The sequence below is a fragment of the Hyperolius riggenbachi genome, chromosome 10 (genome assembly GCF_040937935.1).
Source record: "Hyperolius riggenbachi isolate aHypRig1 chromosome 10, aHypRig1.pri, whole genome shotgun sequence".
Taxonomy (NCBI): Eukaryota; Metazoa; Chordata; class Amphibia; order Anura; family Hyperoliidae; genus Hyperolius; species Hyperolius riggenbachi.
Genome location: NC_090655.1, coordinates 248,501,382 through 248,641,991, shown reverse-complemented (window position 1 = coordinate 248,641,991; position 140,610 = coordinate 248,501,382). Strand labels below are relative to the sequence as shown.

The following is a 140,610-nucleotide window of genomic DNA, read 5'->3' as shown; positions in this document are numbered from 1 at the left end:
CGAAGGAGGATGTTTTGAGAGGATGGAGAGGGACGAGGAGCACTGCGGTCAAAGCCGGCAACTAAGTTGAGTTTGCCATTGCCCAAATCCACCAACACTGTTTAAATTTCACTTTAGACTAAACTGAATTTAACGTTCGTCTGTTCATCCTTACTTATAATAAATAAAATGTCTGCCTTTCATTCGCATTCCTTTTCCTGGATATCCGCCACGGTTTGTAGGATAATTATTTTTCCATAAATTAGATACACATCGTCCTCTATTTCATTTCCCCTTCAGAATAGGCATAAACATAAATGACTGTCTCTGGCCAGCGTTTGTGTTCATGAATAAGAATTAGCACTGCCTCTTGCTGATTTGCACCATGCTGCTCTCCATATTCTCCACACTTCTGTCTTCACAGCAGAAGTTCACGTTCAGAAGGTGGAAGTGTGGGGAAGATGGAGAGCAGCATGCAGCACATGCGAGAGAGGTAGCAGCTTAGGTTAGTTAACCCTCTGCATGAACCCCCCCAATGCTCTGTGACAATTTAGTTTTCTCTTAATTGATCTCGCTCATCTCTATTCATGGAGGGGTTTGTTGTCAGTATGCAACAAGGGTGTCTGGCCAGTCATTCATCATTCTGATATCTACAGCTGCCAGTTCAGCATGTGGCCTTATTCTTGTTATTAAACAGCAGTTTCAAAGGTTTTGCTATTTCTCTTTATTACTGTCACTATTGTTTTATTTTCTTCTGTTTTTTATTTTATTTTTGTTCTTCTGTTTTACGATAGAGATGTAATAATAATAAAATATCATATCTGTGATCTCCTTGAGTTCTTTCATTACTCCATTGGGATCTATTCACAAAACTTCTCATAAATGACTTAATTTATCACCTAATTGATAAAAATACTCTTTCAGCACATTTCCAAGCAAAATAATCACTTTGATTAACTTCATTTCAATATTATTTTTCTTGCCTGAGTTATATTACATTTTTGCTCTTTGGAAGCTTAAAATGTAATGTAGATGAGGTGAAAACAGGTGAAAGAGCTGTTGTGACTCATGCCCATTGTATCCTGTTGGAGATAATCCCACCAATCCCTTCAAGAAAGAGTCTCCTGTGGTTCTGATTGGCAGTCCCATGCTTTGCCCCCAATAACAAGCTCCGCCCTGAAAATAATCCCAGAAGACATAGACGATGCAATGGCTGGATTTTTGTTCATCCAGTATCATGCTTAGGAACTTGCAAACTTGCTGCAGGGACTATTGGGACTTGTACTCCATTTACTGTCTGTCTGGGACTTACGGTGCCCATACACGCATCAATAAAATAGCAGCAGATCCATAGATTTTTAACATTATTTCAATGTGCAATCTATTAAAAATCTTTGTCTAGTATGTGACAGTAATAGATCCTTCTGTGATCAGAATTTGATAAGATAGTGATCTATCTGTTGGTCGATCTGGTAGGCATCTGCCAGTCTATGACTGCCTTAAAGCGGATCCGAGATGAAAAACTAACTATAACAAGTAACTTGTCTATATATCTTATCTAAAGTTTAGATAGTTTACACAGCAAATCTAGCTGCAAACAGCTTCAATAGAATATAATTATTTCTTCCTGTGATGACAGCAGCCATGTTGTTTGTAAACATTACAAACAGACAAGCTTATCTGCATCTTCTGTGAAAAAAACCTAACCCCCCTCCTCCTCCCTCCTCCCCTCTGCCTCTGAAATTTACGGCTAGTAATACCTCCCCCAACTCCTGCCCAGACTGAGCTCCCATAAGCCCTTGCTACTAAGGTTCAGCGTGCCAAGGCACTCTGGAGAAGCTGTGGGCAAGGCTTGTTTAGTTTATAGGGAATTAGAGTATTAAAACAAAAACAAAAAAAAATATTTGGCTTGAGGAATGCCCTATAAACTATAGGAAAGGACCACAATTATGCAATGAGTAAAAGTTCATCTCGGATCCACTTTAAGTCTCAGTGGTGAGAGTTAGCACTCCCTGCACTTCCCCATCCCTCCCACGTAAGCAATGTTATCTCACAGGTACCTATAGGCAAAAAATGAACACTTTACAGTAAGGTAAAAAGTATGAGCTGTAGGGGAATGATTTATGTTTCATGTAGTTGCCTTTTGGCAACTACATTAATGTTTGTGTTTATGTTATGCCAATATTTTATATCTCAGGTCATAAAAGCAGCCGTTGTACTTCAAAAAAAATAAAATAAAAAAAATATTTGAAATAGAAATTATTCCAACATCAAAATGGTAGCATGGTTTGTTGTTCAGTTGCTATACAGTCATGTCCGACTCTTTGTGACCCCTTGGAGCACAGCATGCCAAGCGCCTCTATCTCCTTAAATAAACATTTCAAGAAGGAAACGTTTACTCCTGAAAGAAAAGTCTCTCAGAGAAAATACAATGACAATCGCTTACAGGACTCAACTTTTTCGTTTGAGGTAGGGAAAAAAGATGTTGCGCTCCTCTGTTGTTTTTCAAAACACAAGCTCCACTAATGCACAAGTTCCACTAATACAGTCGCAGATACCGGTTCGCAACATCAAAGTCACCTCAGATTGTACATTCATATAAAAGTCAGCTCTCTGAATGGTATTCTAGATTACTGTTCGCAAAACAAGTTCCACAGAAACACCAATATGGCTTATCCAGGTTGTTCTGCAGCCATAGGCTCTCAGATGAGGCATGTATAGGGCAAGAAAATACATATAACAGAAATATAGTGTAATATTTCTTAATTGGTGCTGCACCTCCACCTCACCCAGATAGTTTATGGCAGGGGTCTCAAACTCAATTTACCTGGGGGCCGCAGGAGGCAAAGTCAGGAAGAGGCTGGGCCGCATAAGGAATTTCACAATCGCGGTGCATCGCCGCCTCTGCCCGAACCCTCTCACTCTTCCTTCACAGAGAGGGTGGGGAGAGGCTGAGATCCGTGCGGCGATTGATGTCAGGAGGGGCAAAGCTAAAGCTGAAAGCTCTGCCCCTTCCAGGAAATGCCGGCGGATTGCCCCCCGGGCGATTTGGGGGCTCTGCAGCCCTCGTTTAGCGACGGGGATGCAGCGGATTACTTGGGAGCACTGAAGCGAACTATAACGAAGCTTTTGCCAGCGAGGGCCACAAAATATTGTATCGAGGGGCGCAAATGGCCCGCGGGCCGCAAGTTTTCAGACCCCTGGTTTATGGTGTCCCAGAACCACTAGGAGAGTATGAGGGGATACAAGCAAAAGGCTCCTTCTGCTAGCCATTCTGATTGTGTGTCTGACTTTCTGGGGCATAAACAGATGATTTGCATATTTGGGCGTGATGCATTGTGGGAAGCCACGCTGAATTATTGCAAATAGCTTCTGTTTTAAGGAAGCAAACTTATATTTAGCCTTTCTTTTGAAGAATGAGGCAAATGGAATTACAGCAAGCTGCAGTTATCATATTCACCACAAGATGGCGAAATGGTCACGAATGGATCATAGAGACTGGAAACTGGGTAGAATTGAAGTGGGAGGAAGTGGAGAGGAGCCATTGCTAGGATTGGCAGCAGAAGAGGTATGATGATACGTGTAGATATTTGTAGGAATGTCAAATTTTTTAACCCCGTGGTGAACTATTAAACATCTCTAAGGTGTCTGGATTTCACCATCTGTTTCTTCATGCAGGAGTGGCAGTATATGGAAGGACACAAGGACCTCTGCAAGGACACCATGATGGAGAATAAGCCTCTCCTCACATCATCAGGTAAGAAGAGACTTTCCTGTACGTTCCTGTAAAGAATTGGGCAGTATGGAGAATCCACATACACCCCTATTATCCTAGAAACTTATAGCATAATTCCCAACTTGTGGAGCAAGCAAAGAGGGGAACTAAGACATGCACCTGCCACACCTTCATCAATGCCCCAATTTCACATGCAGTGCATCCCCATCTCTCCCATATACAGTTCCCTGGTATCTAGTGGCCCCCTCCCCTGTACCACTGTGCAGGGGAGGGGCCACTAGATACCAGGGAACTGTATATGGGTGTGGTGGGGAAACACAATTCTCTGGTGTCTAGTTGTCCCCTCTTTCCTGTATACAGTTCCCTGGCATCTAGTGCCCCCCTCCCTCCCCTGTACAGTTTCCTGGGGAAACACAATCCTCTGGTGTCTAGTTGTCCCCTCTTTCCTGTATACAGTTCCCTGGTGTCTAGTGGTCCTTTCCCTCCCCTGTACAGTGTCCTGGGGAAACACAATTCCCTGGTGTCTATTTGTCCCCTCTTTCCTGTATACAGTTCCCTGGTGTCTAGTGCCCCCCCCCCCCCCCGTACAGTTTCCTAGTGAAACACGGTTCCCTGGTGTCTAGTTGTCCACTCTGTCCTGTATCCAGTTTCCTGGTGACTAATAACTGATTTCCCCATACAGTGAACCTTGGTAACTAGTGTGCGCCTTTCCCTCCCCCACACAGCGATCACTGGTGTCTACTGTGCCCCCGCCATACAGTGCACCTTGGTGTCTAGTGGTGCACACCCACTTTTCCCCTTACTGTGATCCCTGGTGTGCACTGATTTCCCCTCCAGTATGCGGAGATCAGCACATTGAACAAGGCTAGGTAAGTTACTCACCTCTCCTCAAAGATCCACATTGCACAGGATGTCATAATAGCAGCCTTGGTGTGTGGCTGTGTTTTAATTAAAGGACAACTGTAGTGTGAAGAGTATGGAGGCTGCCATATTTATTTCCTTTTAACCCTCCTGGCGGTATAAAAAAATCTGCCAGGAGGGAGCGCAGCAGTTTTTAAAAAAAATTTTTTCCCTATATCATGTAGCGAGCCCAGGGCTCGCTACATGATAGCCGCTGCTCAGCGGCATCCCCCCGCCCTCTTCGATCGGGATTTCCTGGAGGGCTTCCCCCGTCGCCATGGCGACGGGGCGGGATGACGTCACCGACGTCACTGACGTCGGGACGTCATTGGGAGTCCCGGGCCACCCCTCGGCGCTGCCTGGCACTGATTGGCCAAACAGCGCACGGGGTCTGGGGGGGGGGCGTGCGGCGCGACGGATAGCGGCGATCGTGCGCGGGGCGGCGGCGATCAGTGTGCTGGCGCAGCTAGCAAAGTGCTAGCTGCGTCCAGCAAAAAAAAAATTAAACAAATCGGCCCAGCAGGGCCTGAGCGGCACCCTCCGGCGGCTTACCCCGAACTACGTTCGGGGTTACCGCCAAGGAGGTTAAACAATACCAGTTGCCTGGCAGCCCTGCTGGTCTATTTAGAGAAATTCACCAAGGTGCTTGGTAAGCAGCTAATCAAGTAACAATTTACCTGAAACAATTTGCTGGTGCCTTGCCTCAGCTGGATTGCTCATACAGCTTGTATCACATTACGGAGGAAGAACCTCCTTCATCAGGTGTTTTTACACCTGATGAAGGAGGTTGTTCCTCCGTACCATGTAGTGTGACTTGTTCGTTATTACACAGCACCTTGATTGCAGCCAGTGGTGTGCCGTCTCTTCTTTCTACTTCTGCTTTTCTATTTAGCTGCAGTAGTATCTGAACAACACCAGAAACAAGCATGCAGCTAATCTTGTCAGATCTGACAATAATGTCAGAAACACAAGAGAACAAGGCTGCACTCCTATGGTGCATTAACCTTTTATTCGACAATTCCACGCTAAAAACAATTGCACTTACAATGAGTGTGCAGTTATCGCACATGTAGAGGGCCGCCAGCGAGTATCACCCACTTCCTGAGCCTGGCCAGGGCTTCAAGGATCCGTATGCGATGGAAAGCAAGTGGACTGGGGACCAACCGCCGGCTCCTACACCTCTCGGCAAGCCGTCTGATCGTCACCTACTCTGCACTCTGCCTCCCCAGCCGTCTCCCTCCACTATCACCACACACATGTGTGCACTCAGGAAGTGGGTGATACTTGCTGGCGGCCCTCTACATGTGCGATAACTGCACACTCATTGTAAGTGCAATTGTTTTTAGCATGGAATTGTCGAATAAAAGGTTAATGCACCATAGGAGCGCACCCTTGTTCTCTTGTTTTTTCATATGCTAGATCTCTGGCACCACCCAGTGGAGGGAGCAGCACCGTGGGCATAACACTCATCCAAAGGGCCATACTTAGCCACAGCTAACGCCGGTTCTACATATTTTCTCTTTCTAAATAATGTCAGAAACACCTGATCTGCTGCATGCTTGTTCAGGGTCTATGGCTAAAAGTATTAGAGACACAGGATCAGCAGGACTGCCAGGCAACAGGTATTGCTTAAAAGGAAATAAATATGTCAACCTCCATACCCCTCTCGCTTCAGTTGTCCTTTAATGGCCACTGCTCTGTATCTGCTGAGACACGAAGGGTTGCCGCAGGACAAGGGACCAAGCCTCCCCACCTAGGGCATTCCCAGCGAAATCGGGATGGTTGGGAGGCATGATGTAGAAACAATGTATTCACAGAGTATGTGTGTTTCCTACAGATGTATCCAGTAACCCACCAGAGAGATGTACAGGTCCTCTTTATTCCCGGGATTGTCCCCAGGAAGATCACACCATCCCCCTCCATTATCAGGTAGGTGGAACTGGAGGACTGGACTAAAAAGAGGTTTTACTGTTGTTTTTTGCTCTGTAAATGCTCCTTGGTAGTATCAATGTGTTAAAGTATTTGTTTTCTGTCATTTTGTTGGTTTAGGAAAGAGAACATATTGTTTCAAACATTCAAGTAAAAGAAGAAGAAAAGACGTATGTGAGGGGTGATCAGCAGACTATGGAGGAGAGTGACCTGATGAGGACAAACAAAGAGGAAGAAGAGGAGACATACGTGAGGAGTGATCAGCAGTCTATGGAGGAGGGTGACATCATGAGAGCAGTTAAAGAGGAAGAAAAGACCTATGTTGGGGGTGATCAGCAGTTTATAAAGGACGGTGTAATAATCAAGACAGTTAAAGAAGAAGATGAGATGTATGATTGGGGCGATCAGCAGTCTACAGAGGAGGGTGTAATGACGAGAATAATCAAAGAGGAAGATGAAGAGACGTATATGTGGAATTATCAGCAGTCTGCGGAGGAGGGTGACACGATGGGGACAGTTAAAGGGGAGGGATCATCTCAGAATATCAGCACAGGTAAGCAATAAACACAGAACTGTGAAATGTTTCCCATTTAAACGTTTCCTAGAAGAAGAACTGATAAGAGTGGAGGATGTGTATTAATATTAGAACTTCAAAGCAGACATTGATGGGATAACATCTGTTTCTTGTATGAAACTCTATATAGCATAATATGATTTGCATTGTATACCTCTTTTCTTTAAAGGATACCAGACCTGAACGACTTACTAAAAGTCGGGGGAGCAGGCATGTATTGGATGCAGACATCATGCCCACCGCTCCCCCCCCTCCCCCCTCATTCTCCTCAGTGCTGGTTGGGCTGTGGTGTGCCTTCAGTGTGCCGTAGTGCGCACGGCAGAGCTGCCCTGGCTGCAGGTGTGTACTCACTACTGCCCGGGCAACCAGGACTGAGCTGCAGCTCAGCTGTGATTAAGGTGAGAAAGGTGGGGGGGGGGGGGGGGGAGTGGTGGGCTCCTTCGTTTATAATTCCGGTTTGCAGTTTCAGATCTGGCATCATTTTTGAGGCTGGTTTTATACCTGGCCGTTGCATTTGTGGAGTGATGCTCCTCTCCCATTGCATATGCGTCAGAGTGCACTGACAGGGTAACATCCAGTTGCTGACCCCCCCCTTAGATAGGCAGCATGTCACTGGGATTCCCATGTTTCCCTGTCGTACTCCCGTCATTAAGCATGTGTGTGCCGCCACCAACATTTAAAATTTGTGTCACCTATTGACCTCACTACTTCCGCCGCTGCTGCGTCACCACGGAAGTCTGATGGTAACGCATTGTTGACTTTGCAGCAGATCGGCGGCCGATTGGCACTTCCAGTGCAACGTGACACGGTAAGTGCATTGCATTGTCACTGCGTTACCCTGCAGTAAAACGGCCTCACAACCTACAGTTGCAAGGCAAGTGTAAAACAAGCCTTAAAGTACACATGAAGTGAGAAACTTACTTCAGGTTACATACTCACCTATGTTAAGGGAATGCTCTGGATCATATAGAGCCTTACCGGATCTTGCTCCGTTATTCCTGCATCATCGCTGGTTGAAGTTCCTTTGTCCTCCTAGGTCTTCGGCAGCCTTCAGAAGTACTTGCGTCCCTGAGCACTTCCAAAGATGAGCCTATCCATGCTGCACACACAAGTGCGGGCTCTCGCATGGGCAGTACAGATCCGCTTGTCTTTGGAACTACTCAGAGAGGGGAGCAGTTCCAAGGCTGCCCGAGGAGTGGCGATGGCCTAAAAGACTGAAAATTTTTCAACAGTGGAAAGCGCAGGAATGATGGGAAGGCTCTATGGTATCCAGAGTCTTCCCACTAAATAGGCGAGAATCTAACCTGCAGTGAGTTTCCTCAACCCAAGTGCTCCCGAAGACATACTGTCCTAGGAAGAGTGCCCTCTCTCATGTACTCGCAGTATGGTGCCGCCTATCTTCAGGAGGACTCGCCTCCCAAAGCTTTCCAAAGTCCCCTGCGGTGGGAGATTCTAATGGGGAGCCAGCGCTTAACGGAGGTGACCGGGAGAGGAGCGGGAAGGCTCCATAGGACCCAGAGCCCTCTCTCTCCTTACGTAAATATGTTTTTTTTTTTCATATGATTCTCAATAACTTTTAAAGTTATTAGCTATGGTTATATCATACTCACAGCATAAACAGCCCAACCTCAATCCTCAGCACTAGGTCAGTATTGCACCATGTTCCCAATAAAATGAGGTGCAGTTGGTTTCTTTCCGTTCCTCACCTCACCGTGACAGTGCTCTCAGTGAACATGCATTCTGAGCCAGTTTCTCATAGCTGCTTTGGTTGTATTGGACACTTTATCTGATATTTATTCACACAGAAGTAATGTTTTATTAGCAGGGGAAACAGAGACAGCAGTGATAGAAACATTATTTTTGTACACCAGGGAAGAGGTGGAGCCTTGGTCAGATTCTTGTTGTTGCCCCTTATTTCCTGTCCTGTTGACACCCTGGATTCCTGTTAGATCCTCAAGAAAATTATCGGTGTCACAGGTACAGAAAAGATGGGAATTATTTCTAAAGAGAGACACAAGGAATAGGAAGGATCTTATGTCGGATGTGACCCTTCCTCGCCCCACTCAGGCATAAAAAGAAAAATCTTCAGCTGTATTTGCTTTTTAAAATGTGATTCCAATGTTATATAGTACAAATGATAATGAATTGTAATCAGGATGGGATAGGAAGAAATGACTCTGAATTTCATAGAATACACTGAGAAGAGTAGACAGCGCCCCTTTGTGGTAAATGAAGCTCTGCAGCGATTCTCAGGCCTATAGTGCAGCAGCTGTATTCACTGCTAATTATCTGGCTGCAGAGTTAGCTGAAATACTTATTGGGGTTCCACCCCCTGATCAGGACCGTAACAATAGCCCCTGTGACCTCCGCCATCGCAGGGGGGTCCACTCCTGTCAGCAAATACAGGGCAGCGTAGCATTGAACATTACCTGCTTCTGGTGGTGGAACAGGTCACACCTATTCTGTGTAGCCGGGTGCCTGGCAGCCAATCACCATGTAGCTCATCATGCCTGTCACATGATGGGAGCCACGCGCAGATTGGCTGCACAATGTGACGCTACAGTGAAGAGGGGAGTGAAGATACCTGCCGCTAAAGCAGGTAATGTACCAATGCTCTGCTCTACATTTGCTGACAGGAGCAGGCCCCCTTAGTCCCTGGGCCATGAGGAAAAGGGAGGTGCTGGACGATGGGGGGTTGGGGGTCTTTGCTGGGGGGCACGGTAGGTTGTAGTTACATCCCTGCCCTCGATAGGCAAGTATCTCTGTGATCAGGATTAAGAAGGTCAGGGAAGTGTAGGGATGGAAAGGGTGTTTGCATTAGGATTTAGGTAAGTTTAGGGTTGGGTTAGGCTTACAGGGAAACTGAGGTTAGCATTCGGTATTTTGGAGGGAAGGGTTAAGATGTCAGTACTCTCAAGAATATAGTAGGCAGGAAGGGGTTAAAGAACACCTGACCGGAGGCAAAGCTACCTAGGGTAAGCACAGAGGTATGTCCATGTTGGCTTCCCATACTTCTGTGCATTGTCCGTTCCTCTCCTCTTTTCCTCTGACCTCCGTAATCACTTCTTGAAATTGAGTTTTGGCTAAAGTCAAATGTTCAGACAGGAAGAGGCAGGTTTGTGGTGATGTTACCTCCTATCACCTCCCATTCCCTCCTCTTCCCCAGCTCGTTAATTCCTCTTAAGAGGAGAGACTGGGAGGTGATGGAAGGGAACATCACAGCAAGCCAGCCTCTTCTTCAGGCATGATCTAGAACTATATCGGAACCGTACAGGTCTGATCCAGTTTTATATAATACCTGATGAAGGATTTTAAAGGGACCCTAAGCAGTAGATAAAAATGAAATCTGTACTTACCTGGGGCTTCCTCAAGCCCACCGTAGGCTGCGAGGTTCCATGGCATCCTCCTGGCTCCTCTTTCGGTCCGGCTGGCGACTTCATTACCAGCGACACCCGGGCCGAGTGTCGGCCCAACACTTCCTGAACGTCATCACGCCGGCTGGCGTGACAGTCTTGCACATGCGTGGTTTTCTAACTCTAAACCGCGCATGCGCAGGACTGTCGCACCAGCCACCGTCATGACGCTTAGCAGCTGGTGTGATAACGCAGAGCATCAACGTTCAGAAAGTGTTTGGTCGACACTCTTGCCGTAAACCACTTGTACAGTTAGTACACTTGTACAGTTAGTAATTAATGTTTAAAGTCTGCATATCTGCTCCACAACTAACACCGGGCCATACTTCACTTGCTAGACTGACATACATGACTGCTGAATACAATACATGGAACATTAATGTTACTGTTACTAATAGTAATCTTTCTCTGACAGGTGGAAACCATATTGTGAAGGTTATGTCACCTCCAGATGATAATGGCTTCATACAATGTCCTCCAGGTGAAAGCCCATCCACTGCAACTAGACATCAGGGACCGTGTGACTCTAATTCTGAAGAATGTTCTGACAGATCCCATCCTGTTACCCCAAATGTCCCTCCAGGATCTCACAATGAGGGAATACAGAGTAAACCAGGGGCTGCTAAACAGGGAGGTGTTAAGTTGTTTCCATGCTCTGAATGTGATAAAGTTTTTAAGAGTAAATCGCGACTTGTGATCCACCAGAGAGAGCACACTGGGGACACGATCTTTCCATGTTCAGAGTGTGGGAAATGCTTCACTGACAAATATAATCTTTTTAGACATCAGAGAATTCACACCGGTGACCGGCCTTTTCCTTGCTCAGAGTGTGGGAAAGCCTTCATTCAGAAAAGCCACCTCCTTACACACCAGAGAAGTCACACGGGCAGCCGCCCTTTTTCCTGTTCGATGTGCGAGAAACATTACAAGGATAAAAGTCACCTCGTCGCACATGAGAGGATTCATACTGGCGAGCGGCCTTATTCCTGTTCAGAGTGTGAGAAATCTTTTATTTCTAAAGGACACCTCCTCAGACATCAGAGAATTCACACAGGGGAGCGTCCTTTTTCGTGTTCTGAGTGCGTCAAATCTTTTGTATTTAAAGGAGACCTTCTCAGACATCAGCGAATTCACACTGGCGAGCGCCCCTTTTCATGTTCAGAGTGTGAGAAATCTTTCTTCTGGAAAGGGCAACTTCTCACGCACCAGAAATGTCACACTGGTGAGTGTCCTTTTCCCTGCCCAGAGTGTGGGCGAGGCTGCAGTGAAAATGAAGATCTTTTTCCACAACAGAGCATTAGCAGTGATGATCAGCCTTTGTCTTGTTCAGAGTGTGGGAAAACCTTCATTCTGAAACGCAACCTCCTTGCCCACCAGAGAATTCACACTGGCGAGTGTCCTTTCTCTTGCTCAGAGTGCGGTGAGAGTTTTCGTGATAAATCAGTCTTCCTTAGACACCAGAGAAGTCACACTGGTGAGCAGCTTTTTTCATGCTCAGAGTGTGGGAAATCTTTTACTAGGAAAAATCACCTCATTAAACATCAGAAGAATCACACAGTTGAGCATCCTTGAAGCTTTTCAAAGTCTGAGAAGTGTTTCTTTTATAAAGGTAGCCTTCTTATACACCAGTGTGGCCACACGGGCAACCATCACTTGTTACTTTCAGAAAATTCTAAACATTTTGTCACAGAGGAATCCTTACATACAAAATTATTCACACCAGACAACTTCCATCCTCATGTTCAGGGCGTGGGAAACTAAAAGAGAAAAAATACACTTGGGGAAAATATACACTAGGACCGTTTATTCAATGAATTTATTTTTCCTGCATTTCCTTGCAGGCAATATTTTCTCCTTTTTATCAAAAATATTTCCAGCAGTGCTGGAACGAGGAGACTATGAGAGGAATGGGAAGGCTCTCTAGGACCCAGAGTCTTCCCTCTCCTTAGGTAAGTATTTATTTTTCACTCCATATTTGCTTTAAAGAGAACCCGAGGTGGGTTTGAAGAATATTATCTGCATACAGAGGCTGGATCTGCCTATACAGCCCAGCCTCTGTTGCTATCCCAAACCCCCCTAAGGTCCCCCTGCACTCTGCAATCCCTCATAAATCACAGCCATGCTGCTGACAAACCGCTTGTCAGAGCTGGCTGTGTTTATCTCTATAGTGTCAGTCTGCTGCTCTCCCCGCCTCCTGCAGAACTCCAGTCCCCGCCTGCATCCCTTCCCTTCCTGCTGATTGGAGGGAAGGGACGGGGGCAGGGACCGGAGCTATGCAGGAGGCGGGGGAGCAGCTGAGACTGACACTACAGATGTAAACACAGCCTCACAGCATGGCTGTGATTTATGAGGGAATGCAGAGTGCAGGGGGACCTTAGTGGGGTTTGGGATAGCAACAGAGGCTGGGCTGTATAGGCAGATCCAGCCTCTGTATGCAGACAACATTCTTTAAACACACCTCGGGTTCTCTTTAAGGCGAAATTGTAGGATTAAAAGTACCACTACTGCCTAATAGTGTTGGTGTTCGGCATAGCCGATTCAAAACACCCAAATACTCCCGTCTGCCACTGTTCAGCACTAAACCAGTTTGGAAGGACGAAGCATCGGAGTCACGTGAAACACAACGTGACTCTCAAGCCAGTGAACTCCTCCTGACCCCGTCAGCGGCAGACGGGAGTATTTGGGTGTTTTGAATTGGTTTTGCTGACACTACTGCCTAATGCTGGGTTTACATGCAATTTCCCATCCGATCGACAGGTAATCTGACAAGAAGTTGCAACGCGTGTACATGTCTATACTACCTCAATTGATTTACCTATGATAACCTCGGAAAATCGACCCCGTTATCGTATGGGAGCAGATCGGACATGATGGAAATAATAGTTTGATTCCTGCCGGTTGGACAGGAAACGGCATCTTTTTTATTCAGCATAACACACTGATAGATTTGCTGTAGACATGCCTCCCAAGTGAATTATGGGTTGAAAGTAGTGGTCACATGATCTATGCCCCCTGTTCATTTGCTGTAATCTTTTGCCTGTGTGGGTGGGGCCTTAGCACCCTGTGACATCATTCACAGTTCACACCTTTCTTCATGTTGTGTAGTTGAATCAGCGGAATAGGCAGGATTATTGGTGGCCCTGCTCCAAAATGCTTTATTTCAGCCTCTTACTGCAGGGTGATCATTTGTGCTGCATTTGGTCACAGTGAGTAACAACAAAGCAATAAGCCATGGCATAATGAAGAAGCTATTTGAAGAATCACTGTTGACTGTCTGATCCCTCCTCTTTGTGTGAAAAGCAACCTCATTTTGGTAAACAGAGCTGCTTCTCAGATCCGGTAAGCTCCGCCCACATGGTGCCAGCAGTAGTGTTGTCTGGATCACGAACGATTCGGATCTTTGATCCGAATCTATTTTGTGAGTCGAATCATCCGAAACATCAAAATGAGTGATTCGGATTGCAAAAGGGGCGGGGCCAGGAGCGACACGCCCCCTCTCAGCGGGCAGCGGGGTCCTGGAAGCAGAGCTGAGATGGATCGCTCTGTTGGATGGGAGCCAGCCTTGCAGGGAGACAGGTAGATGAGAGAGAGGGGACACGGGTGCCACTGCCAGATATGTGTAGAGCACACATACTGGCTGCAATGTGCTGCCCATTACAGGCTGTCTGTTCCGTAGTTGTGCACAGTGATCACATTGGAAGCTTTTGGCTCAGCACAGCTCAGTAACTTTGCAGGCACTGTGATTGAAAGGCAATATGATCCTCCTGCACTCGGCTCTATACAGCTGCACTTCACTTCTGGGAATGCTTTGGGGAAAGCTTTCCTACACTGTGCGACGTTTGCATTCAGAGTATACAGATGAACATATAGGTGAAATACATGTAAAGCATATGATTGCAGCATGTGGGTATTGTGTGCTAACATTTCTGCTCTCTGCTCTTCCCTCCTCCCATCTCTGTCCACTCCCTGCCCTCTGTCCATCTTCTCCCCTTCTCTGTGTGTCCACCCCCCTCCCCTTCTCCTGTCCACAGCAGTGAAAAACCTGTCCAGCTATTCATTTCACCCCCGAATGCTTCGGTAGTAAAATGATCCGAGATTCGGATCAAAGATCCGGATCTTTTCAATGATCCAATTCGAATCATCCGGATCATTGAAAAGATCCGAACTTCCCATCTCTAGTCAGCAGGAAGTGATTTCATTTAGTGGGAGTGTCAGTGACCATTTCTCTCTGAGCTCTCAGCAGGATGAATTGTCAGAGAGGACAACCCACTGACAAGCCATGAACACTGCTACATGGAGAAGCCAGAAGATTACCACCGTGGGACAGTTATAGTGAGGATGCTGCTACTGCTGAATATTAAATATAGCAGTATAAATATTTATCTCATTAGCTGCAGTAACTTTTTTAAGTACTAGACGCCTTTAGAAGATATTCTTCATTCAGAATAACCTTATTATGCTAAAAGATTGTTTTTTGTCTTTGTTATTCCTTCTTCTCTCATTGCTTTTTTGTCTCCTGTATTATTTTGCTTTCTGGTTCTGAAGTATGAAAAATAATAAATCCGACCCACGATCTCCTGTTGTGTCTGAATTCTGTCCTCTGGGTAATAAAGAGTCAAAAATTGGTACACCTTGGAGTTAAAGGATACCCAAAGTACTAAGTGCGAAGTGCCAAGCACTCAAATAACTATGTTGTGTTCCTTTTTTTATTTCTCTGCCTGAAAGAGTTAAATATCAGGTATGTAAGTGGCTGACTCAGGAAGTGACTACAGTGTGACCCTCGCTGATAAGAAATTCCAACTATAAAACACTTTCCTAGCGGAAAATGGCTTCTGAGAGCAGGAAAGAGATAAAAAAGGTTAATAGATTTTAGCTCTGGCATACTTCAATGAATGTGTCATTGAGCAAAAAGCAATAAAACAGTTAACTTAAAAAGTAGATTTAAACAAAATAACTGGACTATCATAAAAATTCATTTTTAGGAGAAGGAAGATAGATACGATTGTTTATTATATATATATTATATTAGTGTCCTTTTAAAGGAAAACCTGAAACAAAAATAAACTTATGAGATAGTGAATTGTATGTTTAATTCAGCTAAGAAACAGGACATTAATAGCAAATAAGAGTCTCATATTGTTTTCCAGTACAGGAAGAGTTAAAAAAAAGAAAAAAAAACTTCAGTTATCCATGCAAAAGAGCTTCTCTGAGATCTTCGAAACACTGGGTCGAATACAGTCCTGTTTTCTGAAACACTTAAACAGCGAGAGACAGCTTGAGATAAGGTTTTACTGCAGGAAAGTTCAAAGGGTCATTATTTATAGCTTGTTTTTATAGCTTAAAAGACAGAGTATGGATCTCTTCTAAATTGCAAATATGTCAGAATGATGCAATGTCATAAAAAAAGTTATATAACTGAAAATAAAAATAGGAGACTCTTTTCTTTGCTGCTAATGTTCTATTCATTATCCATGCAACACATACAATTCCTTATATCATACTTTTCTTTTTTGCTTTAAATGATGTGAAACAGCAAAAATATTGATCTGTTCCTTTAACAAAGGGCCACACTGTGGAAATAATCCTCAGTCCAGTTTGAGAGATATGTGGCGTTCACCACTTCAAAGCAAGTTAAGTTTGCGACAGAACGCGTCCGTTTCTGGTCATAGGGAACCTTTTCCAAGCAAGTCCGTTACAGATCATGACAAAGCCGTGGCTAGAAAAATGATAGACGCAAAATTATATGAAAAGTAATATAAGGTGAAAATAGTACAAGAGATGATTGAATCATCTCCTTGATGAACTGTTTGTGATCAGTAATGATGAGTAGTTGTACAGCACATACAAATAAACCCTAAAGACAACTGTAGTGAGAAGAATATGGAGGCTGCCATATTTATTTCCTTTTAAACAATGCCAGTTGCCTGACAGCCCTGCTGATCTCTCTGAATACAATAGTGTCAAAATAACACACCAGAAACAAGCATGCAGCTAATCTTGTCAGATCTGACAATAATGTCATAAACACCTGATCTGCTGCATGCTTGTTCAGGGGCTATGGCTAGAAGTATTAGAGGCCGAGGATCAGCAGGATAGCCAGGCAACTGGTATTGTTTATGCTTAAAAGGAAAGAAGTATGGCAGCCTCCATATCCCCTCTCACTTCAGCTGTCCTTTAAAGCAGAACTGAAATAAAAAAACACTTACTTGGGGTTTCTGCCAGCCCCTTGCAGCCGCCCTGTCCCGTGCTGGTCCTCCACGATCCTCCGTTCTCCCGCCGCCAGCTACTTTCGGTTCGGTCGACTTGGCAACTGCGCCTGTGCACCACGAGTATATTTCTCTGCAATAGCGTCTTGCGCTATTAGCGCAGGACACTATTGCGGGCGGGAAAGAAACATGTGGCTTGCCGTCGACTTACAAACAGTACAGTACCGAAAGTAGCTGGTAGCGGAGAATGGAGGACCGGTGCAGGACAGGAAGGCTGCAAGGGGCTGGCAGAAGCCCCAGGTTACGTTTTTTTCTTTTTTTTTCTTTCAGTTCCATTTTAAGGGAGCATTATGATGAAAATGTAAAATATACGTGTGCCACATACATAGTGACTGGATAGTGTACTGGTGAAGGGCTCTGCCGCTGACACAGGAGACCTGGATTTGAATCTTGGCTCTTCCAGTAAGCCAAGCATCTATTCAGTGAGGATACCTTGGGCAAGACTGCCTAACTCTACCACTGCCTACTGAGCGCTCTTAGTGGCTGCAGCTTTAAAGCTTTGAGTCCGCCAGGAGAAAAGCATGATATAAATGTTCTGCGTCTCATATAAAATGTACAATTATAAAATGCAGTATAAATGACTTGCTATGTTGCACTTATATTAGGCATTATTAATCTGATGGCCTTGACTTCATACTAACAGCCACTGGACTAGTCCATCTCCTTTATGAGGGATTTCCTGGGTTTTCTTTATTTGGAGAAGCACTCCTTAAAGGGAACCTAAACTGAGAAGGATATGGATTTTTCCTTTTAAAATAATACCAGTTGCCTGACTCTCCTGCTGATCCTGTGTCTCTAATACTTTCAGCCACAGCCCCTCAACAAGCATGCAGATCAGGTGCTCTGACTGAAGTCAGACTGGATTAGCTGCATGCTTGTTTCAGGTGTGTGATTCAGCCACAACTGCAGCCAAATAGATTAGCAGGGCTGCCAAGCAACTGGTATTGTTTAAAAGGAAACATCCAGATCCCTCTCAGTTTAGGTTCCCTTTAAAGGACAACTAAAGTGAGAGGGAAATGGAGGCGGCCATATTTAAATCCTTTTAAACAATACCAGTTGCCTGGCTGTCCTGCTGATCCTCTGTCTCGCTCTGTAATACTTTTATCCATAGCCCCTGAACAAGCATGCAGCAGATCAGATGTATCTGACATTATTGTCAGATCTAACAAGATTAGCTGCATGCTTTTTTTGCTGGTGTGATTCAGACACTACTGCAGCCAAATAGATCAGCAGGGCTGCTAGGCAACTGGTATTGTTTAAAAGGAAATAAATATGTCAGCCTCCATATTTTTCTCACTATAATTGTCCTTTAAACAGCAGTGGCACAATCCAGCTGTCAGAATCAGGGGTGTAACAAGAGCCCCTGCAATATCTGCCATCTCAGGGGACCAGTGGGCTAAGAGTTAAATGCAGAGCATCATAAATTACCTGCTCCAGGAGGCATGACAGGTGCTCCTCACTTTTCGGTACAGCTCACAATGCCTGACTTTTTCTTACTCCTCACATTCCGGTACAGCTCACAATGCCCGTGTTCCGACGAAATAACCTACCAGTCGAACCAGCCTACTTTCACTATCAAACGTATACCAGGAGGGTTGGGGGAGGGGAGTCGCATGACAGGAGCCGCATAGTAATTGGCTGCACAGCGCAAAGCTACATTGATGATAAGAGTGATGAAGACCATAGCCGACCTTTGACCTGAGCGACCGGAGCGATCGCTCAGGGCGCCGGCTTCCAAGGGGGCGCCTATAGCTGGTTGTCTATACTGAGGGCACCTATGCTTGGCAACCTATATTGAGGGCACCTACACATGAGATCCTATACTGAGGGCAGCTGTACCTGGCTACCTACCTATACTGAGTCTGAGGGCTTTTTTTTGGGGGGGGGGGGGAGGGGGGGGTGCACTGTGGCAGGAGTCAAATCTCAGCTGTTGTGAAACATTCCTTCTTTCACCTAAGGAATATTGCAAAAATTAAGCGCCCCATTCCTTCAGAGGATCTTCCAACCCGAGTTCACACCTTAATCACATCACAGCTGGACTATCGCAATGCCCTCTTGTCACGGACGGTTGCGGGGCCGCAGGCGCGTCCTGTAACCGCCCGTGAAGAAAAGCGATCGCACTCGATTCTCTGCATCGATTGCACTTCAAATCGATACAATCTGGGTTGAGTGTGTAGGGGCAGCTGAGTCTTTTCTCAGCAGAGAGATAGCATCAGCAGGGCATGCAGGATGGCTCTTTTGATATGCTAATGAGCCTGGGGCCTAATCTGCTGCAGAAGAGTCCCCGGCTTCAAGCTGTGCTGATGGCCCATCCATCAGGTATAGGTGACAAGCACCATGACAGAAGCAATCTAGAGTGGGAAAACTCAGACACCCCGGCTCCTTCCCCCAGCAGGGGAGCTGACATGTGGCTTGCTGTTGCCAGCTTCAAAAGAACCTCACCTAGGAATGACCTGCTATCAATCCCAAATGTAGATCATATTCCATAAACGGCTATATGTATCATAATTTCTGTGTTGCCAGGCTGGTAGACCCTCCAAACTAACAGAGCATGTAGGGCCCGGTCTGGCGTTGGTTCTGAGAACATTTCAGAACCTTCTGAGGTAAAGACTGCCCGTTAGGCAGTTCAACAGTTCCCTAATGATACCACAGGGGTCCCACCCCTCATGTTTGGTATCAGGCTGCTGGGTACATCGAGGCAGACCTGAAAATATTAGTAAATCTGCCCTGACTTACTAATTTTAAACAATACCAGTTGCCTGGCTGTCCTGCTGATCCTCTGTCTCGCTCTGTACGGTTCTGTGAGATAGAGCCCAGATATGGTTAAGGTATGATTTCTGGTTCCCAGGACAAGGGGAGGACTCATCATCTCATGTTCTAAGGGGGTGTGTGGGCCCGTCCTCACTCCCTCCTACTGAATCAGGGGCATAAGAATGGCAGAGGAGCCAAACTCAGTGTCCTCCACCCTGAAACATCTTGAACTCATCTGTGCCAGCTTGAGGATATGCTGGCATCCACCTGGTCTGAACTCTGGACTTTGATTGAAACCAAGAACTTTACATGTTTTTCCACTAAAGGACATCTTTCCAGGAACTAAGTATTTTTCTCCCGTCTTTTATTTTTTATACTGGCTATTACTGTTTTAATAATTGTTGATTTTAATAATTGTCTGTATATATTAATTATTTATATTGCTGTGAATAAAAGACTTCCTCCAAGTCATTCACTGTTCCGCTACCCTGCTTATCAGCACACACAGAACTGATCCCGGGTCTCTGAAGATACGCTACTGTTTGTTTGTTGTTGGCTAGACAGAATACTGTGTGTTTAACAGTTTTATTCGCAGGACTAGTCAGTCAGTAAATCGGGTCCACTGGCCCATACCAGTGGTGGTGGCAGATACCGTGGAATCGTGTGTACGTTATAATTACCCGTGTCTCACAGGCTCCCTTCTGGGTTGTCTGCGGCTAATTCTTAACGGTTCCTGCGCATTGACTGCGACCAGAGTTCGCACGATCTGTGCGCTGGCACCGTTTAGAAGGCTAAGTGCGGTCAGCCACTAGGGCTCCTGTGACAGTGTTAGGCAGCGGTTGGGACCTGTGTTGTGCTGAAAGTATCTAAGATAGCGCTAGCGCTATCAAGAAACAAACTAATTCGTTGGTGTAGCTGGAAGGCAATATAGTTTTTATATATACAGAGAGACTGTGTAGCCAGTAACCCTCCCCAAAAGTTTTATTTTATTTGGCGTGGAAATGTCCGGGAACTACAAGAAAATGTGCCTGGCGGACCTGCAAAATCTTTGCCAAGAGAGAGGCATTGATGTCGGCCGCAAGAAACAAGGGGACCTGGTAACGGAATTGTTTCAATGGGATACCCAGCAACTGCGGGAGCCGGGAGTGTCCGCTGAAGTGGATACCAGCCCATCTGACAATCGAGGGGAACCAGAGACTGAGACTCCTGACCGTACAGAGGTTGTGCATCCTGAGGGCCCTGCATCAACAGTTACGCCGGCGAATGTCAGTGTGGACCCCAATCCCAGAGTTTCTGACAGTACTCGCCCGGAACTGGCCAGTACTGGACTGTCCATGGGTGCTGACCCGGTAATGCAGCAGGCATTACAAAAGCTGATGGAGACTGACCTGAAAAAGTACATGCAGTACATGGAGGCGCGGGAGAGACGACAGCATGAGCTCAACATGGCAAAGGTTCAACAGGCCAGCCGGAGTTCACCGCCCAGCCTCCCTGCTGAAGGAGCTGCATCACCCGTAAGTGCAAAGTTTAAATTTGCTAATATTGAAAAGGACACAGACATTGACTTGTTTTTGCGGTCTTTTGAAAAAGCATGCCGTCAGTATCGTCTGTCCCAAGACCAGTGGGCCAGACATCTGACACCTTTGCTGCGCTACAAAGCGCTTGATGCTTTCGCAGAATTGCCTGCGGAAAAGGATAATGATTATGCTGCTATAAAAGACGCTATCATTACTAAGTACCAGCTGACGCCAGAAGCCTATCGCAAAAAGTTCAGGGCCTGGCAGAAAAAGTCTTCTGATTTGTACCGAGATGTGGTCAGCAGCTTGCTCACTACACTCCGCCAGTGGACTCTAGGCCTCACCAAAGGGTCTTATGATGTCCTGGAGGACTTAATAGTCCTGGAACAATTTCTGAACATTTGCCCTGCTGATGTACGCCAGTTTGTGCTAGAACGCAGGCCGGCCTCAGCAACTGTCGCTGCAGACCTTGCTGAGACTTTTGCAACTACCCGGGTGGCTGATACACGCAGAACTGTCCCATCCAGCTGGAGAGGAGGTCAGCCCAATACCTCGGCAGACTCCCCTGCCCCTGTGAGCCGTCAGCCACAGAGGCCACCCAGCACAGCTTCTGCACCCAGGTCTGCAGCCTCTGGAGAGGTCACCTGTCACTACTGCCGCCAGCCCGGACACATGAAATTCGACTGTCCGGATCGGAGACAGACACCACCAGCACCTGGATCATCTGCATCACCTGTACCTCACCCACAGCAGAGGCAACCCGCCAGCGAACCACAGCCTGGATCATCAGATTTTGTCCTGTTTGCCCGCGGAAAGGAAATCCGCGACCGAACCGACCAGCAGCAACTTGTTAGAGTGAACGGCAAAGTTGTCCCCGGATTCCGAGACACCGGAGCTGACATTACGTTAGTTCACTCACACCTTGTGCCAAAGGAGAGCATCAGCCCCAGCCGATCCCTTGCCCTTACTGGAGTAGAGGGCACCCTTTTTCACATAGCCCACGCGAGAGTGAAGCTGGATTGGAGAGGGGTCCACGAAAGGGTTGTTGGGGTTATGAAGGATCTCCCAGTCCCTGTGTTGCTGGGGACTGATTTGGGCAAGCTTGTGTCCTACTATGAACCTGCCACGACCGCCTTGTCGCTCACGGAAGGAGACGGACTCTCCACCCACCACCAGGTACTTTATACACTTGTGGGAGCACCAGGGGGAGGTGGGTTGAATGTGCCCAGTTCAGGGGTACCAGGTTCAATAGTGCCTGCTTCAAAGGCACCTGAGTTTAAGGTACAGACTGTCTGTTGTGATGATGCTGTAACTGTACCTGAGTTTCCTGTACAACCTGTCTGTAATGAAAAAATGTCTATACCTGTCAATGTCATTACTGCATGCAATGATGATTTGAGTAATGTCCGTCTGCCATTCTGACAGTGTACCTGTGCTAGCAGTACCGCGCAGCTGCACTGCTCAGAACCCGAGCTCAGAACATGTGGAGAGGGTTCCGGCCTCCTCCCCCTCCTCTGACCGCAGGGATGAGACCTTTCAGCCGCTGGCCTCGTGTGACATGAGCCAGTTGGCTGAAACTGACAGCGCCGTATTCTCAGCCGCACTACAAAGTGACCCAAGCCTGGAGGTGCTCAGGCAGCAAGCCGCTGAGCCCCTCGCAGACGGGGCCGCTTTCAAGGTGTACTGGGAAGGTGGGAGACTGTACAGTGAGTCTGTACAGCCCCCTACAAGTAGATCCCACCCACGCGAATACCAAATGGCTTGTGGTCCCGAGTGCGTTCAGGGGACATGTTCTGAAATCCGCACATGGTAATCCTCTGACCGGGCACTCGGGTGTCCGCAAGACACTTGCCGGTATTCGGAACCAGTTTTATTGGCCCCGGATGAACAGGGATGTAGCAAACTACTGCAGGGCATGTGCTGTCTGTCAGGAGCTGGGAAGGTCCAGGGATTCCCGCGGGGTTCCCTTAGGTCCACAGCCACTTAGCAGGGGAACCCTGCGTGGGCTGGCTGTTGACCTAACCAACCCACTGCCCGTTGTCAGCAGTCCCGGCAGACACCACGTCCGACTGCAGTGGCGCAAACGCCCTGTCCAGAACGGTCCACGTCGGGTCAACCCTGAGGGTAGCAGACCGGGACCGGTCCAGGGGAACCGAGCCACAGGCTCCAAAAGGTTTTCCCGCCGCACCGGCAACCCGAGACCCGTCAGCCAGGTTGGCCGACACGCAGCGGGCAGCCGACCCCAGAACGCCAACGGAGAACTAGATCAGATCTCGCAGGTTAGCGGCAACGACACACATCTTGCTGATGCATGTCTATCTGCCTTCTCCCCAGGGGGGGCTGTCACGGACGGTTGCGGGGCCGCAGGCGCGTCCTGTAACCGCCCGTGAAGAAAAGCGATCGCACTCGATTCTCTGCATCGATTGCGCTTCAAATCGATACAATCTGGGTTGAGTGTGTAGGGGCAGCTGAGTCTTTTCTCAGCAGAGAGATAGCATCAGCAGGGCATGCAGGATGGCTCTTTTGATATGCTAATGAGCCTGGGGCCTAATCTGCTGCAGAAGAGTCCCTGGCTTCAAGCTGTGCTGATGGCCCATCCATCAGGTATAGGTGACAAGCACCATGACAGAAGCAATCTAGAGTGGGAAAACTCAGACACCCCGGCTCCTTCCCCCAGCAGGGGAGCTGACATGTGGCTTGCTGTTGCCAGCTTCAAAAGAACCTCACCTAGGAATGACCTGCTATCAATCCCAAATGTAGATCATATTCCATAAACGGCTATATGTATCATAATTTCTGTGTTGCCAGGCTGGTAGACCCTCCAAACTAACAGAGCATGTAGGGCCCGGTCTGGCGTTGGTTCTGAGAACATTTCAGAACCTTCTGAGGTAAAGACTGCCCGTTAGGCAGTTCAACAGTGCCCTAATGATACCACAGGGGTCCCACCCCTCATGTTTGGTATCAGGCTGCTGGGTACATCGAGGCAGACCTGAAAATATTAGTAAATCTGCCCTGACCTGTACGGTTCTGTGAGATAGAGCCCAGATATGGTTAAGGTATGATTTCTGGTTCCCAGGACAAGGGGAGGACTCATCTCATGTTCTAAGGGGGTGTGTGGGCCCGCCCTCACTCCCTCCTACTGAATCAGGGGCATAAGAATGGCAGAGGAGCCAAACTCAGTGTCCTCCACCCTGAAACATCTTGAACTCATCTGTGCCAGCTTCAGGATATGCTGGCATCCACCTGGTCTGAACTCTGGACTTTGATTGAAACCAAGAACTTTACAAGTTTTCCCACTAAAGGACATCTTTCCAGGAACTAAGTATTTTTCTCCCTTCTTTTATTTTTTATACTGGCTATTACTGTTTTAATAATTGTTGATTTTAATAATTGTCTGTATATATTAATTATTTATATTGCTGTGAATAAAAGACTTCCTCCAAGTCATTCACTGTTCCGCTACCCTGCTTATCAGCACACACAGAACTGATCCCGGGTCTCTGAAGATACGCTACTGTTTGTTGTTGGCTAGACAGAATACCGTGTGTTTAACAGTTTTATTCGCAGGACTAGTCAGTCAGTAAATCGGGTCCACTGGCCCATACCAGTGGTGGTGGCAGATACCGTGGAATCGTGTGTACGTTGTAATTACCCGTGTCTCACAGGCTCCCTTCTGGGTTGTCTGCGGCTAATTCTTAACGGTTCCTGCGCATTGACTGCGACCAGAGTTCGCACGATCTGTGCGCTGGCACCGTTTAGAAGGCTAAGTGCGGTCAGCCACTAGGGCTCCTGTGACACCTCTATATACAGGCCTGCCAAATAAAGACCTACACCACCTGCAGCTAGTGCAGAATGCTGCTGCAAAAATGTTAATAAGCCAACCCCACCATTGCCACATAACACCAATCCTTTACTCACTGCGGCCTCCCATAAAATGTGCCAATGATACCTGAAGGATTTGTTGCAACTGACCGCCCCCAGAGTTTAACAAAAAGCTTTTTTAGACAGAGCTTTCTGTCATGCTGCCCCTACACTTTGGAATGCCTTGCCAAACTTAATCAAGACAGCTCCAACCCTGGACACGTTTAAAGGACCACTATCCCAAAATGTTGTGAAATTTAAACTATATATTTACAAGAAGTACATTTACCCCTGGAGTAAAATGCACCATAAATTACTTTTCACTTATGTTCCTGTTGCATACAGTAGGTAGAAAAATTCTGACAGATCTTTCAGGTTTTGGACTAGTCTATCTCCTCATGAGGGAAATTCTCAGTATTTCCTTTATTCTTCACAAAAGCTCTCACTGTAAAGGATATATACAAAGATGCTGGTCAATCTGCCTAATCACATGCACGCTATTTTAGTAGTTGGAATGAGTGACTGCCATTCAATGAGAGCTTCTGAAAATAAAGAAACCCTAAACAATTCCTCATGAGGAAATGGACTAGTCTAAAACTTTCCAGATCTGTCAAAATATTACAGCTCACTGTAAGTGATTGCAACATAGGCGAAAAGTAATTTATAGTGCATTTTAATATGGGAAAAATGTACTTCTCATACACGTGTATTTTACATTTTACAATTTTTGTTTTTTGCGATAGTGGCCCTTTAAATTAAAACTGAAAAGCCACCAGTGTAGTCTGGCATTTATTCTGATGACATAACTTTTCCCCTGTACACGTCACTACTACCTACCGATCTGTGACAAGCTTATGCACTTTGGGTGCTACGGGAGGAAACTACTTTACAAATGTAATGTTGTGTATTTTTAAACTCTAATTAACACATTTCATTCATGTTCAGAAATGTTCTCTCAGCTTAAATATACTGTTTATGTAAATATAATGTCAGAAAACAGGGCGAGACTAGTGAACTAAAACCTTATGACAGCAGACTGCATTTCCTCTATCATCCACAAGGTGGTCACTAGAGTGGAACGCATGGACAGGAAGTGTCTGAACAAAGAGAGAAAAAGGTGAAACGCATGGACACTTGGACAGGAAGAGGAGGGATGCTGGGCAGAGGTTAGGAAGTAAAGAGGATCCATTGCTGGGACTGGCAGCAGGTAATAAGATATACATAAGGTTATTTGAAGAAAAGATCTGATTTCTTGTGGTTTTGAAGCCATTTTCCTCCATAACGTGTAAGGATGTCACTATCTATTTCTCCATGCAGGAGTGTCAGTATATAGAAGGACACTGGGACCTCTATAAGGACATCATGATGGAGAATCAGCCGCCCCTCACATCACTGGGTAAGAGGAGACTTTCATTCCGTGTAAAGCAGAGAGCAGTACGAAGGGGCCAACTAGATCCCCCATCATGTGATAATCACATAGAGACAATGTAATCAGTCAGGGCCCTTTTCCACTAGCAATCGCAATCACAAATCACAAACGCCAGCGATTGCGATTTTTCATTAATTCTGTTATGCGATTGCGATTTGCGATTTTCATTTGCATTGCATTATCATTGTAAAAATCGCTCCAGCAAGCGATTGCGATTTGCGATTAGCGATTTCCAAATCGAATCACTGTAGTGGAAAATACTTCTCGTGATTTCTATGATAAAGTAACAACCCTAGCGATTTAAAAATCACTAGCGATTTGCGATTTTGCGATTCAGCAATCGCAATCGCTCTAGTGGAAAAGGGCCCTCAGTGTGTGTGTTTCCTACAGATGGATCCAGTAACAGAAACCCACCAGAGAGATGTACAGGTCCTTTTTATTCTCGGGATTGTACACTGACTTATCCCACCATCCTTCACCATTATCAGGTAGGTGCAACTGAGCGACTTCATCTCAACAGAGAATTTAAAGAGGATCTGTAACATCAAAAGATCCCCTGGGGGGTACTCACCTCGAGTGGGGGAATCCTCCGGATCCTAATGAGGCTTCCCACGCCATCCTCTGTCCCACGGGGGTCTCGCTGCAGCCCTCCGTACAAGATGACGTCATTATTTACCTTCCTGGCTCCTGCGCAGGCGCTCTGACGGCTGTCGGCTCCGAACTACACGGAAATACCCGATCGCCGTCGGGTCTGCTCTACTGCGCAGGCGCAAGTTTCCGGCGCCTGCACAGTAGAGCGGACCCGACTGAGATCGGGTATTTCCGTGTAGTTTGGAGCGGAAAGCAGCCACAGCACCCCCGCTGGAGCCAGCAAAGGTAAATATTGATTTTACAGTCGGGTCTGTCGCTGGCTGTTCGGAGGGCTGCAGCGAGACCCCCGTGGGACAGAGGACGGCGTGGGAAGCCTCATTAGGATCCTGAGGCTTCCCCCACCCGAGGTGAGTACCCCCCAGGGGATGTTTTTGAGGTTACAGAGTCTCTTTAAAGCAAAGCTAAAGTGTCCTTCACTTGGTCACTGCCATGTTGGACATATCGTTATTTCACTGGCACTAGTATGATTGAAGTGTCCCAGCGGGGCCCCCCCATGGGGAAAGTTTCTCAATCACACTACTCTCTATGGTTGAGGTGAGCAAGCGAGAAAGTCCATAGGAAAATCCCATTAACATGATCGGCTTGACGGCACCCTCTTGAACTGCCAGGTTTCAGACAGGTTGTAGTAATAGTACTATACCACACTAGTCAGCCAATTACAATGCTTCAAGTTTTAGACATTGCTGTGATTGGAGATCTGTTTTCTATAGACTTTCACGCTGGCTCACCTCACAACCGCCCTCCACAACTTGAAGCGTTCTAATTGGCCAAATAGTGTGAGCTTAGTTATTATTACAACCTGTCCAAAACTTAAAAGTTCTTGACGGTGCTGTCAACCAATCACATTACTGGAATTTGCCTATGAGGACAGGATTTGGAAGTACTCCTATCCCTGAGCACTTCTGAAGATGAGTGGATCTGGCGATCTGCACTGCGCATGCCCCAGCTCAGAGCCGCACATGTGCTGTACGGATTCACTCCTCATGCACCCGTCATGGACGCAAGTGTTTCCCAAGCGTTCCCAGGAGTCCCAAAGCCGCAATTTTAAACCGGGATCAGCAGGGGAATGAGGAGATGGAGAGAGGACTGGGCATGCTTTATGGTACCTCTTCTTCGGTGAGTATCTTACCTCTTCTATCAGATGCCGTGCGTTATCCCTCCACCCTCCTCTATAGCAACAAATGCTTTGCTGTTCTGTAGCAGAGTAAAGCTTCCATACAGCACTCTGCCTCTGAACTGTCGCCTGAGGCATTAAATCCAGATCACTTTGAGCAATAACAGGTGTGTGTGTGTAATTAGTGTGTTTCATTTTTGCCTGTAAATTTCTCTGGGAACGCCACTTACAAGTGATTTTCAAATAGATGCTAAAACTCCAGATGGCGTGAAAATGTACAGTACATTAATTAAAGGACAACTGAAGTGTGAGAAGAATATAGAGGCTGCCATATTTAGTTCCTTTTAAACAATGCACATTACCTGGCAGCCCTGCTGATATATTTGGCTGCAGTAGTGTCTGAATCACACCAGAAACAAGCATGCAGCTAATCTTGTCAGATCGGATAATAATGTCGGAAACACCTGATCTGCTGCATGCTTGTTCAGGGTCTATGGCTAAAATTATTAGAGGCAGAGGATCAGCAGGGCTGCCAGACAAGTGCTATTGCTTAAAAGGAAATAAATATGGCAGTATCCATATACCTCTCACTTCAGTTGTCCTATAAGCTAATCAAAATCATCTGAAGCAGGGCTGTGGAGTCGAAGTTGTAGTTGGAGTCGAGGAGTCGGAGTCGGGGTAATTTTGGGCACCCGGAGTTGGAGCCGGAGTCGTGGTTTCAGAAACTGAGGAGTTGGAGTCAGGAGTCTGAGTCGCATGATTTTTGTACAAAATCCACAGCCCTGTTAAGTATTAGACTAAGGAGTCGAGGAGTCGGAGTCGGAGCAATTTTGGGTACCCGGAGTCGGAGTCGTGGTTTCAGAAACTGAGGAGTCTGAGTTGGAGTCGGAAGATTTTTGTACCGACTCCACAGCCCTGATCTGAAGCGAATTTGATTGGTTCAATTCCAAGGTGAGGATATCTCAAGAATCAAACAACACAGAAACAAAGTAAAGATAGGTATATGATCCCGCATAGCAAGAGAATATAGAAACCGATTTTATTTAGCAAGTACATATCGGAGTTAAGGTTCACTTTTATGCTAAGTACACACCATACAATTTTGTGTTAGATAGATGGTTCGATAGATAATTTCCGACATGTCCGATCTTATTTTCAATTGTTTTTCTGATCGATTTCTTATAGAAGTGAATGGAAATAGATAAGAAAAGATAACATAATAAAATCAGAAATCGATCAGAAAATTGAATCGGAAATCGATCGGATGGAAAATTGACCAAAAAAATGCATTGTGTGTACCCAGCATAATGTTAGATACAGTAGAATCCTTTTATAGTAAACTCCAAGAGACCAGGCAAAGTAGTTTACTCTATCAGAAGTTTACTGTATCAGAAATGGTCATACTCAAGCACCTAAAGTATACTATAGAACTGAATCTTAATTAAGTCAATAATTGGGTGTCATTTTTACTTTTCAGTGCTTTAGCAAGCGAGCACAGTCTCAGCTAGATCACAATGCACAGTGCTCATTATGCAGAGATTTGTATTTAATAATCATGCAGCAGCTTGCACAGGAAGCATAGGTCTCACTTGTTAATGCAGGTACAGTAGTGATTGTTTGCTCCTCTGTCCACATATCTGTGCAGCCTGGATGGTGCTGTAGCATTGTAGCCATGCACAAGCAAGTCACAGATGACAGGAAATTCCCTCAGTAATCAGGTGGCAGCTTACACAGGAAGCATAGGTCTCACCAGCTGGTGATTTTGAGGTAACCCATGCCGGCCCAGAGGAGAGAGAGAGAGAGAGAGAGAGAGAGAGAGAGAGAGAGAAATATAAAAGTGTCTGTCAGCCCGTCCACGGCTCATGGATCTCCGACTGACATATGACACATGCGCCCGCCCACTTTCCACTATAGCCGGATACAGAATACCTCATGGTCCAAAAACAGGTTTACTATAAGTTCTATTATATCGGGGTTTACTATAACAAGATTATACTGTATTCTATGAGTTTGATTTACTAAGACAAACAGCATGCCTTATCAGAGTTGACATGCCTTATCAGGGTTGATGTGCCTTATCAGAGTTAACACGCCTTATCAGAGTAGCAAAGTGAGTGCTACGACTTATGCCTGCTAATTGGCAATGACAAAAGCTCCACTCGTCCTGCCCTGAGCCCCTGCAGGTCCAATCACTTTAAAGGACATTATCCAAGCAGTTTGATTGGCCCAATAGGCTGCCTTTCAAGTTTCCTGTCGAGTGCGGGGATAATGTCCTTTAACCTTCCTGGCGGTAACCCCGAACTACGTTCGGGGTAAGCCGCGCAGGAGGATTTCTCAGGCCCTGCTGGGCCGATTTACTTAATTTTTACTGATCGCCGCCGCCCCCCCCCCCCCAGACCCCATGCGCTGCCTGGCCAATCAGTGCCAGGCAGCGCTGAGGGGTGGATCGGGACTCCCTTTGACGTCACGACATCGATGACGTCATCCCACCCGTCGCCATGGCGACTGGGGAAGCCCTAATGGAAATCCCGTTCAGAACGGGATTTCCGGACTGGCTTGATCGCCGGAGGCGATCAAAGAGGGTGGGGGGATGCCGCTGCACAGCGGTTATCATGTAGCGAGCCCTAGCCTCGCTACATGATTTAAAAAAAAAATCACTTTTACAACTGCCCCCTGGCGGTTTTTAATAGATTGCCAGGAGGGTTAAAGTGATTGGACCCGCAGGGGCTCAGGGCAGGATGAGTGGAGCTCTCATCATTGCCAATTAGCAGGCATAAGTTCGTAGCGCTCACTATGCAACTCTGATAAGGCATGTTAACCCTGATGAGTTGTGTTAACTCTGATAAGGCATGCTATTTGTCTTAGTGAATCAAGTCCTATAATGTAGTCTCAGTTCATTAGTCCTAATGCGTTTATTATATGGATTTTTTTTTGTCCATCTTTTATTTTAGAGTGAAGAAACTAAAGTTAAAGAGGAAGAAGAAGAGACATATCTGATAACCGATAATCCATCCATAGAGGAGGATGTAATGACAGTGATAATTAAAGAGGAATTGGAAGAGCCATATGTGAAGGAAGATCAGCAGTGTATGGAGGAGGGGGAAGGGAAGACAAGTGAAGAGGAATCGCCTCCAGATACCGGCACAGGTGAGACATAGACACTGGAAGAGATAAATGTTACAGCAGGGAAGGTAGGATTTATTTAAAGGACAACTGTAGTGGGAAGAATATGCAGGCTGTCATATTTATTTCCTTTTAAACAATACCAGTTGCCTGGCAGCCCTGCTGATGTATTTGGCTGCAGTAGTGTCTGAATAACACCAGAAACAAGCGTACAGCTAATCATGTCATAAACACCTGATCTGCTGCATGCTTGCTCATGGTCTGTGGCTAAAATGATTAGAGGCAGAGGATCAGTTGGATAGCCAGGCAACTGGTATTGCTCAATAGGAAATAAATGTAGCAACATTCATATCACTCTTGCTTCAGTTGTCCTTTAAAGCTGGTGATTTTCTTCACTTGATGGAAGGCAGAAAGGACATGAATGACAAATGGAGATGGGGGGGGGGGGGGGGGAGTTTATAGTCTGAGGGAATGCGGCATGTATTGTCTGAGGGTGTGGGGGATGTATAGCATGCGGGGCCTAGGAGTTGGGGTGGGGGAGGGGGTGGAAGTATGGCATATAAACAGGAAGTAGGCTGCCTGCACGTTATGCATTGGCTTGGCACAGTATACTACTTTAGATAACCTTGAGCCTAAATCATGTAATGCCAGTAATATGGCTTGTAGCAGGTAGCACAATATTACCAGCACTAACAACAAGTACTGAGCATTACGCAATAAGCATGCCTCACCGTACATGAGTAACACAAGTGTTGCTATATGCACACAGCAATATTACTGGCAGTACATAAATCAGGCCCCTTGTTTATAAAGGGCACCGGGTTGCCAACAACAGCTCTTGCAGTTTTTTGTGACCATATTGCTGCACATTTAGCAGCAGCCTTTTGTGTCCATCCAGTCTGGAGCTGTACTGCATGGTAGCCACAGTGGAGGGTCAGCTAAACTAATATGATAACCATATAGCTGTAGGTGAAACAGCTGTGTGTTGTGGGGAACCAGACCCACCGAGTTTTTGAAGCACCTCCTTTTCTTATAGTGCAAGACCTGCATGCTGATTGTGACAAAGCACCATATACACTGCTGCAAGCTAGATCCCTACATTACACTGTATATATACCCGCTGAAAAGCCAAATGATGATCCTGCTTCTAGGAAATCCAAGATAGGAATATCACAGGCACTGTATCAAACCCTCTGACAAACTCAGTAAAAATGTTACCAAGTTGCCTACTAGGATAATAAAGATGGAATTAGCCCAGTCATCTGAAGAAAGATACACTCAGACTAAGCTAAGATCCATAAAGCTTGTGCAGTTTTATAATAAAATAATAGTTCTATATCGCAGTATGTTGTATTTTTAAAAAGACACAGCATTTATTCTACAATATAGAAGCTCCTTGTAAGTCCTGATACATTTTTTTAAACCTCCTTCTTAAAAAGGAATGCACACGATTTTGCGGAGATGTTGATTGGATGTATTTTTGTACCTATAATAAAATAATGATAATCGTAACATTTGTATAGCGCTTTTCTCCTGTAGGACTCAAAGCGCTCAAGAGGCCACCCTGCAGTGTTAGGAATTCTTGCCTTGAACTTCTTAATGAATAGGTACTGACCCTAGCCAGGATTCAAACCCTGGTCTCCCATATCAAAGGCTCTGCTCTTAACCAGTACACTATCCAGCCACTAAACTATATCTGAGATATTTATTATCATGGAGGAGAAATCTTAAAGTGTACCTGCGATGAAAGCCATCTCAGGTACCATACTTACCTAGGGTTTCCTTAAGCCCCCTTGTGGCCGCTCAGTTTCTCGCTGTCTCCCGGGTGGCTCCTGCCCCCCGCAGTACGCCCCAGTAGTCTGGCCAAGTCACGGTTCATTGATCCCCAGGTAAGTATGGAATTGCGTCCAATTTGTCCTCTGTGATCAATGGAATTCTCCGTCCTCCATTTTGAAAATGGCCAATACCTCATACCAGCTTTCTGGTCAGCACACTGTTAAACTCCCACTTGAGCCATAGGGAAACATGGACATTACCTTGCACATTCAGTTGTAACTGACAGCTGCTGATATATAACTGACAGCAACTGGTATATTTCAGTTCTGACAAAATATTGTCTGAACTGGAAGGGATCACTGTAAGAAGAAAATGATGAGCTTCTGAGAGGAACTGATGGTGAGGTTAGTATGTAATATTCATTTGCAGGTGCGCCATGTGTTTATTTTAAATAATTTTCCTCGCTTCAGGTTCCCTTTAAGGATTCCCAATTGATAACACTCCTGTCTAATTCTACATTGTTATCTTACTGCTAGACAAACATACATGACTGCTGACTGCAATATATGGAACATGAATGCACTGTTACTAATAATAACCTCTCCCCAACAGATGGCCAGAATATGGGGAGCCCCTCGGAAGGACGCATTAGCCCCCCTCCAGATGATGCTGCAGAAGATAATGGCGTCACACAATGTTCTCCAGGAGGAAACCCCATTACTGGAAATACACATCACAGGCTTTACCATGAGGAGAGATTACCGGATCCCTCTTATCCTGAGGAATCTTCTGACAGATCCCCTCTTGTTACCTCCAATATCCATTCACGAGGTCACAGTGAAAAAACATTTTCGTGCTCTGAATGCGATAAATATTTTGCAAGGAAATCAGATCTTATCGCCCATCAGAAGGAGCACACAGGGCAGACGTCATATTCATGTTCAGAGTGCGGGAAATGTTTTACTGATAAACAAAAGCTTATTAGACACCAGAAAAGTCACACGCATACTCGTGCATTTTTCTGTTCAGAGTGTGGAAAAGATTTCATTTTTAAAGCAGACCTTCTGAGACACCAGAGAAGCCACACTGGTGAGCGGCCGTTTTCATGTTCAGAGTGTGGGAAAGCGTTCATTCTGAAAAGTCACCTTCTTACACACCAAAGTAGTCACACAGACATTCGTCCCTATTCCTGTTCAGAGTGTGGGAAAAGTTTCACCTCTAAAGCATGCTTTCTCAAACACCATAGAATTCACACCAGTGAGCGTCCTTTTTCCTGTTCAGAGTGTGGGAAAGCATTTATTCAGAAGAGTGACCTTCTTAAGCATATGAGAATTCACACAGGTGAGCGTCCTTTTTCATGTTCAGAGTGTGGGAAGGCATTCATGTGGAAAAGTAATCTTCTTACACACCAAAAACGTCACAGAGGTGATTATCCTTTTTCCTGTGCTGAGTGTGGGAAAAGTTTTGTTTATAAATCTGCCTTTCTCAGGCACCAGAGAGTTCACACGGGTGAGCGTCCTTTTTCATGTTCTGAGTGTGGGCAAGGTTTTATTTCTAAAGCAGACTTTCTGAAACACCAGCGAATTCACACTGGTGAGCGGCCTTTCTCATGTGCAGAGTGTGGGAAAGCTTTCATTCGCAAGAGTCACTTTCTTACGCACCAAAGAAGTCATACAGGTGAACGGCCCTATTCTTGTTCAGAGTGTGGGAGGGGTTTCATATCTAAAGCAGACTTTATCAAACACCAGAGAATTCACACTGGTGAGCGGCCATTTTCATGTTCAGAGTGTGGGAAAGCTTTCATTCAGAAGAGTCAACTGCTTATACACCAAAGAAATCACACAGACGAACGCCCTTATTCCTGTTCAGAGTGTGGGAAAGGTTTCACTTCTAAAGGAGGCTTTCACAGACACCAGATAATTCATACCGGTGAACGTCCTTTTTCATGTTCAGAGTGTGGGAAAGCATTCATTCGGAAAAATCATCTTCTTAGACATCAGAGAATTCACACAGGTACATTTCCCTTTTGATATTTGCCACTGTGATTGTTATGAAAGCACAAGTGAGCTGAGATACCCTTTAAGGAGGACAAACAGACACACTTGAAATTTAGAATTCTACTTTAAACTTTCTCTTGATTTAACCCAGGCTACAAGGAGTTAGCTGATCAGTTGATTGACACCATTCATAAAAAGGTCACACAGATGCACTGTCACCGAAACAGGAGGAGGATAGAATACATGGCAGCGTTAGGCTGTGCACTTTGCATACAGAAGGGTGGATTCATACAGCATACTCCATCTTTACTTTTGCTTTACTCTTTACTTAAAGGGAACCTGAACCGAGTAAAATCATTTAAAATAAACACATAATGTAGCTGCAAATGATTATTACATACTTACCTCGCCATCAGTTCCTCTCAGAAGCTCACCATTTTCTTCTTACAGTGATCCCTTCCAGTCTGACAAGATTTTGTCAGAACTGAAATATACCAGTTGCTGTCAGTTATATATCAGCTGCTGTCAGTCACAACTGCATGTGCAAGGTAATGTCCATGTTTCTCAATGGCTCAAGTGGGCGATATAACAGTTTAACAGTGTGCTGACCAGGAAGCTGTTATGGGGTAAGGGTATTTTCAAAATGGAGGACAGAGAATTCCATTGATCACAGTGGACAAACAGCACACAGGAGAGGAGAAAGAGATTGAGGAGTAGAGTACACAGGAGGTAAGTATGACCCGTGTATGATTATTTTGACTTTTTATTTTCAGTTCAGGTTCTTTTTAAGCTAACCAGAAGGTTGCCGAGAGCAGAACAGCAACTGACTGATTCATCTTAAGAATTGTTCTGAGATCAAACAGCATCTTTCTAATTCTACCAAAACCACTTTAAACCATTCTTTTGAACCGTAAGTCTCAGAATACCCAGGCTTACTCTTGCTGGGTTGGGTATACTTTGTGTGTTGATGACCTGGAGTTTTTTGCATCACACAAGCTATTTTGCCAGCTCTCAGCATGTTACATTGTTGCATTGGGGTTACTCACAGAGATATCTTCAGGGAGCCGGAACTCCACATCAAGAAGCGAGACTTCTGCACCAAATAACCCAGATTATTATAAACTGCGCTGGCACCACAGAGGCAAAGGAACATTTCAATTATCACTATTGTGAAAAATTGTAAAAATAATTTAACAATACATACATTTAAAATGTATCCCAGACATAAATGCACTATAAATTACCCTTTCCTATGTTGCTATCACTTACAGTAAGCAGTAGAAATCGGACAGGTTTCGCACTAGTCATCTCCTCATGAGGGATTCTCAGTATTTGCTTTATACTTTACAAGTACTCACTAGAAAGGGTCTATACAGAGCTGTCAGCCAGCTTCCCTTACTTGTTTGCTCACTATTTTGGCAGTTAGGCTGAGCAACAGCGGTTCAGTAAGTGCTTTTGTAAATAGAGAAATAACTGAGATGCACTTCCTCCTATTGTTTCTTATTTTGCTGTAATTTGCCTTCAGAACGTGTACCAGTTTTAGTGAACTTTTGGAACACACATTCACTATGTACGTATTTGTGCTTGTATTGCTGGATGCTTTGACTGTACAGTGTGTTGAACTTCTCATGTCTATATGTTCCCCAATATTTGTTTTGTGTTATGTACAGCGCTATGGAACATGTTGGCACTATATAAAATAAATAAAAATATTTCCCCATGAGGAGATGGACTAGTCCTAAACCTTTCAGATCTGCAAGATTTTCACTAACCACTGTAAGTCACAGTGACGTAGGAAAAAAGTAATGTATAGTTCATTTTACTCTTGGAGACATCTACATTTTAAATGTATGTATTTTACATTTTACAAAGTTTCATTTTCTTTGTCCATTAAGTAACATTTTTAATTTGTATTACCTCTTATTTTATACTATGAGTTATTTGTTCCCTTTAAAACTCTTTTTTTCTCTATGTTTTAGTGTTTTTTGTTTATTTTGCATTTTAATCCATGATTTATTTATAATCATGAAAATAGTAAAGGAAAGTACTGAATTCTGTGGCTATGACATTTCTGTCTTATTCCTCTTCCTGTTACTGTGAGCTCTGCTCTGATGTATGAAGAAAAGATGAAATCACAATAAAAGACCTGTCAGACCTGTGCTGGGTGTGTGGCTGTATTCTGTCATTGCTCTGCTGGCTCCTCTGGGGGATGAATACAGTCAGAGTAGATAAGACCAGCACAGCTGCTGCTATCACTTCCTGTATCTAGATATTAACTATATATGTCAGTACAGAGCTTCTTTAAGACAAATTATGTGCAATTTGGGAGTCAATCAAAACCGAGAGGTGATTTACTTGTGTGTAATGCTCCAGCACTACTCTGCATTTTTGCTACATATGGCTGCCTGTCCTTCTCCTTCCCAGCTAACTATACTAAGGGGGTTACCTATACAGGGGTCCCTCTGCCTGCCTACATTAGCGCTCGCTGTCTACCTATACTAAAGGGGCTACCTATACAGGGGTGCCTAAGCATGCCTACACTGCCCCCCCAGCTACCTATACTAAAGGGGCTACCTATACAGGGGTCTCTATACCTACCCACACTGCCCCCCCCCCCCGGCTACGCTAAGGGAGCTACCTATATACAGGGATCCCTCTGCCCACCCACACTGGGGCTTCCCAGCTACCTATACAAAGAGGGCTGCCTATATAGGGGTCCCTCTGCCTACCCACACTGGGCTCTCCGGCTACCTATACTAAGGGGGCTGCCTATACTGCAGGGGTCCCTCTGCCTACCAATAATTAGTGCCCTCTGTCTTCCTGTACTAAGGGGGCTACTTCTGGCTACCTACCTATACAGAGGTCATCACTGGCTACCTATACAGAGGTCATCACTGGCTACCTATGCAGAGGGGGCAACGGGCACTACTTCTGGCTACCTATACTGGTGGGGGGCTCTCTGGCTACCTAAAACTTGTATGTGTGTGTAGGAAGGGGGCTTCATAACTTTTTGTTTTTTTCTAGGGTGGGCCCAACCAAAACTTTGCTATGGGGGTCCCATGACACGCTGCACCCCTGAATCAGGATAATCAAATCTGCTGGAAAAAAAAATCGACAAATGTGCAGCAGCCTTATTATTGACAGTCCATAACAATGCAGCTCGTACGAAAAGGAAGTACAGAATACAGTTTGAAAATGTGATTTCCTGAGTGTTGCATTGGATCGGTATTTGTGCCGTGCAATTTCATTTTTTGGGAGATGAGGCTTGAAACCGCATAATGGAAAAGCATTAAAATCTCACTTGGTGAGTGGTCTCCGTGCGCTCCCATTGAGTATACCTAAGCACAATTGCAGTGGGCAGTAAAGATCGTAACCCACACAATTGCCACAGACAGAGACATACAGTGGTGTGAAAAACTATTTGCCCCTTCCTGATTTCTTATTCTTTTGCATGTTTGTCACACTTAAATGTTTCTGCTCATCAAAAACTGTTAACTATTAGTCAAAGATAACATAATTGAACACAAAATGCAGTTTTAAATGATGGTTTTTATTATTTAGTGAGAAAAAAAACTCCAAATCTAAATGGCCCAGTGTGAAAAAGTGATTGCCCCCCTTGTTTAAAAATAACTTAACTGTGGTTTATCACACCTGAGTTCAATTTCTGTAGTCACCCCCAGGCCTGATTACTGCCACACCTGTTTCAATCAAGAAGTCACTTAAATAGGAGCTATCTGACACAGAGAAGTAGACCAAAAGCACCTCAAAAGCTAGACATCATGCCAAGATCCAAAGAAATTCAGGAACAAATGAGAACAAAAGTACTGTAATTGAGATCTATCAGTCTGGTAAAGGTTATAATGCCATTTCTAAAGCTTTGGGACTCCAGCGAACCACAGTGAGAGCCATTATCCACAAATGGCAAAAACATGGAACAGTGATGAACCTTCCCAGGAGTGGCCGGCCGACCAAAATTACACCAAGAACGCAAAGAAAACTCATCCGAGAGGCCACAAAATACCCCAGGGCAACATCTAAAGAACTGCAGGCCTCACTTGCCTCAATTAAGGTCAGTGTTCACGACTCCACCATAAGAAAGAGACTGGGCAAAAACGGCCTGCATGGCAGATATCCAAGGCGCAAACCACTTTTAAGCAAAAAGAACATTAAGGCTCGTCTCAATTTTGCTAAAAAATATCTAAATGATTGCCAAGACTTTTGGGAAAATACCTTGTGAACCGATGAGGCAAAAGTTGAACTTTTTGGAGGGTGCGTGTCCCGTTACATCTGGCGTAGAAGTAACACAGCATTTGAGCAAAAGAACATCATACCAACAGTAAAATATGGTGGTGGTAGTGTGATGGTCTGGGGTTGTTTTGCTGCTTCAGGACCTGGAAGGCTTGCTGTGATAGATGGAACCATGAATTCTACTGTCTACCAAAAAATCCTGAAGGAGAATGTCCGGCCATCTGTTTGTCAACTCAAGCTGAAGTGATGGGTGCTGCAGCAGGACAATGACCCAAAACACACCAGCAAATCCACCTCTGAATGGCTGAAGAAAGACAAAATGAAGACTTTGGAGTGGCCTAGTCAAAGTCCTGACCTGAATCCTATTGAGATGTTGTGGCATGACCTTAAAAAGGCGGTTCATGCTAGAAAACCCTCAAATAAAGCTGAATTACAACAATTCTGCAAAGATGAGTGGGCCAAAATTCCTCCAGAGCGCTGTAAAAGACTCGTTGCAAGTTATCGCAAACACTTGATTGCAGTTATTGCTGCTAAGGGTGGTTATTAGGTTCAGGGGGCAATTTCTTTTTCACACAGGGCCAAGTAGGTTTTGAGTTTTTTTTCTCACTAAATAATAAAAACCATCATTTAAAACTGCATTTTGTGTTCAATTATGTTATCTTTGACTAATAGTTAACGGTTTTTGATGAGCAGAAACCTTTAAGTGTGACAAACATGCAAAAGAATAATAAATCAGGAAGGGGGAAAATAGTTTTTCACACCACTGTAGCTCCCAACTATCCCTCATTTGGAAGGGAGAGTCCCTCTTTGGGAGCCCTGTCCCTCTGTCCTTCTTTCCTCCTCATTTGTCCCTTGTTCAGGACTTTGTCCCTCTTTCTATGTAAATATATATATTTCTCTGAAAAATGTGTTTGATTGACTCTAAACTTTATTCCCATCCTTTAAATTGATATATTTCTAATCTTCGAATGTTATTATGGAGGAAAATGAACCAGGATAGAAAGGACCAGTGTGGTTTGAGTTCTAAAACAACATATTTTTCTTATGACTAGGGGTGTGGCAGGGGCATGGCTTAAGTGTCCCTCTTTCTCATCTCTAAAAGTTGGGAAGTATGCAAAGAAGAGTACCGAATAGGGATGATCAATGAGATGCAAATTCTTCTGAGTTGACGCAAATTTTTATGCAAATATATGCACCTGGGTTTAAATTAATTGGTCCATTTTCAAACTAAAAAAAATTGCATAAAAATCTGCATAATTTCGGAAGAATTTGTATCTCATTGATCCTACCAACCGAGATTTCAGAGCTATCACAGCACCCCTGCGATTTCCTGAACCTTGGAAAAGCATATTTCCATATCACAATGTATCTAGTAGAGAAGGGCTATAATAATAATAGTAATAATAATAATAATAATAATAATAATAGATGTTTTATGTAATAAAGGTGAGAGGTAGCCTGACAGTGACAGAGCAGGTTGCAGTTCCAATAGTCTCCACAAGGTGACTTCCTATTACAAGTGGAACGCATAGACATGAAGTTATGGAACGCAGAGACAGGAAGTCTGAGGACACAGAGGAAGCTCTAGGCAGAGGTGAGATGATGTCAGGAAGTGGAGAGCAGCCATTGCTGGAACTGGCAGCCGAGGAAGTAACAAGACACCTGATGTTATTGTAGAGAATTTCAGGTTTTTTTGTCCCTCTGGTGAGGTCCTCTTAATCCTCCATAACCTGCCAGGAGGTCTCCATGTATTTCTCTATTTCTCTGTGCAATAGTGATACTATATAGAACACTTCCAGAAGGACACCATGATGGAGAATCAGCCACCCCTCACATCACCAGGTAAGTAAGAGGAGAGAGCAGTACGCAGGGTCCACCTAGATCAGGGGTCCCCAAAGTTTTGGGTCGAGGGCCGGGTCAACATACTTCAGACTGCTGGGGGGCCGGAGTATACATAAGATAGAGTGACCAGACGTCCCGGATTGCCCGGGACACGTCCCGGATTTGGGGTCCGCTGTCCCAGGCTTAATGAGGTCCCGGGAAACGTCCCGCTTTCAGCAGCGGGACGTCCCGGCCTCGGGACTCTGGCCACTCTCTCCTCAATGAACTGGCAGCGGCGTCTATAGACGCCGTGCCAGTTCATTGCCCGCAGCCCCGCTCCAGCCTCCTCTTCCGGTGTCTGTTTCCGACACCGGCAGGCGAGCAGGGCTACGGCAAGATGGCTGCCGAAGCCCTGTACTGGAGACCTATTTGTGTCACTAGTACAGGGCTTCGGGCGCCATCTTGCCGTAGCCCTGTCAGCGCGGGAGAGAAGAGCAGGAGGAGGAAGACGGTCCCGGGACGGAGCAGCGCGCCAGAGGCCGGACACTTCTGCCAGGTGAGTAAATGCTTTCTTTTCCAGGTGAAATGTTTGCCCGCATTGTTTCTTTTCCAGGTGAAATGTTTGCCCGCATTGTTTCTTTTCCAGGTGAAATGTTTGCCCGCATTGTTTCTTTTCCAGGTGAAATGTTTGCCCGCATTGTTTCTTTTCCAGGTGAAATGTTTGCCCGCATTGTTTCTTTTCCAGGTGAAATGTTTGCCCGCATTGTTTCTTTTCCAGGTGAAATGTTTGCCCGCATTGTTTCTTTTCCAGGTGAAATGTTTGCCCGCATTGTTTCTTTTCTGGTGAAATGTTTGCCCGCATTGTTTCTTTTCTGGTGAAATGTTTGCCCGCATTGTTTCTTTTCTGGCGAAATGTTTGCCTGCAGTGCGTTTCTTTTCTGGCGAAATGTTTGCCCGCAGTGCGTTTCTTTTCTGGCGAAATGTTTGCCGCATTGCGTTTCTTTTCTGGTGAAATGTTTGGCCGCAGTGCGTTTCTTTTCTGGTGAAATGTTTGCCCGCAGTGCGTTTCTTTTCTGGTGAAATGTTTGCCCGCAGTGCGTTTCTTTTCTGGCGAAATGTTTGCCCGCATTGCGTTTCTTTTCTGGCGAAATGTTTGCCCGCAGTGCGTTTCTTTTCTGGCGAAATGTTTGCCTGCATTGCGTTTCTTTTCTGGTGAAATGTTTGGCCGCAGTGCGTTTCTTTTCTGGTGAAATGTTTGCCCGCAGTGCGTTTCTTTTCTGGTGAAATGTTTGGCCGCAGTGCGTTTCTTTTCTGGTGAAATGTTTGCCCGCAGTGCGTTTATTTTGTACTGACATGTTGCCCGCATTGCGTTTATTTTGTACTGACATGTTTGCCCGCATTGCATTTATTTTATACTGACATGTTGCCTATTGCGTTTATTTTCTGGTGTCCGGGGTAACTGTTACTGCATTTATTATTTAATGGTCATAGATGGCTATGTTTGCTGCTTTGTGGTTACGGTATACTATTAGCATCACACAGTTTCTGCACACCCATGATACAAAGTCTCGTTTGTCCACATCATGGCGTAAACACTGCTTTCTTATGCCTCGCTGTTACATCATTACGTTAGCTCCGCCCATACAATGTCATGGCCACGCCCATTTTTTCGGCGCGGCCCCCTCCCCCAGTCTTCGCCGCTGCGTGCTCCTCACTCCTTCCCACTTTTCGCCGCGGCGTGACCCCTGTCATCGTGTGGGGAGGCGCAACGGGGGGTGGGGGGTGGGAATGGGGTAGGAGTCCTGTACATAATGCAGGATGGCATTGGAGCATTATACATTACCTGCTCTTGGCACATTGCAAGTGCCATGCGTGCCAGCTAGTCCCCATGCAGCTTCCGGGCTTTTCACATGACATAGGGCTGAAGCCGCGTGATTATTGGCTGGCTGCACAGGACTTGCACACTGAAAAGGAAGTGAAGAGAGACATCATGCATAAGTGCCCCGGAGCCAGTATGTATAAAGCCCTACCGCTGCTCTGCATTATGTACAGGACCAGGTCTCTCTAGCTCCTGTTCCCCCAGCACCATGATGAAAGGGAGGGGGTAGGGGGGACAGATCTCTGCTGGGGGCCTGGCCCAAAGTAGTTATGTCCCTGCATAGAGACAATGTATTCAGTCAGTGTGTGTGTGTTTCCTACAGATGGATCCAGTAACAGAAACTCACCAGAGAGATGTACAGGTCCTCTTTATTCCTGGGATTGTCCACAGGAAGATCACACCATCCCCCGCCATTATCAGGTAGGATGAAAAAGAAGGTCTAGAAGTCAGAAATTGAATAACATAGTCTCATTTTATTAGTGTTAACTAAGGATAAAACAGCGAGTACAAAATTTGCATGAGTGTTGGTGGGCGCAATCCACGGCAGAGAGTGGACCTTACTGATTCACTGCACGCTGCTTTCTGTCTTCTCCACACTTCCACTTTCACAGAGGAATTTCCAGCTGTGAGCGGAGGTGTCAGGAAGAGGGAGAGCAGCGTGCAGCGCATTGACAAGAGGCAGTGACATAGGTGAGTTAGCACTCTCTGACGCGGCTTGCACCCACCAATATTCCCGACTGCTTATACCTGGTGCTGATGTGTAAAGCATTTTATTCTAAAATTGTATTTTGCATCGAAAAATAAAGTTTTAAGAGGTACAGGTACAAACGCATAAGATCACACATCAAATATCCTTACACAGTGTGTTTTTTTTATCTGCCACAAAATACTTTGCACTTGTATGTTCAAGCATGTATATTGATAGTAATTATAAAGACAACTACTTTTACTTCACTACTCAAACACTCAACACCCAAGATTTCTAAATCTTCTCTCTACTGATCTGTACATAACAGTAGTTTAATTAAGGCTGTGGAGTCGGAGTTGGAGTCGGTGGTTTCATAAACTGAGGGGTTGGGAGTCGTATGATTTTTGTACCAAATGCACAGCTCTGGTAAGTATTAAACTAAGGAGTTGGAGCCATTTTAGGTACCTGGAGTTGACGTTGGTGGTATCATTAACTGAGGAGTTGGGTAACTTTTGTACCGACTCCACAGCCCTGAGTTTGATAGAATAAAATATAACATATGTTGGTCCGCGCTCGGCAGCTACACTGCGCCGGCTACAAAATCACCGTAATTCGGGTGCTGGCAATAGCCCCACCCCAAATGACGTGCAGAAGGGAGGAAATGATGTGATCAATAGGGAAATATATTTTGTATACTCCCTGAGATTAGCTAGCGTCTCTCGGCTTCTTCCTGTTCCCAAAATGCCTGCGGCAGGAACATGTGTACTCATATAAATGTTCATTAGGTTTAAGATCATAGGGGTTGATGCAGAAAAGGCCGGTAACATTGCATTCCACATGGCTACATTACCAGCCTGTACTGTACGCAGTTCGGCAGTAGTGTAGCACGCGTTACTACTGCTGTACTGGGTGTACACTGTTTACGCAGGTTGCTATGGTAACGCTCTCGCGCTATTGGCACAACGAGTGTTACTAGGTTCTGTACAGGCCGGTAATGTTGCTGCGTGGTGTGCAATGTTACCGGCCTTTTCTGTATCAACCCCTTAGACTCTCACATGGTCTGACTCTTCAACTCGATGAATACTGTTTTGTCCATTAGATGAGATTTTGAACTTTTATAGGTGTGAAATCAACCAAAAAGAACAATAAGTAAATAAGCAGTAAATATGACAAACCTATGTTAATCTTTGTCTCTGTAATGCTCTTCATTGGCTGCCAATTAACCAGAGGATCCATTTCAATCTCTTAACTCTAATCTACAAAGCTCTCCACAATCTCTCCCCCCTGTACATCTCTGCACTAAGTTTCCAGATACCATCCCAACTACAATCTCAAGATCTGTACACAAGCCCCTTCTCTCCTCCTCTAGAATCACCTTCTTGCATTTACATACACAAGATTTGTCATGTGCTTCACCCCTCCTCTGGAATCCTCTTTCAAAACACATGCTTAACTTTCCAACGTTTGAAATCTCAAAGCACTCCTTCATACACTGTAAATGAGGCAATATCCCTTCATTGTCTGGCCAAGTAATGCGCTTTACTAAATATAGCCTAAAAACACTTCATATCGTATACCACTCTGCCGCTTGTTTCCTCCTTATTCTTTTAGAGTGTAAGCTCACAAGGGCAGGACCTTTTTTTTGTTGGAATTTGCTGTACATTTTATTTATCATGTTACATTTGTCGCTGTAATTATGATGTCAACCATTTCTCTATTATGTACCAGTGACAGTATTTTGTGTATACCGTTATCTGTATTATTTACAGTGTGTACATGTATGTATATTTTTTTACTCTGTACAGCACCATAAAATATTTTGGTGTTTTATAAATCAATAATATTGAAAATAATGAAATCTATTATTCTGTATCAATCAATATGTTGTCATTTTGATGTTTCAGCATTTAAAAAATATATAATTTTGTGGCTGTAGGATGAAGAACAAATAGTTATGAAAAATGAAATTAAAGAGGAGGAAGAGGAAGAAGAGATGTATGTGAGGGATAACCAGCCATTGACAGAGGAGGATATAATGAAGGTGACGATTAAAGAAGAGGAAGATGAGGAGACGTATGGGTGGGATGATCAGCAGACAGAGGAGGAGGAGGAAATAAAGAGTACTGTTAAAGAAGAATATTCTCTAGCTCTAAGCACAGGTCAGGAATAAGTACTGGAAGAAAATAGATTATAAATGTTCATTGAGTAACACACTATACAGAGGACAGCCAATCCATATCACCTTGATCATAAATTGATTGGAGGTAATTTTACTGCCCAGGCAGCACCTCTCAATTCTGAGCAAAAAACGGTTGTACCTGGTTCTCACCGTGCACTTTCCTGTCAGATTGACTCCACTCCTCAGTATAACACCATAGTACTAACAAATGAGGAGGAGATGCTGTACATCATATGAAAGGCCCATTTCCATTCCCTAAGTATAACACCATAGCACCAACAAATGAGGAGGAGATACTGTACACCATATGAAAGGTCCATCTCTATTCCTCAGTATAACATCATAGTACCAACAAATGAGGAGGAGATACTGCACACCATATGAAAGGTCCATCTCCATTCCTCAGTATAACATCATAGTACCAACAAACGAGGAGGAGATACTGCACACCATATGAAAGGTCCATCTCCATTCCTCAGTATAACATCATAGTACCAACAAACGAGGAGGAGATACTGCACACCATATGAAAGGTCCATCTCCATTCCTCAGTATAACATCATAGTACCAACAAACGAGGAGGAGATACTGCACACCATATGAAAGGTCCATCTCCATTCCTCAGTATAACATCATAGCACCAACAAATGAGGAGGAGATACTGTACACCATATGAAAGGCTTGTGACGCCGGGCGACGCCCAGTCGTCCGAGGATTCGCGGCCGATTGTCCGATCGCAACCGTGATCGGAAAACTGACATTCTTTATTTTTAAAATAGAAGTTTTTCCTTCCTGCCTTCCCCCCCCCCCCCCCCCTTTTGCCATGAGGGCTGAATGGGCCTGCGTTAGCATATGGCTAAAGCAACCTGGTTTAGCAAGAAATCCTGTTAAGGCTCCCGGAAAAGCTCTGGTGACACTAATGTGCTAATTGGGCAGAGCTGAAATACCAACAGAGTCTATTCAACAGGGGAAGCTAGCACAGCATGAGGTCTATTGACACCTACATTCCTCCCAGTCTTGACGGCACCGACTAAACTGAGTATGGAATGCATGGTGTTGATAACTTTGTCACATTTTGCAAATACCATCCATGGGAGGAATATGAAAATTACATAATTTTGTTTCCCTAATTCTGTAGAATATGGTGATACTAGACATAGCCAGGTAACCCGAGCAGGGGCTGAGATATGAATAATGGGGTCCCCGTGCGCCCCAAATATTGCAAGTTTGATGTCCTATGAACGTGTATTCTCAGCCCAATCTGAATATGAAATCGGTTTGCATGTGCGACAAAACCCCGGCGGGGTATGAAATTGGACATATTTTGTGGATGGCTGGAAGTTCCTCCCCTGAGAACTCACTGCCTGACACGCCCCTGGGCTGAGCTTGAGACTCCGCCCAGAAATGTCAGTGCTCAAAACTGATTGCATGAGGACCCCCAGCCAATTCCCCCACTTTCCATCATACCGAAAAGACTGCCACTGCTTGGGGAAATAGCAGTGGCCATCTTGCAGGCGGAGCAACGGCCATGTGGTTCGGCCATATTGCGAACTAACTGCAACAAAGGAACTTTGTCTTTTCCCGAACGGACTTTCCACAGAATCATAAGTATTCGTTCTTTTTATCCCTTTTTCTTTTATGTACTGTGTTATCACTGTCTCTCATCGTTTAATTGTTCACGATTGTCTGTATATATTAATTATTTATATTGTAACAAATAAAGGCTTTTTAAAAGGTCTTTACCTCTCAGTAAAACCTTCTATTCAGTATACACAGACGAGACCTAAACTTCCAAAGGGACGCTACTGTTTTGATAGATAGATAGGAATTGCACAGTTTTAACCGGTTGTTTGTTTCACAGGTCTATAGCCAGTTAGCAGTTTTCTCTGGGCTGATAGAAAACAGAGATGGTGGCAAATCTACCCCTGGGTTGGAGTAAAAGTGTATTTTCGTAACCTCACAGGCTCCCTACTGCGTCGTGACGCTCAAACTCCGCCAATTCTACGCAGATTGCGTCCATAGCTCTCAATCTGTGTGCTAGAATCGGATCGGACGGTTTTGCGTGTTCACGGCCAGTGGGGCTCTTGTGACAGTGGTCGGCAGCGTTTGGGATCTGTGTGTGCTGATAGTATCTCAGGTAGGGCTATCGAATTAGCCCTATCGAGAAACGAACTAATTCGTTGGTAGTGACTGAGTGCAATATATTTTTCATATATACAGAGAGACTGTGTAACCAGTACCCCTCCCCTAAGTTTTCTTTTATTTGGCATGGAAATGTCCGGAAATTACAAGGTCATGGTCCTATCCGACCTGCAGAGTCTGTGCGAGGCGAGAGGCATGGACATCCGCGGCAAGAAACAGCAGGACCTGATAACGGACTTGTACCGATGGGATAGCCAGAATCTGCGGACGCTGGAGGTGTCCACTGTGGAGGACACCGGCTCATCTAACGCAAGTCGAGGGGAACCAGAGACTGAAGATCCTGTGCGTACCGAGGTTGAGCAACCCGCGGGCAATGCGGCAACAGATACGCAGGAGGCTGTCAGTGTGATCCCCGACCCCAGAACCCCTGAAAGTACTCGCCTGGAACCGGCCAGTACTGGACTGTCCAGTTATGTTGATCCAGTAATGCAGCAGGCATTGCAAAAGCTGATGGAAACTGATGTGGACAAGTACCTGCAGTACATGGCGGAGCAAAAGCGAGAGGAACGCCAATCTGCAGAGGCGCGGGAGAGACGACAGCATGAGCTGAACATGGCGAAAGTGCAGCAAGCCAGCCGGAGTTCAACGCCCAGCCTCCCTGCTGAAGGGACTGCCGCTCCAGTAAGTGCAAAATTTAAATTTGCTATTATCGAAAAAGACACTGACATTGACTTGTTTTTGAGGTCTTTTGAAAAGGCCTGCCGTCAGTATCGTCTGTCCCAAGACCAGTGGGCCAGACATCTGACACCCTTGCTGCGCTACAAAGCGCTTGATGCTTTCTCAGAGCTGCCTGTGGAAAAGGACAATGATTATACCGCTATAAAAGGAGGCTATAATCACTAAGTACCAGCTGACGCCAGAAGCCTACCGGAAAAGGTTCAGGTCCTGGCAGAAAAAATCTACTGATTCTTATCAAGATGTGGTCAGCAGTCTGCTCACCACACTCCGCCAGTGGACGCTAGGCCTCACTAAAGGGTCTTACGGTGTCCTGGAGGACTTAATCGTCCTGGAGCAGTTTCTGAACATTTGCCCGGCTGATGTACGCCAGTTTGTGCTGGAGCGCCGACCGGCGTCAGCGACGGTCGCTGCAGACCTCGCTGAGACCTTTGCAACGACCAGGGTGCCGGAGACCCGCAGGACTGCCCCATCTAGCTGGAGAGGAGGTCAGTCCCACAATTTTGCAGACTCTCCTACCTCTGTGAGCCGTGCGCCCCAGAGGCCCTCCAGCGCAGCTGCTGCGTCCAGGCCTGCAGTAACCGAGGGCATCACCTGTCACTTTTGCCGCAAGCCCGGACACATGAAGTTTAACTGCCCGGAGCGGAGGCAGACAGCGCCAGCTCCTGCACCACCTACACCTCGCCCACGGCAACTGCCGCCAGCCAGCGCACCCCAGCCGGGAGCACCCAACAACGTCATGTTCGCAGGTGGGAGAGGGATCCACTCCGCTACGAGCAACCACCAGCTGGTTACAGTGAACGACCAGCTTGTTACCGGTTTCCGCGACACTGGAGCGGATGTCACCCTGGTGCGTGCGCACCTGGTCCCGACGGAAAATATCCTCCCTGACAAATACCTTACCCTCACTGGAGTGGGGGGCACTCTTTCTCGCATTCCCCAGGCTCGGGTGTCCATCGATTGGGGGGTGGGGGTTCAAGAGAAGGTTGTTGGGGTCCTGGACCAACTGCCGGTCCCAGTTTTGTTGGGGACCGACCTGGGCAAGCTTGTGTCCTATTATGAACCTGCCCCAAGCCCCTCAGACTGCCAGGAGGGAGACGGACTCTCCGCCCACACTAAGGTACTTTGCACCAAGGGGCAAGAACAGGGGGGAGGTGGGTTGAATGTGCCCAGTCCAGGGGTACCGAGTCCAATAGTACCTGTGTCACAGGTACCTGTGTTTGATATACCGATTGTTTGTGATGAAAATGTTGTTGTACCTGTCACTGTAATTCATGCATGCAGCCAGGATGTGAGTAATGCCAGTATGTGCCAGTCTGAAGGTGTACCTGTACTGGCAGTAACACGCAGCCGCGCTGCTCAGAACCTGGGCTCAGAGCAGGTGGAAGAGGTTCCGGCCTCCTCCCCCTCCTCTGACCACAGGGATGGTAGCCTTCAGCCACTAACTGCATATGCCACGGGCCAGCTGGCTGAGAGCGAGAGTGCTGCATTTGTGCAAGCACTCCAGACTGACCCTAGCCTCGAGGCACTCAGAAGACAGGCTTCGGAGCCCCTCACGAATGAAGATACCTTCAAGGTATATTGGGAAGGTGGTAAGCTGTACAGCGAGCCTGTACAGCCCACCGAAGGTGAAACAAGTGTGGGTACCAAGTTGCTTGTGGTACCCAGTGCCTTCCGGGGGCATGTGCTGAAGTCCGCACATGACATTCCCCTGGCAGGGCACTTGGGAATCCACAAGACACTTGACCGTATCCAGGGTCATTTCTACTGGCCCAGGATGCGGATCGATGTGACCAACTATTGCCGCTCATGTACTGTTTGCCAAAAGGTAAAACGGGCTGGGAACCCCCGCAAGGCTCCCTTGTGTCCACTGCCAATCATAGGTGAGCCCTTTCACAGAGTGGCAGTCGACATAATTGGACCATTGCCCACTCCCAGCAGCAGTGGCAAAAGGTACATCCTGACGGTGGTGGATTACGCCACCCGCTATCCTGAGGCCATGGCGCTTTCCTCCCTGAGGGCGGACAAGGTAGCAGACGCGCTACTTAACATTTTCTCCCGAGTCGGGTTCCCTGCGGAGATGCTCTCCGATCAGGGATCCCAGTTTATGTCCGAACTCATGGAGGCCCTGTGCAAAAAGATACACATGACGCACATTGTCTCCAGTCCCTACCACCCGCAGACCAATGGACTGTGTGAACGGTTCAACGGGACGCTGAAGCAAATGCTGACCACGTTTGTTGAGTCGCAAGGTGGGGACTGGGAACGATACCTGCCTCATCTGTTGTTTGCGTACAGGGAGGTGCCGCAGGAGTCAACCGGGTTTTCCCCGTTTGAACTCCTGTATGGGAGGAATGTCCGAGGACCCTTACAATTGATGCGGGAGACATGGGAGGGCAAGGGCGACCCCACTGATGTCTCCGTGGTCGATTACGTCCTCAAGTTCAGGGACAAAATGGAGTCCCTGTCCGCAGTAGTGACCAACAACCTGGCCCAGGCTCAGGCCAAACAAAAAGCATGGTACGACCGCACTGCTGGAGAGCGGTCATTTGATGTGGGTGACAAGGTATATGCCCTTCTTCCCGTGAGGCAGAACAAGCTGCAAGCAGCCTGGGAGGGGCCTTTTACTGTAGTGCAGCGGTTAAACCCTCTGACGTATCTAGTGAACATGGGGGGCAGGAAGCAGAAGAGCTTTCATGTAAACATGCTGAAGGCCCACCATGACAGGACCCAGTATGCGCTGCCAGTGTGCAGCCGGTTAGAGCAGGGAGAGGCAGACCCCCTGTTAGACCTGCTGGCTGACGTACGAGATGTGGACGGCGACCTAAACGTCAATCCACAGCTCGCCTCAGCCCAGCAAGAGCAGTTACAGAAGGTGCTGGGCCAGTACCAGCACACCTTCTCCGGTATCCCGGGGCGGACCAGTATGGCGGTGCATGGGGTAGATACAGGTACCCATCCCCCCATCAGGCAATCCGCTTACCGTGTCTCTCCCGAGGTACAGGCGGACATGCAGAAGGAGGTGAGGGAGATGCTGGAGTTAGGGGTGGTTCAAAAGTCCAGTAGTGCCTGGGCAGCCCCTGTTGTCCTGGTCCCCAAGAAGGACCAGACAACTCGGTTCTGCGTAGACTACAGGAAACTGAACGCCATCACCACTACAGACGCCTACCCCATGCCTCGCATTGATGAGCTGCTAGATACACTGGCATCAGCCAGGTACCTATCAATCATGGATCTGAGCCGGGGGTATTGGCAGATACCACTTGCACCTGACGCGAGGCAAAAGTCGGCCTTCATCACCCCTTTCGGCCTCTTCGAGTTCACGATGATGCCCTTTGGGATGAAGAACGCCCCCGCCACGTTTCAGCGGGCCGTGAACGACCTGCTAGAGGGAATGCAAGGGTTCGCTGTAGCGTATCTGGATGACATTGCGGTGTTCAGCCCCACCTGGGAAGAACACCTCAAACACCTGTCCCAGGTACTAGAGAGGCTGGCCATGGCCAATCTGACGGTTAAACCGAGTAAGTGTCAGATTGGCATGACCGAGGTGCAGTACTTAGGTCACCGGGTGGGGGGTAACACCCTGAAACCTGACACGGGAAAGGTGGACGCCATCCTGGCATGGCCTCGACCTATCACGAAAAAGCAGGTCCAGGCGTTCCTGGGGACCGCCGGCTACTATAGGAAATTTGTTCCCGCCTATAGTACACTGGCGAAGCCCCTGACCGATGCCACTAGCAAGAAGCACCCCAAGGTTGTTAGCTGGACCCCCGCTTGCGAGAATGCCTTCCAGGCCTTGAAGCAGGCCCTCGCAAGCGCCCCTGTGCTTCAGGCCCCAGACTTCAGTCGTCGGTTTGTGGTGCAAACCGATGCCTCTGACTACGGTCTCGGCGCAGTCCTCAGCCAGGTGGATGGAAAGGGGGATGAACACCCTATCCTCTACCTGAGCCGGAAGCTCCTGCCCCGAGAGGTAGCCTACTCCACAACTGAAAAGGAGTGCCTGGCGATCGTGTGGGCCCTACAGAAACTGCAGTCGTATCTGTACGGCCGCTCCTTCACGATCGTCACTGATCACAATCCCCTGAGTTGGCTAAACCGTACTGCTGGAACCAACGGCAAGCTCCTACGGTGGAGCCTGTCATTGCAGCAGTACGACTTTACGATCCAACACAAAGCAGGCAGCCGACACCAAAACGCTGATGGGCTGTCGCGGTGTCAGGGGGAACCCGACCCAACAGCGCCAATAGCTGCTACGGAAGGCGTCCTGTTGACACCTCCCTGAGCAGAGCTCGGGAAGGGGGAGGTGTGACGCCGGGCGACGCCCAGTCGTCCGAGGATTCGCGGCCGATTGTCCGATCGCAACCGTGATCGGAAAACTGACATTCTTTATTTTTAAAATAGAAGTTTTTCCTTCCTGCCTTCCCCCCCCCCCCCTTTTGCCATGAGGGCTGAATGGGCCTGCGTTAGCATATGGCTAAAGCAACCTGGTTTAGCAAGAAATCCTGTTAAGGCTCCCGGAAAAGCTCTGGTGACACTAATGTGCTAATTGGGCAGAGCTGAAATACCAACAGAGTCTATTCAACAGGGGAAGCTAGCACAGCATGAGGTCTATTGACACCTACATTCCTCCCAGTCTTGACGGCACCGACTAAACTGAGTATGGAATGCATGGTGTTGATAACTTTGTCACAGTTTGCAAATACCATCCATGGGAGGAATATGAAAATTACATAATTTTGTTTCCCTAATTCTGTAGAATATGGTGATACTAGACATAGCCAGGTAACCCGAGCAGGGGCTGAGATATGAATAATGGGGTCCCCGTGCGCCCCAAATATTGCAAGTTTGATGTCCTATGAACGTGTATTCTCAGCCCAATCTGAATATGAAATCGGTTTGCATGTGCGACAAAACCCCGGCGGGGTATGAAATTGGACATATTTTGTGGATGGCTGGAAGTTCCTCCCCTGAGAACTCACTGCCTGACACGCCCCTGGGCTGAGCTTGAGACTCCGCCCAGAAATGTCAGTGCTCAAAACTGATTGCATGAGGACCCCCAGCCAATTCCCCCACTTTCCATCATACCGAAAAGACTGCCACTGCTTGGGGAAATAGCAGTGGCCATCTTGCAGGCGGAGCAACGGCCATGTGGTTCGGCCATATTGCGAACTAACTGCAACAAAGGAACTTTGTCTTTTCCCGAACGGACTTTCCACAGAATCATAAGTATTCGTTCTTTTTATCCCTTTTTCTTTTATGTACTGTGTTATCACTGTCTCTCATCGTTTAATTGTTCACGATTGTCTGTATATATTAATTATTTATATTGTAACAAATAAAGGCTTTTTAAAAGGTCTTTACCTCTCAGTAAAACCTTCTATTCAGTATACACAGACGAGACCTAAACTTCCGAAGGGACGCTACTGTTTTGATAGATAGATAGGAATTGCACAGTTTTAACCGGTTGTTTGTTTCACAGGTCTATAGCCAGTTAGCAGTTTTCTCTGGGCTGATAGAAAACAGAGATGGTGGCAAATCTACCCCTGGGTTGGAGTAAAAGTGTATTTTCGTAACCTCACAGGCTCCCTACTGCGTCGTGACGCTCAAACTCCGCCAATTCTACGCAGATTGCGTCCATAGCTCTCAATCTGTGTGCTAGAATCGGATCGGACGGTTTTGCGTGTTCACGGCCAGTGGGGCTCTTGTGACAAGGCTCATCTCCATTCCTCAGTAGAACATCATAGTACCAACAAATGAGGAGGAAATACTGTACACCATATGAAAGGCTCATCTCCATTCCTCAGTAGAACATCATAGTACCAACAAATGTGAGGCGATACTGTACACCATATGAAAGGTAGACCATCAATTATGACTGCTGACTGCAATAAATGGAACATGATTGTGTTGTTACTAATAATAATTTTACCCCAACAGATGGCCAGAATATGGGGATCCCCTCGGAAGGACATCTTACCTCCCCTCCAGATGATGCTTCAGAAGATAATGGCGTCACACAATGTTCTCCAGGAGGAAACCCCATTACTGAAAAAACACATCACAGACTTTACCATGAGGAGATATCATCGGATCCCTCTAATCCTGGGGAATCTTTTGAGAGATCCCATCCTGTGACCCCAAATACCCATCCAGGAGGTCACAGTGAGGAGAGGTCACATGACCCGTCTGATTCTGAGGAATCTTCTGGTAAATCTCGTAGTATCAGACATGGAGGGGATGAGACGTTTCAATGTTCTGAATGTGATAAATGTTTTACAAAGAAATCACATCTTGTCGCCCATCAGAGTAAGCATACAGGGGAGTTTCTCTTTTCCTGTTCAGAGTGTGGGAAAGGTTTCAATTATAAACGGAATCTTTACAAACATCAGAGAAATCACACTGACCTTCGTCGTATCTTTTGCTCAGAGTGTGGGAAAGGATTCCTTTCTAAAGGAGACCTTTACAGACACCAGAGAATTCACACGGGGGAGCGTCCCTTTTCATGCTCAGATTGTGGGAAAGCATTCATGCAGAAAAGTCACCTTCTTAACCACATGAAAATTCACACAGGTGTCCATCCTTTTTCCTGTTCAGAGTGTGGGAAAGCATTCATGGTGAAAAGTCGTCTTCTTAACCACATGAGAATTCACACAGGTGACCATCCTTATTCCTGTTCAGAGTGTGGGAAAACATTTATTTGGAAAAGCAACCTTCTCACACACAAGATAAGTCACACAGATGATTATCTAATTTCCTGTGCTGAGTGTGGGAAAAAATTAGCCTCTAAAGCAGCCTATATCAGACACCAGAGAATTCACAAAGGTGAGCGTCCTTTTTCGTGTTCAGAGTGTGGGAAAGCTTATATTCAGAAAAGCCAGCTGCTAATACACCAAAGAAATCACACAGACGAACGTCCCTATTCCTGTTCAGAGTGTGGGAAAGGGTTCACATCTAAAGGAGGCTTTCACAGACACCAGATAATTCATACCGGTGAACGTCCTTTTTCATGTTTAGAGTGCGGCAAAGCGTTCATTCATAAAAATCACCTTCTTAGACACCAGAGAACTCACATAGGTAAATTTCCTGTATGATGATCAGAGGATGGGTATCATTTAATACACACAGGACCTTTTTTTTTTCAAACACCAGAGAAGTCACATTTCATGTTCAGCTATGGAAAATATTTTCTATAGATGAGAAATGTAGACATCAGAAACCGTATTTACGCTCATGACTGGCTTGACAGTAGCGTCACATATCAGGAATGACCCTTTTATGAACCGTGAATGAATGTCGCCGTCATTACCTCTGGATTGCCACTAGATGTCATCTGTGCAGTCACTGCTCTTCCCATTACATAAGAAAATATCAGAGAGGCACTGCTCTATATAGCCACCCCCCCCCCCCCTTCCTGCTCCCATACAATAATAAAAGGCATAGATTATAAACAGCCATGCATTATTGTATATTGCCATCATTTGGACAGTCTGCTGTGCTCAAAAGCCATTTGTGAAGTACACATTTGGTTCCAGTCATTGCTAAGTTAATTGATTTTTTTGCTGTTTATCGGTCATAAGACTTGTTGGAAAACCTCTGTGGAATGGGGGTGGGACAGGAGTGGTAGGAGATCAATGGGCCATAGCTTTGCTCTGTATCCAGCAGTATAGTGGTTGCAGTTTGATTGCAGCGTGACAGATTTCTGCTGAGACCTCTGAAAATTGAGCTTGCCGTGATAGGAGTCAATCACGATCCAATCAAATTCTAATGAAATAGTAATCGATCAGCTGGGCTTATCGAGCCTTAATTGATCTTCGTATGGCTAGTAGGGATACGTGAGCAAAATCGACAAGCTGGAGGCTACCTATACTGGGGGGAATTTTTGTATACCTATAAAGGTAAGGGGAGGGGGACTACCTCGGACTACATAATACTGGAAGCACCTCTGGCTACATAATACTGGGGGCACACCTAGCAATATTCCTAATTATGGGAGTGGGGGGGGGGCTAATTATGTGTGGGGATTTTTTAATCTAATACAAATAGTGCACTTTTAATTTTCACACCACCGAATTTACCCATTCCACCCCACCTGGCTACTTTGCCACGCCCCCTGGCTGAGAACACTGCAGCCTGTGTGTTCTTTTCTTCTGTATTATTTTACTTTATTCCTGTGCTGTATGAAAAAATAATGAAATAAATTATCAATAAACTTTGAAAAAGATCAGATGTGTGTTTTCCTTTGTGCCTGAAGCTCTGTCCTGTCCTCTGGTAAATAATCCCTCCAATCCATTGAATGACGAGACCCTGGTGGTCCTAACAGGTGATCCGATGCTCCGCCCCCATGACAAGTCATTATGTCATTGCTAATACTTCCCTCAGCTATTGGCTATGTGTAATGCCAGTCATCCTATTTGTAAAGGGCTCATCAGTCTGGACGTGTGCTTATGATCACCATATAGTGTCCTCCACTTTTATAGCAGAGCTGAAGATGTTTAAAAAAAAAAAAAGTTTCACTTCCCTGGGGCTTCTGCCAGCCCCCTGCAGCCGTCCTGTCCCGCGCTGATCCTCAACGATCCTCTGTTCCCCCACCGCAGCACAGTTTTGGTTTGTAGAGTCGCCATCCACTGCACACGCGCAGCCTTCACATTTGCACTCCTGTCACCGGAAGCGTCCTACGCAGTCGCAGTAAAGATTTTCTCATACTGCACCTGCACAGGACACTTATGTACACATTATGAACAACCACCACTCAAAGAACTATATGCCAAAATACTTTATTGGTAGAAAAAAAGCGTGACAGCTGTACAACTGTCCCCCAAACCCCTAAAAACAATAGACATGGGCAATTGTTTGACAGGAGTACTCCTGGATGCATGCACACCCTCACACACTCCACATCCGCACACAATTACGGATCGGCCTATCCCTGTGTATTGCTCATGTGAAATGATGCTCAGAAGAGGCACTCAAGATGCAAGTCCTTCAAATTTCTTCTTAGGACACTTCTAATAATCTCATTGACAAGTGCAAGCCTGCCCGCAACAGATTCAAAAGTCCCTTCTATGATGACAAGCAAACCGGTGTTTCCCAACCGCCATCCGGCTATGGCAACTCCATGACAGGTCAGCTAATGCTGCAGGTCCACTACGACTGTTACAGCCTCGGCCACACAGAGCTCACATGATATGTTACCTCTCTTGCCGTCTCACACTTCGTGTCAGCTGCCATTTGAATACCGCAGCGTTCCGCGGGTCACAGGTACCTGCCCTTTGTAGGATTTGCTCAGAGTCTGCGGCTTAGAGCGTAAGTGTCGTGCATCATGCACCCGGCTGCTCCTCCAGCTCCACGTCCAAGTCCAGACCCACATACACGTTACGCCCACTGTCACATAGGCTTCATCAGTGTGTTTGCGCGATGATAGCTCAGTAGGACGGGTCTCCCTCCCTTTAACCTCGGCAACAAAGCCTCGTTCTAGTACTTCCTGGAATCCTTGCATTCCAGCTTTTTCAAAGTAGACTTTATTTCATTGAAAACTCCTTTTCAGTCCAGAAGCCCTCTAGGAGTGTATATTTAACAACATTATCAGAGTCACCGGCATTCACTTCATAATTTTAGAGCACATTTCATCCGACGTCTCTCCACCACAATTTTCAGCATTATAAAGGAGAATTGATGCAAGAATGTCACATACGTATTTTCTCATAATACAATATTCTTACAGCTTCATGCAGATTCCCTTGCTCAGAATTTTAATCCAAATTCATAAAGTGATCTTGGTACATCTGGTAACATCTGGTGCTGTGTATTCATGTACACTCATCCTCACAACATCTTTCACGACATCACTGCCCACTCAGTTTACTACAGCATAATGGGGTAGAATTCCACATTTTCCTTAAAATGGATCAATCTGCACTAATATTCCTTTAGATGATGAATTAAGTTGAATTCTGTATTTAAACCATTTGGAACCAACATCCCCAGATTATAAATCCATTTATTTTCCATCTGGTACAGCAGTTTTTCATGGCCTCCCCCTCTGATACTTTTTTTTTGGGCCTAACGATCCCCTTAAATTTTAATGAATCTGAATTTTTTTTTCTACCAATAGAGTATTTTGGCATATAGTTCTTTGAGTGGCGGTTGTTCATAATGTGTACATTTCAGTTTTTTCAACCAGCCTTCCCTCTAATTTTTTGAGGTGAACTAAGCCTATTAAAGCGGACCCAAACCAAACATTTTTTTAATTAAAATTATTTAGTTGCACCACTCTGACACATACAAAGATAAGTAAACACTCCTTCAAACCTATGAGCATTTCAGTGCATGCTTTTCACCCTTCTCTTTTCATAGCTAGGGTTATACTGGGGGCAGCCATTAGCAATTGCTCCATTGCCAGACACCATCTACTCCACCAGTTTGCCGGAAAATCCCGGCAATTTGAAAGTAAGGGAGGAGTTCCTCCAATAAATGTAAAATATTTTATATTTATTTGTCATCATGCAGCTGAAAAAAGGCTGCTATTTATTATTATAATTTAGAAAATAGATTTTATTTCTGAAATCTTGTATTTTTAATTTGGGTCCACTTTAAGGGGCCTGTGCACCGGTTTGAAATTGTTGTACCTGCACAGGACACTCCCGGTGCCCGGAGCTTGAACGAGGATGTGTGCGGCAGCGACTATCAACCTGTTAGTCACCCAAACTGAAACTGCGCTGCGGCAGGGGAAAGGAAGATTGTTGAGGACCGGCGTAGGACAGGACGGCTACAGGGGTCCTGCAGGAGCCCCAGGTGAGTGAAACTCTTTTTTTTTTTTAAATCTTCAGGTCGGCTATAAGAGTGGAGGACGCCATAGGTTATAATGGTGTTTTTTCAGTCAAGCATTCATCCTCAGATCTTGCTGCAATTGCTCAACAGAATATGCTACAAGGCAGAGCTGTCCTTTAAAGGGAACCTAAACTGAGAAGGATATGGATTTTTCCTTTTAAAATAATACCAGTTGCCTGACTCTCCTGCTGACCCTGTGTCTCTAATACTTTTAGCCACAGCCCCTGAACAAGCATGCAGATCAGGTGCTCTGACTGAAGCCAGACTGCATTAGCTGCATACTTGTTTCGGGACGGGTGTGATTCAACCACTAGTGCAGCCAAAGAGATCAGCAGGACTGCCAGGTAACTGGTATTGATTAAAAGGAAACATACAGTGGGTTGCAAAAGTATTTGGCCCCCTTGAAGTTTTCCACATTTTGTCACATTACTGCCACAAACATGAATCAATTTTATTGGAATTCCACGTGAAAGGCCAATACAAAGTGGTGTACATGTGAGAAGTGGAACGAAATTCATACATGATTCCAAACATTTTTAAAAAATAAATGACTACAAAGTGGGGGGCCGAATACTTTTGCAAGCCACTGTACATATCCCTCTCAGTTAAGGTTCCCTTTAAAGTGGGATGAAACTCCATAGGAGCTGAAAAAAAAAATCATCCAATAACAAATGACTTATTTAGCTTACCTATCCTGTTATTTTTAGTTCATTGTCAGATTCAGTGGAAATGTAATACGAAAAAAAGAAAATAATATTTCTTCTAGTTTCCCTATGTACTTTTTCTGTTTGAACTCAAAAGTGACATCACGTCTGCCCCCCCTTTTTTTTTCTTTTAATGTAGCTCAATGTTTATTTTCTCAATATACTGCCACAGCTTAGTGTCCTTCCCACAGCAAACACCACCTAAACGTCAGGCTTACTGGACACCACTGGGTAATCTCTTTGGGGGGGGGGGGGGGGGATAAAATTACCTTCTGGTCATAGTGTCCTTATCTTATTCGAAATAGGAAGTGTTCTGTTATTTGCATGCTGAAAGAAGCGTTACTGCACCTAGACCAGGTAAAAAGAAAAAAAAGTCATTGGGAGACTACAGTTGTGACTAGTCACCGATGAGAATGAATTAGACAGGCTAAACTTTCTAAAAACATACAGGGTGCATTTCTATCTGTTTTCCTCCTGTCCTGTGTAAAAGTTCAGGTACACTTTAAAGCACAATAGTGTGCTTGTAATTTTACTTGTCAGTTTGGTCAGTGAGACAAGTGATGTGGGGAAACAGGAAAATTGAATACTTACCTTCCGGTAATTTTCCTTTCCTGGAATAGAAGATGGCGGCATACTGACGGGTTAGGTCCGCCCCCTGACCCCCATTGGACAGATCATTTTATAAATTAAAAGAGCCCGCCCCCCGCCCCGCCATTCTCATGAAAATCAGTCCTCGAATGGACGAGAGGGTGGGTTCGTATGCCGCCATCTTCTATTCCAGGAAAGGAAAATTACCGGAAGGTAAGTATTCAATTTTCCTGTTTCCTGGAAAGAAATGGCGGCATACTGATGGGATCTACAAAATCAGACAGAGAGGGAGGGTAAATGCAAATCGAAACGTAATTTATTTCTTTACCACAGACAAAACTGATTCACCAAACTTTAAAGTAGTAAGAGCTGCAGGGTTAACATGGTAGTGTTTGAGAAAAGTATGCGATGATGACCAACTGGCTGCTTTACAAATAGTGTCCAATGAAACTTTTGCAAAAGATGCCCAAGAGGCTGCCATGCCTCTAGTGGAATGTGCATGAATCTCGGATGGTACTTGCAAGCCTCTTGTTTTGTAACACAACTGTATTAGCTTAACTAGCCAGTTAGCTATTGTCCTGGAAGTAACTGCACTACCTTTGTTTGGACCTTGAATGTTTATAAACAAGCGATCTGATGATCTGAAGGTGCTTGTACTGTTCATATAGGCTTTTATGCTTCTACCCACATCCAGGGGATGACACTGTTCGTCTGAGATGAATGTTGGTAAGGTTAACTCCTGATTTATGTGGAAAGACGATGCCACCTTAGGTATATGCTGAAGTACAGGCCTGAGAACAACTCTATCAGGATAAAACTGAAGAAAATTCTCTGAGCAGCCTAGGGCTTGTAAGTCTGATACTCTTTTAGCTGAGGCAATTGCCACTAGAAATACAGTTTTCAGTGTAGTATTCAACAGAGATGCTGACTCTACTGGGTGAAACGGTGGATTGGATAACACTTCCAAGACCACACATAGATCCCATTGTGGGAAAAATGGTTTCCTAGGTGGTCTCAGTTTTTGTACTGCTTGTATAAACTGGATGATTAATGGATTCAAAGCCCATTTATGACTCGTCAAGGCCGAAAGCGCTGAGACTTGAACCTTTATGGCAGAAAGGCTTAATCGTAGATCAACTCCTGTTTGAAGGAAGGCTAGAATGTCCTGTACTTTGGGAGCAAGAAAGTCAAATTTCTTTACAGATGCAAAGTTTGCAAATTTCCCCCAGATTCTATGGTACGTAGAGTTTGTGGAAATCTTCCTGGCTTTTAGCAAGGTGGACGTGACCTCTTCAGAGCAACCCAATGCTAGAAACTTTTGCCTCTCAATCTCCAGGCCGTCAAATTGAGACTGTTGACGTTCGGATATAGTAGTTGACCTTGACAAAGAAGGTTCGGAACCTGGGGTAGTTTGAATGGATCTTCCAGACTCAACTCTGATAGGAGAGTGAACCAAGGCCTTCGAGGCCAGAACGGCGCAATAAGGATGATCGAGCATGACTCTAGTATCAGTCTTTGTAGTAGTCTCAAGATTAGTGGGAAAGGAGGGAATGCATACCCCAGCTGGAAATTCCACTTTGCTGTTAGGCAGTCTGTTGCCTCCGCTGTCAGCTGGTAATAGCGGGATAAGTATCTCGGCAACTTCGAGTTCTCTGCTGAAGCACACAGGTCCACCTGTGGAAGGCCCCACTTCTGCACAATTAGGTTGAATATGTCGCTGTTCAGACCCCATTCGTTGGGATCGGCAAACTGTCTGCTCAGGCGATCTGCTAGTATATTCTGTGGCCCTGGGAGATGAATTGCTGTCAGATGATCTAGATGCTTTTGTGCCCAAGACATTATGTGAATTGATTCCTGAAGAAGTGCTCGACTCCTCGTTCCCCCCTGTCTTCTTATGTAAGCTACTGCCGACACATTGTCTATCTGTAATAATACTGATTTCCCTAGAATTAAGTGCTGAAAAGACTTCAGAGCCAAGAATGCTGCCCTGAGTTCCAGAATGTTGGAGGGTTCCTGAGCACAAGGGATCCTCCATTTCTGCTGCACACAAAAGTCCTGACAATGCGCCCCCCAACCTGCTAGACTTGCGTCTGTCGTTATTACGATAGGGATTGCCTGCTGGATCTGAAGACAGTTCCTCAAGTTCTTTTCCTGTTTCCACCAATGCAGGGAGATTTTCACTTCTAGAGGTAGTTTGAACATCTGTGACATACTCCTTTTGTTCCAATGGCTGAGAAAAAAGATTTGAAAAGTTCTCAAATTCCAGTGGGCCCACTTCACCATTGGGATTGTTGATGAGAACGTCCCCAACAGGCTCAGGCACGTTCTGGATGATATGTACTGGTGACATAATATTGATGCTACCTTCTGCTGAATGGATATTACTTTCTGGCACGGCAGACAGATCTTGTTTTGATTGGTTATGAATCTGGCCCCTAAGAAGATCATGTCTTGAGATGGGGTTAACTGGCTTTTTGGGAAATTTATTAACCATCCCAGTCTCTGCAGTTCTTGTAACAATATTTTTTGGTGATGTAACAGCACTTCTCGATCTTGATTGACAAGCAGTATGTCGTCCAGATAATGGAAGACCCTTAGGCCCTTCTGTCTGAGGGAGGCAATGACTGGGAGAAGAATCTTTGTGAATGTTCTGGGTGCTGTTGAAATTCCGAAAGGGAGACTTTGGAATTGCCAGTATATGCCGTTGATCGCAAACCTTAAGTATTTCTGAAAGCTTTTCTTGATTGGAATATGGAGGTATGCATCTGATAGATCCAACGTTGCCATCCAATCGTTCACCCTCACGACTTTTATGATAGTCTGTAATGACTCCATCCTGAATCGTCGTGTTTTTATGTGACTGTTTAGGAATTTTAGATCTAACACCGGTCTCCATCCCCCCGATGACTTTGGGACCAAGAACAATGGAGAATAAATTCCTGTTGATTCTTTTTGGCATGGGACTGGAACTATGGCCCTGCATTGGACCAGAGAATTCACGTAGTCTAATAGGATCTGACACTTTACCAAATTCGGAGGTAGCCGAGTTTCCAGAAATCTTGATCTGGGAGGAGACCTTTTGAATTTCCACGAATGACCTCTTTGTAAAGTCTTGAGTACCCAGCCATCTTCCACTGTATCCACCCAGACTTTCCAGAAAGAGTGCAATCTTGCTCCTACTGGCTCTGTCTGGGCGGTCGCACCTTCAGAAGGGTTTTGAGTTCTGACTTGCTCCTGGATTTGGTTTGGGCTTTCCAGACTTAAGAAAGGACGCCTGTGTCCCTTTCCAATTTCTATTAAATGGCTTCCCTGGTTTGTATGTACGAGCCTGTTGAAACCTGGAAGAAGACTGTGGTTTGTTTGGCTGTTGACGGGTTGTCCTGGGTTTTCTGTCTTGGGGCAAAAGTCCCGATTTTCCTCCAGTGACTTTAGCAATGGCATTGTCCATTTCTGACCCGAAGAGATGTTTACCGTCAAACGGTATTCTACACCAGTTATTCCTGGAAGATTGGTCTGCAGACCAAGGTTTTAACCATAGAGCTCTCTTTGCCGTAACATTATGTAACATGGCTCTGGATGACGATCTGATAGTGTCTATGGCAGCTTCTCCTATAAAGTCACTGGCCAGTTTTAACTCATCTAAGGCTTTGATAATTTCAGCTTTATCGGTGTCTGAGTTGAGTGCGACTTCGATGTTATCCACCCAGACTTTTACAGCTTTGGCAAGAGAAGTTAAGGCTACCGCCGGCCTGCAGGCCGCTCCTGCAGCCAGAAACGCCTTTTTAATATCAGTATCTATTTTCCTATCTAAAGGATTAGAAAAAGACACTGCATCGTCCATGGGAAGAGTAACATGACGAGCCAGTCTCATAATTGACGCATCTATTATGGGGGCAGAGTCCATAATTTTTGAATCTTCCTGGCTTAACGGATAAAGTTTTGCAAATCTGTTTGATAATGAAGTCTTCTGATCCACTTTACTCCATTCTTTCAAAAATATATCTTTTATCACTTTCATAAAGGGAAAATTGGTTGGTTGTTTGTCTAGATGCGGGTAGTACTTGTCTGGTTCTTGAGAAACTTCCTTTTCTTCCTCCCATGCTATTGCTGCCTTGATTGCTGAGACAAAGGCGGGCACTAGAGCAAAATCGAATCCCATAGGCGGTAGGCCTGAGGCTGGTGTAGACTCTTCCTGATGTGCCTGAGATGTAGAGGGCACAGGCTGATTAGCCGCCAGCTTCTCAAATGTCTCTTGCACTGCCTGTTGGATGAAGGACATGACTTGCTGGTTTTCAGAGTCTTTGTCCCTGCCTAATTCTGTGAAACAAGCTTCACAGACCATCTTGTCCGGAAGAGCTGGTTGACCACATGACCAACATAACGTTTTTGCTGGTTGATCAAATCTGTGGGCCTCCCTAGGCAATGGTCTAGGAGATTTACTCCTGCCGTAAGATCGTCTCCTATGCCTGTATTCATAGTCATAGCCTGGCGAATATCTCCTGGGAGAATTTCCTTTCCCTGATCGGTGATCTCGTCTTGGAGATCTGCTCCTGCGTGATCTATAGTAGCCACTGGAGTAATAGCGATCCGAGGAACGCCTCCTACTAGGAGAACGTTGTCTAGATGATCGCCTTTTAGGTGAATAATTGTAATCTCTGCGAGACTTTTCCACACGCTTTCCAGGGGATTTCCTTTTCGATGAGCTTGCATCGTAGGAGGCCTCTCTGGTGGACTTGTTCCTTTTTGATTTTGAGCGTGATCTGGATCTCGATGAGGAATGGTGACCTTTAGACACCTCTCTCCTCTTCTCTCCTCCTCGCGGACTGTGGAGACACAAAAAAGATATGTTTCCACTAAGAAAGTCCGCCTTGAAAAGGGAGATAGCGCACTCTTTTAAATAGAAGTCCCACTGACCCCTGTGCTGAAAAGCTATAATATATAAAACACCCTGTGAATAAACTTAGATGGAGAGGCTGAAAAACCTCTCATTACCTCTCCTGAGATGCTGATGCTGATGCATTGTGGGTCTCCTGACCATCCATCCTAAACACATATAGCATATCATAAGCATACACACTTAAAAAAAACTGAAAAAATTCCACTACCTGTAAAGTGCAGGACCAAATACCTTTCCTGCTGTGTTGCTGAAGTGTCGCACTGGATCCCTGGAACGTTCCACCGTCCACTGTCACCTCCGACCAGAGCGGTACCGCAGCCAGCAAGGGCTGTACCCGATCTGGCGTCCTTTTAAACTATCCTTCCTTTCCGGAAAGCCGTTCCGCTCTGCCGGCCAATCAGGGACAGTCTCGGCAAATCCCGCGAGACTTCCCTCTCCGTTGAGCAGGAAGTGAGGAAATAGCGTGTCGGCTAGACAAACCCCGCGCTAGCCCGACTGCGTTCAGCACAGGGGAGCAGCTACCAGAGACGGCTGGCGCATTTGTAGACCCCGTTTAGAGGTCGCAATGCCGCTGCCATGACGGGAGAGGCTTAACCCGTCGTACACACGCCAAAAAAAAAGGTACAAAGAAACAAAATAGGCGCTTAAAGGGAAAAACAAAAACAAAACAAAAAACAATGACCAGTCCATACGAGGACAGAAAAAAAGAGAATGGCGGGGGGGGGGGGGGGGGGGGGGGGGGCGGGCTCTTTTAATTTATAAAATGATCTGTCCAATGGGGGTCAGGGGGCGGACCTAACCCGTCAGTATGCCGCCATTTCTTTCCAGGAAAACATGCTGCAATGTTAGGGAGCATAGCCTTGAGACCTGATAAAAATAACTGCAGCATGCTGCAGTTCCTCTAGTCTCCACAAGGCGATTATTTATACCAAGTGGAATGCATAAGCAGGAAGGGAAGGGGCTGAAACGCATGGAGAGGAATTGATAGGGTCAAACCACATGGACAGGAAGTACTAGGGGTGGAACGCATAAACAGGAAGTGTTACAGCAACACAGCTGGGAAGGAGTGGAACGCATGGACAGGAAGCTCTCAGTAGAGATAAGAAACCAGATATATTACTGGAATTGTCAGCAGTGCAGGAAATGTCTGATTCTTTGTCCTTCTGATCAAGCCTGTCTTCCATAGTGTGTGAGGTGGTCACTGTCTGTTTCTACAAGGACTTCTAGGACACCATGATGGAGAATCAGCCGCCCCTCACATCACTGGGTAAGAGGAGACTTTCATTTCTTGTAAAGGAGAGAGCAGTGCAGAGGGTCCACCTAGATCCCCCCATCATCTGATAAACACAGAGACAATTAATTCAGTCAGTGTGTGCAGGGCCGGCCTTAGGTTTCACAGCGCCCTGAGCGAAAACTGATTTTGGTGCCCCCCCCCCCCCCCCCCTTCATCCTCTTCCCATGTGCATATACACACACGCATGCATGCACATATACACACACACAGGCCCATATGCAATTCCCCTTTTCTCCTGAGATATCTCCTAGGACAGTGGTTCCCAACCTTTTTGACGTTGTGACACATCATGCCAAATGCTCAGATCTCTGTGACACGTCACATATGTATAATAGAAAAAATACTATTAATAACCACAAATGGATGGAAGGAGTGCATTATCCTGAATACACTTAAAATGAAGGAATGAAGGCTAGAACCTTTCAGGAATATTAATAAAAACAATCAGTGGGACAGTTAGCCGCCTCCCCCCCATTTAGAATGATAGCACCGCAATGACAATTTGCACCAAGCGTTATAGCTGCCCCCCCCCCCTTCCCCAACGCCCTCAGACTCACTATAGGTAGGTAGCCAGGTATAGGTGCCCACAGTATAGGATCTCATGTGTAGGTGCCCTCAATATAGGTTGCCAAGCATAGGTGCCCCCAGTATAGGAAGTCAGTTGAAGGTCTCCATCCCCCCCATAGGTAGCCAGGCGTAGGTGCCTCCAGCATAGGTAGCCAGGTGTTGGAGCCCTCAGTAAAGGTAGCCAGCTATAGGTGCCCCCAGTATAGGAAATCAGGTGTAGGTGCCCTCAGTATAGGCAACCAGCTATAGGCGCCCCCTTGGAAGTCGGCGCCCTGAGCGACCGCTCCGGTCGCTCATATCAAAGGCCGGCGGCGAGTGTTTGTTTCCAGTAACAGAAACCCACCAGAGAGATGTACAGGTTCTCTTTATTCCCAGGCTTGTGCACAGAAAGATCACGCCACCCCTCATTATCAGGTAAGTGGGACTGAGGGCTTAAAACTACAAAGGAAAACTGTAATTTTAAAAAAAATGCCCTTAGGGGGTACTTACCTTGGGAGGGGGAAGCTTCTGGATCCTAATGAAGCCTCCCCTGTCCTCTTCCCTTTCCAGGATGGCAGCCCCTAAACGACATGTGTGGCAATAATTACAATCTGCACTCCTGTGCTGGCCCAGTATCAGCTTTCCGATTGGCTGAGGCAGAAATAGCCGAGCCTACTGGAGTCCACTCTATTGTGCAGGTGACTTGAGCCTGTGTAGTAGAGCAAACCCAATCGGACTTCACTATTTCTGCCTGAGCCAATTGGAAAGCTGATACTGCGCCTGTGCAGGAGCGCAGGTTGTAAATATTGCTGTGCGCTACTGCGCCTGTGCACAGCTTGCTAGTGCTTGTTGAGCCAGTGCTGGGTCCCCGATGCTCAAGAGGACAGGGGAACCCTCATTAGGATCCTGAGGATTCCCCTTCCTGAGGTAAGTACCCCTTAGGGGCCCCCTTTTTTTTCTTACAAGAGATGATATGAGGATATTGAGATGCAGCTGAAGAGTAATTTGGTGTGTGAAAAGGAAAACACTTTTGGCACTCATGTAGGATTGTATATTCTGATGCATCATTGTATTAGCTGCTAATGTGTCATTGTTTGTCATTTTTGGGGTTTAGAGCGAAGAGCAAGAAATTATGGAATATAGCATTTAAGAGAAGGAATAAAAAAAGAAGATATATGTGAGGAGTGATCAGGAGTCTATGGAGGAGGGTGACATGCTGAGAACAATTAAAGAGGAAGAAGAGACGTGCGTGAGGAGTGATCAGCAGTCTATGGTGGAGGGTGACATAAGGACAGTTAAGAAAGAAGAAGAGACCTATATGAGGAATGATCACCAGTCTCTGGAGGAGGGTGACCTGATGAGGACAAGTAAAGAGGAAGAAGAAGAGACATATGTGAGGAGTGATCAGCAGACTATGGAGGAGGGTGACATGATGAGGACAAGTAAAGAGGAAGAAGAAGAGACATGTGTGAGGAGTGATCAGCAGTCTATGGAGGAGGGTGACATGATGAGGACATGCAAAGAGGAAGAAGAAGAGACATGTGTGAGGAGTGATCAGCAGACTATGGAGGAAGGTGACATGATGAGGACAAGTAAAGAGGAAGAAGAAGAGACGTGTGTGAGGAGTGATCAGCAGCCTATGGAGGAGGGTGACATGATGAGGACACTTAAGGAAGAAGAGACATATGTGAGTAGGGATCAGTCTGCAGAAGGATTTAACATCACGAAGACAAGCAGAGAGGATTTTTCTATATCTAACACAGGTGAGTCATGAATACCAGATTGAAAACAATGTCAGCATGGGGAAGTAATGATTTCAGGCTGATGTGTGGGTGGGGGAAGGAGTTGAATGACAGGAAGGGAGTCCAGTAACGCCTGCTGGGAATAGAGGAACCAATTGGATGAATCCAGGATAAACGTCCAGGGAGGGTTGAAGCTCAGTAAGCAGGAATGGGATACGTCCCAAAAAAGTGTCGCGATAAGTACTCAAAATGGTCTATTTTAATTTGTTTCTTAGAAAAATACATCTTTAAAAAAAAATTTCAGATCCAATAGATCTAGTGTAAGTTATATTCATATTACAGGACAGTTATAATGGTTTATAGTGTGCATTAGAGGTGGTGTGAATGGTGTCTGCTATCCTTTTCCTGGTGGGGCAGCTTTCAGCAACCCACCTGAAGTGAGAGGAGCCATTGCTAACTGATAACCCAGAGCAGGCATGTGGATCAGATACCTGGCTGCAAGCTTGTTCCAGGTATGAATGATCAGCATGAAGGTCAGATGACCGTATGCCTCCTCTATGCTGTGCCCTGAAGCCTGTCTGCCAGTCTTGTGCTGCTTCCTTACTGCTGGTTGTCAGGGAGATGAGAGAGGACTATGGAGACTGCCAGCTATCACTGTTCCCTTTCAGAGCTGTGCTGCATGCTTGTCATGCTGATCTGTTTGCTGTCGCAATTGAACAAGCATGCAGCCAGTGGAATGACAGCAATATCTGCATACTGCTTCTGGCTCTGTGACTGCAGAAGCACTAAGAACTGGAGGTAAGTATAGCAGCTAAGTGTGGCATTTTTTTTAAATGGAAGCCTGCTTTTTACTTTTTTTTTTTAATGAGGCAGCTATAAAAACATGTCACATGAATATATCATGTGAGCTCCTCAATGGACTGGACTTTTGCTGTCCGCCCCTTTCCTCCAGTCCCCTCTCCTGTGCTCCCCTTTCCTCCAGTCCCCTCTCCTGTGCTCCCCTTTCCTCCAGTCCCCTCTCCTGTGCTCCCCTTTCCTCCAGTCCCCTCTCCTGTGCTCCCCTTTTCTCCAGTCCCTCTCCTATGCTCCCCTTTCCTCCAGTCCCTCTCCTGTGCTCCCCTTTCCTCCAGTCCCCTCTCCTGTGCTCCCCTTTCCTCCAGTCCCCTCTCCTGTGCTCCCCTTTCCTCCAGTCCCCTCTCCTGTGCTCCCCTTTCCTCCAGTCCCCTCTCCTGTGCTCCCCTTTCCTCCAGTCCCTCTCCTATGCTCCCCTTCCCTCCAGTCCCCTCTCCTGTGCTCCCCTTTCCTCCAGTCCCCTCTCCTGTGCTCCCCTTTCCTCCAGTCCCCTCTCCTATGATCCCCTTTCCTCCAGTCCCCTCTCCTGTGTTCCCCTTTCCTCCAGTCCCATCTCCTGTGCTCCCCTTTCCTTCAGTCCCCTCTCCTATGATCCCCTTTCCTCCAGTCCCCTCTCCTGTGCTCCTCTTTCCTTTAGTCCCCTCTCCTATGTTCTCCTTTCCTCCAGTCCCCTCTCCTATGCTCCCCTTTCCTTTAGTCCCCTCTTCTATGTTCTCCTTTCCTCCAGTCCCCTCTATTGTGCTCCCCTTTCTTCGAGTCTCCTTTAATATGCTTCCTTTTCCTCCAGTCCCTTATCCTGTGCTCCCCTTTCTTCCAGTCCTCTCTCTTGTGCTCCCCTTTCTTCCAGCCCCCTCTCCTGTGCCTCTCCTCCAATCCTTTCTCCTGCACTCCCCTTTCCTCCAGTCCCCTCTCCTGTGCTCCCCCTCTCCTCCAATTCTGTGTCCTGTGCTCTCCTTTCCTCCAGTCCACTCTCCTGTGCCCCTTTTCCTGTGTTTTCCTCTCAACCTGTCCCCTCCCTTGTGAACCCATCTTCACAAGTCCCCCTCCTGTTTTCTCCTTTTTCACCCACCCACTTTCCTTTCCTCCCTTTTCCACTAGTCTCATCTTGGGTACTTACAGTAGATCATTAAGCTAGTGCATAGGAGAAGGGGGATGTGGAGGTTTAGGTTGAGCATGTAACCAACATACATGACTGCTGCCTACAATACATGGGCCTGACTGCCAGACCAACATACATGGTTGCTGCCTGCAATACATGGCCTAACTGCCAGACCAACATACATGGCTGCTGCCTGCAATACATGGCCTGACTGTCAGACCAACATACATGGCTGCTGCCTGCAATACATGGCCTGACTGCCAGACCAACATACAAGACTGCTGCCTGCAATACATGGCCTGACTGCCAGATCATCATACATGACTGCTGCCTGCAATACATAGCCTGACTGCCAGACCAACATACAGGACTGCTGCCTGCAATACATAGCCTGACTGTCAGACCAGCATACATGACTGCTGCCTGCAATACATAGCCTGACTGCCAGACCAACATACAGGACTGCTGCCTGCAATACATAGCCTGACTGTCAGACCAGCATACATGACTGCTGCCTGCAATATATAGCCTGACTGCCAGACCAACATGCAGGACTACTGCCTGCAATACAGACTGCCAGACCAACATACAGGACTGCTGCCTGCAACACATAGCCTGACTGTCAGACCAGCATACATGACTACTGCCTGCAATACATAGCCTGACTGCTAGACCAACATACATGACTGCTGCCTGCAATACATAGCCTGACTACTAGACCAACATACATGAATGCTGCCTGCAATACATAGCCTGACTGCTAGACCAACATACATGACTGCTGCCTGCAATACATAGCCTGACTACTAGACCAACATACATGACTGCTGCCTGCAATACATAGCCTGACTGCTAGACCAACATATATGACTGCTGCCTGCAATACATAGCCTGACTGCTAGACCAACATACATGAATGCTGCCTGCAATACATAGCCTGACTGCTAGACCAACATACATGACTGCTGCCTGCAATACATAGCCTGACTACTAGACCAACATACATGACTGCTGCCTGCAATACATAGCCTGACTGCTAGACCAACATACATGACTGCTGCCTGCAATACATAGCCTGACTGCTAGACCAACATACATGACTGCTGCCTGCAATATATAGCCTGACTGCTAGACCAACATACATGACTGCTGCCTGCAATACATAGCCTGACTGCTAGACCAACATACAAGACTGCTGCCTGCAATACATGGCCTGACTGCTAGACCAACATACATGACTGCTGCCTGCAATACATAGCCTGACTGCTAGACCAACATACATGACTGCTGCCTGCAATACATAGCCTGACTGCTAGACCAACATACATGACTGCTGCCTGCAATACATAGCCTGACTGCTAGACCAACATACATGGCTGCTGCCTGCAATACATGGCCTGCCTGCCAGACCAGCATACATGACTACTGCCTGCAATAAATAGCCTGACTGCCAGACCAGCATGCATGACTATGCCTGCAATCCATAGCCTGACTGCCAGACCAACATACATGACTGCTGCCTGCAATACATAGCCTGACTGCCAGACCAGCATACATGACTACTTCCTGCAATACATGGCCTGACTGCCAGACCAACATACATGACTGCTGCCTGCAATACATAGCCTGTCTGCCAGACCAATATACATGACTGCTGCCTGCAATACATAGACTGACAGCCAGACCAACATACATGACTACTGCCTGCAATACATAGCCTGTCTGCCAGACCAATATACATGACTGCTGCCTGCAATACATAGCCTGACTGCCAGACCAGCATACATGACTACTGCCTGCAATACATGACCTGCCTGCAAGACCAACGTACATGATTACAATACATAGCCTGACGTACATGACTGCTGTCTTCAATACATCCAACATTTATATACTGTTACTAATAATAATGTATCCCCAACAGATGGGCAGAATACGGGGAGCCCCTCGGAGGGACGCCTTATCACTCCTCCATATGATGCTGCAGAAGATAATGACGTCACACAATGTTCTCCAGGAGGAAACCCCATTACTGGAAATACACATCATAGACTTTACCATGAGGAGAAATCACCGGATCCCTCTAATCCTGAGGAATCTTCTATTAAATCACATCTTGTTGCTCATCAGAAGGAGTACACAGGGGAGAGTCTATCATGTTCAGAGTGTGGGAAAATTTTTACTAATAAAAATTCACTTTCCCTCCACCAGAAATTTCATACTGGCGATCGGTTTACATGTTCAGAGTGTGGAAAAGGTTTTTTTTGGAAATGTCACTTACTTAAACATCAGATATTTCATACTGGTGAACGCCCTTTTTCCTGCTCAGAGTGTGGGAAAGCTTATTTTTCGAAAACTCAATTGCTTAAGCACGAGAAAACTCACACAGGTGAGCGGCCTTTTGTATGTTCCGAGTGTGGGAAAGACTTCATTCTGCTGAGTCAACTTCTTTCACACCAGAGGACTCACGCAGACGACCGTCCTTATTCTTGTTCTGAATGTGGGAAAGGTTTAACCACCAAACTAAGTTTAAGCAGACATGTGAAAATTCACACCGGTGATCGGCCATTTTCATGTTCAGAGTGTGGGAAAACGTACGTTGCGAAATGTGATCTACTTGTACATCAAAAAAGTCACACAGATGACAGAGCTTTTCATTGTTCAGAATGTGGTAAAAGTTTTAATACTCAACAACGCTTATTGAGCCACCAGAAGATTCACAGTGATGAGCAGCCTTTTTCTTGCTCAGAGTGTGGGAAATCTTTTTTCTGGGAAAGTCAATTGCGTGTGCACAAGAAATATCACACTAGTGAACGTCCTTTTACCTGTTCAGAGTGTGGAAAAGGTTTTGCTACCAAAGGAAGTCTATACACCCATGCAAAAACTCACACCGATGACCGGCCTTTTTCATGTTCAGAGTGTGGGAAAGCATTCAAGCAGAAAGGTCACCTTCTTACCCACATGAGAATTAATTCAGGTGAAACCATTCATTCTTAGACTCCAAAGAACTCACATAGTTGATTTTTATTTTTGATGTTCAGATTAAGGGAATGTCATCAATGTGGAACGTTCTTATTTAAAAATACAAGAGAAGTACTCAGTCGATATGTGGGAGAAGTTAGAGAATGAAATTCCTCTGATGACGGCCAAATCTTATTTTTTTAATAGACTTAAAGGATACCCGAACTGACATATAGCATGATGAGATAGACATGTGTATGTAAAGTGCCTAGCACACAAATAACTATGCTGTGTTCCTTTTTTTCTTTCTCTGCCTGAAAGAGTTAAATATCAGGTATGTAAGTGACTGGCTCAGTCCTGACTACAGTGTGACCCTCACTGATAAGAAATTCCTCTTTTTACCTCTTTCTTGCTCTCAGAAGCCTTTTTCTGCTTGGAAAGTGTTTTGTAGTAATTTCTTATCAGTGAGGGTCACACTGTAGTCACTTCCTGTCTGAGTCAGGACTGAGCCAGCCACTTACATACCTGATATTTAACTCTTTCAGGCAGAGAAAGAAAAAAAAAGGAACACAGCATAGTTATTTGTGTGCTAGGCACTGTACATACCCATGTCTATCTTATCATGTCACCTGTCAGTTCGGGTATCATTTAAAGAGGGTTTGTCATCCTAAAATTCAAATTCCATTTACACACTGCTCTGTGTTTCATTTCAATATAATCATACATTTTTCTGCTGTAATGAATCTTTTTTCAATCAGTCTGGCTCTGGCTCTATTTGGTACATTGCCAAGGAGAGGGAAGATTATTCCCCTCCAACATTCCTGCTCCTCACTGATTGGCTGAGGGCAGTTCAATGTGACAGGCTGAGATGGCAGAAGCTGCTGAAATATGATCTATGCTGTACTCACATGTGTTTACAAAGCAAGCTAGATATGACAGTGCAGTTTCTAGCAGGGAAAAAAAAGTAAGGGAGTAAAAATGACATCAGGATTGGCTTCAGTCAAAGGTAGTAAAAGATGGAAAATGCCTGAAACAGTTTTCTCTTTTATTTACTATATAAAATCTACTGAAATCAAACCGTGAACAGTACAATACATACGGTCACAAAAACCTCAGCGCTGGCAAAGCAGATCTTGCATACATTTAAAAATATCTTCCTGCAGACACCAAGTGCTCACAGGGACAATGTGACTGTCACCGAAATATGATTTAAAAGCACTGATAAGTGTATCAAGCAAAAATAATTTATTCAAAATGTTGCATAAAAACAGATAAAAAGATACTCACATCATGGGCCCTGTACAACAGGGATCCAATCAGCATAAATAAGCATGAATGCACATCAAGTGCTCGATAGGTGTAGTAAACCTGAAATTGCCCACTTTCTAGATCGTTCCTGGCCGATTCGTGTTTTTTTTTTTTTTTTTTTTCCGTCATTAGAGGTGGTTTTAGATCTTCATGACTTAAATTGGCAATACCTGTACTCCCCTTTTGGTGTTTAAAGGGAACCTGAAGTGAAAGGGATAGGGAGGCAGCCATATTTAATAACTTTTAAACAATGCAGATTGCCCAGCTGTCCTGCTGATCATCTGCCGCTAGCCATAGACCCTGAACAAGCATATGCAGATCAGATGTTTCTGACACAAATGTCAAGATTTTCCCCATAGGGAATATGCAGAAATGGGAGGCACCCAAAAAGTTATGGAAACAATAAAATAATGTAAGAAACAGCTTACCTAAATGTGGATGTCTAAGCCTGCATGCTCAAAAACCCCCCAAAATATTTATAGATAGAGCTCCGTAGAACTGCTAACCAGACACGTTATTGACCTGAGGAAGTGGGATCGTAGCCCACGAAATGCACTGTCTTTTTTGTGCAATCAAATTTTTTTTTTTTTTTTAGCATGCAGGCTTAGACATCCATATTTAGGTAAGCAGTTTCTCACCTAATTTTATTGTTTTAAACTTTTTATACCTTTTTGCGCACCTCTCGTTCCTTCGTATTACCACTGTGGAGAGAAGTGATAATAGTCTCTATTTTTATACAAAGAGCGACCATACCATCGAGAGACCAGTCACCAACACAAGTGTTGGACGGGCGTTTCCCCACACGCGCTAAAGGGGGTTGCTGCTCATCAGTGCTGCTCATCAGGATTCTGGATATCCGGATAACCCGGATATCCAAACTTTTTTCCGCTATCCAATATAGCTATCTGCGGTATATAGCTATACGCGGATATCTGGATCCGAAATACTGTAACTAAGGAGATGACGTCCTGGAGCCAATCAGAGGGCTCCCAGCAGAAGCCCTAGCAGCCAATCACAGAGGAGAACCCTGGCCAGCCCCACCTGACCTCATTAAAGAGAGTCTGAAGCGAGAATAAATCTCGCTTCAGACCTCATAGCTAGCAGGGGCATGCGTGCCCCTGCTAAAACGCCGCTATAGCGCGGCTTAACGGGGGTCCCTGTCCCCCCAAACCCCCTCCGTGCAGCGGGGGAGCGCTTCCTGGTTGGGGCAGGGCTAACCGCCTCAGCCCTGCCCCACGCGCGTCTGTCAGACGCGTATCTCCGCCTCTCCCCCGCCCCTCTCAGTCTTCCTTCACTGAGAGGGGCGGGGGAGAGGCGGCGATGCGCGTCTGATAGACGCGCTGGGAGGAAGGGCTGCAGCCGTTAGCCCTGCCTCCAGGAAGAGACAGCCAGCGACCATTTTACGACCAAGTATTGCGGGGGGTGGGTTGGGGGTGAAGGGACCCCCGTTAAGCCGCAGGATAGCGGCGTTTTAGCAGGGGCACACGTGCCCCTGCTATATATGAGAGCTGAAGCCAGATTTAGTCTCGCTTCAGTGTCTCTTTAAGTCAATCAGAGGGCTCCCAGCCTAAACCCTGGCACCCAATCACAGAGGGGAACACTGGCCAGCCCCCCTGTATAATAAGGAGGGCTGCCATGATGAGACCTATCATCTTAGCTAGCTGAATGCTCACTGTGCTGGTGGCCTAGCAAGGGCTGTACACAGTTATAAACCTAAAGCTGTTCAGTAATTAACCCCTTTACTACTATCCCTACACAATTGTTAAATCGTTAATTACCTTGACTGATGTCATAGTGTGACAGTCAGAGTGTGTGCTCCAGTGTTGTTGGCTGAGCCTAGCAAGGGCTGTACACAGTGATAAGCTGTTCAGTGATTAACCCCTTCACTACTATCATCATCACTATACTATTGTTAAATCGTTAATTAGCTTGATTGATGTCATAGTGTGACAGTCAGAGTGTGTGCTCCAGTGCTGCTGGCCTAGCAAGGGCTGTACACAGTGATAAACTGAAAGCTGTTCAGTGATTAACCCCTTCACTATCACTACACTATTGTTAAATCATTAATTAGCTTGATGTCATTTGTGTGACAGTCAGAGTGTGTGCTGCAGGCAGCTGCTATGTGTCTGTGTGTGCTGTGCACAGACCAGGCCAGCTGCTGCTTGCTGGCCAGCTATTAGCCTTGGGTATAGGTTAGGTTAGGGATTAGGGGATAGGATTACTGTGCTATTGTGTAGTTAGTACTATAGTACTGCAGTCAGTGCTAGTAGTTGTTAGAGTAGTAGCACTACTGTGTTAGCTTTCTACAGAACTGCTGTGTGAGCAGCGCCAGTGTGACAGTTAGTGTGCACTAGTGTCTTCTCCTCTGCTGTCTGACTGTCACTCGGCACTTGGCACGTGTCACTTGGCACTTGCCATCATTTGATCTACTTCCTGCAAGATTTTCCGCATGCTTGTTTCAGGCGTGTGATTCAGACACTACTGAAGCCAAAGAGATCAGCAGGACTGCCGGGAAACAGTTTTTAAAAGGAAATAAATATGGCAGCCTCCATATATCCCATGCTTCAGGTACCCTTTAAAATGAAACCGAGGTGAGAGGGATATGGAGGCTGACATATTTATTTCCTTTTAAACAATACTAGTTGCCTGGCAGCCCTGATGTGATGTATTTGGCTGCAGTAGTGTCTGAATTACACCAGAAACAAGCTTGTAACTAATCTTGTCAGTTCTGACAATATTGTCAGAAACACCTGATCTGCTGCATGCTTGTTCAGGGTCTATGGCTGAAAGTATTAGAGGCACAGGATCAGCAGGGCAGCCAAGCAACTGGCATTAAAAGGACATAATTATGGCTGCCTCTGTATCACTTTTATCTTGGGTTTACTTTCAACTTGAGTGTGTGGAGACACTGGGCTTGATTTATTAAGCTGCACTGCTAAAGCAGCGCACCTTAATGTGAAGGAGAGTCTGCTAATGCATGCCTTAAATAGCATTGCTCGCTGCTATGTAAGGAGCGTGCCTTCCTTAGGCCACATACACACATCAGACTATAGTCTTTTGAAAATGAAAGATCACAGACCAATCTTACCACCCTTCATGTAGTATGAGAGCCATACCTACACACTCTTTTCTATGGAGCTGAACTCCACATCAGAAAAAAATCTTTGCAAGATGCTGCAGACACAGATGCTGTACAGACACAAAAGATCAGTATCTGCAAAAGATCTGTTCCTGCCAAAGATCCATTCCTGCAAATTGCAATGATAGTCTATGAGATCTGCAGATCATCATACACACATGATTTAACTGACATTCATCTGCAGATCAGATCCACCAGGATGGATTTTCAGATCTGCAGATGATTGCTTGATCTGCAGATGAATGTCAGTTAAATCATGTGTGTATGATGATCTGCAGATCTCATAGACTATCATTGCAATTTGCAGGAATGGATCTTTGGCAGGAACAGATCTTTTGCAGATACTGATCTTTTGTGTCTGTACAGCATCTGTGTCTGCAGCATCTTGCAAAGATTTTTTTCTGATGTGGAGTTCAGCTCCATAGAAAAGACTGTGTAGAGTATGGCTCTCATACTACATGAAGGGTGGTAAGATTGGTCTGTGATCTTTCATTTTCCAAAGACTATAGTCTGATGTGTGTATGAGCCTTTAGATAGGAGCATGCTTTCCTTAGGAGCGTGCCTTACTTACATAGTTACTATGTATAGGAAGGCACGCTCCTATCTAAGGAAGGCACACTCCTTACATAGCAGGGAGCGCTGCTATGTAAAGCATGCATAGTGGCCACTCCTTCACTTTAAGGTGCGCTGCTTTAGCAGTGCAGCTTAATGAATCAAGCCCACTGACATGCTTTAGGTTTCAAATCTGCCTTGACATTTGGTACTTTTATAAAAAAAAATTCACCCCATTCTAAAAACATTTAGGGCTTGATTCATGAAGACAAATAGCATGCCTTATCAGAGTTAACACACCTTATCAGAGTAGCATAGCGAGCGCTATCAACTTATGCCTGCTAATTGGCAATGATGAGAGCTCCACTTATCCTGCCCTGAGCCCCTGCAGGTCCAATCACTTTAAAGGACATTAGCCCTGCACTTTGATTGGCCCAATAGGCTGCCTGTCACTTGACAGGAAACTTAACAGGCAGCCTATTGGGCCAATCAAAGTGTGGGGAGAATGACCTTTAAAGTGATTGGACCTTCAGGGGCTCAGGGCAGGACGAGTGGAGCTCTCATCATTGCCAATTAGCAGGCATAAGTTCATAGCACTCGCTATGCTACTCTGATAAGGGGTGTTATTTGTCTTAGTGAATCAAACCAATACTGATGTATGATAAACTTGATAAAAGAAATGCAACTGAGGGCTCTTGCACACTACATGCGATTCCGATTTTTAATCGCTACTGCATGCTTCGTTTTTTTCCCTGCATTTTTCTTCTTGCTTTGATAGCATCCAGGGAAAATTGGAATCACAAATCGGATTTGCAGTGTGCAGGGAGCCTGAATGAACTTGTCTTTAGGGGGTATAACACTGCGCCTGTAAGTTGTTTTCAATGCCACCCAGTCTGACGTTGTACTATAAGAGTCTGTATCATGCCACAATGTGTAAGTTGTAGACTTCCTGTCTGTAAACATTTGGTTTAATAAAATGTTGTAATAACCAGGGAATCACTTGGTGTTGTCTTTCTGTAGCAGCATTTTTACAATTGACGTGTTGTCCACGTCTGAGACCTCATCGCAGGACACACTTGGAAGTAGCGGCACACGCGACGGCAATTGAGTTGGAACTCTTTCTGTCTTTTATTCCATAAAGTGGACCTGAACTCTTGCACAGGACAAAAGGAAAACATAGATAAATGCACTCTGTATGTATTTAGAGAGTTTATTCTGTCTAATCCCCCCTCATCTGTGACTTATCACAGGTTATAATTTAATCGCTCGCCTTTGTCAGCTGACTGCCATGGCAGAGAAGCTAATTGGTAAACACAGGATGTTAACAATATGTCTGTCTCCATGAAAGCAGGAAGTAGACACACTGCAGATTTATTGCAGGATTTGTATCAGGTGTAACAAAAATGTTTTTTCCTTAAATGTTCTTTTAGAGCAGAGAGGAAGTTCTGAGTTCAGGTCCGCTTTATAAGTTCTGTTGTCAAAGAGCTGATGTAGGAGGGTAATCCAAGAACGATTCCTTTGTAAGCACATTAGATAAAAGTTGGTTGAAATGTCCGACGTACGACAGATATTGCCTTGCCGGACAAAAATGTGTGACCAATATCACGTGTTCTGCCCGATCCAACTGACGGATCAGATTGGTCAGATCTCGTGTAGTCGGCGGGGTGTGTACCATGTCATTTTTTTACCCATACACTAGCTCCTCTTCCCGTCGATAAACAGCAGATCTGCTTCATCTGCTGTGAAATCGTTAACGCAAGCATTGACAGATTTCCAGCAGACATCTGTTGATTCAGTGGAATGGTCAAGATGGAAAATTTTGCTTGATCGCCAGCGGGTCGGGAGCGCGTCACTAGCGCTGTTCTATTGGGCGGCGACTGACACAGTATAGCGGCAGTAATAATCTCGCTTGTCTGGCTGGCGCGAGTTTCCGGGATCCGCGCTGTCACTTCTTCCGGCTGGCCTTCTTCTCCATGTCCTCTTCTTCACTACCTGTCCAGTCCTGTAACAAGCCGACCTTCAAACAGTAGAGCGACCTTTACAGTTTGAATTTCAGCTTGCCACAGGACTGGACAGGAAGTAAAGAGGACACGGGAAGAAGTGACAGCATTGACTCCGGGGACTAGCGCCGGCAGACAGGTGATGTTATTGCTGCTGTCCAGGGAAACACGAATGCGGGGAGGCCTTGGGGTGGCAAGGCAGACGGCGGTGGCAGCTCCACAGGTTTTGAATCCGTTTCATGGTGAAATCTGTGTGCATTGTATGGGCAGCCAACAGATCCCTCTCTGATCAGATTCGATAAGAGTGGGATCTATCTGTTGGTCGATCTGGTGGCTATCTTTACATACCTTACGTACCTTTACATACGTGGTCATAAGATCAATAGGTATCCCCTGTAAAGCCTCATCTACACGCGTAGATGAGGCTCCGATGTTCCTTATTAATCGAGCCGCTGATGTGGCTCGATTGATAAGATCCGACAGGACGGATCTCCCCACCGCCGATTCCCTGCTCGTTCCCCGCGAGGGGACAATGGCAGGGAATCGAGCGGAAGATAAGCGGCGCCGGCGGGGACGACGTATCCGATGGGCGAGCGGGGACGCGGCGGGTACGCGCGGGGATGCGGAAGAGGCGATCCGGCGGCTAATCGAGCCGCCGGATCGGAGCCTCTTCTACTCGTGTAGATAAGGCTTTACAGATTGCAAACATTTACCAGACTTGATCTACAATAGTGAATTACACTGCAGACTTTTTTACAATGCACATTTGTTCTATGAAGGACAAGAAAGACATGTGTATGTACAGTGCCTAGCACACAAATAACTATGCTGTGTTCCTTTTTTTCTTTCTCTGCCTGAAAGAGTTAAATATCCGGTATGTAAGTGGCTGACTCAGTCCTGACTCAGACAGGAAGTGACTACAGTGTGACCCTCACTAATAAGAAATTCCCCTTTTTACCTCTTTCTTGCTCTCAGAAGCCATTTTCTGCTAGGAAAGTGTTTTATAGTTGGAATTTCTTATCAATGAGGGTCACACTGTAGTCACTTCCTGTCTGAGTCAGGACCGAGTCAGCCACTTACATACCTGATATTTAACTCTTTCAGGCAGAGAAAGAAAAAAAGGAACACAGCATAGTTTACAGTATTTGTGTGCTAGGCACTGTACATACACATGTCTATCTCATCATGTCACATGTCACCTCGGGTATCCTTTAACCTTTTGCGGACAGCAGTGATTAAAATCTACACCCTGTTTGGGTGCTGTTATTCCTGCCAGGGCATAGATTTCAAACACTTTCGCGAAGCAGTCCGCTCACTCTCACGATTCTCGCTCCACGCTCTCGTTGCTGCTGCCTGATCTTCTGCTGTCGTGCTGACAGCAGAGCCCCATGCGCCAATAAAATCGGCTCCTGACTCCGTGATCAATATGAGCCAATCACAGTCATCCCTGTTCAGCTTTTGGGAAAAAAAACGCCTGTGGTCCTTATGGAGCCAGAGGCACTCATTCCAAAAGTGGTTATACTACTTGTCATTTCTTCTTACTGTCGCTTGAGTGGTTGTTGCTCGTTTTTACCGTCTTTTATCTTGCGTGTGTACAGATCTTATGAGCCATTTGCTTTTATCTGCCACATAAGGTATCTTTTCTGTGTAAGGTAATGTTGTTCATCTATTATATTCATCTCTTCTCTCCTTGCACCACTTGTCACATGAGTGCAGTACACCGGTAACTGTTTGTTCAGCAGCATTAACATGAAGCCCCTCCCACCAACAGGTGAGGAGTGTGATGCTACAAGAAAAAATGGATTGAAAGCTTTATAAAAAGATATGATGAATGCTTAAATAAAGGAGATGATTATGTGGAGAAACAACCAGAAGATACAGGGTGCTCATATTACAAGAGAAAAAAATGTTTACTTAATGGATTAATTGAAAATGGCTGTTGCTTTCTAGAAACCCCTCATATATGTTTAAAGCACATCTTTAGCGATAGGTGTATGGAGGCTGCCATCTTTATTTATTTTTGACACTTCACATTGCCTGGCTGTCCGGATGATCCTCTGTCTCTAATACTTTTAACCATGGACCCTAAACAAACATTCAGATCAGGTGTTTCTGACTAACATCTGACTGCATAAGCTGCATGCTTGTTTCTGGTGTGATTCAAACCCTACTGCAGGCAAAGGGATCAGCAAGGCAGCCGGACAACTGGTATTGTTTAAAAGTAAATAAATATGACTGCCACCATATCCCTCTGACTTAGGTACTTTATTTTAGATTTCAATAATGTACCATGAGGAACACAGGAGTCACACAGAGATGGCCTGAACGGTTCAAACTTTTTGCGAGTTCGACCCGCCCCCTATACTACATCATTGGGCTAAACTTTGGCCCTCTTCATCACAGTCAGCAGACATATGGCAGCCAATCAGGCTGCACTCCCACCTGGACCCCCCCCCCCCCCCCCCTTATAAAAGACAGCAGCGTCGGCCATACATTTTTCTTACTCTGTGTGCTGCTGTGCTGATATTAGTGAGAGAAGAAGGTAGAGACATTGGAAAGATAGGGATAGTGATAGTTAGGAGGTCGGTTAGCGTGCTGATATTTGTTGGTGAAAAGCACCTCAAAAAAGCTCTTTTGAGAGCTAATGTTCTTGTGATGTGTTTTTTTTTTTGTGTGGCCCACTGACACTGCATATACAGCCCGGTCTGTCGTAGCTGGTCCTTGCTAATTGCTATACTGTGGCACATTCATTGCATACCTTTTCACTGCACCTGGGTGACTGCACCGTGTATTATAATACCAGTCACTGCATACCTTTCACTGCATCCGTGTGACAGCACACTGTTTTATATACCAGTCAGTGCATACCTTTTCACTGCACCTGCGTGACTGCACATTGCATTATACCCCCAGCAGTCACTGCATACCTTTCACTGCATCTGTGTGACAGCACGCTGTTTTATATACTAGCAGTTAGTGTATACCTTTCACTGCACCTGTGTGACTTCACATTGTATTATACCAGCAGTCATTGTATACCTTTAACTGCATCTGTGTGACTGTACATAGTATTAGTTAAGTCAGTGCATACCTTTCACTTCATCCCCCCCGATTTGGACAAAACAACAATAATATATTTTCTGGTGCGTGTACATGCCTGCCTAATTTTTCTGGCTGCAACAACAAAACAAAAGGCATGTACATGTGTCAATTCCCCTTCGTGATCGTTACCTTGCCGTGGTGAAGGGGCTTGCGTATCACAATCACAATTGCGTATCACAATTGCGTATCACAATCGGCTATATGATTGTGTTTTGGGGGACACCTGACCCAAGATAATAAGTTCGTTGCTTCATTGTGGACAGACCAAATTCGATCAGCTTGACAGTCACTGTTGTTCTGTCATTGAGCTACCTCAGCCCGACCATATGGGCTTGAAAACTGCCATCGCCTGCACTCTCGCCATGGTGCGCACCATTCCAGCCATCACATACCAAGAAACTCTATAGAGGAGGGGAGCCAATAAACCACAAGGGAATGCTATATGGGAGGCGGGATCTCTAGACAACCAGGGAACACTGTATAGAGGGGGCGTCAGACTACATGGGAACGCTGAATAGAGTAGGGGAGAACACTAAAATCAGGGCATAATTGGAGGTGTGGCAGGAGGGGCATGTTTTATTGTCACTTCCTCCTGCCTACACATATGTGGGAGTTAGCATAGCGCAAGCTTCAGTTTTTTTGCACCCATGCATTATTCTTTTTACTTTTTACCAAACAATTTAAAAATTATGTAGCCAGTCCTTCATTCTCTGAACCACAAAAGGGCAATGGTGCAGTCTGCCTCTTCTGCACACTTCTATAAAATATTGTGTGTCTGCAAATCTGCATCATTTCTGTGAAGATGACATAGACATTGCTTCAGGGGGACTGGGGTCACCCCTACACTGCTAATCTGGTGTACACGTTTGTCGCATTCCATCCACAACCGTGTGGTGGGCTGTGGGCAGCTAGAGGCGGTCAATGAGAGGAAAATAATACTGGTTTGCATGCACTGCAAATTAAATGCAAATTGTATGCAGGTTAGTATTAGGCCAGTAACAATTATCAGGTATGTCATTTTATTGGCTTAATTCCAAGAGTAATTCATTCAGTTTGCTTGAAATGTTTATTGATTATGGAGAAGACTGGAGACCTGATGAAAATAATTGCAGCAGGCTGCAGTTCCTCTAGTCTCCACAAGGTGACCGTGATAATTTATGCCAAAATGAACGCATGGACAGAAACAGACTGTGGAACGCATAACAGGAAATTATAGGGTGGAACGCACAAACAGGAAATGCTAAGCCACATAGTCATAGATGAAAGGGGTGGAACGCATTGACAGGAAGCTATAAATAGAGAGATAAGAAACCAGTCGTTACTGGAATTGTCGTCACTCGACAGACGAGCAGACACGGTGAAGCCAGGTACAGTTCTTTAAATTAAAATAATTTCTGACTGTAATTTTGATGAAGCCCTAATTCTCTGTAGGGTGTCAGGATGTCACCATCTCTTTATTTTCTCCATACAGGAGTGGCAGTATTTAGAAGAAACTCTACAAGGACACCATGATGGAGAATCAGCTGCCCCTCACATGTCCTGGTACTGCGGGTAAGAGGAGACTTTCATTTCTTGTATCATCTGATAATCACATAGAGACAATGTATTCAGTCAGGGTGTGTGTTTCCTACAGATGGATCCAGTAACAGAACCCCACCAGAGAGATGTACAGGTTCTCTTTATTCTAGGGATTGTCCACAGGAAGGTCCCACCACCCCCTACAATTATCAGGTAAGTGAAGGTGGGGATCAAAAACTCAGATCAGAGATAATTTTAAAATAAATATCATGTTTTCTCGATATACAGTATCTGTGCCTCTTCAAGAATGAGGCAAGTAAGCAAAATGTATTGGCAAAAGGCAGTTCTCTAAATATACGTTATCTAAAAATTACAATATGTTTACATGTTCCTAACATGAATGCCCATTGTAACACAGAAGCAATGCTGTGCCTGTGTGTCCCTAAAGGATCACACACCTTCGATTAAACTTGGCTGATGCGGTTGCTAAAGACTATCTCAGTTGAGACTCTAGTGTTTGTACATAGGTGCTAATACATTGGCAAGAGATCCAGCATGTCGCTGTCCACTCCTGCTCTCGGCCCCCTCCGTCATGTGCCGCATATCGTCCGTATACACCGCTCTACACAATGACTGATTATATCACTAGCCTGCTGGCTAAAGATGTGTCTGTACAGGCTTGGCCTTATCCCTGCTGGAGGACAGTAGTCTCGTGTGTACCCAGCTGAAGTCATGTCACTATCCCTGCATCCTATACATGTTTAGCAGAGACCCATCCTTTCCTGAAGTAACTGCATAGCAGTTTTTGGCAGTCCCCAAATGTTCATAATAATTAAAGGGCACCTAAACTGAGAAGGATATGGATTTTTCCTTTTAAAATAATACCAGTTGCCTGACTCCCCTCCTGATCCTGTGTCTCTAATACTTTTAGCTACAGCCCCTCAACAAGCATGCAGATCAGATGCTGTGACTGAAGTCAGACTGGATTAGCTGCATGCTTGTTTCAGGTGTGTGATTCAGCCACTGGTGTAACCAAAGAGATAAGCAGGACTGCCAAGCATCTGGTATTGTTTAAAAGGTAACATCCATATCCCTCTCAGTTAAGGTTCCCCTTTAAAGGATACCCGAAGTGACATGTGACAGGAGATAGACGTGTATGTACAGTGCCTAGCACACAAACAACTATGCTGTGTTCCTTTTTTTCTTTCTCTGCCTGAAAAGTTAAATATTAAGTATGTAAGTGGGTGACTCAGTCCTGACTCAGACAGGAAGTGACTACAGTGTGAGCCTCACTGATAAGAAATTTCAACTATAAAACACTTTTTCCTAGCAGAAAATGGCTTCTAAGAGCAAGAAAGAGGTAAAAAGGGGAATTTCTTATTAGTGAGTCACACTGTAGTCACTTCCTGTCTGAGTCAGGACTGAGTCAGCCACTTACAGATAAATTCTTCGTGGCTGTTGCTCTCTCCCTTATCTTATCAAACCACAAATGTTAAATGAAAGCAGTACAGTTATTGAAGTGACGGAAACCAGAATTAAAGGGCAACTGAAGTGAGAGGGATCAGATCACCAGACGGAGAGTGAAAGCTGCCATATTTATTTCCTTTTAAGCAAATCCAGTTGCCTGGCAGCCCTTCTGATTCTCTCCCTCTAGTACTTTTAGCCATAGACCCTGAACAAGCATACAGCTGATCAGTTGTTTCTGATATTATTGTCAGATCTGACAGGATTACCACAGCTGCATGTTTGCTTCTGGTGTTATGCAAACACTGCTGCGGCCAAGTAAGATCAGCAGTGCTGTCAGGCAACTGGTATTGTTTAATAGGAAATACATATGTCAGCCTCCATATTATTCTGTTTAGTAAGATCTCAGGCCCAGACAGATTCCATGCCTTGTATTATAAGTTTGTAGATATTTTGGAACTTGCCCAGATTGCTGGTACCCCCCCCCCCCCCCCCCCCCCTCCCCATGCTACAAGAGACCGTTGCAGTGATCCCAAGATCAGATGGGGAGGTTCTAATACATCAGACTGAAAACATTAACACTGACCCATAAACTATTAGAGAAAATCCCAGCAACCCACCTCGATACATTTTTACCCTTCATAATGCAAAAAGGTGAAGTAGGTATCAGAACTTAAGTGAGTGCTGATATCTGCAGAGGTTTTAAACAGTGGTGATTACATTTATTTCCTCTTTCAAGGGTGGAAGAACCATCCAGTTTATAACTGCTGTGTAAAAAGTTAGGCTGTTGCGGGTGGAGAAGTCTAGAACAGGTATGCAGAAAGAGGCTGTGTAAAGGCATTGGAGCAATGGTGAGAGAATTAGCTGATGTATAAAACAGAAAGCACTAGTGGCACTGTGTAAGAGAAAAACACTATATATTCAGCTACTGTATCTCAATGGTCAACTGCTAATGTGGTGTTTGTTTTCATTTTGTGAATTTAGAGTGGAAAACAAGTAGTTCTGAAAACTAACATTAAAGAGGAAGAAGAGACGTATGTGAGGAGTGATCAGCAGTCTATGGAGGAGGGTGACATGATGAGGACAATTAAAGTGGAAGAAGAAGAGATGTATGAGAGGAGTGATCAGCAGTCTATGGAGGAGGGTGACATGATGAGGACAATTAAAGTGGAAGAAGAGACCTATCTGAGGAGTGATCAGCCATATATGGAGAAGGGTGACATGACGAGGTCCATCAAACAGGAAGAAGAGACGTATTTGAGGGTTGATCATCAGAATATTGAGGAGGGTGACCTGTCGAGGTTCATCAAACAAGAAGAAGAAGAGACGTATGTGAGGAGTGATCTGCAGCATACAGAGGGGGGTGACATGATGAATACAATTAAGAAGGAGGAAGAGGAAATGATGGGGACAATTAAAGAGGAAGAAGCACTGCCATACATGATAGGTGAAATGAGGACAAGTAAAGAAGAATTTCCTCCATTGATCAGTGCATGTAAGTAACAAACCTGGGATAAGACTGGATTATAAACATTAGAATGGGGAAGGAGGGATTACAAGCTGGTGTTTGGGTGGGAGGAGGGGGAATGACAGGAAAGGCCAAATACTTAAAGTTGAAAGCGGTGGGCACATCCAGTGTAAAAAAACGCCTTTATTGGAAAAAGTATTAAAAATTGTATGCAAAGAATACAACAGCTACAGTTGCTGGGAGAGGAGGACAAGCATGCACAAGAAAGTTTGACTTTGGTCTGGAGCACTCCAGGGGGGCCCAGTGAAGTAGCCCTGTGCACCTACTTTTTCTACATATTCTGGGAATGACAGGAAAGGGAGTCTAAGATGTGGATAATGATAGACAAATCTGAATGAAGCAGGATTAGATCACTCTTGATGACACTGGGCACGGTGCCCCCCAAACTTACATTATGTGATGCTCTGCCTGGCCACCTCAGAGCAAGGTTGTGTGTGTGTGTGTGTGTGTGTGTGTGTGTGTGTGTGTGTGCGTGCGTGCGTGCGTGCGTGCGTGCGTGCGTGCGTGCGTGCGTGCGTGCGTGCGTGCGTGCGTGCGTGCGTGCGTGCGTGCGTGCGTGCGTGCGATTATAGTTTATAGACAGAAAGCATGCTGCCAGTAACTCATTTCCCTCATCCCACCCGAGCACCTGCGATCACTGCTAATATTGTACCCCAGATATTAGCAGTGATCGCATGCACTAAACACTTTAAGTAATATGAAAGTTATCAAACCCAGTCCTTGGTGAACCAAAAGCAAAAACAAACCCAAATACCATATTCACCAATATAAAAAATAGGGATACTTAACACTTTAGCAGTCAATTTATTTAGAGGCTTGTAAGTTTTCCAGGCCAATTTATTTTAGCTCAGTGTTTTTATTTCTTATTTGTTACATTTCATTGCTTCTAATTAGTAGTGCTGTAATGTAGTGCTGTCATTTATGGCCACTTATCACTAAGGGGCAGTGTGGGACAGCGAACATTTATATCATGCTTTTCTCCTGGCGGACTCAAAGTGCGAGAGCTGCAGCCACTAGGACTGGAGTCTTGCCCAAGGTCTCCTACTGAATAGATGCTGGCTTAGTGAGCAGGCAGAGCCGAGATTTGAACCCTGGTCACCTGTGTCAGAGGCAGATCCCTTAACCATTACACTATCAATCCAGCAGGGGACTTCTGCTTTTTTTCTATATTTTCTGCTAGTAGAGAGAGATCAAAGCATTCAAAGAATTTACAGCACGAGTTCTGCCAACTGCGGTCAAAAGCAGTGCACTTATCTCTTGTATACTAAGATAATGCTATGGAAGCTGCTAATGGGTTAAACAAGCTAGAAGTAAGATAAATAGCAATGCTAGTCTAAAATTATGCTCTTTATAGAGAGTCCATACTTGTGCATGTGATAGAAAGCAGATCAAAACATTCCATCCAAGTTCCTCAAAACCGAAACCATCCAGGACAAAAGATTGTTGCAGCTGGATATGTATATATTGTAACCCATGAATATTAAAGAGGAACTTCAGCCTAAACAAACATGCTGTCATTAAGTTACATTCATTATGTTAATTACAATAGATAGGTAATATAATCTCTTACCCATCCTGTTTTAGAAGAACAGGCAAATGTTTGTGATTTCATGTTGGCAGCCATCTTTTTGGTTGAAAGGAGGTGACGGAGCATAAGACACAGTTCCAACTGCCCTGTGTCCTGATCACCCCTCCCAGCTGCGCACGCTAGGCTCCAAATCTCAAATTCAAAATTTAAAGAAACAAATTTGCAGCAAAACATCAGAACGAGAACAACATCAGAAATCCCATCATGCTTTGCACAGCATCAGGGAAAAATGTCTGGGTAGATTTCTTTGATGGGGCGGAGCTTAGCTTCTGTGCAGCTAAATATGAGGCTTAGGTAAGAAAAACAAAGTTCCGATGCTGTGAAACTGTTAAACACCAAGCCTTTTTTTATGCTGCTGAGTAGATTTTTAGTCTGGAGGTTCACGTTAAGGAAAAGGAATCCTTCAATTGTTGTCTAATCACAATTCAAAGCTCAATCTGCCGTATCTTATCACCAAAGCAGAGCACTCATGATAAGGACTGATTAGACCAGCACACCTTGTAATGACAATATGGGCATGTCTGAGTATGCTGAATGATGTGCATAATTAAGGTAGCTATAGATCAGGCGATCAACTATGCAATATAATTATTATAGTCAAATTGGATGAAAATCTGTGCCTCCAAGTGCATGCCCGACTGACAATGCGACCAATTTCGGGCCAAAATTGATTGCATTAGTCGATCACACATACTGCAAGATGTAGGGCCGACTTGCTCAATTGGGTGTGTGGCGGTAACAGCGTGTGATATTGGGACGAGCAAGGAACTCGACAAAACCCCTTGCGCTATCCCTCCCAGTGCCCAGTGCAAGTGATACATTACCTGTCCGACCTCCGCTGGCTCTGGGCTGCCTCTGTTCTCCATACGCGTGTGCCCCACGTGGTTGCCTAGCAAGGACGCGCGTATGACGTCAGATGTCACAAATGCGGCCATGTTACAAGGCAAACACTTGGCGTATGTGTATGGAGAATGTAGGAAGCCCGGAGTCAGCGGAGGACAAGCGGAGGCCACCGACAGGTAATGTATGACTTGCACAGGGCACCGGGGAAACATTTAACATTATGGGGGACAGTGTCGGCGAGTCGGTGGATGTGGAGTCACAAGGCCAATTCCTGATTAATTGAGGCATGAAATTGATTGGGAATCGGCCAGCGGCGTATGGGCAGCCAACAGATCTCTCTCTAATCATTTTCGATCAGAGAGAGATTTGTCTCTTGGTTAAATCTGTCCATCATTGTTAGATGTATGGCTAGCTTTACACAGAGTGAGACCATCAACGTCAATGAGTCACATGGCCTGTCAACAGTGGCTATTAAGCCTCGTACACACGCCAGAGTAAAGTCAGCTGAGGCGGCTGATAATGACCACCTCAGCTGACAATCGAGCATCCGTACAGCAGCTGACGACCCTCAACCCTTAAGTGATCCAGCTGGCAGATCTACTCACCCAATTGGCAGCCTACTTGTTAGAAGACGCTGCTCCCCCGCCCACCATGTGACTTCACACGTGCGCCACTCCGTTGTTTCACAGCCCCACGCATAGATACGGTACGCGTCGTCATCTGTACTGGCCAGTCCAGTCGCCCAAGGGGATTGGGTACCGATCCATGATGGGCGATATCAATCACAGGTGTGTACGCACCTTATGCATATGAAAATGGCAATAAAAGTTGGAGCATTCTCACAATTTCCATGGGTTTAGGTGCGCACATACCTGTGATTGGTGTCGCCCATTGGGGTCCCCTTGGGCGACATCGCTTAGCTGGCCAGTACAGACGCTTGTCAGGTGTGTAGCTGATGACTTGTACTGTAGTGTGGGTGGGAGGGACGACGGAGCAGTATGCGTGTGATGGGGGGGGAAGCAGCAGCTTCAAACAAGTTGGCCGCCGATCGGGTGAGTAGATCTGCCGGGCAGATAGCTTGGTGGTCGCGGCTGCAGTACACACGCCTGATTGGCGGCTGTGGCGGTCGTCGTCTGCCACGTCAGCTGACTTTAGTCAGGCATGTGTACAAGACTTGTAATCGTATGTTCCAGCCATATCAATGGATCATATGTACAGGTATTCTCAAGCGGGTCATATGTACAGGCACTCTCAGGCGGGTTTGTAGGTGGTAGCAAGATAAATCTGGCCAATGTTCAGTCAGCCCTCTGTCACATGGGGTCTGTCTCATAAGCTGACCAGTTTTGCCGGTCACACTGGCTTTTTCAAGGCTGTTAGTATGGCCGCACTCAGGCTCGGATTTACATCACAGGAGCCTATAGGCACAGATGTCCTGGCACCCTAGACTTCAATTACGCTGGCTGCCCCAGCTGTCACTTCTGGTAGTTCCCTTGCCCCTCGTAGGTAGCTACAGGTGTCCCTTAGTATTAGCATAGCTCTGGCTACCTAATACTAACGAACACTATTGTGAATTTTTTTTTTTTTAAATACATGTAAACCTACAAATACTGTAAGCAGTATGTTTCTTCCAGGGTAAAATGAGCTATAAATTACTTTTTTCCAGTACACTCCAGGACAGGTACACTTTGAGACTTTTCTCCTATGTTGCTGTGACTTACAGGACTTAGAAGAAATCTGACAGAAGCAGCAAGTTTTTGACTAGTCTCTTCATGGGGTATTCTCAGTATTTCATTTATTCTTTACTAAAGCACTCCCTGAAAAAGATCTATACAAAGATGCAGGCCGCCTCTCCTACCTATTGGCAATATACTGGCAGTTGGAGTGAGCAACTGCCATTCGCTAAGTGCTTTTCAAAATAAAGAAAACAAAAATGTACAGCCTATTGACTGCCAGCGGCCAATTTCAAGATCAAAATCAATCTCTTTCTCAATCGGAAGCAGATCGAACAGGGAAAATATTGGATGAAGTACTGGCTATCGTTCCGTGTGTATGTGCTTTACGATTAGTCCCCACCCAATCCAGGACTCTCACCTTTGAGCAGCAAATGACGAACCGCAGGCACTGTCCCAGCAAAAATAGACGAGAAAGCCAATGCACAAAATAGCAGAAGCGCTCAGCATGCTGGGAGATAGTGTAGCAGCGGTGAGGTCAGGCGGGGAGAGTGAGCCCGGAATAGCAGAAGCGCTCAGCATGCTGGGAGATAGTGTAGCAGCGGTGAGGTCAGGCGGGGAGAGTGAGCCCGGAATAGCAGAAGAGCTCAGCATGCTGGGAGATAGTGTAGCAGCGGTGAGGTCAGGCGGGGAGAGTGAGCCCGGAATAGCAGAAGCGCTCAGCATGCTGGGAGATAGTGTAGCAGCAGTGAGTTCAGGCAGGGAGAGTGAGCCCGGAATAGCAGACACGCCCAGCATGCTGGAAGATAATGTAGCAGTGGTGAGGTCAGGCGGGGAGAGTGAGCCCGGAATAGCAGAAGCGCTCAGTATGCTGGGAGATAGTGTTGCAGCAGTGAGGTGAGGCGGGGAGAGTGAGCCCGGAATAGCAGAAGCGCTCAGCATGCTGGGAGATAGTGTAGCAGCGGTGAGGTCAGGCAGGGAGAGTGAGCCCGGAATAGCAGAAGCGCTCAGCATGCTGGGAGATAGTGTAGCAGCAGTGAGTTCAGGCAGGGAGAGTGAGCCCGGAATAGCAGACACACCCAGCATGCTGGAAGATAATGTAGCAGTGGTGAGGTCAGGCGGGGAGAGTGAGCCCGGAATAGCAGAAGCACTCAGTATGCTGGGAGATAGTGTTGCAGCAGTGAGGTGAGGCGGGGAGAGTGAGCCCGGAATAGCAGAAGCGCTCAGCATGCTGGGAGATAGTGTAGCAGCAGTGAGGTCATGCAGAGAGAGTGAGCCCGGAATAGCAGAAGCGCTCAGCATGCTGGGAGATAGTGTAGTAGCGGTGAGGTCAGACGGGGAGAGTGAGCCCGGAATAGCAGAAGCGCTCAGCATGCTGGGAGATAGTGTAGCAGCAGTGAGGTCATGCAGAGAGAGTGAGCCCGGAATAACAGAAGCGCTCAGCATGCTGGGAGATAGTGTAGTAGCGGTGAGGTCAGACGGGGAGAGTGAGCCCGGAATAGCAGAAGCGCTCAGCATGCTGGGAGATAGTGTAGTAGCGGTGAGGTCAGACGGGGAGAGTGAGCCCGGAATAGCAGAAGCGCTCAGCATGCTGGGAGATAGTGTTGCAGCAGTGAGGTCAGGCAGGGAGAGTGAGCTTGGAATAGCAGAAGCGCTCAGCATGCTGGGAGATAGTGTAGCAGCGGTGAGGTCAGGCAGGGAGAGTGAGCTTGGAATAGCAGAAGCGCTCAGCATGCTGGGAGATAGTGTAGCAGCAGTGAGGTCAGGCAGGGAGAGCGAGACCGGAATAGCAGAAGTGCTCAGCATGCTGGGAGATAGTGTTGCAGCGGTGAGGTCAGGCAGGGAGAGCGAGACTAGAATAGCAGAAGTGCTCAGCATGCTGGGAGATAGTGTAGCAGCGGTGAGGTCAGGCAGGGAGAGTGAGCCCGGAATAGCAGACACGCCCAGCATGCTGGGAGATAGTGTAGCAGCAGTGAGGTCAGGCAGGGAGAGTGAGCCGGGAATAGCAGACACGCCCAGCATGCTGGGAGATAATGTAGCAGTGGTGAGGTCAGGCGGGGAGAGTGAGCCCGGAATAGCAGAAGCGCTCAGTATGCTGGGAGATAGTGTTGCAGCAGTGAGGTGAGGCGGGGAGAGTGAGCCCGGAATAGCAGAAGTGCTCAGCATGCTGGGAGATAGTGTAGTAGCGGTGAGGTCAGACGGGGAGAGCGAGACCGGAATAACAGAAGCGCTCAGCATGCTGGGAGATAGTGTAGCAACAGTGAGGTGAGGCGGGGAGAGTGAGCCCGGAATAGCAGAAGCGCTCAGCATGCTGGGAGATAGTGTAGTAGCGGTGAGGTCAGACGGGGAGAGTGAGCCCGGAATAGCAGAAGCGCTCAGCATGCTGGGAGATAGTGTAGTAGCAGTGAGGTCAGATGGGGAGAGCGAGACCAGAATAGCAGAAGCACTCAGCATGCTGGGAGATTGTGTAGCAGCAGTGAGGTCAGGCAGGGAGAGCGAGACCGGAATAGCAGAAGTGCTCAGCATGCTGGGAGATAGTGTAGCAGCAGTGAGGTCAGGCAGGGAGAGTGAGCTCGGAATAGCAGAAGCGCTCAGCATGCTGGGAGATAGTGTAGCAGCGGTGAGGTCAGGCAGGGAGAGTGAGCTTGGAATAGCAGAAGCGCTCAGCATGCTGGGAGATAATGTAGCAGCAGTGAGGTCAGGCAGGGAGAGCGAGACCGGAATAGCAGAAGTGCTCAGCATGCTGGGAGATAGTGTAGCAGCGGTGAGGTCAGGCAGGGAGAGTGAGCTCGGAATAGCAGAAGCGCTCAGCATGCTGGGAGATAGTGTAGCAGCAGTGAGGTCAGGCAGGGAGAGCGAGACCGGAATAGCAGAAGTGCTCAGCATGCTGGGAGATAGTGTAGCAGCAGTGAGGTCAGGCAGGGAGAGTGAGCCCGGAATAGCAGAAGCGCTCAGCATGCTGGGAGATAGTGTTGCAGCAGTGAGGTCAGGCAGGGAGAGCGAGACCGGAATAGCAGAAGTGCTCAGCGTGCTGGGAGATAGTGTAGCAGCAGTGAGGTCAGGCAGGGAGAGTGAGCTTGGAATAGCAGAAGCGCTCAGCATGCTGGGAGATAGTGTTGCAGCAGTGAGGTCAGGCAGGGAGAGCGAGACCGGAATAGCAGAAGTGCTCAGCATGCTGGGAGATAGTGTAGCAGCAGTGAGGTCAGGCAGGGAGAGTGAGCCCGGAATAGCAGAAGCGCTCAGCATGCTGGGAGATAGTGTTGCAGCGGTGAGGTCAGGCAGGGAGAGCGAGACCAGAATAGCAGAAGTGCTCAGCATGCTGGGAGATAGTGTAGCAGCGGTGAGGTCAGGCCGGGAGAGTGAGCCCGGAATAGCAGACACGCCCAGCATGCTGGGAGATAGTGTAGCAGCAGTGAGGTCAGGCCGGGAGAGTGAGCCGGGAATAGCAGACACGCCCAGCATGCTGGGAGATAATGTAGCAGTGGTGAGGTCAGGCGGGGAGAGTGAGCCCGGAATAGCAGAATCGCTCAGTATGCTGGGAGATAGTGTTGCAGCAGTGAGGTGAGGCGGGGAGAGTGAGCCCGGAATAGCAGAAGCGCTCAGCATGCTGGGAGATAGTGTAGTAGCGGTGAGGTCAGACGGGGAGAGTGAGCCCGGAATAGCAGAAGCGCTCAGCATGCTGGGAGATAGTGTAGCAGCAGTGAGGTCAGGCAGGGAGAGCAAAACCGGAATAGCAGAAGTGCTCAGCATGCTGGGAGATAGTGTAGCAGCGGTGAGGTCAGGCAGGGAGAGTGAGACCAGAATAGCAGAAGCGCTCAGCATGCTGGGAGATAGTGTAGCAGCAGTGAGGTCAGGCAGGGAGAGCGAGACCTGGAATAGCAGAAGCGCTCAGCATGCTGGGAGATAGTGTAGCAGCAGTGAGGTCAGGCAGGGAGAGTGAGCCCGGAATAGCAGAAGCGCTCAGCATGCTGGGAGATAGTGTTGCAGCGGTGAGGTCAGGCAGAGAAAGCAAGAACGGAATAGCAGAAGTGCTCAGCATGCTGGGAGATAGTGTAGCAGCGGTGAGGTCAGGCAGGGAGAGCGAGACCAGAATAGCAGAAGCGCTCAGCATGCTGGGAGATAGTGTAGCAGCAGTGAGGTCAGGCAGGGAGAGTGAGCTTGGAATAGCAGAAGCGCTCAGCATGCTGGGAGATAGTGTAGCAGCAGTGAGGTCAGGCAGGGAGAGCGAGACCGGAATAGCAGAAGTGCTCAGCATGCTGGGAGATAGTGTAGCAGCAGTGAGGTCAGGCAGGGAGAGTGAGCCCGGAATAGCAGAAGCGCTCAGCATGCTGGGAGATAATGTAGCAGTGGTGAGGTCAGGCAGGGAGAGCGAGACCAGACTAGCAGAAGTGCTCAGCATGCTGGGAGATAGTGTTGCAGCGGGGGACGTCAGGCGAAGTGAGCGAGACCGGAATAGCAGAAGTGCTCAGCATGCTGGGAGATAGTGTTGCAGCGGGGGACGTCAGGCGAAGTGAGCGAGACCGGAATAGCAGAAGTGCTCAGCATGCTGGGAGATAGTGTTGCAGCGGGGGACGTCAGGCGAAGTGAGCGAGACCGGAATAGCAGAAGTGCTCAGCATGCTGGGAGATAGTGTTGCAGCGGGGGACGTCAGGCGAAGTGAGCGAGACTGGAAGCTAAAACTCACCACGTGCACGCGATCACCCCTCTGGCTTTTCAGAAAGGGGAGCAGCGTCTGGTCAGAGAGCCGAGTGTGAGAGACCCGGGAGGTGAGGTGAGGTCGTCAATGGCACAACAAGTGCCAAAAAGAACATTGCTCTTGTCACAAGCGCATTCATGCTCTAAAGCACAGATGTCAAACACAAGGCTGGCTGAATGCGGCCCTCCTTACCATTTCATGTGGTCCTCCAGAGCTTTAAATGTGCATCATTGTAAACAGTAAAAGAACAGTACACTGCTTTCCCATCCAGAGAAGGACTGATTCTGGGGTAAACATTGGCAGTCTGAGCCAGGTGCAACAACAACCTATAGGGCCCACCTGCAAAATTAGCATGAAACTCCCTCCTTAGATCCAAAAGTGGCTCCATGTGGCTGATAAACAAACACACACACACACACACACTCACTCACTCACTCACTCCTCTCCTCTGTTGTTGGAGTGGGGTTTTGCATTCATAAAAATTAACTACCTTTTCACACTGCGAAGCACCATGATCTGTTTAAAATGCTATGCTGAGGGCTTTTAGTATTGCTACTTGTTCAGGATGTCCTGCAGTTGGTGTGTTGTAGATTTGGTTACATTAGCTGGAGGGGCAGCTTAGGAGATGGGGGTGGGAGGGAAGGGGTGTTGATGCTCCACAAGACACCGCTGCAACCTAGGTGCAACTTATGGTCCGGTGTGTCTTATGGTCTGAAAAATACGGTAATTATACATTTTTGTAAACCGCAAACCGGCAATGGAAAGTGGGTGAAAAAGGGAGTATGTAGAGACTTATAGATGTTATAGACTGACATACAATAATACAATACATGGAACATGAATGCACTATTACTAATAATGATAATCTTTACCCCACAGGTGGCCATTACATTGGTAGCCCCTCGGAGGGACGTTCTATCGCCCCGCCAGATGATGCTACAGAAGATAACATCACACAATGTTCTTCAGGAGGAACCCCCATTACTGGAAATACACATCACAGAATTTCTAAACACCAGAAAAGGAACCCGGGCGATCTTCAGTTTTCATGTTCAGAGTGTGGGAAAGCTTTTTTACGGAAAAGCCAGTTAATTACACATCAGAAATACCACACAAGTGAACGTCCTTTTCCCTGTTCAGATTGTGGGAAAGCTTTCGTGGTGGAAAGTCAATTGCTTATACACCAGAGAATTCACACAGGCGAGCGGCCCTTTGTATGTTCAGAGTGTGGGAAAGACTTCATTCTGCTAAGGCATCTCCTTTCACACCAGAGAACACACGCAGATGACCCTCCTTATTCCTGTGTAGAGTGTGGGAAAGGTTTCACTACTAGAGGAGGCTTACTCCACCATGAGAGAACTCACACCGGGGAGCGGCCTTTTTTTTGTTCAGACTGTGGGAAAACGTTTATTGGGAAAAGTCAACTTATTACGCACCAAAAAAGTCACACAGATGGTCTAACTCATTCTTGTTCAGAGTGCGGCAGAAATTTTAGTTCTAAAGAACGCTTATTGAGCCACCAGAAGGTTCACACCAATGGTCAGTCGTTTTCATGTTCAGAGTGTGGGAAATCGTTCAGGCAGAAAAGTTACCTTCGTAGTCATATAAAAACTCACTCAGACGTCCACCCTTTTTCCTGCTCAGAGTGTGGGAAAGCCTTTAAATCCAAAGGAAACCTTCTTGCACACCAGAAACGCCACACCGGCGAGCGTCCTTTTCCCTGTTCAGAGTGTGGGAAAGCATTCATTCAGAAATACGCCCTTCTTGCTCACATGAGAACCCATTCAGGCGAGGATCGTTTTTCCTGTTCAGCGTGTGGCCAAACTTTCAAGCGGAAATGTGCCTTAAATATGCACAAGAAGGAGTTGCACGGGTGATCATCACCTTCCTGTTCAGAGTACTGGAATAATGTCTATCTGTGCTTGGCCTACAAATCGGTACATTTGGACCTGCCCTACCTACATCTCCGATCTTGGCCACAGGCACATACCGGCCCACCCCCTCCGATCCTCCAGTGACCTGTGCCTGTTTGCACCTTGCACATCTCTCTTCCATACACAATTGCAGGACTTCACTATGGCTGCCCCCACTCTCTGGAATTCTCTCCCACCAGCCATCAGACTCACCCCCGTTTTTAATACCTTTAAACCAGCCCTCAAGCCTCACCTTTTCATGCTCGCGTACCCCCCTACATCAGTGCCATAATTCTGTTGAGCACCCTCTCAACAGACGCACCTATTGTCTCTACCCTTTAGATTGTAAGCCTCTGGCAGGGCCCTCCCTCTAGTGCTTCCAGCTTGATTATGCAATCTTATTGTCTGTCACCCCTCTTGTGGACTAGAACAGTCTCTATTTTGACCAAAGACACTGAACTACTGTTATCAAATTATTTGAATGATCTTGTTTTGTTGTGAATTTCCTTGTATGTCCTACCTTGTATGTTACCCCGTTTATCTATTGTGCAGCGCTGCGTAATATGTTGGCACTTTATAAATACAATAAATAATAATCTGCAATCAAACCAAAATCATTCATTCAGGAAGATCATCTTTTGGGTGAAACAGTTCTCCCTAAATATAGGAGAAATTGCACCGCTCAGCAACACAATTCACAATCGTACATGGGAAATGTGTTTTACAGAAGGAAAAAAATCTACGTAGTAGTTAGAGAATGTAGTGTATTATCCAAAATTGGAAGCTTTCTGTTATTTTCATGCTGAGATAAGCTTGTTACCGTAGCTCAAAACAAAAGAAAGAAACAACTTTTTTTTCCACAACCCTGCTGGCACAGTTCATGTAGGTAGGCATAGGATATATATATATATATATATATATATATATATATATATATATATATATATATATATTTTTGGATGTTACACCCTCCCCCCCCCCCCCCCTTTAATATCAGATGTATTACTCCTGTAGGCCACTGGATGATGTTGTCTGTTTATCCCATAGATGGTACAATTTTGCATGCAGGTATGAGAGATGCAGCCATATAAAGGTATCCATTTCGTTCATTCACAACTGGTGTTCTTACCCCCTAAATAATACACTGTTTGTCATCATCATACAATGCCAAGTATGGGTTTAGCAGATGTTTGGGAAATGTGAAAAATTACTATGGTTGGGAGCATACTTGTCTGCACAGAAAACCATCATGTGCTCTTCATGCGTTTGCATTTTCAATAATCTGCCTATTCAACTAGAGAGTAAAATTATATCAATAAATCAGTTTGTACAAAAACCACATGCGAAAATGCACATAAAATCGCATTGTAGATCGCACACCAATGCACGGGCCACAGACCTACATTATATGCAATGTTGCATGGGTTTTATGCTCTGCAGCACAACACATAATTCCAATAAGTGTGCTCCCTGCATATAGGAAAATCCTGGGAAGTATTTGTGAAGGCCCCTACTAGGGATGATCAATGAGATGCAATTTTTTCAGAAATTATGCAGATTTTTATGCAAATGTTTGCAGTTTGAAAACGGACCAATTAATTTAAACCCAGGTTAAAATTGATTGGTCCATTTTCAAGCTGCCTATGTTTGCATAAAAAATGCATACATTTGCATCAATTAGGAACAATTTTCATGTCTGATCATTCCTAGCCCCTACACACACCTGACTCAAGTTGGCTGAGGCGGGTGATAACGATTGGCACAACTGATAATCAGGCGTGTGTACAGCGACCGCCAACCCACAAGGAATTCACCTGGCGGATTGACTGACCTCTAGCGACAGCCAATTTCATTGTTCACGTCACTCCCCCGCCCACAGAGTGATGTTACACATGTGACGGTCCATCGTACTTCCCCTCCCCCACATAGCAATACAGCGCGTCCTCAGCTGACACATGTCTGTACAGCTGAGCCCAGTGATGTCCCTAAAGAAGATCGGGTTCTGATCTCCGACGGGCGACATCAGTAGTTTGGTGTGTACGCACCTTGAGATCACCCGTCTTCCCCAATAATTTTGTGGTTGTTTATTTTCAACAAACAATCACTTAAAGGCCAACTGTAGTGAGAAGAATATGGAGGCTGCCATATTTATTTCCTTTTAAACAATACCAGTTGCCTACAGCAGGAGACATTGGCAGCGCTTCCAAACAGAGGCTGCACCCGAATTGACTACCTGCAATAGATGTGCAGAGCTCCACAATTGTGGACTAAAATACACAACATGCATTCAAAACAGGTACAGCAAAGGAGGATGTTAGCTTCAGTATAAATAATATGTGCACAAATTATTCCCTACTAGACTTCCCCACGGCGGTGACGGGTCCTCTCAGGGAAGACCTACCGCTAGTCTAACGATAAAAACACAATTTTTTTCCTAGTGCTGCTAGTCTTAAAATGGTATACACATTTCTCTCAAACAGACATCAAACAAATGACAGCGCTCATAGGCTGCAAATGAATTGTAGACCAACAGAGGCATGCAGAGCCCCACAGGGCTAAATACATGCCTTGAATGCAAATCAGATGCAAATCATGTACTAGTCCTAGTCTATAATTTATACAAGAGAGATGGCGCTCTGGCATTTAAAAACACACAATCACAATATGGTCAAAAGTCCATGTACACAGCTCCTAAAAATATAAAATGTCCATAAGCATCTGAAACTTGGGATTTATCTTCTCCTATATTAGAGACAAGATCTGCTGCATATACAAAAAACACATGTGGAAATGCACATAAAATCGCATTGTAGATCGCACACCAATGCATGTGAGTGGGCCACCACCAACACCCCTTGTGTGCCACTCACCGCTGTAGCAGACCAGTCTATATAACTAGTCTATAATTTGAATGCACATGGATGCAGCTAGCCATAAGTATACTTACATGAGTTTTGTACAGCAGGAGACATTGGCAGTGCTTCCAAACAAAGGCTGCACCCGAATTGACTACCTGCAATAGATGTGCAGAGCTCCACAATTGTGGACTAAAATACACAACATGCATTCAAAACAGGTACAGCAAAGGAGGATGTTGCCTGTATTTTAGTCCACAATTGTGGAGCTCTGCACATCTATTGCAGGTAGTCAATTCAGGTGCAGCCTCTGTGTAGTAGCGCTGCCAATGTCTCCTGCTGTACAAAACTCATTTAAGTATACTTATGGCTAGCTGCATCCATGTGCATCGATTTGCATTCAAATTATAGATTAGGACTAGTACATGATACTAGCGAACAGCATTCTCATTGACTAGCCGAACCGGAGAACAGCAAAAAGTCAACAAAAGGAAAGGGAGGGAAATCCCTATGCTGCCATGGATGCACATGGAAAGGAAAATTACCGTTAGGTGAGTATACAATTTTCCGTTTTCCATATGCCTCCATAGCAGCATACATATGGGATTTAACTAGCAGAAAAAAAGTAAGGGTGGGACAAGACTTGCTGACCAAAAATAATTTAAATTAAGGCTTTAACAGATTCAGAAATAACTTTCTTTCTAAATTAAACTGAAGCGGAGGCTGCTGGATTTACTCTGAAATGGGCAATGAAAGTATGGACAGAGGACCAGTTGGCAGCCTGGTGAATCTTTGCCCGGATAGCGAAGGTGGCACAGGGGACAGCTGAGAAGAGTGCACTGTGATGCCACCCAGAGGGACAAGGTCACAAACCCTGATAATAGGCTAGCCTTAATAAAAGGCTTTCTTGATTCATTTGAGCCATGAAGAGATCTTTTGAGTTTGATGTTAGCTGGCTCTTTCTCAGACCTGATGGAATTATGAAGAGCTGTTCTGATTTCCTGAAGCTCCATTGTTACATTCACATAGGCTCTAAGTGTTCTTGCAACATCTAGAACATGCAGATCAGAGGAATTTGTATCCATAAAAGATGGCACTGTCCGATCCTGATTAAAGGAAAGCCCGGAAGTGAAGTGCTGTAGTAGTCTCAAAACTACTAAGTAGGATGTCAAGAATGAGCCCCTAGATCCTGGAGCTCGGAAACTCTTCTGTCCAAAGAGATAGCGAGGCATAGTTCTTAAGGTTGTTAAGTCTCATCTCCTGCAGTCTTCCACTGGGTCAAAAAGAGGTTTTGCTAGGTAACTGAGAACCTGCGCAGTTCCCACTTTGGAAAAAAGGTTGCAATTAGGATGCTTGTTCTTGGTGGCAGCCTTCATAAATTGAACTATTAGAGGGTGAGAGACCCAGCAGTGATCCGTCAAAGCAGAGATGGCAGAAATCTGCACTTTGAGAGTGCAAGCCAATTGTTTTTATAGGCCAATCTGGAGGAAGCTAAGAATATGTTGTGCTGGTAGACCCATTGGGTCTAAATTATTTACCAGAGCAATTGAGAAAAAATATTTTCCAGTTTGTGGTAGTTTTCCTTGCTTTTAGCAGTGTATTTATCAATGATTCTGAGTTTACCAGGTCTCTAAGCTTCCTCCCACAATCCTTAAGCAATTAAATCAAGGGATTGAGGAGACAGGTGACAAATTGAGTCCTGGGACAGGGGGTTTGGTCTGACTGGAAGAGGAATAGGAGGTTCCAACTTCAGGCTCCAAATTAGAGGGACTCATGGCTGGCATGGCCAAAATGGACCCACCTCCAGGAGTACCACTTGTTCTAGGAGGAGTCTCCTCAGAATTTTGAAGATAAGTGGAGTTGGAGGAAAAAAACAGAGACTATTCAGAAATTTCAGGTGTTGCCAGAGCACCCTGAGCTCTTGAATGTGGGGGCGAATCTCCTCGAGCTGGCATTTAGTTGATGTAGGTTGCCATCAGGTCCACCTACCCAATGGTCACAGATCACTCTGGATATATTTTATTGAGTGGCCACAAGCTATTGCCTCAGTCCCCTTGATTGAGAAAATCTGCCGCAGAGTTCTGAGGCCCTATGAGATAAACTGCCATGATGCTGCAGAGATTGCTCTCTGCACTGGAGATAATATTGCTGACCTCTAACATGAGGAACAGACTCCTTGTGTCCCTCTGCTACCTGATATCAAAGACTGACGTCTCATCCCAGTGATGGCTGAAGGTCTGAAGCACCATATAAGCCACCCTGTGTTTGAGTATATTTGCAGGGATCAATCAGCTTTGTTTTGACTATTTTACCTAAGCTAATACAACCTGTAAACATGTAAAACCATGCTTGCATGTTTACGAGTTATGGGTGAACGATTGGTTAATAGTTGTTGAGCTTGTGTTTAGCCACCACCGCAGACAGTCTCATCGTGGGAGTGAGAAGGATGGTCTGAGAGTAACTCTGGTGGTTTCATTGATGGAGAAACCCTAGTTGGAATGAGCAGATGTGCCAGTGAACCCATTTGACCATCTGGATTGTAGATGACGAAGTGCCCAGGAGGTGTATACAACACCTTGATTAATGAATATAGTATGATAATCAGCACTCGCAAACTTTTGGCAGCAATTTTCTCATCTGTTTACTGCATTGCATATAGATTGGAATCTTGCTCACGGAAAGATTAGGTCCTCAGAAGGAGTGAGGTGGCTTTCCTCCTTGTTTGTTAACCAGGCCAAAGACAGACTTTGAAGAAGAATCTGTTGCTAACACAGTAGAGCCTTGGGATCTGAGGCTAGCAACAACAGATTGTCTAAATAGTGATAAAGTCCTAACTTTGCTTTCTCAACTGAGCCACCAGACACACTAGTACCAAAAAAGGTTGTCATGGCTGTGATAATGTCGAGAAGGAGGATGGTTACTGGAGAAGAATGTTACCAACTGCATGGTGGAAAGAAGTTTGAAATAATGAATGTATCTGCCAAGTCATTTGTTGTAACTCCATCTTGAATGTTTTCAGAAAGATGAAGATTTAGGAATTTCAGATCCAGTACTGAACGCAGATCACCTGACTTCTTTACAATGAAGAGAGGAGAGTAGACTTCCTGAATGCGCTCCTCTTCTGGAACCAACATAACAGCCGTTTTCTGCAATGAGTCATGAATGTAAAAGAGCAGGTCTCTGTGAAGACAAAGTGACTAAGTGGTGGAGTGAACTTGCACATCCAAGAAAAACCGAACCACTCTATCTGTGGCCCACTCGTCCTTTATTTTATTTTTTATTTTTTTTTGTCCAGATAATATGGAACTGCTGAAGTCTTGCAGCTACTATCTGGACTTTAGAATTGTCAATAGGACTCTGCGCTGACTGCTTTGTGAGCTTATGGAGATTAGCATGTGAAGTTTGCCAATTCCTATGGTCTGGTCTTTCCTTCCTCAATGTCTTCTCTCCTTTGGTATAATACCAGCCTTGGTGACTGTTGGTTGCCAGATCCAACTTGTTACTAAAAAGATTTCTTCCATCAAACAGAATTTTAAACACATTTTGTTGGAAGCTGGGAAGCTGGGATCAGCAGACTAGATTTTTTTTTTTGATTTTTTTTTTTTAACAGACCAATTCACTGTCATGGCAAAAAGCCTGGCATATTAAGTGGACTGGACAAAATCTATAGCCGCTTCCCTAATAAACTTAGAGACAATATGAACGTTCTCTAAGCTGCCAGGATAGAATCAGAATCCTTGTCCACTTCCGTGGCAACTGAAGATAGAGCCAGGGCTGGTTTACATGCCCCTCCAGTCGTCGTATACACCATTGTTAAATCTATATCACGTTTATGGCCTAGGACATCTTAAAAAGTAATCAAGACTTTTAACCTTACATGGCATGCAAGACACCTGACTGACATGTCCACCATGGAAGCGAACGCTAGGACTGGAGAATTTTCTTGAAGAAAGTATGATGTTTGGAAAGTCTGCTTTTTCAGATAGGACTTTCTCCTTACCTTTTCCCATTCATCTTTATTTGATCTCATTCAAGACAGGAAAGGAGAATGATAATTATTTCAGACGTTGCTTATCCTGGAGAAGGGTTTCCTCTTCCCAGTGAATGGCTTCACAGATGGTTTGGATAAAGGAGAAATAGAAACCAGATATCTGTATGCTCACTCTCATTGGATTCATGCTAAACCATAGATAATTGAGGATATTCAGTATCTTCATTGATTTGCTGGGAGGATGCTTGGGGACCAAAGAGCCTTCATAGTAGTCCACTGATTCCTGGACAGCCTGCTTTATCATCTTGGATGTGTGCATCTGGTGGAACTCTGGCTCTTTTCCCATGTGGTGGAAACAGATCTACTTTACTGATTTCCCTGGCATGGTTCTGTCGCCACAAACCCAGCAATCTGGGGGGCTATGGTGCCTTTAACTGGGACCTGATCCTCCAGTTCCCAGGCAGGTTATTTACCTGCTCCTTGAGCAGTATCCTGAGTGATGATATAAAGATCTAAAGCAGGATCTTAAATGATGACAAAGAACTAATGTCCTAGAACTGTGGTGGGAACTTGCCCTCCATTGTTCTCTTCTTCCTGGGCTTGTATATAAAAAAGTACAGCCCATTTATGGAAGGTGTGCTCTCTTTATTTGTAGAAAAGCGGGGTCACTTACCTGTATGACTCTTACCTATTGACCTTAGAATTATCTGTTTCTGGCACAGTGTGATCCAGAATGCAGTCCAACGGACCGCAAGAGATGAAATAAGTAAGATAAGAGGTACATGAAACGTTGCAGAAAATAAGAAATCAGATAATACTTTCATGCAAGGAATGCTATGTCATTTATATTGCACATAGTACACAATACTGTTCATATAACTGTTTATAATGAGCATGGCAGATGATAAAATATAGTACATAGTGCTACCAAGATACTTGGAATAACTTACCTCCTCCTGCAGCTTGAGAAGCATTACATCAGAGGGACAGCAAATAATAGTGCCTTTACCTTTAACCTCCTGAGCGGTATGGACGAGCTCAGCTCGTCCATCACCGCCGGAGGCTGCCGCTCAGGCCCTGCTGGGCCGATTTTTATCAAATAAAGTGCAGCACACGCAGCCGGCACTTTGCCAGCCGCGTGTGCTGCCCGATCGCCGCCGCTCTGCGGCGATTCGCCGCGAGCAGCGGCGAAAGAGGGCCCCCCTAGCCGCCTGAGCCCTGCGCAGCCGGAACAAAAAGTTCCGGCCAGCGCTAAGGGCTGGATCGGAGGCGGCTGACGTCAGGACGTCGGCTGACGTCCATGACGTCACTCCGCTCGTCGCCATGGCGACGATCTAAGCAAAACAAGGAAGGCCGCTCATTGCGGCCTTCCTTGTTTATTATGGGCGCCGGAGGCGATCGGAAGAACGCCTCCGGAGCGCCCTCTAGTGGGCTTTCATGCAGCCAACTTTCAGTTGGCTGCATGAAATAGTTTTTTTTTAATTAAAAAAAAACCCTCCCGCAGCCTCCCTGGCGATCTCAATAGAACGCCGAGGAGGTTAAGCCAGACATAGAGGGAGGTAGTGTTGCAGGCAGCCAGCACAGTCCTGTGTGTATCCAGCCTTGTGAGAGGAGGGGAGGAGAGCTCAGCTGTGAGGAGATCTCTGCTGTGTCCAGAGCAGGGATTGGAGAGCAGTTACTGCAAACACTTCCTGGTCTGATGGCTGTGCGTTCCAAGCTGAAATGCACTCGAAGCCATGTGCTTCAGAGCCTTTCACTGTGAGACAGGTGAGTGGAATCACACTGAACACTCAGCAGCACTGAATACCCAGCAGGAGAGGCTGAACTATGCACCACTAACCTGTGCAACAGCAGACAGGAAGAAAAAAAGGTGAGAAGGATCACACTGTGCTCTGCAATCGTATTTAAGTCATGCAGAGCAGCCATAAAGGGGGGAAAAGATCATTTAGATCAAGCTCCCACCATCACCCCAGATATAAGGTCCCTGAATAATTTGACATTTAGTCATGACAACAGGGCTGCGACCAGGAGAGGCTGAACCTGGCCGGAACGCCGCAGGAATATCGGCGAGGTAAGAGTAAAATAAAAATAAATAGCGATGAAACACTAAGGAACCTGTTCGGAGGTGAGGACAAAAATGAGAATGCTGCTCGCTAGGGGTCACTTTCTTTTATAGCTAAGGTCCTGTTAATTGGTAGGGGTGGGGCTTAACCCATATGTATGCTGCCATGGAGGCATATGGAAAAGAAGTTTGATAATCTTTCCTAAGCGTCACAGGGGTCCTCAGTGCTCAAGTTGCCAACACACTCGTCCTGAGCGATATCTGGAGAAATTGCAGTGTGTGTAGTGCCTACCGGTTACTGTGCGTGTAAATGAGGAAAGGGAAACGAGGAATGCCTGCTCTGGGTCGCACAGAGTGGATGGACTCTTCAGCCGCAATGATCACCGGATGGTAATGTTCCCCATGGTATAGTTATTAGCAGCAAGTCCTGTGATAAAGTTGGATAATGCTTATTATATAATCTGAAATGAGCCACTATTATAGTCTGGCGCGTTTAACATGAACGAATGGAAAACAAAAAAAAAAAATCTGATTAGCCGAAGTTTTCAAATATCCCGCTTGTATGTGAACGGTCTTTCCCGCCATTTTATCGACCAACAACGACACACTGCTAGATCAGTCACGCACGGTCGATATGCACTCCTTGTCCTACAATAAAGATTACCGCCGAGATTCATTTGCCGCTCTCATGTGGTCTTTCTGCTGCGTCTCCCTCCTACCCAACCACAGGGTTTCCAGCATCGATCTGTCTCCGGTCCCATCCCGGATGACAGAGCCGGCTATAGCTTCCAGAGAGGAGCTCAGCGCTGCTTCCTAATACAACTTTCTCCAATCAGCAGCCGTCATCCTCCCCCCCTGCAATTATCCTGTAGTCACCATTCCCCATCCCAACCATACAATGCAAGCCGCTGTTAGTGATCGGTAAGATGAGCGGGGATGATGAATAAGCAGCAGCCGTTACCAGGCTGCTCAGTATAATTCTGAGTCTATCTACTCGGGTCTCCGCATCCTTCAGCCGAATCCCGATAGAAGCAACAACACCCGCTATCGTAGTGCGCTGCATATAGCAATGCCAACTACTTCATAAACTAGTTGTCGTGACAGCACTTTTATGGAGTAAGTGGGTGGCCCTGAAAAGGACCTTTTATGCAGCATGGTAAGGAGATGGAGTGGCTTAGCCCCCGAAGCCGTAGAGGGTGCGCCCCTGGCGCTTGAGGGCGTACACCACATCCATGGCGGTGACCGTCTTCCTCTTGGCGTGCTCGGTGTAAGTGACGGCGTCCCGGATGACGTTCTCCAGGAAAACCTTCAGCACTCCGCGGGTCTCCTCATAGATGAGGCCGGAGATGCGCTTGACACCCCCTCTGCGGGCCAGGCGGCGGATGGCGGGCTTAGTGATGCCCTGGATGTTATCCCGGAGCACCTTCCTGTGCCGCTTGGCGCCTCCTTTCCCGAGTCCCTTCCCGCCCTTTCCTCGGCCAGACATAGCTCTGCTGTACACTCTCTACCGTGCAGATAAAGTGAGTAGTGCTGCTGCCTCCCCTCCTCTTATACAGCCGGGGCGGACCTGAGGGGAGACTGCACAGAAGGGACGGAGCCGGTTTTCTCATACGTGTTTGTGTGGGGTCCTCCTGCCCTCGCTTTTACCGCGCAGCCCATTAGTGAAAGTAAATCAGCGATTACTGTACAAGCAGAAGTTTGTCTTTCACACGATACCTCCAAATAGATTGCAGTTTTGTTTTTTTTCTATCCATAATGTGGACATTCGGATAAATCCCAGTAAACTAATGATTACGTGTCTCTCTGTTCTGGTATTCACTTTTTTTTTTACTTTGAACCCACCGATTTCTCACAGGTCACAGACAGCTCTTTTGTACTAAATCGGGCACGGATTGTTAGATGTTTCTGTGTACAGAGTATAGTGCTTTTGATTGATTAAATAACCATCAAATCAGTCATTTCATAATTGCACCCCACATTGCCCAGGTCATTAGAGTTAATGAGGATTCGCGTATTAAAAAAAAAAATTACAATTGCGTCATGGAAGTAATGTAGATGACAGAATATTTAACGCCTGGTCCCCTCCTCTGCCAAAAACATGCGCAGTTTACAAGCTACTGTGTGGGCTTGGGGGGGGGGGGATCCTGCCTTGCCCGAAGAGTAGCTACAATGTTACATACTGGACGGAGCTGCCACTCGAACCTCGGCCAAAGCCCATCCAGCGGTTAGGCTGCTTATGCGGTCATGAATATTACGTGACAATACACGGAAGCAGACCTGCGGCCGACTACCTATATACACACACTGCTACCTGCGACATTACAGCTCTGTATGGAGAATGTGGGGTGGCTCTGAAAAGAGCCTTTGTGGTGTGGGTGACAATGTATGACGTGCTTATGCCCTCTCGCCGCGGATCCTGCGGGCCAGCTGGATGTCTTTGGGCATGATGGTGACCCTCTTGGCGTGGATGGCGCACAGGTTGGTGTCCTCGAAGAGCCCCACCAGATAAGCCTCGCTGGCCTCCTGCAGAGCCATGACGGCCGAGCTCTGGAAGCGCAGGTCGGTCTTGAAGTCCTGGGCGATCTCCCGCACCAGGCGCTGGAAGGGCAGCTTGCGGATCAGCAGCTCGGTGGATTTCTGGTAGCGGCGGATCTCTCGGAGAGCCACTGTACCGGGCCGGTAGCGGTGAGGCTTCTTCACTCCTCCGGTGGCCGGGGCGCTCTTCCGGGCGGCTTTGGTGGCCAGCTGCTTGCGGGGAGCTTTCCCTCCGGTGGACTTGCGGGCGGTCTGCTTAGTTCTGGCCATCGCTCAGGCAGTAATCTCTATTCAGTCGCGGAAATAGAATGAGGAGAGCGGCCGGGAAGCGTCATTTTATACAGTCCGCACCTCTCTGTCATTGGCTGCAAAACACCACGTGTTACATGCCGACACGTGACACCGCAGAGAGCCAATTGTCATTGATATAGCATATCCATATTATCCCTATTCCCAGACTCACAGCACGCCCTCTGCCATGCTAATAGCCATTTATAAGCGCCGTGGCTTCTGATTGGCCGGGGTGATCGGGAGCTTTTATTTGATTGGCTACTGGAGAATATTACTTATTCAAATATCCCGCCACAATTTTGCTTTGTTACATTAGCCCGCCATCTAGAGATGGGAAGTTCGGATCTTTTCAATGATCCGGATGATTCGAATCGGATCATTGAAGAGATCCGGATCTTTGATCCGAATCTCGGATCATTTTACTACCGGAAGCATTCGGGGGTGAAATGAACAGCAGGACAGGTCTGTGGACAGGAGAAGGAGAGGGGGGTGGACACACAGAGAAGGGGAGAAGATGGACAGAGGGCAGGGACGGGCAGAGAGCAGAAATGTTTGCACGTAATACCCACATGCTGAAGTCATATGCTTTACATATATTTCACCTATATGCTCATCTGTACACTTTGAAAGAAAAGGTCGCACAGTGAAAGAAAGCATTCCCAGAAGATAAGTGCAGCTGTTTAGTGCGGAGTGCAGGAGGATTATTTTGCCTTTCAATCACACTGTCTGCAAAGTTACTGAGCTGTGCTGAGCCAAAAGTTTCCAATGTGATCACTGTGCAGCACTACGGAACAGCCAGCCTATAATGGGCAGCACATTATAGCCAGTATGTGTGCTCTACACATATCTGGCAGTGGCACCCATGTCCCCTCTCTCTCATCTACCTGTCTCCCTGCAAGGCTGTCTCCCATCCAACAGAGCGATCCCTGCTTCCAGGACCCCGCTGCCCGATGAGAGGGGGCGTGTCGCTCCTGGCCCCGCCCCTTTTGCGATCCGAATCGTTCATTTTGATGATTCGGATGATCGACTCATAAAATAGATTCGGATCAAAGATCCGAATCGTTCATGATCCGGACAACACTACCGCCATCTACAACGCTGCTTGTTGTTCTTATTTATTGACTTTTCCAGTATATTTTTTTTTTTAAATATTCTATATTTATATCTGAAAGCGTCAAGTAAGAGTGGAAAGGAAGGAACAGAGGTAGATGAGTCACGTTTCTCTGAGGAAGATCCGCATTCTGTATTGTGACGGCGGATCGGCCAAGGCTGGTGGCTACTTGTCATGAAGACAGAAAGCGGAGATCTCCCCCTCCTGTGCGGGACATCAGCCGGACCAGTAATAAGCGTCTCCTCGCTCCCACACACAGGCCGACCTAACCGAGCGGAGCGTTCTCGAACTCTCAGAATCGGGATTAGTTTTACTGGAGTAACCGGATTTTCCAACAGATCGGATATATTTAGGTGGTTTGCCGCTCCTCTATCAAAATCACCGAAACGCCTCTCAATTTTATGTTCTTGTAATTAATATCAAAATATACATAGAATTTTGAATGGAGAAAAACGAGCAGAAAGCGACCGTCTCTTATAAATGTTGCTGGCTGAGCGGCTGCGCTTTAGTAATACAGTTACAACTTTAATACTTGCATAAAAAAAATATGCAATACGTATATTCGTCACCCTATCTGTTCGGATGGGCCGCTTCTTATAACAACCCCACCAGCTGCACAGACACGTCAGGATGGATTCTATAAAGAAATGCACGTTTTGTAGATGCTTGCTGACCCGAGTGGCCGCAGCGCACCAGTAATCTCTGCTACCGGTTTCTCTAAAGTGCGGCAGAAACTGATCACAGCAACCGGGATAATCTATATCTGGAGACGTACAGGAGAACTGCGTGTCTATTGTATTCTCAGGACTCTGACATCTCACAAAGGTGCCCAAGATTCTGATAAGTGTTCTGGAACTGTTACTAATACTGCAGGGAATCCATTCACCATCACGTTAGATCCCCTGATCGGATTCAGACATATAGCTTTATATGTCAGAACCACGCAGCTAGAGGAGATCGATAACCTCGGTACGATGATAATCACACTCCCTAACCTGTACTGTCCCTATACAGCGCATAAGTGATCGGACAGTAAAGCTCCGTGATGAATTGAATGGGTGGCTTAGCACGGTAACCTCACAGTGGGAATCCCCCCTCCTTGCTCAGCTTGAGAGCAGTAATACTGGGGACATGACACGAATAGATCACTAACAAGCAAATCACACAATATCAATACATAGCCCTGTAGTGAATGAGTGGGTGGCTCTGAAAAGAGCCTTTGGGTTTCCTGTGTAGTCGGGTGAGAGGAGATTACTTGGCGCTGGTGTACTTGGTGACGGCCTTGGTGCCCTCGGACACGGCGTGCTTGGCCAGCTCTCCCGGCAGCAGCAGGCGGACGGCGGTCTGGATCTCCCGGGAGGTGATGGTGGAGCGCTTGTTATAATGAGCCAGGCGGGAAGCTTCCCCGGCGATGCGCTCGAAGATGTCATTGACGAAGGAGTTCATGATGCTCATGGCCTTGGAGGAGATGCCGGTGTCGGGGTGCACCTGCTTCAGCACCTTGTACACGTAGATGGCGTAGCTCTCCTTCCTGGTCTTCCTGCGCTTCTTGCCGTCCTTCTTCTGCACCTTACTCACCGCTTTCTTAGAGCCCTTCTTGGGCGCCGGGGCGGACTTGGCTGGTTCACCCATAGCTGTCGATTCTTAACAACTCTGCAGAGTGAGGAGACACAATGAGGAGCAGCGCTGCCTCCCCTCCTTATATAGGCCGCCTATGCTAATCAGGCTGCAGGAGAGCCGGCTCACACTATTGGATAGCATTACTAGCACCGCCTGATGACCGCCCCTTATAGTTGATTGGCTGGATGAGAAACTTGCATAATTGAAGAGCGTAGCAAACAAACCCAGATGCAATTGGTTACTAAAGTACAGAGCCCCGCCCCGGCATTTGCTGATTAGTGGATAGCCAGACTCTCATGCTATTGGCTGCGGTGAATAGCAGCCAATCAGGTGGCAGCGCGGGGCGGGCAGCAGAGTATATAGGGCATGAGGAGGGACGGGTTTGGCTATTCTTGTGTTGGAGAATTTTTTGTATCTCTGAAGTCATCATGTCCGGAAGAGGCAAACAAGGCGGCAAGGCTCGTGCCAAGGCCAAGACTCGCTCATCCCGGGCCGGCCTGCAGTTCCCAGTCGGCCGTGTTCACCGTCTGCTGAGGAAGGGCAACTATGCGCAGCGGGTGGGGGCCGGAGCTCCGGTCTATCTGGCCGCAGTGCTGGAGTATCTGACCGCTGAGATCCTGGAGCTGGCTGGCAACGCCGCCCGGGACAACAAGAAGACCCGCATCATCCCCCGCCACCTGCAGCTGGCCGTGCGCAACGACGAGGAGCTCAACAAGCTGCTGGGTGGGGTGACCATCGCCCAGGGGGGCGTCCTGCCCAACATCCAGGCCGTGCTGCTGCCCAAGAAGACCGAGAGCCACAAGGCCGCCAAGAGCAAGTAATTCCCTGCAGCTAAAGAGATCACACAGAACACCACAAAGGCTCTTTTCAGAGCCACCCACACTGTCTGCTAAAGAGCCTGATGTGCGTTTACTCTGCATGCAGAGACGTTTCACTGTATTGGGCTCTATTCTCAAAGAGCCAAAAGTACCGCAAAATTTTACCGGTAAATTCCCGCCAGCGGTAAACTCCGCATTTTTTTAGCATTCACTAACATTTTCCGCATGTTTGCCGCATGCGGGAAAAAAGATGCGGAAACAGGCATTATTCATGCGGGAATCATGCGGTAAAAAGGTCGCATGAAAAAGTGTTTAAAAAAAAAAAGTTAAAGTCCACCAAGCACAGCCCTTAAGCCTCCACACTTCATTAAAGTCAATGGGATGCGGAATATATCACCTACTTCTTGTAGGTGATAAAAATTCGGTAATTAACGAAGAAAAGATGCGCCTGAACATCTTTGAGAATTGATCTTTTATTGCGGAAAATACCGACTTTTGCGGAAATTTTACCGCATGAATCCCGCACTTTTATCACACTTTTTCCGCATGCGGAAAAAACATGCGGAACATTTTGAGAATCCCAACTTGCCGGTATTTTGGGTGCAAACTTCCCGCATGTACTTTACCGCATGCGGAAACTCATTGAGAATAGAGCCCAAATTGTCTTAATAACTGATTAATGAAATACAGCTGCTGATGTAATATTAAGCCGGATCCAGTACTGCTTTTTTTTTTTTTTTTTTTTTTAAATCACACGTTAGCTGAATGAGATGAGGAATTCCCACCTCTGTAAACCTTTGTAGTAACAAAGAAAAACGGGCAGTAACTAAAAAAAACGGGATTCGGCTTAAATATTACATCACAAGTGCATTATAGTAAACTCAACATCCTACCGGATCCTTAGCAGCTGTGGGGTGAAGGGAGCGGTGATGAGCCTAATGATCGTTTCTTTCTCCTGGGCATGAGGAAAACCCGGCCCAACATTACAAAATTTGGAGGGAACTAATACAAAGGCATCGGAGTGTTGTTCTCTTATTCACCTCATGGTGGCAGTGGTTTTAACAGTGGGTGGCTCTGCTTAATTGCCCAAGTATTCATTGTAAAAGATGATTCCTGTAAGAACTAGCCTGTTAAGATCCAACCGGCAGAGAAACGTTTACACCCCAAGTATATAGGAGCTGATGCTCTATTAGCGGCTGAGAGCGCTTATGCATTGTGCACGCTTTTGCTATACACGCGCTTTCTGCAGGCTGCTCCCCTTATACGCGTGTGGATTGGGAGGACTGTACAGCTGTACGATCCGTAACATCAAGTCAGGACGGAGAATACCTCTGATCCGCTTAAAACGTATGCGGCTGAATCGAATACGGATTTAGTATATGAAATGTAACCATTGTGCTTTACACAACATTATTATTCGCCAATATAGTGCGTACGGATTAATCGGTTATTGAAATAATACAGTGAAACGTCTCTGCATACAGAGTAAACCGTAAACGCACATCAGGCTCTTTAGCAGACAGTGTGGGTGGCTCTGAAAAGAGCCTTTGTGGTGTTCTGTGCGATCCCTTTAGCTGCAGGGAGTTACTTGCTCTTGGCGGCCTTGTGGCTCTCGGTCTTCTTGGGCAGCAGCACGGCCTGGATGTTGGGCAGGACGCCCCCCTGGGCGATGGTCACCCCACCCAGCAGCTTGTTGAGCTCCTCGTCGTTGCGCACGGCCAGCTGCAGGTGGCGGGGGATGATGCGGGTCTTCTTGTTGTCCCGGGCGGCGTTGCCAGCCAGCTCCAGGATCTCAGCGGTCAGATACTCCAGCACTGCGGCCAGATAGACCGGAGCTCCGGCCCCCACCCGCTCCGCATAGTTGCCCTTCCTCAGCAGACGGTGAACACGGCCGACTGGGAACTGCAGGCCGGCCCGGGAGGAGCGAGTCTTGGCCTTGGCACGAGCCTTGCCGCCTTGTTTGCCTCTTCCGGACATGATGGCTTCTCAGGGATACAGATAACTCTCCAACACGAGAATAACCAAACCCAACCCTCCTCCTGCCCTATATACTCTGCTGCCCGCCCCGCGCTGCCACCTGATTGGCTGCTATTCAACTCAACCAATAGCAGGAGAGTCTGGCTATCCACTAATCAGCAATTGCCGGGGCGGGGCTCTGTACTTTAGCAGCCAATTGCATCTGAGTTTGTTTGCTGCGCTCTTCAACTATGTAAGTTCTCATATAGCCAATGAGCTATAAGGGGCGGTCATCAGGCGGCGCTAGTGACGCTATCCAATAGTGTGAGCCTGCTCTCCTGCAGCCTGATTAGCATAGGCCGCCTATATAAGGAGGGGAGGCGGCGCTGCTCCTCATTGTGTCTCCGAACTCTGCAGAGTTACTAAGAATCCGCAGATATGGGTGAACCAGCCAAGTCCGCCCCGGCACCCAAGAAGGGCTCTAAGAAAGCGGTGAGTAAGGTGCAGAAGAAGGACGGCAAGAAGCGCAGGAAGACCAGGAAGGAGAGCTACGCCATCTACGTGTACAAGGTGCTGAAGCAGGTGCACCCCGACACCGGCATCTCCTCCAAGGCCATGAGCATCATGAACTCCTTCGTCAATGACATCTTCGAGCGCATCGCCGGGGAAGCTTCCCGCCTGGCTCATTACAACAAGCGCTCCACTATCACTTCCAGGGAGATCCAGACCGCCGTCCGCCTGTTGCTGCCGGGAGAGCTGGCCAAGCATGCCGTGTCCGAGGGCACCAAGGCCGTCACCAAGTACACCAGCGCCAAGTAATCTCCTCTCACCCGACTACACAGGAAACCCAAAGGCTCTTTTCAGAGCCACCCACTCATTCACTGCAGGGCTATGTACTGCTGTTATATGCTCTCTTGTTCCAAGTATTATTGCTCTTTTCCTCATTATGCAGGGACCGAGTGGGATTCCTAAACCGCGGTTACCGCTCTCCTTCAGACCCGTTTCCTTTTGTAACTATTTACAGCCCCCTCCCGTATCATTGCCGACGCTGAATCGGAAGAGGGACTTCTTGATTATGACAATTTGGGTATAGCTGAATGCTCCAGCGCCTAACTATATCGGCACCTTTTTCTTAGAGACGTTTTGTATACTTGAGTCATTTTGCGAATCAAAACAATTCAGTTCATTGCTAGCATTACATATGGCAAACTAAAGAAAGATTACTGGCTGCAATAAAAATAAAATATGCCTGTACGTATGGTGAGTGTTTAAGAGTTGGAAATAATTTGTAATAGCCAGTCACTAGCCACACAGCCAACAACATTCTGAAATCGCAGTTTTCAGCACACTTGCTATTCAAATACTAGCTTGTAGATATAGTAATATCAGATAGGAGGGAATCTGTAAATGTGACACCTGCTGGATGCCAAACCATCCAGATATCCGATCTGCTGGGAAATCCGGTCACTCCAGCAAAACTAATCCCGATCCCCAAACTTCCCCTGAGTTCTAGAGCGTTCCTCGGCTAGATCGGTCTGTGTGGAGCGAGGAGACTCGCTTCCTATTACCCGGTTGATTCCGCGCTCAGTGGGAGGGAGATCTCGGCTCTCCTAAACTGTTTCCCCGACCACAGGAATCACCAGCCCGGCCGATCTGCAACCCGACATTACAAAGCTACAAATGCGTGTAATATAAAGATCTGCAGAGAACCGCGGCTCGTCTTTGTCTATTCATTTCAACGTTTCCTGGCGATTTTTTTCTTTCTTTTTAAAGAAATATATATATATATATATATATATATATATATATATATATATATATATATACACATATATACACAGTGGCGTAGCTAAGGAGCTGTGGGCCCCGATGCAAGTTTTACATGGGCCCCCCCAAGCACTCTATACATAATTGATACGGCGCACCACAACCTGCCAATGGCAACTAGTGTCAGAGGTGCAAGAAGGGGATGGGGAACAGTTTGTTAATGATTACCACTATTCAAAGTATCTATAGAAGTGATTATTATGAGCACAGGACCAATAGAGAGCAAATACTGTCGTTGAGGGAGGGCCCTTTGGGGCCCCTCTGGCCCAAGGGCCCCGATGCGGTCGCTACCTCTGCACCCCCTATTGCTACGCCCCTGTATATATATATATATATATATATATATATATATATATATATATACACACACACAGCATGAAGAAGATTAAATGAAAAAAAAAAAGATCCAAAACTGGCAACATTATTGGCGGGCTGCTCTAACGGAAATATTGTAGCGGGAGATTTGAAAAGTAACAAGTGATCTCCAGCGGACAATCAGATCAAGGCACCGATCACCCCGGCCAATCATAAGCCAGAACGCTGCATAAATAGGAGTCATAGCATGCCATCTGCGTGGTGGGAGTTGTAGATTATACTGTGCAGTGGGCTTTTCCCAGCGGTCAGGCAGCCGCTGCTCTGGGCGGGGTTATTAGAAGGAGCCGCCCGGTGATTGGATCCCGCGCAGCACGAGGCAGACACACAATATTACAGGGGATATGGAGATGGGGTTCAAAGACAATTGGCTCTCCGTACTGTCATGCGTCTCCATGTAGAGGGCGTGGTGTGAGGCAGCCAATGACAGAGAGGCTCGGGCTGTATAAGAAGGCGCTTCCCGGCCGCTCTCCTCATTCTATTTCCGCAAGTGAATAGAGACTATTTCCTGAGCGATGGCCAGAACTAAGCAGACCGCCCGCAAGTCCACCGGAGGGAAAGCTCCCCGCAAGCAGCTGGCCACCAAAGCCGCCCGGAAGAGCGCCCCGGCCACCGGAGGAGTGAAGAAGCCTCACCGCTACCGGCCCGGTACAGTGGCTCTCCGAGAGATCCGCCGTTACCAGAAATCCACCGAGCTGCTGATCCGCAAGCTGCCCTTCCAGCGCCTGGTGCGGGAGATCGCCCAGGACTTCAAGACCGACCTGCGCTTCCAGAGCTCGGCCGTCATGGCTCTGCAGGAGGCCAGTGAGGCTTATCTGGTGGGGCTCTTCGAGGACACCAATCTGTGCGCCATCCACGCCAAGAGGGTCACCATCATGCCCAAAGACATCCAGCTGGCCCGCAGGATCCGCGGCGAGAGGGCATAAGCACGTCATACATTGTCACCCACACCACAAAGGCTCTTTTCAGAGCCACCCCACATTCTCCATACAGAGCTGTAATGTCGCATCTAGCAGTGTGTGTGTGTGTGTATATATAGGTAGTCAGCCGCAGGTCTGCTTCCATGTATCGTCGCGTAATCCTGATCGCAGTAGCAGCCTAACCGCTGGATGGGCTTTGGCCGAGGTTCGAGTGGCAGCTCCGTCCAGTATGTAACATTGTAGCTACTCTTCGGGCAAGGCTTTCCTATGATCAGGCTCGCCCGTGGTAGTGGCTGCTAGAGATGGGAAGTTCGGTTCTTTTCAATGATCCGGATGATTTGAATCGGATCATTGAAAAGATCCGGATCTTTGATCAGAATCTCGGATCAGAATCTCGGATCATTTTACTACAGAGGCATTCAGGGGTGAATTGAACAGCAGGGACAGGTCTGGACAGGAGAAGGGGAGGGGGGTGGACTGGACACGCAGAGAAGGGGAGAAGATGGACAGAGCGCAGGGAGTGGACAGAGTTGGGAGGAGGGACGAGCAGAGAGCAGAAATGTTTGCACACAATACCCACATGCTGCAATCCTATGCTTTACATATATTTCACCTATATGGTCATCTGTATACTCCCATTCCCCAAAGCATTCCCAGAAGATAAGTGCAGCTGTTTAGAGCGAGTGCTGGAGGATCTATTGCACAGCAATCACAGTGCCTGCAAAGTTGCTGTGCTGAGCTGAGCCAAAAGCTTCCAATGTGTTCACTGTGCACAACTACGGAACAGACAGCCTGTAATGAGCAGCACATTATAGCCAGTATGTGTGCTCTACACATATCTGGCAGTGGCACCCATGTCCCCTCTCTCTCATCTACCTGCTGTCCCTGCAAGGCTGCCTCCCCTTCAACAGATCGACCCATCTCTGCTCTGCTTCCAGGACCCCGCTGACTGCTGAGAGGGGGCGTGTCGCTCCTGGCCCCGCCCCTTTTGCGAACCGAATCACTCATTTTGATGATTCCGATGATTCGACTCACAAAATAGATTCGGATCAAAGATCCGAATCGTTCATGATCTGGACAACACTAGTGGCTGCAGCTCTACCGCTTTAGGTCAGCCATGAGAGTGATGTTCTGATTGGCCCCAGTAATGCCAAAAAAGGATTTTTTTTTTCCCCAAGCCCACACAGCAGCTTGTAAACTGCGCATGTTTTGGCAGAAGAGGGGACCAGGCCGTTAAATATTCTGTTATCTACATTACTTCCATGACGCAATTGTATATTTTTTTTACTACTCGAATCCTCATTGACTTTTAATAATGACCTGGGCAATGTGGGGTGCAATTATGAAATGACCGATTGATGCTTATTTATTCAATCAAAAACACTATTCTCTGTACACACAGAAACCTCTAGCTTGCAACTCATACTCTCTTGGCATTCTTATTGGCTTAATAGAAAAGCGTCTGGAGCTGTAATTGGTTGAGCCCGAGCAGGTGCTATTTCAAATTTCCCGCCGATATTCTGTGGGCTGTAACGTTTCTTCCCGATCCCGCCAATCTAACAATCTGTGCCCGATTTAGTACAAAAGAGCTGTCTGTGACCTGTGAGAAATCGGTGGGTTCAAAGTAAAAAAAAAAGTGAATACCAGAACAGAGAGACACGTAATCATTAGTTTACTGGGATTTATCCGAATGTCCACATTATGGATAGAAAAAAACAAAACTGCAATCTATTTCGAGGTATCGTGTGAAAGACAAACTTCTCCTGCTTGTACAGTAATCGCTTATTTACTTTCATAATAGGGCTGCGCGGCAAAAGCGAGGGCAGGAGGCAGGGCCGGGCCGAGGCATAGGCTGGAGAGGCTCCAGCCTCAGGGCGCAGTGTAGGAGGGGGCGCAGAATTCATTCAGCTGTCATTCCTAATTGTGTTTGAAGCAGAAAGAAATAAGAAAAGGGGATACATGGCAGTGACTGCAAGCCAGATAACTAGATATTAAGGTGTTGGGGAGGTTGTGGGACCTGTGGCACCTCTTAGTCTAATAGCAATCAGTGTTTGATGGCTCGGGTGGCAGGGATGGAGGGGCGCACTTTGGTGTCTCAGCCTTGGGTGCTGGAGGACCTTGTCCCAGCTCTGGCAGGAGGACCCCACACAAAAACGTATGAGAAAACCGGCTCCGCCCCTTCTGTGCAGTCTCCCCTCAGGTCCGCCCAGGCTGTATAAGAGGTGAGGGAGGCAGCAGCACTACTCACTTTATCTGCACGGTAGAGAGTGTTAGAGATGGGAAGTTCGGATCTTTTCAATGATCCGGATGATTCGAATCGGATCATTGAAGAGATCCGGATCTTTGATCCGAATCTCGGATCATTTTACTACCGGAAGCATTCGGGGGTGAAATGAACAGCAGGACAGGTCTGTGGACAGGAGAAGGGGAGGGAGGTGGACACACAGAGAAGGGGAGAAGATGGACAGAGGGCAGGGAGTGGACAGAGAAGGGAGGAGGGACGAGCAGAGAGCAGAAATGCTTGTGCACGTAATACCCACATGCTGAAGTCATATGCTTTACATATATTTCACCTATATGTTCATCTGTACACTTTGAAAGAAAAGGTCGCACAGTGAAAGAAAGCATTCCCAGAAGATAAGTGCAGCTGTTTAGTGCGGAGTGCAGGAGGATTATATTGCCTTTCAATCACACTGTCTGCAAAGTTACTGAGCTGTGCTGAGCCAAAAGTTTCCAATGTGATCACTGTGCAGCACTACGGAACAGACAGCCTATAATGGGCAGCACATTGCAGCCAGTATGTGTGCTCTACACATATCTGGCAGTGGCACCCATGTCCCCTCTCTCTCATCTACCTGTCTCCCTGCAAGGCTGTCTCCCATCCAACAGAGCGATCCATCTCTGCTCTGCTTCTAAGACCCCGCTGCCCGCTGAGAGGGGGCGTGTCGCTCCTGGCCCCGCCCCTTTTGCGATCCGAATCGTTCATTTTGATGATTCGGATGATCGACTCATAAAATAGATTCGGATCAAAGATCCGAATCGTTCATGATCCGGACAACACTAGAGAGTGTACAGCAGAGCTATGTCTGGCCGAGGAAAGGGCGGGAAGGGACTCGGGAAAGGAGGCGCCAAGCGGCACAGAAAGGTGCTCCGGGATAACATCCAGGGCATCACTAAGCCCGCCATCCGCCGCCTGGCCCGCAGAGGGGGTGTCAAGCGCATCTCCGGCCTCATCTATGAGGAGACCCGCGGAGTGTTGAAGGTTTTCCTGGAGAACGTCATCCGGGACGCCGTCACCTACACCGAGCACGCCAAGAGGAAGACGGTCACCGCCATGGATGTGGTGTACGCCCTCAAGCGCCAGGGGCGCACCCTCTACGGCTTCGGGGGCTAAGCCACTCCATCTCCTTACCATGCTGCATAAAGGGTCCTTTTCAGGGCCACCCACTTACTCCATAAAAGTGCTGTCACGACAACTAGTTTATGAAGTAGTTGGCATTGCTATATGCAGCGCACTACGATAGCGGGTGTTGTTGCTTCTATCGGGATTCGGCTGAAGGATGCGGAGACCCGAGTAGATAGACTCAGAATTATACTGAGCAGCCTGGTAACGGCTGCTGCTTATTCATCATCCCCCCCCTCATCTTACCGATCACTAACAGCGGCTTGCATTGTATGGTTGGGATGGGGAATGGTGACTACAGGATAATTGCAGGGGGGGAGGATGACGGCTGCTGATTGGAGAAAGTTGTATTAGGAAGCAGCGCTGAGCTCCTCTCTGGAAGCTATAGCCGGCTCTGTCATCCGGGATGGGACCGGAGAGTCGGAGACAGATCGTGTCGTTGTTGGTCGATAAAATGGCGGGAAAGACCGTTCACATATTACAAGCGGGATATTTGAAAACTTCGGCTAATCAGATTTTTTGTTTTCCATTCGTTCATGTTAAACGCGCCAGACTATAATAGTGGCTCATTTCAGATTATATAATAAGCATTATCCAACTTTATCACAGGACTTGCTGCTAATAACTATACGATGGGGAATAGAGATGGGAAGTTCGGATCTTTTCAATGATCCGGATGATTCGAATCGGATCATTGAAAAGATCCGGATCTTTGATCTGAATCTCGGATCATTTTACTACCGAAGCATTCGGGGTGAGATGACTAGCAGGACAGGTCTGTGGACAAGAGAAGGGGAGGGGGGTGGACACACAGAGAAGGGGAGAAGATGGACAGAGGGCAGGGACTGGACAGAGAAGGGAGGAGAGACGAGCAGAGAGCAGAAATGTTTGTGCACACAATACCCACATGCTGCAATCATAGCTTTACATGTATTTCACCTATATGCTCATCTGTGTACTTTCCATGCAAACGTCGCACAGTGATAGAAAGCATTCCCAGAAGATAAGTGTAGCTCTTTAGTGCCCAGTGGAGGAGGATCATTTTGCCCTGCAATCACAGTGCCTGCAAAGTTACTGAGCTGTGCTGAGCCAAAAGCTTCCAATGTGGTCACTGTGCAGCACTACGGAACAGCCAGCCTATAATGGGCAGCACATTGCAGCCAGTATGTGTGCTCTACACATATCTGGCAGTGGCACCCATGTCCCCTCTCTCTCATCTACCTGTCTCCCTGCAAGGCTGCCTCCCCTCCAACAGAGCGATCCATCTCAGCTCTGCTTCCAGGAGCCCGCTGCCCGCTGAGAGGGGGCGTGTCGCTTTTGGCCCCGCCCCTTTTGCGATCCGAATCACTCATTTTGATGATTCGGATGATCGACTCATAAAATAGATTCGGATCAAAGATCCGAATCGTTCATGATCCGGACAACACTAATGGGGAACATTACCATCCGGTGATCATTGCGGCTGAAGAGTCCATTCACTCTGATCGTGCGACCCAGAGCAGGCATTCCTCGTTTCCCCTTCCTCATTTACACGCACAGTAACCGGTAGGCGCTACACACACTGCAATTTCTCCAGATATCGCTCAGGACGAGTGTGTTGGCAACTTGAGCACTGAGGACCCCTGTGACGCTTAAGAAAGATTATCAAACTATTTATTGCCCCCTCACCTAGCTCCGATATGTATATACACGACATGTAGGAAAAGGTCCCTTTCTGCTTGGGCATAGGTAGTTTTTACACAGACACGTTATGGGCACCCGGCAATTCTATAGCTTAGATCAAAGCCACATATGCTCCGATGCATTCCTATAACTATAGCATTATGTAGACATGACGGTGAAACATCAATTTCCAATGATCCCCAAACTCGATTAAACTCCGCTAAATTTAGGATTTATACAGTGAAGCGATCCCCACTTCCCCCGATTGTGTGACCCCCGCAGCGTGTATGGCCGCCTCCCCCATGCAGAGGAAGAGCAGCACCTTACTAGGGAGTCACTGCACACCTGCTAACAATATACTCGGGAATATACAGCAGCCCTTCAGGGGAAATGTGGGTGGCTCTGAAAAGAGCCTTTGTGTTTCTGGAGAGCCGAACTGCGGCTTATTTCTTCTTAGGAGCGGCCTTCTTGGGCTTGGCTGCCTTCTTTGCCGGGCTTTTGGCGGCTTTAGGTTTGGCTGCCTTCTTAGCAGGGCTCTTGGCCGCTTTCTTGGCTTTAGCCTTCTTGGCAGCAGCTGCCGCCGGTTTCTTGGCCGCCTTCTTAGCGGGGCTCTTCTTGGCGGCGCTGGGGGCTTTCTTAGGCTTCTTCGGGGACTTGGCGGCTTTGGGCTTCCTGGCAGTAGCCGGCTTCTTAGGCTTGGCGGCAGCCGCTGGCTTCTTCTTGGCCGCCGCCGGCTTCTTGTGCTCTTTGCCGGCTGCCTCCTTCTTGCTGACCTTGAAGGATCCGGAGGCGCCGGTACCTTTGACATGGACGAGGCTGCCCTTTGTCAGCAAGCCCTTGATGGCCAGCTTGAGGCGGCTGTTATTCTTCTCCACATCGTAGCCTCCGGCAGCCAGAGCCTTCTTCAGGGCGGCCAGGGAGACCCCGCTGCGCTCTTTGGAGGCGGACACGGCCTTGAGGATGAGCTCGGACACGGCGGGGCCGGAAGGCTTCTTGCTGCCTTTCTTGGCTCCTCCTCCGGCTGCCGCCTTCTTAGTCTGCTTCTTCTTGGCGGCGGGCTCCGCTGCGGGAGGGGCGGCTGCTGGGGCGGTCTCTGCCATCTTCCTAGTTATTTTGCAACAAAGTGTAACATTGCAAGTGACCGCCAGTGAGCGCTTATATACTCTCTCCGGCTGCGCTGCCATTGGCTGCTGACAGTAACTCGTCCCGTCTTCCTATTGGTGGGATCCGGACTCTCAGCCGCCCCTCCACACAGCTGTCACTCCTCGGCTCTCTGCTTGTGTTTCCTCGCCGGGAGAAAAGTGGGTTTAATTCCCCCGGAAAGTAGCGGTGCGCCCCCTGTGTGCGGCCGCCCGGCTGGCAGGGGTCTCCCCTCCTCCATTACAGTCACGGGGGTCTTCTGAGCGGCGACAGTGGCCGGGAAATCCCGCTGTAATGTGACCAGCTCCGCTTCCTGCTCCCCCGATCTCCTCTGTCTCCATCATTATCAGGGGGTAACATGTCTGATATACGGGGTCTCCTGTCACTGCCCCCGCAATATGAAGGAGGGGATCCCCGCCACACATTATACTGGGCTGGGGGGCTACTGACCCCTGGAGGGGGATATTATGCTGAGGAATGTCCCGGATGCTAGCACAGGCTGAGCTCTCCTCTGCTGCCTGCCAATTGTGATGATGATCCACTCGCATATCGTCTTGGAACTGCCAATTCTTAATCCTCGTGGTTTGCTGGTGGCAATAAGTAGACTTTATTTGTGTAGATTTGAAATATACTTTATTTGTGACAATCTGAGTTAGATATTTTGTACAAATCTTTCTTGCTCCGCTTTGAGACTGCAGTCACCCCAGGGTTACTCACAGGGGCGTAGCAATAGGGGGTGCAGAGGTAGCGACCGCATCGGGGCCCTTGGGCCAGAGGGGCCCCGAAGGGCCCTCCCTCAACTACAGTATTAGCTCTCTATTGGTCCTGTGCTCATAACAATAACTTCTATAGATACTTTGAATAGTGTTAATAATTAACAAGCTGTCCCCTGTCCCCTTCTTGCACCTCTGAGGCTCTGACACTGTATTTGCCATTGACAGGTTTCGGCCGTATCATTTGTTATTTATACAGTGCTTGGGGGGCCCCCATTGTAAAACTTGCATCGGAGCCCACAGCTCTTTAGCTACGCCACTGGTTACTAGAGTTGGGCCGAACGGTTCGCCTGCGAACGGTTCCATGCGAACTTCAGTGGTTCGCGTTCGCGTCCCGCAGGCGAACCTTTGCGGAAGTTCGGTTCGCCCCATAATGCACATGGAGGGTCAACTTTGACCCTCTACATCACAGTCAGCAGGCCCAGTGTAGCCAATTAGGCTACACTAGCCCCTGGAGCCCCACCCCATCCTTATATAAGGCAGGCAGCGGCGGCCATTACGGTCACTCGTGTGCTGCCTGCGTTAGTGAGAGTAGGGCGAGCTGCTGCAGACTGTCTCTCAGGGAAAGATTAGTTAGACTTAACTTGTTCCTGTCTGGCTGCATACCTGTTCTGTGAACCCACCACTGCATACCTGTGCTGTGAACCCACCACTGCATACCTGTGCTGTGAACCCACCACTGCATACCTGTGCTGTGAACCCACCACTGCATACCTGTGCTGTGAACCCACCACTGCATACCTGTTCAGTGAACCCACCACTGCATACCTGTGCTGTGAACCCACCACTGCATACCTGTTCAGTGAACCTGCCACTGCATACCTGTTCTGTTCAGTGGACCCGCCACTGTATACCTGTTCATTGAACCCACCACTGCATACCTGTGCTGTGAACCCACCACTGCATACCTGTTCTGTGAACCCACCACTGCATACCTGTGCTGTGAACCCACCACTGCATACCTGTTCAGTGAACCTGCCACTGCATACCTGTTCTGTTCAGTGGACCCGCCACTGTATACCTGTTCATTGAACCCACCACTGCATACCTGTGCTGTGAACCCACCACTGCATACCTGTGCTGTGAACCCAAAACTGCATACCTGTTCAGTGAACCTGCCACTGCATACCTGTTCTGTTCAGTGGACCCGCCACTGTATACCTGTTCATTGAACCCACCACTGCATACCTGTTCTGTGAACCCACCACTGCATACCTGTTCAGTGAACCCGCCACTGCATACCTGTTCTGTTCAGTGGACCCGCCACTGTATACCTGTTCAGTGAACCTGCCACTGCATACCTGTTCTGTTCAGTGGACCCGCCACTGTATACCTGTTCATTGAACCTACCACTGCATACCTGTGCTGTGAACCCACCACTGCATACCTGTTCTGTGAACCCGCCACTGTATACCTGTTCTGTTTAGTGAACCCGCCACTGTATACCTGTTCTGTTCAGTGGACCCGCCACTGTATACCTGTTCAGTGAACCCGCCACTGCATACCTGTTCTGTTCAGTGGACCCGCCACTGTATACCTGTTCTGTTTAGTGAACCCGCCACTGCATACCTGTTCTGTTCAGTGAACCCGCCACTGTATACCTGTTCAGTGAACCCGCCACTGCATACCTGTTGTGTTCAGTGAACCTGCCACTGCATACCTGTTGTGTTCAGTGAACCTGCCACTGCATACCTGTTCTGTGAACCCGCCATTGTATACCTGTTCTGTTCAGTGAACCCACCGCATCAGTGCGCATACCTGTGCAGTTAAGTGAACCCACCTACCTACGTGAGTGCACGCAGTGTGATATACCACTCCGTGCATACCCGATATGGACAAAACAGGTAGAGGAAGAGGTAGTGCCAGAGTCAGAGGAAGGCCACCCGGCAGATCTGCACGAGGTCGTGTAAATGTAATTTCGTGTGGACCTGGCCCACAGTACAGTGCTCGGAAGAAGGCACGTCCCATCACCTCCCAAGATTGTCAGGACGTGGTTGAGTATTTAGCGACACAGAACACCTCATCTTGCTCAGCCACCAGCGCTACTACTAGCACCACTTCCGCTGCATTTGACACTTCGCAATAATTATTTAGTGTTGAAATCACTGATGCACAGCCATTGTTTTTACAGCCAGATGAATTTTCACCAGCTCATATATTTGAGTTACCCGGCAACACTATGGATGTAACGTGTAAGGAGGATGAAGGACCTACTGATGGTGCATGTTTGGATTTGTCTGAGGCAAGCGAAGCTGGGCAGGATGATTACGATGATGACGATGATAGGGATCCTCTGTATGTTCCCAATAGAGGAGATGAAGAGGGGGACAGTTCAGAGGGGGAGTCAGAGAGTAGTAGGAGGAGAGAAGTTGCTGAAAGAAGCTGGGGCAGCTCTTCGTCAGAAACAGCTGGTGGCAGAGTCCGGCACCATGTATCGCCACCTATGTACAGCCAGCCAACTTGCCCTTCAGCATCAGCTGCTGAGGTGACGGTCCCCATAGTGCCCACATCCCAGGGTGGCTCAGCGGTGTGGAAATTTTTTAATGTGTGTGCCTCAGATCGGACCAAAGCCATCTGTTCGCTCTGCCAACAAAAATTGAGCCGTGGAAAGGCCAACACTCACGTAGGGACAAGTGCCTTACGAAGGCACCTGGAGAAAAGGCACAAACAGCAATGGGATGGCCACCTGAGCAAAAGCAGCAGCAGCACACAAAAGCAAAGCCACCCTCCTTCTCCTCTTCCTCCTCCATCAGGTGCATTATCTGCTTCTGCCGCTTTCTCCCTTCCACCTTCACAGGCACCCTCCTCCACTCCGCCTCTGCCCTTGAGCGGTTCCTGCTCCTCTGCCCACAGCAGCAGTCAGGTGTCCGTGAAGGAAATGTTTGAGCGGAAGAAGCCAATTTCGGCCAGTAACCCCCTTGCCCGGCGTCTGACAGCTGGCGTGGCGGAACTGTTAGCTCGGCAGCTGTTACCATACCGGCTGGTGGACTCTGAGGCCTTCCGTAAATTTGTGGCCATCGGAACACCGCAGTGGAAGATGCCAGGCCGCACTTATTTTTCGAGAAAGGCCATACCCCAACTGCACCGTGAAGTTGAGAAGCAAGTGGTGTCATCTCTTGCGAAGAGCGTTGGGTCAAGGGTACACCTGACCACGGATGCCTGGTCTGCCAAGCACGGGCAGGGCCGCTACATTACCTACACAGCCCATTGGGTGAACCTGGTGGTGAACGATGGCAAGCAGGGCGCAGCGGACCAAATTGTGACACCTCCACGGCTTGCAGGCAGGCCTCCTGCCACCTCCTCTCCTCCTGCTACATGCTCTTCGCTGTCCTCCTCCTCCTTGGCTGAGTGGCAGTTCTCCTCTCCAGCTACACAGCCCCAGCTCCGCAGGGCCTATGCTGCATGCCAGGTAAGACGGTGTCACGCCATCTTAGACATGTCTTGTCTCAAAGCGGAGAGTCACACTGGAGCAGCTCTCCTGGCTGCTCTTAAGAAACAGGTGGATGAGTGGCTGACCCCGCACCACCTGGAGATAGGCAACGTGGTGTGCGACAACGGCAGCAATCTGCTTGCCGCTTTGCATATGGGGAAGCTGACACACATACCCTGCATGGCACATGTCATGAATCTAGTGGTTCAAAGATTTGTGGCAAAGTACCCTGGCTTAGCGAATGTCCTGAAGCAGGCCAGGAAGTTCTGTGGGCATTTGAGGCAGTCTTACACAGCCATGGCACGCTTTGCGGAAATTCAGCGCAAAAACAACATGCCGGTGAGACGCCTCATTTGCGATAGCCCGACTCGCTGGAACTCGACCCTGCTCATGTTCTCCCGCCTGCTAGAACAGAAGAAAGCCGTGACCCACTACCTCTACAACTACAGTAGAATGAAACAGTCTGGGAAGATGGGGATGTTCTGGCCCGACAACTGGACACTGATGGAAAATGCATGCAGGCTCATGCGGCCGTTTGAGGAGGTGACCAACCTGGTGAGCCGCAGTGAGGGCACCATCAGCGACTTAATTCCCTACGCTTACTTCTTGGAGCGTGCTGTGCGTAGAGTGGCGGATGAAGCTGTGAATGAGCGTGACCAGGAACCGTTACGGCAGGAACAGGCATGGGACCAATTTTCATCAGACCCAGCTGTTTCCTCAACACCTGCGGCAGCACAGAGGGGGGAGGAGGAGGAAGAAGAGAAGTCGTGTGCAGAAGACGAGTCAGACTCAGAGGATGATGAGCAAGGTGTTTCTTTGGGGGAGGAGGAGGAGGAGGAGGGGACAGCGGCAGGAGAACAACCTCAGCAGGCATCGCAAGGGGCTTGTGCTGCTCAACCTTCCCGTGGTATTGTTCGTGGCTGGGGGGGAGGAGGTTGACTTACCTGACGTCACTGAGGAAGAGCAAGAGGAGATGGAGGGTACTGGATCCGACTTTGTGCAGATGTCGTCTTTTATGCTGTCCTGCCTGTTGAGGGACCCCCGTATAAAAAACCTCAAGGGGAATGAGCTGTACTGGGTGGCCACACTACTAGACCCTCGGTACAGGCACAAAGTGGCGGACCTGTTACCAACTCACCGGAAGGTGGAAAGGATGCAGCACATGCAGAACCAGCTGTCAACTATGCTTTACAATGCCTTTAAGGGTGATGTGACGGCACAACGCCAGCAAGGTACCACTGCCACTAATCCTCCTCCCGTGTCCACGCAGTCAAAGACAGGACGCTCCAGCGATCTCATGGTGATGACGGACATGCGGACGTTCTTTAGTCCAACGCCTCGCCGTAGCCCTTCCGGATCCACCCTCCACCAACGCCTGGAACGGCAGGTAGCCGACTACCTGGCCTTAAGTGTGGATGTAGACACTGCTGTGAACAGCGATGAGGAACCCTTGAACTACTGGGTGCGCAGGCTTGACCTGTGGCCAGAGCTGTCCCAATTTGCCATCCAACTTCTCTCCTGCCCTGCCGCAAGCGTCCTGTCAGAAAGGACCTTCAGCGCAGCTGGAGGCATTGTCACAGAGAAGAGAAGTCGCCTAAGTCACAAAAGTGTTAAGTACCTCACCTTTATCAAAATGAATGAGGCATGGATCCCGGAGGGCTGCTGCCCGCCCCAAGACTAAGTCAGTCCCCGCACACACAGCATCTCTGCCTGCACGCCGTGTGACTGGCTGCCTGGCCTGCCCCAAGAAGACTAAGTCGCTCCCAGTCCCTCCACACAGCATGTCTGCCTGCAGGCCGCTTGACTACCTTCTCCGCCACCACCAACAGGGTCCGGGACTCCAGGCGGATTGCTGAATTTTTTAGGCCGCTGCTAGCAGCGGCCGCTGTAATAATTTTTCTGGTGCGTGTACATGACTGCCTAATTTTTCTGGCTGCACTGCGGGCAGCTGCAACAACAAAAGAAAAGGCATGTACATGCGCCCATTCCCCTTCGTGATCATTACCTTGCCATGGTGAAGGGGCTTGCGTATCACAATGAAGCAATGACCGGCGCCTAGATGAGTGTCTGGGGGGGCACACAAAAGATAATAAGGTCGTTGCTTCATTGTGGTCAGACCAAATTTGATCAGCTGGACAGTCACTGTTCTGTCATTCAGCTACATCAGCCAGGCGACCATATGGGCTGTAAAGCCACCAAAACCTGCACTCTCGCCATGGTGCGCACCAGTCCAGCACGGCCGTCACTACACAAACAGCTGTTTGCGGTGCGTTACACGGTGAGTTTGGTGTGTCAGTGTGAAGCAGTACCTTAATTACACTACCTGATTGATGTATACACATGCAAGATGTTTTAAAGCACTTTAGGCCTGTCATTTAGCATTCAATGTGATTTCTGCCCTTAAAACGCTGCTTTGCGTCAAATCCAGATTTTTCCCGGGGACTTTTGGCATGTATCCCACTCCGCCATGCCCCCCTCCAGGTGTTAGACCCCTTGAAACATCTTTTCCATCACTTTTGTGGCCAGCATAATTATTTTTTTTTTTTCAAAGTTCGCATCCCCATTGAAGTCTATTGCGGTTCGCGAACTTTAACGCGAACCGAACCTTCCGCGGAAGTTCGCGAACCAGGTTCGCGAACCTAAAATCGGAGGTTCGGCCCAACTCTACCACTGACTCACTATGCTCCTCTCTGAATACCTTGAAGTGTCTACTTTCCAAAATGGGGTCATTTGTGGGGTGTGTTTACTGTCCTGGCATTTTGGGGGTGCGTAATTGTAAGCACCCCTGTAAAGCCTAAAGGTGCTCATTGGACTTTGGGCCCCTTAGCGCAGTTATGCTGCAAAAAAGTGCCACACATGTGGTATTGCCGTACTCAGGAGAAGTAGTATAATGTGTTTTGGGGTGTATTTTTACACATACCCACGCTGGGTGGGAGAAATATCTCTGTAAATGACAATTTTTTTATTTTTTTTTACACACAATTGTCCATTTACAGAGAGATTTCTCCCACTCAGCATGGGTATGTGTAAAAATACACCCCAAAACACATTATACTACTTCTCCTGAGTACAGCGATACCACATGTGTGGCACTTTTTTGCAGCCTAACTGCACTAAGGGGCCCAAAGTCCAATGAGTACCTTTAGGATTTCACAGGTCATTTTGCGACATTTGGTTTCAAGACTACTCACGGTTTAGGGCCCCTAAAATGCCAGGGTAGTATAGGAACCCCACAAATGACCCCATTTTAGAAAGAAGACATCCCAAGGTATTCCGTTAGGAGTATGGTCAGTTCATAGAAGATTTTATTTTTTGTCACAAGTTAGCGGAAATTGATTTTAATTGGGTTTTTTTTTCACAAAGTGTCATTTTCCGCTAACTTGTGACAAAAAATAAAATCTTCTAAAAACTCACCATACTCCTAACGGAATACCTTTGGGTGTCTTCTTTCTAAAATGGGGTCATTTGTGGGATTCCTATACTGCCCTGGCATTTTAGGGGCCCTAACCGTGAGGAGTAGTCTTGAAACCAAATGTCGCAAAATGGGGTCATTTGTGGGGTGTGTTTACTGTCCTGGCATTTTGGGGGGTGCCTAATTGTAAGCACCCCTGTAAAGCCTAAAGGTGCTCATTGGACTTTGGGCCCCTTAGCGCAGTTAGGCTGCAAAAAAGTGCCACACATGTGGTATCGCCGTACTCTGGAGAAGTAGTATAATGTGTTTTGGGGTGTATTTTTACACATACCCATACTGAGTGGGAGAAATATCTCTGTAAATGGACAATTGTGTAAAAAAAAAATCAAAAAATTGTCATTTATGCAGAGATATTTCTCCCACTCAGCGTGGGTATGTGTAAAAATACACCCCAAAACACATTATACTACTTCTCCTGAGTACGGCAATACCACATGTGTGGAACTTTTTTGCAACCTAGGTGCGCTAAGGGGCCTAATGTCCTATTCACAGGTCATTTTGAGGCATTTGGATTCTAGACTACTCCTCACTAGAGTGGTGCCGAACCTCCGATTTTAGGTTCGCGAACCGGGTTCGCGAACTTCCGCGTAAGGTTCGGTTCGCGTAAAAGTTCGCGAACCGCAATAGACTTCAATGGGGATGCGAACTTTGAAAAAAAAAAAAATTATGCTGGCCACAAAAGTGATGGAAAAGATGTTTCAAGGGGTCTAACACCTGGACCCCCAGGTGGAGGAGTGGGATACATGCCAAAAGTCCCCGGGAAAAATCTGGATTTGACGCAAAGCAGCGTTTTAAGGGCAGAAATCACATTGAATGCTAAATGACAGGCCTAAAGTGCTTTAAAACATCTTGCATGTGTATACATCAATCAGGTAGTGTAATTAAGGTACTGCTTCACACTGACACACCAAACTCACCGTGTAACGCACCGCAAACAGCTGTTTGTGTAGTGACGGCAGTGCTGGACTGGTGCGCACCATGGCGAGAGTGCAGTGGCAGGTTCACTGAACAGGAATACAGTGACGGGTTCACTGAACAGAACAGGTATGCAGTGGCGGGTTCACTGAACAGTACAGGTATGCAGTGGCAGGTTCACTGAACAGAACAGGTATGCAGTGGCGGGTTCACTGAACAGAACAGGTATACAGTGGCAGGCTCACTGAACAGAACAGGTATGCAGTGGCGGGTTCACTGAACAGAACAGGTATACAGTGGCGGGTTCACAGAACAGGTATGCAGTGGCAGGTTCACTGAACAGGTATACAGTGGCGGGTTCACTGAACACAACAGGTATGCAGTGGTGGGTTCACAGAACAGGTATGCAGTGGCAGGTTCACTGAACAGGTATGCAGTGGTGGGTTCACTGAACAGGTATGCAGTGGTGGGTTCACAGAACAGGTATGCAGTGGTGGGTTCACTGAACAGGTATGCAGTGGTGGGTTCACAGTACAGGTATGCAGTGGTGGGTTCACAGAACAGGTATGCAGTGGCAGGTTCACTGAACAGGTATGCAGGTATCAAGTGGGCTCACTGAACAGAACAGGTATGGTGGGCTCACTGAACAGAACAGGTATGCAGCCAGGAACAAGCTAAGCCTAACTAATCTTTCCCTATGAGAGACAGTCTGCAGCAGCTCTCCCTACTCTCACTAACGCAGGCACACGAGTGAGCTTAATGGCCGCCGCTGCCTGCCTTTTATTAGGGGGGAGTGGCTCCAGGGGCTAGTGTAGCCTAATTTGGCTACACTGGGCCTGCTGACTGTGATGTAGAAGGTCAAAGTTGACCCTCATGGTGCATTATGGGGCGAACCGAACTTCCGCAAAACTTCGCCTGCGGGACGCGAACGCGAACCACTGAAGTTCGCATGGAACCGTTCGCAGGCGAACCGTTCGGCCCAACTCTACTCCTCATGGTTTAGGGCCCCTAAAATGCCAGGGCAGTATAGGAACCCCACAAGTGACCCCATTTTAGAAAGAAGACACCGCAGGGTATTCTGTTAGGTGTATGGTGAGTTTATAGAAGTTTTTTTTTTGTCACAAGTTAGCGGAAATTGACACTTTGTGCAAAAAAAAACCACTTAAAATCAATTTCCGCTAACTTGTGACAAAAAATAAAATCTTCTATGAACTCGTCATACACCTAACAGAATACCTCGGGGTGTCTTCTTTCTAAAATGGGGTCACTTGTGGGGTTCCTATACTGTCCTGACATTTTAGGGGCCCTAAACCGTGAGAAGTAGTCTTGAACCCAAATGCCTCAAAATGACCTGTGAAATCCTAAAGGTACTCATTGAACTTTGGGCCCCTTAGCGCAGTTAGGCTGCAAAAAAGTGCCACACAGGGATGGTCGTAGTCAGCCAACTTCACTACGCTGGAACTACGCGTATTTTTACGCAAATAGGCTTCGCAATCTATGGCTCCGAAATCAGCAACTTCGCTACGTTAGCATACCGTAGACTACGCGTTAAAATACGCAAGCTTCACGTAGTGCGTAGCGTAGTTGATGCGACCGCTTATGCTCTTATGCGGAAAAATTTCCGCAATAATCTACTTACTAAAATATGCGCATATATAAACTAATATAAGCATACATTCCACCCTCCAATGCGGAATTGTATGCATATAAAGGGCAATAAAATTTCTGCGCATGCGCAATGATCTATGTAGATGCAGTTACCGCACACGTAGTTGACTTCGCAATACATACGACAACTACGCGTAGCGGGCGAAGCTTCGCATAGCGAGACTACGACTACGCGGAAATGCGTACGTGTAGTTCTTACACTTCGCCTACGAACTACGATGCGTAGTTGCGTACTACGATGCGTAGATTCGCGGTGGCGTAGTTTACGAGCAACCCTGGTGCCACACATGTGGTACTGCCGTGCTCAGAAGAAGTAGTAAAATATAAGTATATGTTTTGTGGTGTATTTTTACATATACCCAAAATTTTTTTACACACAATTGTCCATTTACAGAGAGATTTCTCCCACCCAGCATGGGTATGTGTAAAAATACACCCCAAAACACATTATACTACTTCTCCTGAGTACGGTGATACCACATGTGTGACACTTTTTTGCAGCCTAGGTGCGCTAAGGGGCTCAACGTCCTATTCACAGGTCATTTTGAGGCATTTGTTTTCTAGACTACTACTCACGGTTTAGGGCCCCTAAAATGCCAGGGCAGTATAGGAACCCCGCAAGTGACCCCATTTTAGAAAGAAGACACCGCAAGGTATTCCGTTAGGTGTATGGTGAGTTCATAGAAGATTTTATTTTTTGTCACAAGTTAGTGAAAAATGACACTTTGTGAAAAAAAACAATAAAAATCAATTTCCGCTAACTTTTGACAAAAAATAAAATCTTCTATGAACTCGTCATACACCTAACAGAATACCTTGGGGTGTCTTCTTTCTAAAATGGGGTCACTTGTGGGGTTCCTATACTGCCCTGGCATTTTACGGACCCAAAACCGTGAGTAGTCTGGAAACCAAATGTCTCAAAATGACTGTTCAGGGGTATAAGCATCTGCAAATTTTGATGACAGGTGGTCTATGAGGGGGCGAATTTTGTGGAACCGGTCATAAGCAGAATGGCCTTTTAGATGACAGGTTGTATTGGGCCTGATCTGATGGATAGGAGTGCTAGGGGGGTGACAGGAGGTGATTGATGGGTGTCTCAGGGGGTGGTTAGAGGGGAAAATAGATGCAATCAATGCACTGGGGAGGTGATCGGAAGGGGGTCTGAGGGGGATCTGAGGGTTTGACCGAGTGATCAGGAGCCCACACGGGGCAAATTAGGGCCTGATCTGATGGGTAGGTGTGCTAGGGGGTGACAGGTGGTGACAGGAGGTGATTGATGGGTGTCAAGATGTGATTAGAGGGGGGAATAGATGCAAGCAATGCACTGGCGAGGTGATCAGGGCTGGGGTCTAGGGGCAGATAAGGGTCTAATCTGATGGGTAGCAGTGACAGGGGTGATTGATGGGTGATTGATGGGTAATTAGTGGGTGTTTAGAGGAGAGAATATATGTAAACAATGCACTTGGGAGGTGATCTGACGTCGGGGCTGCGTGTGATCTGATGGTGTGGGTGGGTGATCAGATTGCCCGCAAGGGGCAGGTTAAGGGCTGATTGATGGGTGGCAGTGACAGGTGGTGACAGGGGGTGATTGATGGCTGATTGACAGGTGATCGACAGGTGAGAACAGATGTATACAATACACGGACGGGGGGGGGGGGTCTGGGGAGGATCTGAGGGTGTGGGGGGATGATCAGGGGGCAGTTAGGATCTAACCTAAAAAAAATACAGTTTATAGATAGTGACAGGGAGTAATTGATGGGTGATTAGGGGGGTGATTGGGTGCAAACATGGGTCTGGGGGGTGGGCGGGGGGTCTGAGGGGTGCTGTGGGCGATCAGGGGGCAGGGGGGGATCGAGCGGTGGGGGGCACTATACCTAAACGTACTGACACTGTTTATAATGTACAGGGGCCCCTGCACCTAACTAACTTATACAGTTGGGCTCCTGTACCTAGCCAGCCTATCCTGGGGGGCACATAACCAGCCTATCTTGGGGGGCACCTACCAAACCTTTCCTGGGGGGTATCTACCTAACCTTTACTGGGGGGCACTTACCAAACCTTTCCTGGGGAGCACCTACTTAACCTTTTCTGGGGGACACCTACCTAGCCTATCCTGAGTGACACCTGCACGTACCTAGCCTATACTGAGCAACACCTGTACCTACCTAGCCTATCCTGAGTGACACCTGTACCTACCTAGCCTATCCTGAGTGACACCTGTACCTACCTAGCCTATCCTGAGTGACACCTGTACCTACCTAGCCTATCCTGAGTGACACCTGTACCTGAGTGACACCTGTACCTACCTAGCCTATCCTGAGTGACACCTGTACGTACCTAGCCTATACTGAGCAACACCTGTACCTACATAACCTATACTGGGGGACACCTGTACCTAGCTATGCTATAGTGGGGGCACCCAGACCTGGCTATTTACCTACAATAATCTGCGGGGGATTCCGAAGACAGATGGGCACCACGCGGTGTGCGACTCAGGACTGGCAGGGCCGGAGCTACCATAGGAAAAAATAGGCAGCTGCCCCAGGGCCCCAGAGCCTGTAGGGGCCCCCAAGATGTCCCTCCCCATCTTAACTGTTGCTCCCCAGGGACTCTGCAAAGTCTGTTAAGTTGGGAGGTGATCGGGGAAGGGTCAGCAACCAGCTCAGGGGCCCAGGGGGGAAGTTTGGCTGCAACAAAGGGCCTCTAATGACGCTTTTTGGTCGGGGGGTGTCTGTTGGGGGGGCCCCCAGGCTAATTTTGCCCTAGGGCCCCATTGTTACTTGAACCGGCCCTGAGGACTGGTAATGTATAAATGCACACACGAGAGTACATTTTTACATTGGGGTGGCAGCGATGAGGCAACGGGCGCGGCCGATTCCCGACCAATTTCATGTTGAAATTTATCGGGAATCAGCGTGCAGAGTATAGGCAGCTGACCGATCTCTCTCTAATCAGATTTGATTAGATAAAGATTTGTCTCTTGGTCGAATCTGCCCATCATCGCTATTGTATTAGCAGCTGCAGCTTGGAAGTATAAATGATCAGAGATTGGGCTCTATTCACTAAGAGACAAAAACACTGCAAAATGTTACCGCTAAATTTCCGCCAGCGGTAAACTCCGCATTTTTTCAGCATTCACCAACATTTTCCGCAAGTTTTCCGCATGCGGTAAAAAAGATGCGGAAACAGCCATTATTCATGCGGTAATCATGTGGTAAAAAGGTCGCATGAAAAAGTGTTTTAAAAAGAAAATGTTAAAGTCCACCAAGCACAGCCCTTAAAGAGACTCCGTAACAAAAATTGCATCCTGTTTTTTATCATCCTACAAGTTCCAAAAGCTATTCTAATGTGTTCTGGCTTACTGCAGCACTTTCTGCTATCACAGTCTCTGTAATAAATCAACTTATCTCTCTCTTGTCAGACTTGTCAGCCTGTGTCTGGAAGGCTGCCAAGTTCTTCAGTGTTGTGGTTCTGTGATGCATCTACCCCTCCAGGCCCCTCTCTGCACACTGCCTGTGTATTATTTAGATTAGTGCAGCTTCTCTCTGCTCTATTATCTTTTACAAGCTGGATAAATCCTCCTCTGAGCTGGCTGGGCTTTCACATACTGAGGAATTACATACAGGCAGAGCTGTCTGCACTCTGCAGGAAGAAACTGCCTGACACTTCAGTGGAAGATAGCTGCAGGGGGAAAGAAACACACAAATGATCTCTTGAGATTCAAAAGGAAGGGTGTATACAGCCTGCTTGTGTATGAATGTATTTTCTATGTGTGGACATACTGTACATCAACCTACTTCCTGTTTTGGTGGCCATTTTGTTTGTTTATAAACAAACTTTTTAAAACTGTTTTTAACCACTTTTAATGCGGCGAGGAGCGGCGAAATTGTGACAGAGGGTAATAGGAGATGTCCCCTAACGCACTGGTATGTTTACTTTTGTGCGATTTTAACAATACAGATTCTCTTTAGGCCTTCAATGGGATGCGGAATATATCACCTACTACTTGTAGGTGATAAAAAAAAATCGGTAAATAACGACGAAATGATGCGCCTGAACAGTTTTGAGAATTGATTTTTTGTTGCCGACAATACCGACTTTTGCAGAAATTATTCCGCATGAATCCCGCACATTTACCGCATGCGGAAAATTTAGTGAATTTCAATGTGGCAGTGTTTTGGTCGGTAACTTCCCGCATGTCCTTTACCGCATGCGGGAAGTGATTGAGAATAGAGAGTAATTTTGAAATT

At 46.9% G+C, this 140,610-nt stretch overlaps 14 protein-coding genes across 14 annotated transcripts; 9 read left to right on the top strand and 5 right to left on the bottom strand.

Moving 5' to 3' along the window:
- The first annotated feature begins 3,445 nt into the window (after positions 1–3,445).
- Positions 3,446–12,521, top strand: LOC137537059 (gastrula zinc finger protein XlCGF57.1-like). Its single transcript, XM_068259205.1, has 5 exons — positions 3,446–3,547; positions 3,658–3,736; positions 6,453–6,544; positions 6,665–7,097; positions 10,947–12,521. The coding sequence occupies exons 1-5, from the start codon at positions 3,446–3,448 to the stop codon at positions 12,101–12,103; spliced, it is 1,863 nt and encodes a 620-aa protein (XP_068115306.1). The 3' UTR covers positions 12,104–12,521.
- Positions 12,522–26,098: 13,577 nt separating this feature from the next.
- On the top strand, positions 26,099–37,130 carry LOC137535196 (zinc finger protein 345-like). Its single transcript, XM_068257011.1, has 5 exons — positions 26,099–26,133; positions 26,217–26,322; positions 26,746–26,843; positions 31,072–31,267; positions 33,632–37,130. The coding sequence occupies exons 2-5, from the start codon at positions 26,238–26,240 to the stop codon at positions 35,047–35,049; spliced, it is 1,797 nt and encodes a 598-aa protein (XP_068113112.1). The 5' UTR covers positions 26,099–26,133; positions 26,217–26,237; the 3' UTR covers positions 35,050–37,130.
- A 3,742-nt stretch (positions 37,131–40,872) lies between these two features.
- LOC137535212 (gastrula zinc finger protein XlCGF57.1-like) lies at positions 40,873–56,929 on the top strand. The gene is made up of 4 exons (XM_068257027.1): positions 40,873–41,106; positions 43,287–43,384; positions 45,589–45,811; positions 54,646–56,929. The coding sequence occupies exons 1-4, from the start codon at positions 41,073–41,075 to the stop codon at positions 55,797–55,799; spliced, it is 1,509 nt and encodes a 502-aa protein (XP_068113128.1). The 5' UTR covers positions 40,873–41,072; the 3' UTR covers positions 55,800–56,929.
- Positions 56,930–66,792: 9,863 nt separating this feature from the next.
- On the top strand, positions 66,793–74,423 carry LOC137535209 (zinc finger protein OZF-like). Its single transcript, XM_068257024.1, has 3 exons — positions 66,793–66,991; positions 68,679–69,327; positions 73,182–74,423. Exons 2-3 carry the CDS (start codon positions 68,763–68,765, stop codon positions 74,252–74,254), a joined length of 1,638 nt encoding a protein of 545 aa, XP_068113125.1. The 5' UTR covers positions 66,793–66,991; positions 68,679–68,762; the 3' UTR covers positions 74,255–74,423.
- An 11,166-nt stretch (positions 74,424–85,589) lies between these two features.
- LOC137535205 (gastrula zinc finger protein XlCGF57.1-like) lies at positions 85,590–100,153 on the top strand. The gene is made up of 5 exons (XM_068257020.1): positions 85,590–85,686; positions 85,791–85,870; positions 85,953–86,050; positions 88,286–88,796; positions 98,506–100,153. Exons 2-5 carry the CDS (start codon positions 85,828–85,830, stop codon positions 99,501–99,503), a joined length of 1,650 nt encoding a protein of 549 aa, XP_068113121.1. The 5' UTR covers positions 85,590–85,686; positions 85,791–85,827; the 3' UTR covers positions 99,504–100,153.
- Positions 100,154–109,621: 9,468 nt separating this feature from the next.
- Positions 109,622–109,933, bottom strand: LOC137537058 (histone H4). The gene has a single exon (XM_068259204.1). It carries the CDS (start codon positions 109,931–109,933, stop codon positions 109,622–109,624), a length of 312 nt encoding a protein of 103 aa, XP_068115305.1.
- Positions 109,934–110,841: 908 nt separating this feature from the next.
- Positions 110,842–111,252, bottom strand: LOC137537056 (histone H3). Its single transcript, XM_068259203.1, has one exon. The coding sequence runs from the start codon at positions 111,250–111,252 to the stop codon at positions 110,842–110,844; it is 411 nt and encodes a 136-aa protein (XP_068115304.1).
- Positions 111,253–113,617: 2,365 nt separating this feature from the next.
- LOC137535232 (histone H2B-like) lies at positions 113,618–114,016 on the bottom strand. Its single transcript, XM_068257048.1, has one exon. It carries the CDS (start codon positions 114,014–114,016, stop codon positions 113,636–113,638), a length of 381 nt encoding a protein of 126 aa, XP_068113149.1. The 3' UTR covers positions 113,618–113,635.
- Positions 114,017–114,432: 416 nt separating this feature from the next.
- LOC137535231 (histone H2A type 2-B-like) lies at positions 114,433–114,825 on the top strand. Its single transcript, XM_068257047.1, has one exon. The coding sequence runs from the start codon at positions 114,433–114,435 to the stop codon at positions 114,823–114,825; it is 393 nt and encodes a 130-aa protein (XP_068113148.1).
- Positions 114,826–116,406: 1,581 nt separating this feature from the next.
- LOC137537055 (histone H2A type 2-B) lies at positions 116,407–116,799 on the bottom strand. Its single transcript, XM_068259202.1, has one exon. It carries the CDS (start codon positions 116,797–116,799, stop codon positions 116,407–116,409), a length of 393 nt encoding a protein of 130 aa, XP_068115303.1.
- A 407-nt stretch (positions 116,800–117,206) lies between these two features.
- LOC137535240 (histone H2B-like) lies at positions 117,207–117,622 on the top strand. The gene has a single exon (XM_068257055.1). The coding sequence runs from the start codon at positions 117,217–117,219 to the stop codon at positions 117,595–117,597; it is 381 nt and encodes a 126-aa protein (XP_068113156.1). The 5' UTR covers positions 117,207–117,216; the 3' UTR covers positions 117,598–117,622.
- A 1,870-nt stretch (positions 117,623–119,492) lies between these two features.
- Positions 119,493–119,903, top strand: LOC137537054 (histone H3). The gene has a single exon (XM_068259201.1). It carries the CDS (start codon positions 119,493–119,495, stop codon positions 119,901–119,903), a length of 411 nt encoding a protein of 136 aa, XP_068115302.1.
- Positions 119,904–122,979: 3,076 nt separating this feature from the next.
- Positions 122,980–123,291, top strand: LOC137537053 (histone H4). The gene has a single exon (XM_068259200.1). It carries the CDS (start codon positions 122,980–122,982, stop codon positions 123,289–123,291), a length of 312 nt encoding a protein of 103 aa, XP_068115301.1.
- Positions 123,292–125,405: 2,114 nt separating this feature from the next.
- On the bottom strand, positions 125,406–126,069 carry LOC137535224 (histone H1A-like). The gene has a single exon (XM_068257040.1). The coding sequence runs from the start codon at positions 126,060–126,062 to the stop codon at positions 125,406–125,408; it is 657 nt and encodes a 218-aa protein (XP_068113141.1). The 5' UTR covers positions 126,063–126,069.
- Positions 126,070–140,610: the final 14,541 nt, after the last annotated feature.

Coding starts and splice junctions, on each gene's coding strand:
- LOC137537059 (XM_068259205.1), top strand. CDS start 3,446: ATGGCGAAATGGTCACGAATGGATCATAGAGACTGGAAACTGGGTAGA. Junction 6,545..6,664: donor CCATCCCCCTCCATTATCAG/GTAGGTGGAACT, acceptor TTGTTGGTTTAG/GAAAGAGAACATATTGTTTC. Junction 7,098..10,946: donor ATCTCAGAATATCAGCACAG/GTAAGCAATAAA, acceptor TTTCTCTGACAG/GTGGAAACCATATTGTGAAG.
- LOC137535196 (XM_068257011.1), top strand. CDS start 26,238: ATGCAGGAGTGTCAGTATATAGAAGGACACTGGGACCTCTATAAGGAC. Junction 26,323..26,745: donor GCCGCCCCTCACATCACTGG/GTAAGAGGAGAC, acceptor TGTTTCCTACAG/ATGGATCCAGTAACAGAAAC. Junction 31,268..33,631: donor GCCTCCAGATACCGGCACAG/GTGAGACATAGA, acceptor TCTCCCCAACAG/ATGGCCAGAATATGGGGAGC.
- LOC137535212 (XM_068257027.1), top strand. CDS start 41,073: ATGATGGAGAATCAGCCACCCCTCACATCACCAG. Junction 41,107..43,286: donor GCCACCCCTCACATCACCAG/GTAAGTAAGAGG, acceptor TGTTTCCTACAG/ATGGATCCAGTAACAGAAAC. Junction 45,812..54,645: donor TTCTCTAGCTCTAAGCACAG/GTCAGGAATAAG, acceptor TTACCCCAACAG/ATGGCCAGAATATGGGGATC.
- LOC137535209 (XM_068257024.1), top strand. CDS start 68,763: ATGGAGGAGGGTGACATGCTGAGAACAATTAAAGAGGAAGAAGAGACG. Junction 69,328..73,181: donor TTTTTCTATATCTAACACAG/GTGAGTCATGAA, acceptor TATCCCCAACAG/ATGGGCAGAATACGGGGAGC.
- LOC137535205 (XM_068257020.1), top strand. CDS start 85,828: ATGATGGAGAATCAGCTGCCCCTCACATGTCCTGGTACTGCGG. Junction 85,871..85,952: donor CACATGTCCTGGTACTGCGG/GTAAGAGGAGAC, acceptor TGTTTCCTACAG/ATGGATCCAGTAACAGAACC. Junction 86,051..88,285: donor CCACCCCCTACAATTATCAG/GTAAGTGAAGGT, acceptor TTGTGAATTTAG/AGTGGAAAACAAGTAGTTCT.
- LOC137537058 (XM_068259204.1), bottom strand. CDS start 109,933: ATGTCTGGCCGAGGAAAGGGCGGGAAGGGACTCGGGAAAGGAGGCGCC.
- LOC137537056 (XM_068259203.1), bottom strand. CDS start 111,252: ATGGCCAGAACTAAGCAGACCGCCCGCAAGTCCACCGGAGGGAAAGCT.
- LOC137535232 (XM_068257048.1), bottom strand. CDS start 114,016: ATGGGTGAACCAGCCAAGTCCGCCCCGGCGCCCAAGAAGGGCTCTAAG.
- LOC137535231 (XM_068257047.1), top strand. CDS start 114,433: ATGTCCGGAAGAGGCAAACAAGGCGGCAAGGCTCGTGCCAAGGCCAAG.
- LOC137537055 (XM_068259202.1), bottom strand. CDS start 116,799: ATGTCCGGAAGAGGCAAACAAGGCGGCAAGGCTCGTGCCAAGGCCAAG.
- LOC137535240 (XM_068257055.1), top strand. CDS start 117,217: ATGGGTGAACCAGCCAAGTCCGCCCCGGCACCCAAGAAGGGCTCTAAG.
- LOC137537054 (XM_068259201.1), top strand. CDS start 119,493: ATGGCCAGAACTAAGCAGACCGCCCGCAAGTCCACCGGAGGGAAAGCT.
- LOC137537053 (XM_068259200.1), top strand. CDS start 122,980: ATGTCTGGCCGAGGAAAGGGCGGGAAGGGACTCGGGAAAGGAGGCGCC.
- LOC137535224 (XM_068257040.1), bottom strand. CDS start 126,062: ATGGCAGAGACCGCCCCAGCAGCCGCCCCTCCCGCAGCGGAGCCCGCC.